Consider the following 144,179-nt stretch of genomic DNA (forward strand, 5'->3'; position numbering starts at 1 on the left):
ATAGTGTTTTAATGAATGAAAATGATATTAGGATCAGATCACCAACTTTAGTTGAAAGTGCCACTTGGCTTCATGAGCTAGTAGTGTATCCCAACATGATGAAGGTGATCTTGATGTAAAGGAAAAAGGGTTTTTGGTGAGAGAAAAATAATAAGTTTTTCATGGGTTGAGTCATCAAACAAGCAAGCATACACTCAAACAAGGGTTGACATTGCACTCACAACATTATTTGGAAAAAATTTAACAAGCTCTGATTTTTGCAATACAGAAAACTTGGGGTGGAAAACAGGGTGTGACAGTAGTCATGTGAATTTGGTATTCGTTCGATATTTTGATGTGTTGTATATTGTCTCTCCTCTAGTGGTGTTATGTGAACGTCGACTACATAACGCTTCACTATTATTTGGGCTTAGAGTAAGGCATTGGGAAGTAGTAAGTAGATGATTAGTTGCTAGAGTGACACAAGCTTAAACCCTAGTTTATGCGTTGCTTCGTAAGGGGCTGATTTGGATCCACTAGTTTAATGCTATGGTTAGACTTTGTCTTAATTCTTCTTTCATAGTTGCGGATGTTTGCGAGAGGGGTTAATCATAAGTGGGATGTTTGTCCAAGTAAGGGCAGCACCCAAGCACCGGTCCACCCACATATCAAACTATCAAAGTAGCAAACGCGAATCATATGAACATGATGAAAACTAGCTTGACAGAAATTCCCATGTGTCCCCGGGAGCGCTTTACCTCCTATAAGAGTTTGTCCAGGCTTGTCCCTTGCTACAAAAGGGATTGGGCCACTTTGCTACACCTTTGTTACCGTTGTTACTTGCTACTTGCTACGAATCATCTTATCACACAACTATCTGTTACCGATAATTTCAGTGTTTACAGAGAATACCTTACTGAAAACCACTTGTCAGATCCTTCTGCTCCTCGTTGGGTTCGACACTCTTACTTATCGAAAGGACTACGATAGGTCCCCTACACTTGTGGGTCATCAGTGTACAATATGTTTGGACTAATTTTCTATTAGTTAGGAGTTAACTTGCTAGTTTAGTTAGTGTGTCAATGACATGTGGACCCCAATGCCTAAAATAAACTTTCACCTAAAATATGTCACTCACATTCACGTCCCACAAGCACTATTCCCCCTTTTTGACCAGTCAGATTGACTTTGTCAATTCAGATTAAATAAATGCATCAAATTTCAAAAATTTGATAAAAATTTGAAAAAATCATATAAAACAAACCGTAACTCGCATGAAAATAAATTATATATGAAAAATTATCAGAAAAATATGACGAAACCGATTATGTCATCCACATGTCTATGAGCCCCCACTAACATTGTGAACATGAACATTTTGTATTAGGATCATCTGTCTAAAAAATACCTCGAGTCGGGAAAATATTGCCAGATATTTCCCCTTCTTTTAAAATGCTTAGGGATGCATTAGAGCATGTTACCCACCCATCTTACCGTGCCATTGCATTTGTGTTGCATTTGATTGCTCCATCAATTACTTGTTTCCCCCTCTGTTACTTTTTCTTGGTATACCTTGATACTGCAATAGACCCCAAGACCGATGTTGATCCGGTGATTGACTACTTCACCATCGAGGGTCCATATCTGTGTGCAGAGCAACCAGGCAAGCAAACCGCCTTGATCATTCCTATATCGCCTATTCTTTCTTCCTCGTGCTTGCATTAGAATTTTTCTACTATTGTAGTTAGCTCCTATATCTGATGCATAGAGTGTTTTTGATAAATTGCTACATTATTCTTCTCCACCTTAAACTGTTTAGTATAGGTGGAGCACTCATACCGTTTGCCCCCTTAGTCCAGTTGCCCCCACTTTATCGTCAAGTCTCGATCAACTAATCGATGAGCCAAGACCCGGCACATCACTCATACCCCTCATAGTTGTATGACGCTGTAGAGCAACTATCGAGTACCGAGGGTGACACCTCGTAACATACTCTGATGTTAGCGTTGTAGTGTAGTTGACCGACGGTGGTTCTCGGAGGGTGATTCCTCGTTCATCACTTCCGATAATGACTCTGTCATACAACCCATCAAGCGTGGCCCATCGAGGGTGATTCTCCCTGCCCACCTTGACGGTTACATCGTTCGGAATCCAACGAGGGTGATACCTCGGACCCCCCTGATGTTACAACCACACTGTTACTTGACCATGTTCCTTAGAACATTGATAAATAAATATTAGGCGGGTGGATTCCCGTGTGGATGTGTCGATCAGTTAATTAAAATGTAAATGGATTTGGGTATTTGAATTGGGTTGGTCGAAGACCTTATTCGCACTAACCGTCTACGTGGGAGAAGTTATGGGTACTCAACGTCATGGTATCAGCCGAATCTCTTCTGACGTCAGCAATGGAGCGGCACGCGCCCGAGTGGTCTGGATTATCACCGTTCTTGTATAAGAGGTGCCAGGACTGACATCGGCCGCCCATGCAACATGTAGGAGCGCAATGGGTGATGGGCCCATGACCCCTGCATGGTTAGGATTTAGACCGGCGGGCTGGCCTCTCTGTTGAGTCTAGGTGGGGTTGTGACGTGTCGATGTTCCGAGGCCGGGCATGACCTAGGAGAGTGTGTCCAGCCAGAGTTTATCGAGCGTGACGGGGAATATGTGCTGCATCCCTGCAGGGAAGAACTTATCTATTTGAATAGTTGTGTCCACAGTTACAGGACGACTTGGAGGTGTGCCCCGATCATATACAACTACAACTGTAACTTAACTGGAATGTTGCTCCAGGATTTCTTCCTCGTAGGGAGTCGAGGAAGGATCTCTGGGCGTGACTTTAATTAATATTGCAGCAACAATATGACTATTAATTGTGTTACCTGTTCTACTCTCCTCTATTCCTGCAAGACCCCCTAAAGATGCTAGTCTTCGATAGGACTAGGCCTTCCCTCTCTATTCTCGCATTGCTGCAGTCATTCCACATATAACCCCTTGCTTTATACTGATTCATACTTAGCATAGTTTTGATGTCGGTCTTGCGAGTACTTTGGAAGAGTACTCACCATTGCTTTGCTTCCCCTTTTGCCCCCCGATCCGTTGCTGCGACCAGATGATGGAGCCTAGGAGATGACGTATCCCGCCGCCGACGACTGCTACCACCCCCCCCCCCCCCCCCCCGCCCGACGGAGCCTGCTGCTACGTGGAGGCCGTTGACGACCAGGAGTAGTTTGGAGGTTCCCTGGCAGGAGGCCTCGCCTCGTTTGATCGTTGTATCTTTTGTGCTAGCCTTCTCTAAGGCACCTCATGTTTCATGTCAGTACTTAGATATTTATTGCTTCCGCTGACTCGTGTGTTTATCGAGCTTCTGTATTCTAGCCCTCGAGGCCCTTGGCTTGTAATATGAAGCTTGTATGTTTTATTTGTGTCTAGAGTTGTGTTGTGATATCTTCCCGTGAGTCCTGGAGCTTGGTCGTACGCATTTGCGTGTACGATCAAATCGAGGGCGTCACAAGTTGGTATCAGAGCCGACTGCGTGTAGGTAGCCCCCTTTCCAACTCCCTGGCTGCAGCTGAGTCTAGTACTTGAAAAACTTACTAACTTTGATAATGTGGCTTTCGGGACCACATCTCAATCGGGTGGTATTAATATATTTTACTCCTTTTCCATAGTCTGGGTTCTGATCTCTCTTCTCTTTCGGGTTAAATATTTTGTTAACTCTAACATTAGGTTCTCGTAAATACTTCCTCCCCGAGAACCCCGCAATTCTAGACGGTGGCTTGATTCCCCAGAAGGCTCCGATGATATTCTCCGATGTTCCCTCGAGAACTTGTGCTCATCGCTCTTGTGATTTCCCTTCTTCCGTCAACCCCTATGGATGAATACATATAAATGGCATTCATATTTTCTTTCCAGTTACTCTTGCTATACAAGGTACGACGAATTAACTTATCGGGGATTCGTTTGTCCTCAGTTTTTCATGTCTTTCATAAAGCCCTTCGAATTACTATTTGATCTTCCAAAATCCTCTGTAGCCTATTTTTCATGACCTTTCCCACCTACTTGCTTTATGGTTAAATCCATATGTCTAGCAACATTCATTAAAGTCCTATGTGATTTCCCTTTGATCTTATTGATTCAACATGTGTGTGAATGCATGCAATCATCTGCTGAATCTCATAAATTATCTTTCTAGTTCAGACGTCCTTCCATACATGAGCTGGTTCTCGACAAGTCAACCTTGGTTGATTGTCCATCTAAGTCCTTCAACTTGCTTGTATTTAATCGGAATACCTCATTCTGATACACCAACCTGGAAATCATAATTCCTTTGGTATTTAAGTATCGATTTCTTTCACATGTTCTATAAGCCGATGCCTTGCATTCTAACTTCCTCTGGTTGCGTACCGATACTCACATCAAGTCCCTTGTGCACCACCAGAACAATTGCTGAGTTATCATCCGACGACATCCTTTGCATTCAACAATTCTTGTGATATTATTCCCCTGATACATAATGCCATTAGTAAATTGTGTCTTCCCCCTCTGATAGGTTGTATCCTATGTTTCTGTGAGCCATGCTCTCCAAGCATGTGCTAATTACCCTTAAAGTTGCGGTATATGTTCCTAAGATTCCCCGATGGGTTGAACCTATGCCTTCCTAAATCCATGTGATCCCAAGAGTTTTCACGAGACTTACTCTTCTGGTGTTTTGCCGAATATTCTTTCAAAGCAACAACCTGATCAAAGGCGAGGAGTAAATGGCATGTGATGCATTGATGAAGTGGGATTCGACCTTGAACTTTGTGTTCATGCCCATGGAAATGATGTTAATCCTATCATAGCAGCTTCTCGTATCAATAACCATTAATTCTGTGATTTAATCTTGTATCTATGATTTGGTACTTTGGAACCGTGGTTCCGAACATGATTGCTCTTCTTTGATCCCAGATGTAGATAAGTTAAAGTGCTTGTCTTCCACAGATCAATACATTAGTCTAACCTCTACTCTGATCTACCTCTGAGTACTGTCCCTGGTATCTCAAAAATATCATGGAGCTATATAACTTCTTATGAGCTCCTCATCAACTATGACATTTCACTGATTCTAGTTTTCCTCATGTTTTGAGTCATTGGACACGCAAGTACAACGATAACTGAATCGAGTATGCATTGCGATTCAACAACTTTTAGTAATCTTCCTTGTTTACGAGTTTGTACTTGATCATGTCATTCCAAGTTGTTAAGCTACGTCATCATCATCATGCTAAAGCTTGACCATGCTATGTATGTCCTTCATACCTGGAACACATTTTCAACAGTACGCTAAGCTTACATTGAGTTTTCAACATCATGTTGGTTATCTTGAAAGGCAATTTTAATTCTGAGCTAGCAATCTTATCTGTGGCTCCGACAACCTTTGGCTTCACCATTCCTTTGCTTGATGTCATTGTTGATCGATTACATCTTCATGAAACCTCTCGACAATTGTGTTGTGATCATCTTCAGCGTTTTGAGCTCTTCTAGGATATCGATTGAGTTTATGATGATAAATACCATCCTTTCCCCTTGATGATTTATATTATCATCGACATCCTTGTTGCCTTCCCTCCAACACAAACGTGTTCGTGTTTTGTGTTGTCCTTTGAGTTCCTTCTAATTCAGCTTATGTTATCTTCCACCTAGGAGTATTAACATCTTTCATGTCAAAAATGTTGTGAGAATTGTTGCACCTCTTAATAATTCTTGATATAGTGATACTTGTCGCCATCACCCTTCATTTCTTGACCCCCCGTGTTGTTCCTAACCGGAACACCGACAAGTGAACTCGAATGTGTGATTCCAATACTGTTGGCAACCCTGTTGCCTTGAAGATTAATGACTAACTGTTTCATTCTTAGTGTGTTGATTGTTTACTCATCATTTAACACTGGTCGTGCTACTCAGTCCATATTTCCGAGTGCACCCTTCAACCAATGTCTAATTGTTCGTGTTCCCTCGAGCATACGTCATCATATCATTTGATCTAACAAATGCTATCTCCTTGGTCTTGTAATTTTGGAAATTCATCCCCATCGAAATATTGAGGGATTGTTGATGTGCCCATTGGCCACACCCTCAACTTCTCCATGGTTCGTGATGAAGCTTTTGAAAGCACTATCTTTGTGCCTAGCTCATGAAGAATATAATTGATAAGAAGAAGTGTCTTCCGAGGTTCAAGTTCATTCTTGCCACTGTGAATTGTGGAAGTTTTGTTTTGCTTCCTCTAGGATCATCCCAAGTCATTCACACATGTCCGAAGTGTTATATGTTTTGAAGATTTGTTATTTTCACTTCACATAACTTTTCTTAGAATCCCAAGCCACTCACTGATTTGATCAAGGAAATTAAGTTCCGTCATAAGAGCTAATCAAGGCTTACACAAGGGACTTGATATCCTCGATGATGGTTCTCAAATCAGAACTCGGTTGCATTGTGTTGTAAGAATTCCACGTGGGCACGAATGTCTTGACATTGTGTTCATGTCTTACAATCCAACTCATGATCCAATACTTGCTTCCGTAGTTCATATCCCGAGAATCTTGCATCATCATCTTGTCTGTTTTGGTGGTCCCCTTTTCTTCTTAGGCACCCTGAGACTGAGGTATCCTGACACCAATCAGATCTGAATCTCTCGCAGATATGATGGTTGGAACATTTCCCAATAATTATAACCTTGGTCCTTATGTAACCTGGTACGGTGATGTGTTGTCCAGCACACCTGGACGAGGGACCTATTGTTATATTATCCTCCTTAGTAAGGTTAACCGTTCTTCCATGGGGAAATCGTATGATTTATTTTTTAATTTTTTCCTGATGGATCCTTTGTGTAACCAAATCCGACCTTTATCTGATGACCATGTCGATGCTACCTCAAATCACGAATGTGGTACCTCAAATGTCAACATGAACATTAATTGGGGGTGGAGTGCTAAATTGTTATTGATCAATTATCCAAACCATATGGTATGGGTAAACATCATGATTCTCCTTGCCCTTTTATCAAGATGGCTAGGTACTTGATGACCTACCACGTATATCATACTCTATTTTCCTCGAAAATGGTATACTCTAATACTTGTGTTTGTGAACACATTTTTCCTTCCCATTGGTCTGTTTAATCTTTTCTCGTAATCTAACTTATGAGAGAAGTGATAATCCCCTACTTTGGTAAAAACCTCGGTGTCACAACTATCATTAAGACCATGTTACTATTGTGGATAACATTTCGGTAGCCGCCGGTGGACGAGAACCTTGCCTATTGGTCCGCCTCGTTTCAACGAGGAGGAAAATGGTTCTATTCGTCCCCCGCCCTTGGTACTGATGTTGTTGCCAACATATCTGGCACGCTATCCTGTGACATGTCTTCCTATCAAGATCGTGCAAGGTTTCACCGCTTTGCCTACTCTTAACACACATGATGGACCCATAACCCAAAGTTCTACAGATTCGAAACCCAACTCTCTAGTACACCTTCGTCTCCCACGTATCCTTTGCACTTGGCTTCATGTGAAATTTCTGAGCTGCCGTCCAATGGGACGATCTATTCTGTACCAGACACAATACTTATTTCTGTTGCTCTAAAATCCCATTTCACATATGGTTGGGCATCAAACAATTGCCTAATCGTTGAAACCTTTGTACCATCACATAATATTCCCAATGAGTTCCGTGAGTTACCACTTGAGGAGTAATTCATGTCCTCTTCTATGAGTTCGTCGTCAGATGCCCAATTTTATGTAGGTATGTTCTTGCAACATTTTTCCCTATTGTCGCATTCATAGGACGATGAAGATCCTGAAGGAAGGATGGCGAATTCATCTGGACCACCTAAGTCAGAGATGGAAGGCCAATGAAAAGGATGATTTTCTTCGGGAAGAGCAAACAAGACCGAGAAGACTCATTAGAATTTCGTAACCAAACGTTTCCCCTTACCTCTACCTCTTAATTCTTGGGACGAGAATTTCTTTTAGTGATGGAGAGTTGTGACGCCCCGGTAGTTAAGCTATAGTAATCACACGATAATGGTGTCATGTCATCAAGATTAACTAAACCAAATTGTCACTTGATAAAACCCGAAGCTATTTTCAAATTTTAAATTAAAGTTAAATTATTGTTTCTTCACACATAAAGACTAAAATGTTTCTAATGTTGCAAATAATCCATAGTTAATTATGATGCAGAAACCAACATTTTATAAAGTGTGTAAGTGTCCAAAATAATTGAAACATGGGCCAAAACATTGTTTAAAATGCCTTTTCTAAAATATGAAATACAAAATGTTTTAAATAAATCTCCAAAACTTTTTGTAATTATGTGCCTCGGTCTCATATTTTAGAGAAGTCGTTGATGACTTAATAAAATAAAATAAAACTGTTGTTGCACAAGAAAACAGTAAATAAAAAGTAAGAAAGAGAAAGACCTAAACTACATGTGCAACTCGGCCTTACGTGCTGAATGCACATTTGGGCCGACCCCAACCGGGATCATCCCCAACCTCTGCTACAGGGAGGCAAGGGGGAGGCGTGGCGTGCATCCGGCCGCCTGGCCACGGATGGCCACACGACCTCCATCATGTGGCTCCCCAGGTTGGATAAGAGCACCGTCCACCGGCCTCTCTCTCTCTTTTGAACCCTAGTCCCCCCAACCTCTGCTACAGGTTTATCTCGTTCCCCCTCGAACACGATCTGGTGAAGGAGCGATGATACAGTTGCCACTCCATCATCGCTGTCGCGGCCATCATCGTCTTCTCCGCATGGGAGGACGTCCAGGAGGCCCGTCGTGGCCGGTTTTGTCCACCCCGAGCACCGAATCGAGCAGAATCGTTTCGTGCACTCACCATTGAGCTGATCTTCTTCGCATACATCGTCAACGTCCGCCGTTGTTTGCCACTGGTCTGGTCCTTCCCAGGCCACCCCGACCACGACCATGAGTTCGCGGTGAGCTCCTCTGCCCGCCCCCCTTCTTTCCCCCCTCGAACCCGTGCGTGTAACCGTCGCGACCGAAGCTCGCCTGGTTGCCTCGCTCGCCGTTTCTCCTGCTCCTGCCCATCCCCGTGCCCCTGCACCTCGCGTCGCTCGTGTTGCTTCCTGGCCGCACCCAGGAGCGCGACCGCTTACTGCCTTGCGCTGCCCGCGCTTCGGCCAGTCGCCGCGCACAATGCCCGTGCACTGCAGCTGCTCGAACCCGCTTGCCGCCCGCTACCGTGTTGCTCTGTTGCCCCTGTCGGTTTCTTGCTACTGATGCTGCCTCCTACGCTGTTGCTGCTGGCTTCCTATTGCCATTGGCTGCTGCTATTTTGATTGCTATGAACGCCGCTGCCTCCAGCTGCTGCTATCGCTACTCTCTGCTGTTCTTCTATTGATGCTGCTTACTGCTCGGCCGTTCGCTGCTCGCTGTTGTTGTATGCTATTGTCGTTGGCTGCTCCTGCTAGCTGCTATGCTTTGCAGGGGCCATGGCTGTGTGCGTGAGCGTGAGTGTGTGTGCGCTATGTGTGAGCGTGAGAGTGTGTGTACAATTAGTTTGGACTAATTTTATATTAGTTAGGAGTTAACTTGCTAGTTTAGTTAGTGTGTCAATGACATGTGGACCCCAATGCCTAAAATAACCTTTCACCTAAAATATGTCACTCGCGTTCAGGTCCCACAAGCACTATTTCCCTTTTTGACGAGTCAACTTGACTTGTCAATTCGGATTATGTAAATGCTGAAAATTTCAGAAATTCGATAAAATTTGAAAAAATCATATAAAATAAACGTAACTCGGATGAAAATAAATTATATATCACAAATTATCAGAAAAATAGGATGAATCCGACTATGTCATCCATATGTGTGTGAGCCCCCTCTAACATTGTGAACATGAACATTTTGTATTAGGATCATCTGTCCGAAAAATACCTGGAGCCGGGAAAATATTGCCACATATTTTCCCCTTCTTTTAAAATGCTTAGTGATGCATTAGAGCATGTTACCCACACATATTACCGTGCCATTGCATTTGTGTATCATTAGATTGCTTGGTCATTTACTTGTTTCCCCCTTAATCATTCATATATTGCCTATTATTTCCGATCTTGATCTAGATACTGCGATAGACCCCAAGACCGATGTCGATCCGGTGATCGACTACTTCACCATCGAGGGTCCATATGTATTCGTGGAGCAACCAGGCAAGCAAACCCCCTTAATCAGTCCTATATCGCCTATTATTTCTTCCTTATGCTTGCATTAGAATTTTGCTACTATTGTAGTTAGCTCCTATATTTGATGCATAGCATGTTTTTGATAAACTGCTACATTATTTTTCTGCACCTTAAACTATTTAGTATAGGTGGGGCAGTCATCCCCTTTGCCCCCTTAGTCCAGTTGCCCCCGCTTTATCGTCAAGTCTCAATCAACTGATCAAAGAGCCAAGACCCGACACATCACTCACACCCCCCTTAGTTGTACGACGTTGCAGAGCTACTATCGCGTACCGAGGGTGACACATCGTTACGTACTCCGATGTTAGCGTTGTAGTGTAGTTGACCGGCGGTGGTTCTCGGAGGGTGATTCCTCATTCACCACTTCCGATAACGACTATGTCATACAACCCATGAAGCGTGGCCCATCGAGGGTGATTCCTCCCTGACCACCTTGACGGTTCCATCTTTTAGAATCCAACGAGTGTGATACCTCGGATCCCCCCTGATGTTACAACCACACATTTACTTGACCATGTTACTGGGAACATTGATGAATAAATGTTAGCCGGGTGGATTCCCGCGTGGATTTGTCGATGAGTTAATTAAAATGTTAATGGATTTGGGTATTTGATCTGGGTTGGTCGGAGACCTTATTCGCACTAACCGTCTACGTGGGAGAAGTTATGGGTACTCGACGGCGTGGTATGAGCCGAATCTCTTCAGACTTCAGCAATGGAGCGGCGCGCGCCCGAGTGGTCTGGATTATCATCGTTCTTGTATAAGAGGTGCCACGACTGACATCGGCGACCCATGCAACGTGCAGGAGTGCAATGGGTGATGGGCCCATGACCCCTGCGTGCTTAGGATTTAGACCGACAGGCTGGCCTCTGTGTTGAGTCTAGGCGGGGCTGCGACGTGTCGATGTTCCGAGGCCGGGAATGACCCAACAAAGTGTGTCTGACCAGAGTTTATCGAGCATGACGAGGAATATGTGGTGCACCCATGCAGGGAAGAACTTGTATATTCGAATAGCCCTGTCCACGATTACAGGACGACTTGGAGTTGTGCCCCGTTCTTATACAACTACAACGGTTACTTAACTGGAATGTTGCTCCAGGATTGCTTCCTCGCACGGAGTCGAGGAAGGATCTCTGGACGTGACTTTAATTAATATTGCTGCAACAATATGACTATTAATTGTGTTACCGGTTCTACTCTCGTCTATTGTTGCACGACCCCTTGAAGATGCTAGTCTTCGATAGGACTAGGCCTTCCCTCTCTATTCTTGCATTGCTGCAGTCAGTCCACATATAACCCCTTCCTTAGAAGCCGGTGCATACTTAGCATAGTTCTGATGTTAGTCTTGCGAGTACTTTGGATGGGTACTCACTGTTGCTTTGCTTTCCCTTTTTCTTCTCGATCCGTTGTTGCGACCAGATGATGGAGCCCAGGAGATGGCGTATCCCGCCGATGATGACTGCTACCCCCCCTCCCGACGGAGCCTGCTACTGTGTGGAGGTTGCTGATGACCAGGAGTAGTTAGGAGGTTCCCAGGCAGGAGGCCTCGCCTCACTCGATCGTTGAATCTTTTGTGCTAGCCTTCTCTAAGGCATCTCATGTTTCATGCCGGTACTAAGATATTTGTTGCTTCCCTGACTTGTGTGTTTATCGAGCTTCTGTATTCTAGCCCTCGAGGCCCTTGGCTTGTAATATGAAGCTTGTATGTTTTATTTGTGTCTAGATTTGTGTTGTGATATCTTCCTGTGAGTCCTTGAGCTTGGTTGTACGCATTTGTGTGTATGATTAGCGTACGATCAAATCGAGGGCGTCACATAAGATTTGTGCTAGAACACCTATACCTCCTGAACAAATTAAAGTTGAACCTAATATTGCTATGGTTAAAGATCTCTTGGGTGATAAGATTGATGGGCATGTCATTCATTTCTGTGATGAAGCTGCTAGAATTGCTAGACCCGATACTAAAAGTAAACACAGACCTATTATTGGTGTGCGTGGGTGCTAGTGATCATTGTTATCATGGCTTATGTGATGTGGGTGCTAGTGTGAGTGCAATTCCCTTTACCTTATACCAAGAAATTATGAATGATATTGCACCAGTCAAATTAGAGGAAATTTATGTTACCATCAAGCTTGCTAATAGAGATACTATTGCATCAATTGGGATTGTTAGAGATGTTGAAGTCTTGTGTGGGAAAATAAAGTATCCTACTGATTTTCTTATTCTTGGTTCCCCACAAGATGATTTTTTCCCATTATATTCGGTAGACCCTTCTTGAATATTGTTAATGCTAACATTGATTGTGAAAAAGAAACAATTACTATAAGTTTTAGGGATGCATCTCATCAGTTCAATTTCTCTAAATTTCGTAGACAACCCCATGACAAAGAACTGCCTAGTAAAGATGAAATTATTGGTATCGCTTCTGTCGTTGTGCCTCCTATCGATCCCTTAGAACAATATTTTCTAGACTATGAAAATGATATGCATATGAATGAAAGGAATGAAATAGATAAGATTTTCTTTGATCAGCAGCCTATTCTAAAACACAACCTGCCTGTTGAAATACTCGGGGATCCTCCTCCACCCAAGGGTGATCCCGTGTTTGAGCTTAAACAATTACCTTATACTCTAAAATATGCTTATCTTGATGAAAAGGAGATATATCATGTTATTATTAGTGCTAACCTTTCAGAGCATGAAGAAAAGAGATTATTGAAAACTCTAAGGAAGCACCGTACCGCTATTGGATATACTCTTTATGATCTTAAGGGCATTATTCCCACTCTATGTCATCACAAAATCAATATGGAGCCTCATGCTAAACCAGTTGTTGATCACCAACAACGATTAAATCCTAAAATGAAGGAAGTGGTAAGGAATGAAATACTAAAGCTTCTGGAGGCACGTATAATTTATCCTATTTCTGATAGTAGATGGGTTAGTCCCGTTCATTGTGTCCCAAAAAAGGGAGGTATTACCGTTGTTCCTAATGATAAAAATGAATTGATCCCACAAAGAATTGTTCCAAGATATAGAATGATAATTGATTTCAGGAAATTAAATAAGGCTACTAGGAAAGATCATTACCTGCTACCTTTTATTGATCAAATGCTAGAAAGACTATCCAAACATACACATTGTTTGCTTTCTAGATGGTTACTCTGTCTTCTCTCAAATACTTTATCAAAAGAGGATCAGGAGAAAACCACTTTTACTTGCCCTTTCGGTACATTTGCTTATAGAAGTATGCCTTTCGGTTTATGCAATGCACCTGCTACCTTTCAAAGATGCATGATGGCTATATTCTTTGACTTTTGTGAAAAGATTGTTGAGGTTTTCTTAGATGATTTTTCCGTATACGAAACTTATTTTGATGATTGCTTGAGCAACCTTGATCGAGTTTTGCAGAGATGTGAACAAACTAATCTTGTCTTGAATTGGGAGAAGTGCCACTTTATTGTTAATGATAGCATTGTCTTGGGACACAAAATCTCCGAAAGAGGTATTGAAGTTGATAAAGCTAAAGTGATGTCATTGAAAAAATGTCGTGTCCAACAGATAACAAAGCTATAAGAATCTTCTTTGGTCATGCTGGTTTCTATAGGAGATTTATTAAAGACTTCTCTAAGATTTCTAAGCCTCTTACTAATCTTTTGCAAAAGGATGCTCCATTTGTTTTTGATGATGATTGTGTAGAAGCATTTGAAATTTTTAAGAAAGCCTTGATCAGTACACCTGTTGTTCAACCACCTGATTGGAATCTACCTTTTGAAATTATGTGTGATGCTAGTGATTATGTTGTTGGTGCTCTTCTAGGACAAAGAGTTGATAACAAATTAAATATCATCCATTATGCTAGTAAAACTCCAGATAGTGCTCAAAGAAACTACACTACCACAGAAAAGGAATTTTAAGCAGTTGTGTTTGCTTGTGATAAGTTTAGACCTTATATTGTTGATTCCAAAGTACCTGTTCACATTGATCACGATGCTATTAAGTACCTTATGGAAAAGAAAGATGCTAAACCTAGACATATTAGATGGGTTCTTCTACTACAAGAATTCGATCTGTATATTATTGATAGAAAGGGCTATGATAACCCTGTAGCAGATAATTTGTCTAGATTAGAGAATGTTCTTGATGACCCACTACCTATTGATGATAGCTTCCCTGATGAATAATTAGCTGTCATAAATGATCACGCAATGCTCCTTGGTATGATGATTGTGCTAACTACATCGTTGCTAAATTTATACCGCCTAGCTTCACATACCAACAAAAGAAAAAGTTCTTCTATGATTTAAGACATTACTTTTGGGATGACCCACATCTTTATAAAGAAGGGGTAGATGGTATTATTAGACGTTGTGTACCTGAGCATGAACAGGGACAGATCCTACACAAGTATCACTCCGAGGCCTACGGAGGACATCACACTGGAGATAGAACTGCATACAAGGTATTACAGTCTGGTTTTTTATTGGCCTACACTCTTCAAGGGTGCTCGTAAGTTTGTCTTGTCTTGTGATGAATGTCAAATAATTGGTAATATTAGTAGACGCCAAGAAATGCCTATGAATTACTCTCTAGTTATTGAACCATTTTACGTCTGGGGTTTTGATTATATGGGACCTTTTCCAAAGTCCAATGGGTATACTCATATTCTAGTTGATGTTGATTATGTTATTAAATGGGTAGAAGCTATTCCAACTAGTAGGGTTGATCATAACACTTCTATTAAAATGCTGAAAGAAGTTATTTTCCCTAGATTTGGAGTCCCTAGATATTTATTCACTGATGGTGGTTCACACTTTATTCATTGTTTTTTTTCGTAAACTGCTTGCTAGGTATGATGTTAATCATAGAATATCATCTCCTTTTCATCCTCAGTCTAGTGGGAAAGTAGAATTGAGCAATAGAGGAATTAAATTGATCTTGCAAAAGACCATTAATAGATTTAGAAAGAAATGGTCTAAGAAACTTGACGATGCCTTATGGGCTTATAGAACCGCTTACAAAAACCCTATGGGTATGTATCCTTATAAAATGGTTTATGGTAAAGCATGTCACTTACCTCTAGAGCTAGAACATAAAGCTTATTGGGCAATTATAGAGCTTAACTATGACTTCAAACTTGCTTGTGAAAAGAGGTTATTTGACATTAGCTCACTTGATGAATGAAGAACCCATGCCTATGATAATGCTAAGCCGTTTAAAGAAAAGGTTCAGAGATGGCATGATAGAAGGATACAAAAGCGTGAATTCAATGTAGGCGATCATGTCTTGCTATACAACTATCATTTAAGATTTTTTGCAGGAAAACTTCTCTCTAAATGGGAAGGGCCTTACATTATTGAGGAAGTATATTGTTCCGGTGCCATCAAGATCAACAACACCGAAGGCACAAATCGGAAGGTGGTAAATGGGCAAAGAATCAAACATTATATCTCAGGTACTCCCATAAATGTTGAAACTAATATTATCAATACCATAGCTCCGGAAGAGTACATTATGGAGACTTATCATAACGTTTCGGACTCCGAAAAGGAATAGGTATGTGTTACGGTAAGCAAACCGACACCAAAACTTTTTCAATGGCAATTTTTACCAGTTTTGGAATATTTGAAAAAATAGGAAAATTTAAAGCAGTCCGAAGCGTGCATGAGGAGGCGACAAGCGTGGAGGGTGCGACCTACCCCCTGGACGCGCCCTGCAGGCTTGTGGCCACCCCGTGCACCCCCCCCCAAACTCCATTTTCTTGGCGAATACTCCTTCGGTTCGGCAAAATTCATTATATAATCTCCCGAAGGTTTTGACCTTCGTATCACGACAATATCTCCTGTTTTTGTTTTGAGATGTTTCTGCAGCAGATTTAGAGTAAGATGTCATCCCAAGATTCCGATTGGGAGAGCTATGTGTCGCATTACCTTGCCAATCCCAAGATCTACGGGGACTTAAATCCTTATGGATTGTTCTCGGATGAGGAACTGGAGATATGCAAGTATGTGGAAGAAAGCTCGGACGAAGAGGAGATTCCCCTGAATCGACCCGAATATATGCATGTGGAGTTCAAGAAGTCGAGCCTCCCAAATACAAGGAGAAAACCCAAGGAAGTAGACGATCTGAGGGAACAAAATTTCATGCTTAAGAGGAAACTTGATAAGCTTTCAACGTCACCAACAACTCCAACATCACCACCTCCAAAGAAAGACAACTAAATACATGGGTATGTGCACTCCCCTTGGCTTGTGCCAAGCTAGGGGGAGGCGCCCCGGTATCGTATCACCGTCACACCTTCTTACTTTCTTTGTTCGATCCTTTTGGTTATATCTTGATCTAGTAGAATAAAGTTTTAGTGTGATCAAGTTTTGAGTTTTGCTTTATGTTCCCCCTATGTAATAAAGTCGGAGATTTATATAGTAAAGAGTAGTTTTCAGTTGAGGGCTTTGCTTGATTGCTATGATCTTGAGAAAAAGAAATAGAAAGAAGTATAGAATAAAAGCAAAAGAGCATACATAATGATCTTATGGGGAGTGATGACTTCACATATAAAAAATATGTCGATTGAAATTTGTTGTGAGTTGACAAACAAAGCTATTGGTCATTGCTGCAATTAAAAGGAAGTGATAAATAAAGAGAGGTTCACATATAAATATATTATCTTGGACATATGTTAAGAAGTTGGTGTTAGACAAGGAAGATAACATAATGAGTTATGTTTGCTTATTTTCGAATAGAAGTTATATGGTTGTAGATCCTTAAACATGTGTCGCTTGCTTCCACCTCATATTAGCCAAAAACTTCTACACCAAGTAGAAAAACTACTTGTGCATCCAAAAATCTTTAACCCAGTTTTTCCCTGAGAGTCCACCATACCTACCTATGGATTGAGTAAGATCCTTCAAGTAAGTTATCATCAGTGCAAGCAATAAAAATTTCTTTTTAAATATATGTGGTTTATTAATGCGAGGAAAATAAACTTTATACGAACTTGTGGTGTAGAAGAAATAAAAGCAACAGATTGCATAATAAAGTTCTTTATCACAAGGGGCAATATAAAGTGACGTTCTTTTGCATTAAGGGATTGTGCATCCAACTATAAAAGTGCATGACAACCTTTGCTTCCCTCTACGAAGGGCCTATCTGTCACCTTTATTTTATAGTTTTTACCTTCATGAATGAATCGTGGTGATCTTCACCATTTCCTTTATTTCGCCTTTATCTTTTGGAAAGCGTCATGTGTTGGGGAATGATCTATATAAATATATCCACTCGGATGTGGGTGATCATGAGTTATTATTGTTGACATTACACTTGAGGTAAATCGTTGGGAGGCAAAACTATCAGCCTCTATATTTTTCTGTGTCCGATTGAAGCTTGACCTCATAGGTACCGCCTGAGTGTTAGCAATTATGAAAGACTATAATATGATTGAGTATGTGGTTTTGCTTTACAAGCTCTTATATTGACTCTTTCCTATGTTGCGATAAATTGGAATTGCTTAAATGACTGAGATCATAGTTTTTTAGTTCTGAATAGAGTTCTTGATTCATATTTTGCCTTGTGAATGAATTGTTACTCTAGCATAAAAAAGTATATGTCTATTTGTGTTGCTGTTCTGAAGATAACCATGATGCCTTCATGTCCGTATTTTATTTTATCGACACCTCTATCTCTAAACATGTGGGCATATTTATCGATCTCATCTTTCGCTTGAGGACAAGCGAGGTCTAAGCTTGGGGGAGTTGATACGTCCATTTTGCATCATTCTTTTATATCAATATTTATTGCATTATGGTGTGTTAATAATCATTATGGTACAATACTTATGCCCTTTCTCTCTTATTTTACAAGGTTTACATGAAGAGGGAGAATGCCCACAGCTAGAATTCTGGATCGAAAAAGGAGCAAATCTGAGAGACCTATTCTGCATAGCTCCAAAAGTCCTGAAAAGTTACGGAGAATTGTTTTGGAATATATAAAAATATTGGGAGAAAGAAATACCAGAGGGGGCCCACGAGGAGGTCACAAGCCAGGGGCGCGGCCTACCCCCCTGGTCGTGCCCTGCAAGCTTGTGGGCCCCCTGGCAGGCATCCGGTGCCCATGTACTGCTATATGAAGGGTTTTGACCTGGAAAAAATCATATCAAAACTTTCGGGGTGAAGCGCCGGCGTCTTGAGGTGGAACTTCGGTAGAACCAATCTAGAGCTTTGGCGGAGCTATTCCGCCGGGGAAACTTCCCTCCCGGAGGGGGAAATCGAAGCCATCGTCATCACCAACGATCCTCTCATTGAGAGGGGGTCAATCTCCATCAACATCTTCATCACCGCCATCTCCTCTCCAAACCCTAGTTCATCTCTTGTATCCGATCTTTGTCTCAAAACCTCAGATTGGTAACTATGGGTTGCTAGTAGTGTTGATTACTCTTTGTAGTTGATGCTAGTTGGTTTATTTGGTGGAAGATTATATGTTCAGATCCTTAGTGATTATTAATAATCCTATGATTGTGAACATGAATAGGCTTTGTGAGTAGTTACGTTTGTTCCTGAGGACATGGGATAAGCCTTGTTATAAGTAATCATGTGAATTTGGTATTCGTTCGATATTTTGATAAGATGTATGTTGTCTCTCCTCTAGTGGTGTCATGTGAACGTTGACTATGTAAAACTTCACCATTATTTGGGCCTAGGGGAATATATTGGGAAGTAATAAGTAGATGATGGGTTGCTAGAGTGACAGAATCTTAAACCGTAGTTTATGCATTGCTTCGTAAGGGGCTGATTTGGATCCATATGTTTCATGCTATGGTTAGATTTATCTTAATTCTTCTTTCGTAGTTGTGGATTCTTGCGAGAGAGGTTCATCATAAGTGGGATGTTTGTCCAAGTATGGGCAGCAACCAAACACCGGTCCACCCACATACCAAATTATCAAAGTAACGAACGTGAATCATATGAGCATGATGAAAACTAGCTTGACATAAATCCCCATGTGTCCTCGGGAGCGTTTTTTTTATATAAGAGTTTGTCCAGGCTTGTCCTTTGCTACAAAAAGGATTGGGCCACCTTGCTGCACCATTGTTACATTTGTTACTTGCTACCCGTTATGAACTACCTTATAACAAAACTATGTGTTACCGATAATTTTAGTGTTTGCACACAATACCTTACTGAAAACTACTTGTCATTTCCTTCTGCTCCTCGTTGGGCTCGACACTCTTACTTATCGAAAGGACTACGATAGATCCCCTAGACTTGTGGGTGATCACAGATCTTCATGACTAATGTGAAACCATGGACATACGCAATCTCACCTCCTCATATTTTGCTAGCCTCTTTGGTACCGTGCATTTCCCATTCTCACCTCGAGGATCGGTGCAAACTTCGCTGATTAATCCAAACCTCATGGCATGATATGCTCTTCCACACATAATACTTCCTATATCCTCCTCAAACCAACCGCCATACCTACCTATCATGGCATTTCCATAGCCATTCCAAGATATATTGCCATGCAAATTCCACCGTTACATCATATGACTAGTTCGTTCATCATCATATTGCTTTGCATGATCATATAGAGCTAACATAGCATTTGTGTCAAAGTCGGTGTTCATTATATTGCTGATACATGTCAGGCTAGATCATTGCACATCCTGGTACACTACCAGATGCATTCATATTGAGTTATATTTGTTCATAGTTCTTCATTTTGAGTTTTCATTGAGTTGTAAGTAAATAAAAGTGTGATTATCATCATCATTGGAGCATTGCCCCAGTGAGAAAATAAAAATGGGGGAGGCCAAATGAGCCCACCATAATGAGTAAAAAAATGAGAGAAAAAGAGAGGAGATACTTTGCTACTATCCTTCACCAAAGTTGTGCCTCAAAGTGGCACCATATTTTTCATATAGAGAGTCTCATGTCATGTCATTTTCATATGATAGTGGGAATCACTTTTTCATTATTATAAACTTGGCTTGTATATTCGGATGACGTGCTTCCTCAAATGCCCGAGGTCTTCATGAGCAAGAAAGTTGGATGCCCACCCCACTTAGCTTTAGTTGAGCTTTCATATACTTATAGCTCTAGTGCATGATTTGCATGGTAATGCCTACTCCTTGCACTGACATCTCCATAGACCGTCGGTATGCCAAGTTGATGTGAGACTATCTTCTTCACTTTTTACCCCTTTGATATCTACCACCATATTATATTCCACCTTTATGCTATGTCCATGGTTTATGCTCATATATTGCATGAAGAATAAAAAGTCAACGCACATTGAAAAAGTACGATCCAATTGCGTGACTTGGACACCATGGTGCTTGACATTTGTATTAATGTGGTGAAGATGGAGCCATCCTTGATAACATGATGATATGAATGGGGGTAAACATTTTAGGATCGTATACTTTGAAAGATTAATGATTTTTTTGCTTGTTCTTATAAATATTACTATGTTGATGTTTGTTAATTCATCGTTTCTCAGTGAGCATACATGCAAAATATTACATATTGGGTAGCATGTCACATCAAAAATTCTGTTTTTATCATTTATCTACTCGAGGACAAGCAGGAATTAAGCTTGGGGATGCTTGATATGTCTCCAATGTATCTATAATTTTTTATTGTTCCATCCTATTATATTATCATTCTAGGATACTTTTTGACTAATAGCTTATCAATTTTTATTATTTTTGAGAACTAATCTATTGACCCGGTGCCTAGTGCCAGTTGTTGTTTTCTGCGTGTTTTTTTACTTTTCAGGTTCATAGTACGAAACAAAATCCATTTGCCCCGAAACGTTTTTATGATTATTAGAGGCCAAACGAGCGAGGCACAAGCCAACAAGTCGCGACCAGGGGGCAGCGTGCCCTGATGGCTTGTCCCTCCCTGGTGGCCCTCCTACCTCCGTTATGTGGCCTATAAATTCACATATATTCCAAAAACCCTAAAGGGCATCGCAAAACACTTTTTCCGGTACCTCAAGTCTATGTTCCACGGCTATCCCATCTGGAGCTCCATTCCGACACCCTGTCGGAGGGGGAGTCGATCACGGAGGGCCTCTTCATCAACCTTGCTACCCTCATGATGATGTGTGAGCAGTTCATCATAGACCTACGGGTCCGTAGTTAGTACCTAGATGACTATATATCTCTCTCTTGATATTCAATACAATGGTCATCACATCTTTGCTTTGATCCATCCGATGTAATACTTTTGTATGGTGCTTTTGTTGGGGTCCGATGAATTTTGGGTTTATGTTCAGATTATTCATGAAAAGTATTTTAGTCTTCTTTGAAATTATTATGATTCTTAATTACATGATCATCATATGTAGCCTCGTAAATCTCTTTGATCTATTGAATTGCTTTGGCCAAGTAGATTGATAGTTCTTTAGTGAGAGGGGTACGTTGTAGTGGGTTCAACCTGACAGGTTTCTATATCCCAGTGATAGAAGGGGGAAAGATACATCTTTTTGTTGTTTCTAGTAAGGATAAAATGATGGGGTTTATTCATATTGATTCAGTTTACTTTGTCGACATCATGTCATCACCCTTCAAGCATTACTCTGTTTGTCATGAACTTTATATGTAGAGAGGTAAGCATAGAAGCGCTCTTGAAGTGGAGTAATAGTAGTAGGTGTAGGCAGGAGTCGTCCTATTTTCTTATGTATGTGATGCCTATATAAAAATGATCATTGCCATGATAATCATATAACTATCCACTTTTCTGTCAATTACCCAAAGTAATTTGTTTACCCACCGTATGTTTCTTTCATAAGAAATGCCATTAGGGAACACTATGGCCCCTAGGGCTACTCACTTATATATTCACAAAACTTATCTTTACCTTGCTTCCTTAATTTGTATTTTATTTTATTTTTCAATTTACAATTCTCAACAATTATCTACACACCTCATTTTCTTGCAAATAACGAGATCAAGGGGATTGACAACCCTCTTTCCTGCATTGGGTGCAAGTTGTTTGCTCTTTTGTGTGGAGCCACTGAAGACGGTTGAGGATTGATATTCCTATTGGTTCAATAAACCTTGGAATCTGAACTAAGGAGAAAACTTACTCGTATGGTCCTGCAATTACCCGTTCCTCTTCACGTAAAGCCCAACGCAGATCTCAAGTATCTGGCATGCATCTCAAAGTAGAAGGAACTATCCAGGGATAGAAGAAACATGATAAGGGAATTGGACACTGTCGTGGACCACAATGTGGTCTCTAAATGCATGTTGGCTAAGGATCTGCACCCAAGTGCATGAGATCTGCGTCCCCACAGTGATGGACGAGGATATGAGACCATAAAACATGCCGAGAATACGACGGGATGGTGGAAGCCTTATGTCAAAGAATCTGAAAACATGGACAACTCATCCTCCCGGCGAATGAGAAGTCAAGCTCTATCGCAAGGAGCAATGCGGGATCTTGCCCGAGGACGATATTTCTCGGAGGATCTACCCAACAAAACAAGATGTACCACGACGCCAAGAGACGTCGGCCAAGGAGGCGACTCAGCTGCATGAGCAGGCAAGGGAACGGTACATGTCGGCCTTTTCCAAGTATGTCGAGGATGCCGACATCAATGATGCTTGTGGTACCATTGATGATCTCCAAGATCTAGGGGTCCAGCTACAATATGCCTGCCATTCTCTCATTAGGTTGTCACCCACTCCTGCAGGCAAAGCTTTAATACCATGAATTGTGACATATATGACGGGACCATGAACCGTGTGATTGGGATAGGTGATTACATCGTCGTGGTCCAACTGGAAAAATGTGATGACCTCCACACCATGAAGCACCTACTCTTGATGCTAAAAGAATCAACTCGACATTGGTTGCATCCTCCTAGTTCAGCCAATTCCTGGGTCGATATCTTGTTCAAGTTCATGAGGAACTTCTGAGGTGTGTACGTCTGATCAATTTCAACCATCTAGATGTTGTAGGTTAGGCCGCCTTTGCTACTGCAACAAAAGACCTTCCAACGGCGCCAGAAACAAGCTTGCTGACGGGAGACTATTCTTGTCTTGATTCTTCTCAGCAACGGCACCAGGAATCCTTCTGCTACAGCTACGCCTTTAGGGACTTCCTAGGCAAATATGCAAAGGATTTCCCCGTGGCCTTGGAGCCTTGCGTTGGTGTTCCCTCGAAGCGGAAAGGGTGATGTAGCACAGCGGCGGTAAGTATTTCCCTCAGTTTTGAGAACCAAGGTATAGATCGAGTGAAGGAGTATCACAAGTGCCTGCACAAACACAAAGAGCTTGGTCCCAACGCTATGAAGGGGTTCTCGATCCCTTATAGATTGTTTGCCAAGTGAGAACTGAAAGCAACAAAGTAACAAAGCAAAGTAAAAGCAAAAGTGGAAACGATAGGTGTGAATAGACCCGGGGGCCGTAGTGTTCACTAGTGGCTTCTCTCATGAAAGCAAGTAGACGGTGGGTGAACGAATTACTATCGAGCAATTGATAGAACCGCGCAAAGTCATGACGATATCTATGGCAATGATTATATCTATAGGCATCATGTCCAAAACAAGTAGACCGATACTTTCTGCATCTACTACTATTACTCCACACACCGACCGCTATCCAGCAAGCATCTAGTGTATTAAGTCCAAAAGAACAGAGTAACGTCTTAAGCAAGATGACATGATGTAGATGGACAATCTCATATCTACGACAAAGCCCATCTTGTTACCCTTGATGGAAACTACACAATGTGTGCCTTGCTGCCCCTACTGTCACTGGGAAAGGTCACCACACGGTAAGAACCCAAAACCGAGCACTTCTCCCATTGCAAGAATCATAGATCTAGTTGGCCAAACAAAACCCAAGACTCGGAGAGACTTACAAGGATATCAAATCATGCATATAAGAAATCAGCAAAGACTCAAATATATATCATAGATAATCTGATCACAAATCCACAATTCATCGGATCTCGACAAACACACCGCCAAAGAGAATTACATCGGATAGATCTCCATGAAGATCATGGAGAACTTTGTATTGAAAATCCAAGAGAGAGAAGAAGACATCTAGATACTAACTACGGACCCGTAGGTCTGAAGTGAACTACTCACGAGTCATTGGAGGGGCGATGATGTTGATGAAGAAGCCCTCCAACTCCAAAGTCCCCTCCGGCAGGGCAACGGGAAGGGTCTCCAGATGAGATCTCGCGGAAACGGAAGCTTGCGGCGGCGGAAAAGTGTTTTCGTGGACGCCCTCATTTTTTCGGGATTTTTAGGGAATTTATAGGCCAAAGACCTAAGTCAGGGGGCGCCAGGGAGGCCACAAGCTTGGTTTCCGCGGCCTCCCCCCTGGCCGCGGCAACAGTGCTTGTGGGCTCCCTGTGGACCCACTTGCTTGGTCCTCAAGCCTCCCGATCTTCCTCTGTTCTGGAAAAAATCATTTTGGGGATTTTATTCCGTTTGGACTCCGTTCCAAAATCAGATGTGAAAAGAGTCAAAAACACAGAAAAAACAGGAACTAGCACTTGGCACTGAGTTAATAAGTTAGTCCCAAAAAAATATAAAAGGTAAACAAAACATCCAAAGTTGACAAGATAACAGCGTGAAACCATAAAAAATTATAGATATGTTTGAGACGTATCAGCCTTCCACTTGCTCGAGGGCATTGTGGCTGGTGGTCGGCTGTCCACGGACTTGCCAAGACCTCTTCCATGTCTTGTAGCCGCATTGGTGGTTCGTTCGAGGATATCCATAAGATTTTCGATGCTGGCAATGAGATGGGTGGTCAGTGGGTCAAAAAGTTTGACTTCCTATGGAAACTCCATGATCTGATTTGACATCGACATCGGGAGATCCACCAATCGTTTCTCCTTGATTTGGAGGGATGATAGACCTGAGAAGGTCAACACTTTATGGCAATCGATGGTATACTCTAAGCTTCCAAATCTTACGATCCGGCCTAGAGAGAAGACCTTGACGTGGCTGAGGTACCCAATCGAGTTGGGGACGAGGGTGGCACCTCCAAAGACGAACATTTGGCCCGACGCAAAAATCATGTCGGAACCAATCTGAGCATCGATGTGCACTCACATCGCACTATGACGTTCACCTACTAGGACCTATATCGGACATCATTGTCGGTGCTAAATACGACCGAACCCTTGGTACGATATCTTTAGCTAGGCTACTCACAACCATGGTAAAAGAGACGAGAATACCTAGGCTCAAGCTCTCTGAAGGAGATAATACCTTATATCCCACTTGTGATTTATTGCGTTGGGGTGTATAAAAAGTAGAATGCACCTTTTGGATTGCAAATGGTGGTGTAATTTATTGGTGTATCAATGCATGTCCGATAAGAAATTTGTATCAATAATGCAAATAAATGTAGGTGTATTTTAAATATTTGTTTGAACCATGGGGGTAAAATGGTCAAGCATAACCCTAGATTCTTCTTTGAAGTTAGAGATTCAAAGAAGAGGTTTATGCGAAAACTATAAAAATCTAATGGAATCGCTTAAGGGATCCCAAGTTGGCTCTGGGCCCCATTGATGCATGCCCAACTCAACTGCATGGGCTTTACCACTTCCTTCGGCGCTTCATACGTCCATTTTGCATCATGCATTCTTGTTGATATTTATATTGTCCTTGGTCAATATTCCACTTTATCCTACAATTCTAATGCCTTTTCTCTCTTAATTTTCAAGATCTACACAAAGAGGGAAATTTCCGAAAACTAGAATTTTCGACCTCAAGCCATGGAAAAAGCAAGAAATTTGATGGACTCCAAATGAACTGAAACTTCTTGAGGATTTTTATGGAATATATAAGAATTTTTGGAGCAAAGAATTGCCACAGGGGGCACCTGTTGGTGTCAAGCCAATAGGGTGTGCCCACCCCCCTAGGCACGCCCTGATGGCTTGGCAGGCCCATAAGCAACCTCCGCCCCCCTCTTCTTCTATATGATGGGTTTTGACCTAGAAAAAATTAAGAAGATACTTTTGGGATGAAGTGCCGCCATCTCGAGGTGGAAACATGGGCAGAGGCCCTTTTGTTCTACGACAAAGTGATTATGTCGGGGAAACTTCCCTCCAGGAGGGGGAAATCATATCCATCCTCATCACGAACACTTCCTTCTTCATGGGAGCCCCAATCTTCATCAACATCTTCATCATCACCATCTCATCTCAAACCCTAGTTCATATCTTGTATGTTGTCTTTGTCTCAAAACCTCAGATTGGTACCTCGGGGCTACTAGTAGTGTTGATTACATCTTGTAGTTGATGCTTGTTGGCTTACTTGGTGGAAGATAATATGTTCAGATCCTTTATCATATTCATTATACCTCTAATATTGACCATGGCGATGCTTTGTGAGTAGTTTGTTTCATTATCGAGGACATGAAAGAAGTCTTATTATAAGTAATCATGTGAAGTTGGTATTCGTTTGATATTTTGATGATATGTATGGTGTTCCTTTCCTTAGTGGTGTCATGTGAACGTCGACTACATGACACGTCACATCTTTGCACCTAGGTGTAGTCATTGTGGAGTAATAAGTAGATGATGGGTTGCTAGAGTGACAGAAGTTGAAACCCTAGTTTATGCAGTATTCGGTAACGGGCTGGTTTGGATCCACTTGTTTCATGCTATAGTTAGAGTTATCTTAATTCTTCTTTCATAGTTGTGGATGCTTGCGAGAGGGGGTAATCATAATTAGGTTGGTTGTTCAAGTAAGAACATCACTACAACACCGGTCCACCCACATACCAAATTATTAAAGTAACGAACGTGAACCAACTCAACATGATAAACATGACTAGACGATAATTCCCATGTGTCCTCGAGAGCGCTTTACTTTATATAAGAGAAGTTTCAATCTTTTCCTTTGATAGAAAAATTATTGGGCTACCTTGCTGCACACTTTCTACTATTATTACTTGTCACTTGTTACAAATTATCTTGCTACAAAACTATCTAGCGTTTTTACTCACAACACTTGCATAGAATACCTTGCTGAAAACCGCTTGTCATTTCCTTCTGCACCTCATTGGGTTCGACACTCTTGCTTATAGAAAGGACTACGATTGATCCTCTATACTTGTGGGTAATCAAGACTCTTTGCTGGCACCGTTGCTGGGGAGTGATGCGCCTTTGGTAAGTCGAATTTGGTAAGGAAACATTTTTGCTACACGCTAAAATTTACTGTTGCATGTTACTATGGAAGATAATCCTTTGATGGGCCTGTTTGGGGTATCTTCACCCTGACGAGAAATGGAAATAGTTCCTCCTCAACCTACTGAAAATTTTACCTATGAAATTCCTTTGGGTATGTTAGAGAAACGCTAGCTAATCCATATGCAAGAGATGGTACAACTCATCCTGATTTGCACTTGATATATACATATGAGATTTGTGGATTATTTAAGCTTGGAGGTATATCCGAGGATGGAGTTAAGAAGATGGTATTTCCTTTATCATTGGAGGGAAAACCATTGATTTGGTACAGTCTATTGGATGATGCTAGAACATGGGACCGGAAACGACTAAAATTGGAGTTCCATCAGAAGTTTTATCCTATGCATATGGCTCATCGTGATTGGAATTATATCTATAAATGTTTTCCTTGTGAAGGAGAAAGTATTGCTCAAGATTGGGGAAGGCTTAAGTCCATCATGCACACATTCCCCAATCATGAGCTCTCAAGAAAAATAATACTTCGAAACTTTTATGCTCGGCTTTCGCATGATGATCAATCGATACTTGATTCTTGTTCTACTTGTTCCTTCATGAATAAGACTATTGACTTCAAATGGGATCTTCTGGGTATAATTGAACACAACTATGAGGATTGGGAACTCGAGAAAGGTAAAGAGTCTGGTATAAAGCTTGAGTTTGATTGTGTTAAATATTTTATGGAAATTGATACTTTTCATAAGTTTAGCAATACATATGGGCTTGACTCTGAGATAGTAGATTATTTTTGTGAATCATTTGCTTCTCATGTTGATCTCCTAAGGAGAAGTGGTCTAAATTTAATCCACCTATTGAAGAATTGTTACAGGATCCTATTGCATTTAAAGGTGAAAGAATTGTTTACCATGTTGATCCAGTTATGCCTACTGCCTACATTGAGAAACCACTTTTCCCTGTTAGGATTAAGGAACATTCTAAAGCTTCAACCATGGTTAATAAAAAGCAATATTAGGATACTCAAACCTTCCAAACAACCAAATGTAGAAACTAATATTGCTACAGTTAAATATCTCTTGGTTGATAATATTGATGGGTAGGTTATTTACTTTTCTGGTGAAGTTGATGGGATTGCAAAACTCACTAGAAACAAACAGGATGAGTTAGATAAAAATAAACTAGTTGTTGGCATGTCTATTGTTTCTGTGAAGATTGGAGATCATTGTTATCATGGTTTGTGTTATATGGGTGCTAGTGTTAGTGCTATACTTTTTACTTTATATCAAGAAATTATGAATGATATAGCACCCTCTGATATTGAAGACATTGGTGTCACTATTAAGCTAGCAAATGGAGACACTATTTCACCACCTGGGATTTTTAGAGATGTTGAATTTTTGTGTGGAAAAATCAAGTACTCCACTGATTTCTTAGTACTTGGTTGATTACAAGATAACTTTTGTCCTATTATATTTGGTAGACCTTTCTTGAATACCATTAATGCTGAAATTAATTGTGTTACAAGAAATGTTGAAGTAAGTTTTGGTGATGTGTGTCATGAATTTAATTTCTCTAAGTTTGGTAGACAACCACATGAGAAAGAATTACCTAGGAAAGATGAAATTATTGGTCTTGCTTATATTGTCGTGCCTCCTACTGATCCTTTGCAACAATATTTGTTAGACAATAAAAATGATATGCATATGAATGAGAGAAATGAAATAGATGAGATGTTATTTAAGAAAACACCTATCCTTAAACATAATTTACCTGTTTATATTTTAGGAGACCCCCCCACCTAAGAGAGATCTAGTGTTTGAATTAAATAAATTACCTAATACTTTGAAATATGCTTATCTTGATGAAAACAAGATATATCCTGTTATTATTAGTGCTAACCTTTCAAAGCATGGGGAAAATAGATTACTTAAAACTCTGAAGAAGCACCGAGATGCTATTGGATATACTTTTGATGATCTTAATGTTATTAGTCCCACTCTATGTCAGCATAAGATTAATATGGAAGCAGACGCTAAACCTGTTGTTGATCAGCAAGGCCGTTTGAATCCTAAAATGAAGGAAGTGGAAAGAACAGAAACACTAAATATTTTGGAGGCAGGTATAATTTACCCTATTACTGATAGTAGATGTTTAAGTCAGGTCCGTTGTGTTACTAAGAAAGGTGGTATGACCATTGTTCCTAATGAAAAAATGAACTTATTCCACATGGAATTGTAACTGGTTATAGGATGGTAGTTGATTTTAGAAAATTAAACAAAGCTACTAGAAAAGATCATTGCCCCTTGACTTCTATTGATTAAATGTTAGAAATACTTTCTAATCATACACACTTTTGCTTTCTTGATGGATATTCTGGTTTCCCTCAAATACGTGTGAGAAAGGAAGACCAAGACAAAACTACTTCTACTTGTCCGTTTGGAACTTATGTTTATAGACGTATGCTTTTTTGTTTATGTAATGCACCTACTACCTTTTAAAGGTTTGTGAGTGCTATATTCTCTCATTTTTGTGAAAATATTCTTGAGGTGTTCATGGATGATTCTTCCATTTACGGGACTTGTTTTGCTGATTGATTGAGCAACCTTGATCGAGTTTTGCAGAGATGTGAAGAAACTAATCTTGTCTTGAATTAGGAGAAGTACCACTTTATGGTGAATGAATGCATAGTACTTTGACATAAGATCTCTGAATGAGGTATTGAGGTAGACAAAGCTAGAATTGATGCGATTGAGAAAATGACATATCCTAGAGATGTGAAAGGTATAAGAAGGTTCCTGGGCCATGCTAGTTTATATAGATGCTTTATTAATGATTTCTCAAAGATTTCTAGGCCACTAACTAATCTTCTTCAAAAATAAGTTCCATTTGTTTCTGATGGTGGTTGTGTAGAAGCCTTTGAAATAGTTAAGAAAGCCTTAATTACTACACCTATTGTTCAACCACATGATTGTAACTTACCTTTTGAAAATATGTGTGATGCTAGTGATTATGTTGTTTGTGCTGTTCTAGGACATATAATAGAAAAGAAATTTAATGGTATCCATTATGCTAGTAAGAATCTGGACAACGCTCAAAGAAATTATGCTACTACCGAGAAAAAAATAGCAGTTGTGGTTGCATGTGATAAGTTTAGACCTTGTTTTCTTTATTATAAAGTTACTATTCACACTCATCATGCTGCTATTATATACCTAATGGAAAATAAAGATGCTAAGCATATACTAATTAGGTGGGTTCTTTTACTTCAAGAGTTTGATATGCATATTGTTGATAGAGAGGGGGATGGAAATCCATTAGCAAATAATTTGTCTATGATGGAAACAAATTGATGACCCTCTACCTATTGATGACAAGTTTTCCTCATGAGAAATTAGCTGTCATAAATGCTTCCCATAATACTCCTTCGTATGCACATTATGCTAATTACATTGTTGCTAAAGATATACCACCTAGTCTCAATAAGTGTCATTTCGAGTATGAACTTTTCTCATCACAAACAGTTTCTTCTTTGATTGAGGACATTACTTTTGGGATGACCCACATCTTTATAAAGAAGGAGTAGACAATGTTTTTAGACATTGTGTACCCAAGCATGAACATGAAAACAATCCTACATAAGTGTCATTTCGAGTCATACGTAGGACACCAAGCGGGAGATAGAACTGCACATAAGGTACTACAATCTGGTTTTTACTGGCCTACTCTCTTCAAAGATGCACGTAAGTTTGTCATTTCTTGTGATGAATGTCAAAGGATTGGTATTATTGGTAGACATTAGGAAATGCCTATTAATTATTCAATTGTTATTGAACCTTTTGATGTTTGGGGCTTTGATTATATGGGACCTTTTCCTTCCTCTAATGGGTACACTCATATTTTAGTTGTTGTTGATTACATTGCTAAGTGGGTAGAATCTACTCCAAGTAGTAATGATGATCATAACAATTCTATTAAAATGCTTAAGTATGTTATTTTCCCAAGGTTCAAAGTCCATATATATTTAATGACCGATGGTGGTTCACATTTTATTCATGGTGCTTTCGAGATACTACTAGCTAAATATGATGTCAACCATAGAATTGCATCACCTTATCATCCTCGGTCTAGTGGTCAAGTTGAATTGAGCAATCGTGAAATAAAATTGACCTTCCAAAAGACTGTTAATAGATCTAGAAAGAATTGGTCTAAGAAACTTGATGATGCATTATGGGCTTGTAGAACCGCTTATAAAAACCCTATGGGAATGTCCCCGTATAAAATGGACAATGGAAAAGCAAGGCGTTTATCTCTTGAGTGAGAACATACAGCTTATTGGGCAATTAAAGAACTCAACTATGATTTCAAACTTGCCGATGAAAAGTGGCTATTTGATATTAGCTCCTTAGATGAATGGAGGACCCAAGCCTAAGAAAAGGCCAAATTGTTTAAACAAAAAGTTAGAAGATGGAATGACAAGAGAAACCAAAAATGGGAATTTTATTCTTTTTTTAGATTCTTCGCAAGTAAGCTCCTCTCTAAATGGGAAGGACCCTATATTGTTGAAGAAGTTTATCACCCCGGAGCTATCAAGATTAATAATGTCGAAGGACCAAATATGAGATTGGTTAATGGGAAAATAATTAAACATTATATCCCAGGTACACCCATTAATGTTGAAATTAATATTATTCAAGTAATGGCACCGGAAGAACACATAGGAGAGACCTTCTGAAACACTCCAGAACCCTGGAAAGGAGTAGGTATCTGATACGGTAAGTAAACTGACTCCAAAAATTCCATGAAAATAGTTCCTACCAGTTTTGGAATATTAGAAAAAATATAAAAATAAAAACCCAGCCGAGGGGATCCATGAGGGAGTCCCAAGACAACGTGGTGCGGCCACCCCCCTGGGCGCGTTCTGATGGCTTGGGAGCTCCTTGTGTGCCTCCCACACTCCGTTTTCTTCCTAGAATCATATTTTGGTCTAGAAAAATCATTATATATACACCCATATGTTTTGACCACCGCAATAGAAGTTTCTTCTCTGTCATTGTTTTGGGCTGTTTTTCTAATAGAGTTTTCAAGGTGCGGAGGCTATGTCATCATACTCCTCCAATAACATCCATCATGAGGCTTGGCTTCTGCACATGGAGCTTGAACAAGATGGAACTGAGGAATTCATCAAGGGAGAGGAACCTATTGACCCTAGGGAAGTGCACCCCTGCCCCCGAAACATGGCACGCTAGCAGGCATCTCAATATCTCCAAACACCTGTCCATCAATGGGGAGGAGAGCTCAGCTGGCTCAAGAAGCACAAGGTGAATCCACTTTGAAGAGACCTCTCGGAAAAATGCATGCAAATAACTTCCACAATTTGATTCACAACTATGGTGTTGAGAATATTTCTTTCTCGCATATACCGTCCAATTGGGACATCTCTCGTCCAAGTGTAAGTAATGCATGGAAAAGCTCTTGGTGGCCAGAAAACAAACATATTAGGGTGGAGGTGCAAAAGAACACTAAATGATTAGATACTTGCTCCATGAAATGAGAGAGCTAGGATCTACACTACTATATATTGTGGACCACAAGCCTACTACTTCATCACCACCATCTCCCAAGAAGGAGACTTGAGTACATGGGTATGGGCACCACCTCTAGATGATTCCAAACATGGGGGAGGTGCACCGATATTGTATCAACATCACTTTCACTACTACAGGGAGGTCAAAATACGACACATCAATCAAAGACCCTTAGACCAAACTATGTGTGCTCCATCAATCACAAACAATATGGTTCAAGCTCCATCGCCAATGACACAGACTATGTGTGATGGAGGATCCATCAAATATGATTTAGAAAATAGTTGCATCTGCGATCTGTGGAAAATAGTTGACCCAGATAGACCGCTTGGAATGGGGCAAAATAACGCAAACAATTAATGAAATACAAGTGTGTGTGATGTACGACATATACTTAACTCAGATAAACTATTTGCGATCATTCAAAATAGCAAAAACGATTACCCAGATCATTAGGTGTGCGATATATGACATACAGATCGCTCGGTTGAATTGTTTGAGGTGGGATAAAATAACACAAACGGTTACCCAGATAAAGATGTGTGCGATAGCTGCACACAGGTCACTCTAATGAACTGTTTGTGATGAGAAAAATTAACATAAATGATTGCTCAGATCAAGATGTGTGTGATGGACTGCATACAGGTCACTCTAATGAAGTATTTGCAATAAGTCAAAATAACACAAACAATTGCAAAGATCAAGATGTTGCAACAGATGACATACCATGTGCTCGGATGAATTGCACGCAATGAGCCAAAATAACACAAAGAATTCAACATAACAAGATGCGCATGTTACCCAAAAAACAGGCCAGTAATCTAAATTGTGCAGAAAGACTAAAAATAACACAAACAAATAATAACATATATGATTCCTGGTAATAAGCACCCGATATATAAAATGATTGCACAAATTATCATTTGTACTCCTACATAATCAACTAAACAACATAATAACGACATTACATATCAGCAAGGTTCGAAAAACAACAAAATAGAAACAACTACTTGTCGGCGTTGTAGTCGGGCTGACCTGTTGGTTCGATGATGTTGAAATATTGTCTGCACTCATACAACATCCTCTCTCGGGTGGAAGGATCCACATTTGGGTCGCTGAGGACCATGTTCTTGAACACTTCATAGGCCCGACCCTTTCTCTACCCCTGCTCCATCACAATAGATCTAGTCTCTTGGAAAATCCCATACAAGCCCAAAGGCGGGCTTGCGACGCTCCCATGATAGATATTTCCCAAGAGGCCGTAAACATCATAGCCATAATATGCGCACTCTGGTAGAGAGGTACCAAACTCTAATGTGGTTGTTGCCCTTACCCCGACCAAATCGTCGCGAGCCGCCAAGGCAATGGCGATCTCACCGGCGCATGCTGTCCTTGTGAAGGCCAAAACTACGCATTCTACATACAGAACCGCGCTTGCCTAGAACAGATATGATGCAACCTCCATCTTTTCCGCGCTTACCGCCAAGGACTCCGCACCCTCATCAGCGCATAATGCAACCGCCGCCGCCGTGCGCTCGTGCATGCAAATGAGTTGAGTCAACCCCGCGGCTTCCATGATGGAGAGGGGTTTCCAGATTCTGATGACATGTGTAATTTTGAGGATTTTGTGTAGGCGAGCACAGTGGGGAGTAGAAGGCCAAATTTGGGGGCTACGAGAGGGGAAAGAGACGATGGAGAGTGATGAGTGGTGATATTTATTTATGTACATATACACGATTGTAGACAGTTGCTACATTTATTGTGTGCAATTATGTGTGCAACGAAAACAATTCAAAAACTATGAAAATATTGGGTATTGTGAGATCGAACGGGCACACGGTGTAAGTAAAAGAAGTGTGGGCGATAGTAATAAAAGAGCGCACACGATTGATGGAACAAGACATGTGCTACCGTTGAAAAAACGGCGTCAACACCCAGTGTATAAACTAATGACCTTATACACATGTCCCCCAAACCGTGTGCCACCTAAAATAGATATATCACACCTGAGTGTAAAATACGAAGCACCTCCGATGAGTCACACAATGACACACGGGTGTATAGTAACAACTGTGTGCCATGACTTGTCATCCGTCATCGCCTATACCCTCATCAATGGTCGTTGGTCGTTGCTCATGGGCTCGGTGTAGTCTTCCCCGCCCTCCAGCCAATGCTTCCCGTGCAAACGCAAGTTCCAGGCACTTCGGTAAATTGTAAAATCCCCAATCCCCTTGACAACAACTAGCCATAAATAACCACAGGGATGGCCGGCAGCGATGAGTCACTGATCCCCTGGGTAGTTGCCACACATACCGTCAAACCCCCAATGGCCAACGAGATGATGGAGTTGGGCAACAGCATAATCAAGGTTGTCGGTGTGATGGTCGGCTTGAGGGCCTATGGCCATGTCGTCACCTCTCCGGATGACAGCCAAAGAAGGCAGGCATCATGACACGAGCAACGCAGCTTGTTAGCCAGGGTCATCTTGAAAGAATCTAGGGATCACCAGCACGCGATATTGCAGGCTGCACGCATAGTACACCGAATGGTGCGGGCGGGGAAGCAGGAACTGCGATCTCGCAAGGACAACTACGCTAGTGGCCACCGTATGAGGCACATGCTTATGTCCCAGATAGAGGAGGACGCAACTCTTGACATCGGGGGAGGGTCTCATTGGCCGCCGGGACGATGTACGAAGACCCAACTGTCGCGATGGTCCTGATGAGAGGTGCAACCGAGGTAGAACTGACAATGACCAATGTCGAGGCTGACCTGACATCAGTTGATGAATGTATAGGTCATCGACATGGTGACCTCCTATCTTCCTAAGTCAGGGAACGACGCGATGGACGATGGCAACTATGCGTGCTAGGTCGGCATTAGGGACAGTAGCACTTTTGAGCATCCACAATTCATATATATTATATTGATGTAAATTAGCGAGCTAACATTTTTTCAGTTACTCCACCAACTAGGTACTTGACCAATTTGGGCATGTAAATGCTCGATTGAATTGTTCATGCCAAATGTGTCAATTGTATGTGCTCACCTATCCATATATTATATCATTTTGGAATGAGAGCAATTAATATGAAAAATGCCTTCTGGAAATCATCGCTGATCACCACTATGAAACACATGGATATCATATACTCTAACCTGCACACACTTAAACCGAACGAACTGTGTGCTATAATAATATTTTCCATGAAAAAATAAGAACTTAACAAATATCATTTTAGTGTACGTAGGTTAACACGATACTTAATGATATGTCTCCAACGCATCCGTATTTTTTGATTGTTTCAAGCTATTATATTATCATTATAGGATACTTTTTGGTACTTATTTACCAATTTATATTATTTTTTGAGCACTAACCTATTGACACAGTGCCTAATGTTAGTTGATGTTTTCTCTGTGTTTTTAAATTTTCAGGTTTACACTACCAAACGAAGTCCAATTGCTATGAAACTTGTTGGTGATTTTTCTGGACCAAAACAAGACGTGGAAGCTTTGGGAGGAGGAGAGATGCCTCACGAGGGGAGCACAACAAAATAGGGCGAGCCTGGGGGGTGGCCGCACCCTATTGCCTCGTGTCCTCCTCGGCTTCCCCTTGGTGTACCTCTTCGTCCAATAAATTCTCTTTAATCCCAAAAGCCCAAGGGAGCACCCTGAAACACTTTTTCAGCTGCCACAAGTATTTGTTTAGCCGTGAGGCCATCTTGAGCCCTTTTCTGGTGCCCTACCGGAGGAGGAATTTATCATGGAGGACCTCCACATCAACCTTGCTACTCCCCATGGTGATGTGTGAGTAGTTCACCACAGACCTACGGGTCTGCAGTTAGTACCTAGATGGCTATCTCTCTCTTGATCTTCAATACAATGATCATCACATCTTCTCTTTGATGTATCCGATGTAACTCTTTTGTGCGGTCGTTTGTTGGGATCCGATGAATTGTTGGTTTATCTTCAGATTATTCATGATAAGTATTTGAGCTTTATCTGAATTCTAAATATGATTCTTATGTGCATGATCATCATAGCTTCATAAATCTCTCTGATCTATTGATTTGCTTCGGCCAAGTAGATTGATCTTTTTTAAGTGAGAGAGGTACGTTGTAGTGGGTTCAATCTGAGGGATTTTTATATCTTTGTGTTGTTGCCACTACTGTAAGACGATGGGTTAATTCATATTAAATGAGTTATGTGTTTCTACATCATGTCATCGTTATCCAAGCATTACTCTGTTTTACTTAATACTCTAGATGCATGTTGGATACGGTCGATGGGTGGAGTAATAGTAATAGGTGCACGCAGGAGTTAGCCTATTTTATTATGGATGTGATGGCTATATACACATGATCATTGCCATGAATATCACATAACTATCCTCTTTTCTATCAATTCCCAACAGTAATTTGTCTACCCACCGTATGCTTGCTTTCATGAGAGATGCCATTAGGGAACACTATGCCCCCTGGGTCTATTCAATTATAAATTTTAAAATGTTACAGCTTCCTCGCTTCCTTTATTTATTTGTTATTTACTTTTCTATTTACAACTTTCAACTGCACTACTTACTTGCTTGCAAATAACGAGACAAGGGGATTGACAACCCTCTTGCCTGCATTGGGTGCAAGTGTTTGTTTCTTTTATGTTAATTTGCTGAAGACGGGGGTTGGTTGTTATTCCTACTGGTTCGATGAACCTTTGTTCTCTAATGAGGGAAATACTTACCTATATTGTGATGCATCACCCGTTCCTCTTCACGGAAAACCCAACACAGATCACAAGCACGAGGAATGATTTATGGCGCCGTTGCCAGGGAGTATCATCAACCTACTATCAAGCCACTTCACACAAAATATCGTACATTTGTTCTTATTTTTATTTGCTTGCTTCATAAAAATCAAAAATACAAAATATTTATCTTATCTCGGTGCTCGCTTGACTTGCTAGTTTGCTTGTCTTTGTTGCTACTTTGCTTGCTCGGTCACCATGTCTCAAGATACTTCTAATTTGTGTGTATCTCAAATAAAATAATTATTATTTTATTAGTACTCTTGTACCACCCGCCACTAGTGTACAGGCTTATGATATAAATGCTGCATTGTTGAATCTTGTCATGAAAGAACAATTTTCGGGAAGTCCTATTGAGGATCCCGCTGCTCATCTTAATACCTTTGTTGAACTCTGTGATATGCAAAATAAAAAGGTTATGCATAGTGATATTGTTAAATTAAATTTATTCCCTTTTGCACTAAGAGATAAATCTAAATCTTGGTTCTCATCTTTAACACATAATAGTATTGGAACATGGAATAAGTGTTAAGATGCTTTTATTACCAAGTATTTTCTTCGTGCTAAGATTATCTACCTTAGAAAGAAAATAATGAATTTTAAACAGCATGATCATGGACATGTTGCACAAGGTTGGTATAGGATTAAACTAATGATAGTAAATTTCCCTACTCATTGTTTAAACTTGTGGATGATTATCCAATACTCCTATGTTGGACTAAACTTTGTATCTAGAAATCCTCTAGATTCTACCGCAGGTGGTAGCTTCATGGAGGTGACCTTAGGAGAGGCCGCCAAACTTCCAGACAACGTCATTAACAACTACTCTCAATGGCATACCGAAAGAGCTCCAACTGGTAAGAAGGTAAACTCTGTTGAGGAAATCGCTACCTTGAGTGAAAAAGTTGATGCTCTTATGAATTTGGTTGCTAATAAAAATGCTCATGTTGATCCTAATGACATGCCCTTGTTTACTTTGATTTAGCAAAATGATAATGCCATTGATGTGAATTTTATTTCATGGAATAGATTAATAACAATACATATAAGGGTAATTTCAATGCTAGGCCATATCACGGTAACTCCTCCAATGATTACGTCAGCTCTTATGGTAATTCTTATGGAAATCCTTCTACCAATAATAATAAGTTCTCCTCTGATATTTAAAACAACATTAAAATAATTTGTTAATTCTCAAAAAAAATCAACACTATGGTTGAGGAAAGGCTGCATAAGATCGATGATTTTGCTAGGTACATGGATAAAATTGCTCTCAATGTAGAAACTCTTAAAGGTATAACTTTGCCACCAAAGCATGGATTTATTAAGATTATTAAATCTACTCATATATCCAAATATCTATGAATGTAAGTAGGGAGAGGACTGCTATGTTGAAGGCTAAGCGTCAATTCCTAGAAAAAGCTCTTCCACCCGGTTTTTACCGAAATCAGGATGAAGATTTTAAAATGCTTGGTACTTATCCTATTTAATCTTTCTTTACTTCACTGAATATGAATGATAATGAGACTGGAGATGAGTCAACTCTAGTTAGAGAGCGTCCCCATTGCTTGGAGGGTGATGATCTATTGCTAAACTAAAAGAAGTGGATTTGGAGAGGACAAAACTTTAACTAGTGATGTGCCCACTATCCTGGATCATAAGGACTTTAATGATGATAATTTCTCTTTGACTTAATGTATTTCCTTTGCGCAATCCATTATTAGTTCACCCAATGCTTATGAACAAAATAAATCTTTTACTCAACATATAGTGGAAGCTATGGTAAAAGCCTATGATGAAAAACTTTAGCTAGAAGTCTCTATTCCTAGAAAGTAGTATGATGAATGGGGACCAACTATTAAAATTAACATCTAAGAATATCAATGCAATGCCTTGTGTGACTTATGTTCTAGTGTTCTAACTATACCTAAATCTTTATGTGATGTTCTTGGTCTTACTAATATTCATGAGTGTTCCCTTAATCTACATCTTGTGGGTTCTACTATCAAGAAACCTTTCGAAAGAATAAATTATGTTCCATAATTGCTAATATAAATTATGCTCCAGTAGATTTTATAGTTATTGATATTTATTGCAACCCATATTGTCCAATAATACTTGGGAGACCTTTTCTACGAACTATAGGTGCATTAATTGATCTGAAAGAGGGAAATATACGGTTCCAGTTACCATTGAGGAAAGGTATGGAACACTTCCTTAGAAACAAAATAAACCCACTGTACGAATCTATCATGAGGGCTACTTATGGGTGGAGTGTCAAAGATGACAACACTTGATCGTTTGCATTATGCCTAGCTAGGGGCGTAAAACAATAGTTCGGAGGCAACCCAACAATTATATTTATATTTTTGTTTTTAGTTTATATTTTTGTGTCATAAAATGATGGTTTCCTCTATAATAATAATTATGTTTTTGTGTTTAAATTAGTGTTTTTCCAAGTAAAGCCTTTGGGATGATTTGGATAATGGTAGAATTGATGCAGTGCAAAAACAAAAACTTTAGTGTCTAGTGCATAATTTATTTTATTTTACTGGAACGTCTTTTTCATGTGAATTTTTTACACAGTATTGATATAAAAATTACCTAGGATTTCCTAAGCTATTAGAATTTTTGGAGTTAAATAAGTATGGTAATTAACTATATCGTTACAGACTGCTATGTTCAAAATAGATTCTGTTTTTTGTATGCATGGTTTGCTTGTTTTGATGATGCTATAGATTATATCAGGGGGTATAAGTCATGAGATTTTAAAATACAGTAAATTATTCAATAATAAAAAATGAATCTATTTATAACAGTACCTAAGGTATTTGAGATGTTTATTATACTAACGTATCTCATGAAGTTTCTATTGAGTTTTGTGTGCTGAAGTTTTCACGTTTTGGGTGTTATAGCGATGAGAAGGAATAAGGAGAAGCAAGAGACTAAGCTTGGGGATGCCCAAGGAACTCCAAGGTAATATTCTAAGGAAAATTCAAGCATCTAAGCTTGGGTATGCTTCGGAAGGAATCCCTCTTTCGTGTCAATCCATCGTTATGTCACTTGGAGCTACATTTTTATTCACCACATGATACGAGTTTTGCTTGCAGCGTCGTTCGCTTTAGTTTGCTTTTTTGTTTTTTGTTGCCCACAATCATTGTTATATAAATACCCCTACTTGAGAGAGACACACGATCACCATGATTTATTAGAATATTCTTTGTGCTTCACCTATATCTTTTAAGCTTACCAGTTGCTCTAGCACTTCACTTATATCTTTTAGAGCATGGTGGCGAATATATATTATAGAAATAATTGAACTCTTGTTCTTCACTTATATTTGTTTGATAGTTAATAAACAGCGATGATAATTTGCACGTGATATAATATTATTTCAAAAATAATAGATATTCAATAAGTGCGTAATCAAAACCACATGTAGCACATAAAAGATAAATCATGGTTAATGATATTAATTTGGTAATGTGAAAAAGCATGAGTCATGATCATTGGTTGATAAGAGTATCGCGAATTAGATGTCTTAACTTGTTTTTCATCCAAATATATTTATGGCATGGTGATGATGTGTGATCGTACTTATTCCTCGTTGAAATCCTTGTGATGTTTTAGTCGGGGGCGCATGATGGTTAATTCCTATCAACCTCCTCCCTAGGGGCATGCGAGTAGTGCTTTGCTTCGACAAAACTAATGAAATATTTTAATAAGTTTGTGGCTTATTTATGACTAATGTGAATCCATGGATATACGTACTCTCACCTCCACATATTTGTTAGCTTCTTCGGTATCGTGCATTGCCCATTCTCACCTCGAGGATCGGTGCAACTTTTGTTTGTGCATCCAAACCCCGTGACATGATATGTTCTCTTGCACAGAAGCCACTTTATGTCTTCCTCAAAACAGCCACCATACCTACCTATCATGACATTTGCATAGCCATTCCAAGATATATTGCGATTAAACTTCCACCATCACTCTATATGACTTATACTTCCATTGTCATATTGCTCTGCATGATCGTAAGATGCTAGCATGATATTTACATGGCTTGTCCATTATTTGATATATTTTTTTATGCTAGATCATTGCACATCCTGGTACACTGCCAGAGGCATTCGTATAGAGTCATGTCATAGCAATCTTCAAATTGAGTTGTAGGTAAATAAAAGTGTGATGATCATCATTATTAGGGCACTATCTTGATGAGGAAAGGATAATGGGGACAATGAATCCCCCACAAGTCGGGATGAGACTCTAGACAGTACATAAAAAGAAAAAAATGAGAAAAAAGACAAAAAAGAAACAAAAGAAAACAAAAATAAAAATGAGAGAAAAGAGAGAAGGGGCAGTGTTACCACCTCTTATTCCAGACTTGTGCATCAAAGTGGCACCATGTTCTTCATATAGAGAGTCTCTTGATTTGTCACTTCCATATGTTAGTGGGAATTTTTTATTATAGAACTTCGCTTATATATTCCGATGACGGGCTTCCTCAAATGCCCGAGGTCTTCATAAGCAAGCAAGTTGGATGCATACCCACTTAGCCTCAGTTGAGCTTTCATACACTTATAGCTCTAGAGCATACATTGCATAGCAATCCCTACTCCTCGCATTGATATCTATTGATGGGCCTCTCCATAGCGCGTTGATACGCCTAGTTGATGCGAGACTTTCTTCTCCACTTTCACCCCTTTGAAACCTAAAACCATATTCTATTCCACCCCTATGCTATATACATGGTTCATGCTCATATATTGTGCAAGTAATTAAAAACTAAAGAACATTAGAAAGTATGATCCAATTTCCTGACTTGACACCATGGTTCTTAGCATTCGTATTTATGTGGATAGGATGGAGCCATTGTTGGGACCCCGATCCTAAGCCATAGGAATCCAGCATGTAACACATCGCATCCCTTTGCGGTGTCACGCACGGTTAACTCCACGGCTGCAGCCTTACCTTAGCCGGGACCGTTTGCGCCTTTTGACTCACGTATGCAATTGTGTCGCTAGCATTTCAATGTCAAAGAACCCGGATCGACAAGTCTAGTCATAAACCAAAGTGGCAGTACCGCACAAGGACAGGCATACATGACCCAACAAAGCAGGTGTCTGTCACCAGCGAGTGTAGACGAGTCGTAGCAAGCTACAAGGACTCCATTACATCGCGTGACATTTCCCCAAAGGGGACAGGCATAGCAGCAAAGAAGGACACATGCCGGTCAACCAATGTGTCCAGAGCAGTAGCGAGCTACCATGGCTCGTTGGATCACAAAGGGGCATTTCCCTGTAAGGAGTGCTACTAAAGTTCACGGCTAGGTAATCGAACCCCATACATATCAATGATGACACACGTACGCATGGAATACCGATATGTATAGATACATCGATGGCATCACTACATAACCATAAACATACAAGCTTTATTTAAGAGGCTCGGAAGAGCCACACATATAATATTACACAGTAAGGGTCTCACGACCCATCATAGCAGTCATTCAGTTACAACCCAGCGGAAGTGTTTAAAACTGTCTGAGTACAGACAGGTGCAACTAGAAGGCACCTGACCTGACTATACTACAGACCCAACCTAGGGCCAGATCGTAGCTCGGACACCAGCTACTCGTCGTCATCGATGTCTATGAAGAACCCACCATTAGGGTCATTAGCAACCTCTGCAACATTTATTAAGCAAACATGAGTATGGAGGTACTTAGCAAGACTTTAGGATAACTAACTACTCATGCAATGTATCAATAAGGTATGGTGGGGTTCCATGCGGAAAGCCAGCATTTGACTCGTGGCTAGACAACTTGCATTTTTAAATAATTTTGACAACTTGATTTCTTGCACACGAGTCCACTAACACCACAACAATAATCCATCGTGGAATCATCCCGTATCCATACAGAAATGCCGTCCACGACGCTCACGCTTTTCTTGACAATTTTATGAGTAGCCAATTAAGTTATCTATGAACAACATATGTCTCCAAGTAGTCCATATCCACGGACGCGGCTATTCGAATAGATCATAACCCTGCAGGGGTGTACTTCGTCACACACGCTCTCGCCACTTATCGCCATGTGCATGTCATGCACCTGGCAACCTTCAAGCGGAAGCCCAGCGAGGGAGTCGGCCACGACTGTTAACCACACTAGTACCTAGTCCAGGTTTATCGCCTATGTGAGAGTAACCCGTACGGAAGTCCGGCCGAGGTTTCCGTCATGACCCCAAACGATGTGCGCAGGGTTCCCAAGCCCACCATCCGGGTGCCACTTGGTACACCGTGCCACTGCCTACCGCATCACAGCCCACCTCTCAGGCAGCACCATGCACGGATTCCAGCATGACTATAAACACCAGAAACTACTTGCAACTCCTCGACCGAGTACTAAGCGATTAATAAGTCGAGCGGGGTCATATTTCAGGGCCCAGCATGTGGTAGTATCTCGTCTTGGATTACATACACGGAACTCAGTTCCTAAGGACGGTTCCAATGAAACAACCCGCCATGTACTCCTACACAGCCTTTCACTGGTACCTTTACCAAATCAGGTTCAACACACAACCTTTGCTTACCGAACACATTCTCACAATTCTGTTCATCTCCCATATGACAGACCATACACAACTCTAAGCATAGCATGCATAGCAGGATAAGGCACATCATGGCTCAAGCAACTACCAGGTATGCTAGGTTGCAAGGTTCAGCTATTTACTGTGACAAGGATAGGACATGCAAAGGAAGTGGGTTCAACTAACGTGGCAAAAGCATTTGAAGCATCTGATCCTAATGCAATAAGTAAGTGCAGGAGCAAGAACATGGGATTTATCAGGATGATCAAAAATGGTTGCTTGCCTTGTTGCTCAGAGGAGTGACAATATCCGTCAGACGGATATTCGGTGGAATCCGAGGGAGCGGAGCCTACCGAAAGGAATGACAACAACCAATATCAAACATATGCAATCAAGATGATGCATGAGCATGGCATGAGAATGCAAGATGGTAAACTATTATAGATAACATGTATTAGGTTTGAAGTTGATTTGAATCAAATTCAAATACCACTTCAAACAAGGTATTCTCGGATACCATTTTAATTGATTCGACCTGATGCTCAGATCAACTTGCTTTTAACATGCATGGGATGACATGTTAGGTTGCTGGTTTGTAATTAGGACAGTGTTTGATCATGTCATTTATAGTGAAATTTAAATATTTTCCAAATTCCATCTACAAAGTATTTATAAGAATTAACTTATTCATTAATCTACATGTTTGGGTTCTGTAACATTTTCAAACATGTTTGAAAATGACATATTCAGATTCCTTGAATTTTTCTGATACTTTTTCATATATAAATTATTTTCATTGGAGTTACATATTAATTCCTATGAATTTTAGAAGTTTTGGCATTTTTCTGGAATTCTTTTAAAACCAGAAATGCATTTACTGCATCAGCCATACATCAGCATGACCTCAGCAGGTCAAAAGCGCCAGCCCAGGTCAAACATGGCGGCTGGGCCCACATGTAAGTGGCTCTGGGTTACTGACTTTGTTTCTGATTTAAATTTTACTAATTAAACGCGTCGGGCCTCATGTCAGTGCCTCATTAGGTTAGCTAGACAGGGAGGTTAGCGCTAATGACGGCCACGTCATCCTGCCGGAGAGCTGCCGGCGACGACCACATCCGATGGCAGCACCTCGCCGAAATCGGCAAACAGCGACGGTTGGACGCGCGGAGACCACCACGAGGTAGCTCGCATTGGGCCACATCCATTCCCGTAGGTTTGAGGGCGAGGGGGTCGCCGGAGACGACAGGAGCAGCGACGCAGCGGCGGCCCGTGCTCGGCAAGATGGGGTCGAGGCCAGGGATGCGAGGGGGAAGAATTGGGGGTGGCTACGGTTTCCTGGGAGCTCCCTGAGCACGCTCATGTGCTCAGCAGCGACGCTCGGGGGGGGGCACTAGCCACGGGGCGCCATGGCCGGCGACAGGAGCTCGGGCTCCATGGCAGGAGGGGGCTAGAGGAAGGGGGGCTCGACGGAAAGAGGGGGGAAAGGAAGAAGAGCTCACGGGAGATCCAGGGAGGTAGGCGGATGGCTCGAGGACGACCTGTGGCCGGCGTATCGACATCGGCTTCCGGTGGCCTTCGGTGGTGTTGGCGTGGGGAGACAGACGAGAGAGACAGATCCGGGGAAAGGAATGAGGAGAAGGGGATTGGAACGGCTCTCCCGAGCTTATCCTAGCCACCAGGTCGGCGGGGAGGCCAGGCAGGCAGGAGGCGTGGCTCCCCTGGCCATGCGCCGTGGCGAGCTTCTCCTCTGCCTTCTGGCAGGAGGAAGAAGACGCCTAAGCCCGTGGTGGGCTGGGCCAGGCGACAGGTAGTTCTTTTCTCTTTTTTCTGTTTTGTTTCTGTTTTGCTATTTCATTGATTTACTATTTATTTCAGCTCCCAAATAGTTTGTAAAAACTATTTTGAACACCCCAGAATATTTGTTGGAATATTTCCAACCATTCCTAAAGTTTTCAACATTTTTGAAAGCTTAAAGTTTCTGATTTCAAATTTAAAACTTGAAACCAGTAGCTTTTGCATTTATTTAAAATGCCAAGAGTATAAAATAAATGGTTTCCTTTATTGCTTATTTGTTTCCAAGAATTAACAGAAAGATTGAACTTTTCTTGAGGCCATTTTGGGTTCATTGATTTTAACTAGTTTGGAATTTCCTTTAATTTGAGAAGTGGCTAGGGTTTGTTGAATTTTTCTTCACCACTTACTTTGTTCTTGTTGAAAATTTCCCAGATGCAATGCAAGAAAACATGAGCACAAAGCTAACTTGATTAAGGTGTCAGGGATGTGACAACTCACCCCCACTCAAAAGAATCTCGTCCCGAGATTTAGAAGTCGTCGGAAATAACGCAGGATACTCAAGTCGGAGACGGTCCTCTCTTTCCCAATTTGCCTCCTTTTTAGAATGATTTGACCATTGAACTTTAAGAAACTTAAGGTTTCGACGTCGAGTGGTACGCTCAGCTTGATCAAGAATACGCACGGGGTATTCTCGGTATGAAAGGTTATCTTGGAGATCAAGCGTTTCGTGGTCCATTTCACGGATAGGATCCGAAAAGCAACGCCTGAGTTGCGAGACGTGGAAGACATCATGAACCTTGGAAAGATGTGGAGGAAGTTCCAACTGGTAGGCAACTTCTCCTTGTTTGGCAAGAATGCGAAAAGGACCAATGTAACGAGGAGCCAATTTACCCTTGATACCGAATCGATGGGTACCCTTCAAAGGTGTAACCCGAAGGTAAGCCTTCTCGTCAACTTCAAAGGTCACAGCCTTATGATGACGATCATATTGGCTCTTTTGACGAGACTGGGCTGTTTTCAACTTTTCACGAATAATGCGAACCTGCTCTTCTGCATCCTGGATCATATCCGGGCCAAAGAGTTGCCTCTCTCCGGTTTCTGACCAATTAAGAGGTGTTCGACATCTTCGTCCATAGAGAACTTCAAAAGGAGCTTTGCCCAAGCTTGATTGATAACTATTGTTATAAGCGAATTCGGCGAATGGAAGGCACTTCTCCCAATTCATACCGAATAATATAACACAAGCTCGGAGCATATCTTCTAGGATTTGATTCACTCTTTCTACTTGACCACTTGATTGAGGATGGAAAGCAGTGCTAAAAGATAAGTGAGTCCCCATGGCCTTCTGAAAACTTTCCCAGAAGCGAGAAGTAAAGATACTCCCATGGTCCGAGTTAATCTCCAAGGGTACACCATGAAGAGACACTATTCGAGAGATATATAACTCTGCTAGCTGGCTAGCTGTTATACTCTCACGAACGGGAAGAAAATGAGCCACTTTGGAGAGACGGTCAATGACCACAAAGATAGCATTATTTCCTTTCTTGGTCTTGGGAAATCCGGTAATGAAATCCATACTAACTTTATCCCATTTCCATTCAGGAATAGCTAGAGGTTGAAGGGTGCTAGCAGGCCTTTGATGTTCTCCCTTAACTCGACGACAAACGTCGCAGTTAGCAACGAACTCAGCAATTTCTCTCTTCATCCTAGTCCACTAGAACCTCTGGCGTAGGTCCTGATACATCTTAGTACTACAGGGATGAATGGTGAGAGGAGAATCATGGGCCTCCTTAAGGATTAACTGCCTTAGATGTGGGTTCTTAGGAACCACTAGACGATTCTGGAAGAACACAACACCTTGATCGTTCATGGAAAATTCTTTAGCGTTTCCGCTAAAAATATTCTCCTTGATCCGTGATATACCCTTGTCATGCTTTTGGCCAGCTATAATTTGATCCTTAAGGGTAGGCTTCGCCACCAGGGTAGAATGGAATCCTTGAGGAACAATATGAAGATTCAACTTCCGAAAATCCTCATAGAGATGTGGTTGACCTTGTTGTAGCATCAAATTGTTACAATAGGATTTACGACATAGGATTTACGACTTAGTGCATCAGCCATAACATTGGCCTTCCCCAGGGTGTAAGTTATCCCTAAGTCGTAATCCGAGATCAACTCAACCCACCGTCTTTGCCTGAGATTCAAATCCGGCTGGGTGAAGATATATTTCAGACTTTGGTGATCAGTGAATATTTCGCAACGATTACCCAGAAGGTAATGTCGCCAGGTTTTTAGTGCATGGACCACAGCTGCAAGCTTAAGGTCATGTGTGGGATAATTATCCTCATGTGGATGCAACTGTCGAGATGCGTATGCGATCAGATGTCGATCTTGCATGAGAATGCAACCTAATCCTTGTCGTGAGGCGTCGCAATAGATAACAAAGTCCTTAGAAAAATCTGGTGGTAGCAACACAGGTGCGGAAGTCAGGCGTCTTTTCAGTTCCTGAAAACTATGCTCACACTGTGGTGTCCACTCGAACTTTTTATCCTTCTTGAGGAGTTCAGTTAGAGGCTTTGCAACCTTGGAGAAATTCTCGACAAAGCGGCGACAATAGCTCGCTAGACCAAGAAAACTCCTAACTTGCTTAACCGATTCAGGTTGAGTCCAATCAAGGACAGCTTGAACTCTCTCGGGATTGATAGCAATACCCTTACCAGAGATTACGTGACCTAGATAGGTCACTTCTGGTAACCAAAATTCACATTTTGAAAACTTGGCATAAAGGCGATGCTCTCAAAGTTTCATCAATACCAGCCTTAGATGCTCGGCATGTTCTTGTTCGTTCTTCGAGTAGATGAGAATATCATCGAGGTATACCACGACGAATTTATCCAAATACTCAATGAATATTGAATTCATCAAACGAGAGAAGGTGGCTGGGGCATTGGTTAAACCGAAGGACATGACGGTGTACTCGTATTGGCCATAACGACTAACAAAAGCCGTTTTTGGAATGTCCCCGTTCTTGATCTTGATTGATGGTATCCCAACCTCAAATCCATTTTGGAGAAGACTGAGGACCCAGCGAGCTGATCATACAGGTCGTTGATCCTGGGGAGCGGATACTTGTTCTTTATGGTGACCAGATTAACTGGTCGGTAATCTACAACCATCCGATCCGTTCCGTCTTTCTTCTTGACGAAGAGGACAGGGAAAGCCCAAGGAGAAGATCTAGGACGAATGAAACCTTTATTCAAGGCCTCATCTAGTTGCTTCTTAAGTTCGGCTAGCTCCAGGGGTGCCATCTTATATGGTCTTCTGGCTATTGGGACAGTTCCCGGAACAAGATCTATCACAAACTCTACATCTCTGTCAGGTGGAATTCCTGGCAGTTCCTCTGGAAAAACATCCGGGAAGTCACGGACTACCGGAATGTCTTCAAGTTCCGGAAGAGGGTTGGCATTTAGGGAATAAAGTTGGCATTTGGCAACTCGAGTAGAGACATTTACTATCTCACCCGAGGGATGGGTAAGCTGGACATTTCTAGAATGAGTATCAATCTTGGCATAGTGAGCTGACATCCAATCCATACCCAAGATGATATTAGTATCCGAAGATTTCAAGGCTATCAATGAGGCTAGAAAAACTAGCATGTCTACTAGAATTTCATTGTCATAGGTTATCCTAGAGGTTTGCCATTTACTACCAGGAGTTTGGACAACCAATGGAATTGGCATATCACAAAAAGACATGTTATGCAACTGTGCATAACTTTCTGAAATGAAGCAATGAGAAGACCCAGTGTCAAAGAGAACAGACGCTGGGTGATGATTGACAAGAAGCGTACCCAGTATGACATCGGGATCCTCTGCAGCTTCTTCTGCTGAGACATAGTTCACACGGCCACGTGCAGGAGTTGGCTTCACATAGTAAGCTTTTCCCGACGTGCCTTGCCCGACGGACTTTCCGGGTTGCTTGGCACCCACATTTTGAGGAAACTCACGGGAATAGTGCCCTGGTTCTCCACACTTGTAGCATATCACTTGGTTGGCACGTGGTGCAGCATTGCTAGCTGGACCACCATAGGTTTCTGCTAGAGGGTTGGGCTGATTCGTTTGAGGCGCCACATAGGATGGCCTCGGAGTGTATCTTGGCGGCAGGGAACTGTACCGAACCCACAGCCTGCGTTTTGGGAACGCGGAACCAGAAGACGAGCCAAAGTCATGGGAGTGCTTCCTTGTGGCTTCAAAATTAGAATGACCAGTCTCGGCACTGATCGCCTTGTTGACCAGGCTTGAAAGCTTGCACACTCGTGGAGGCGCAGATCACGACGAAGCTCAGGGCTCAGACCCTTACGGAATCTTGCTTGCTTCTTGGCGTCAGTAGACACCTCCTCTGTTGCATAGCGGGCGAGGTTACCGAACTCGCGGCTATAGGCATCCACGGTCAACTTGCCCAGAGTGAAGGCACAAAACTCCTCTCTCTTTCTGTCTATCAGGCCCTCTGGAATATGGTGCAGACGAAAAGCTGCACTGAAGTCTTCCCATGTGGCTGCTGGTTCAGCGGGACGCATAGCTTCAAAGTTCTCCCACCACAGATTGGCGGGTCCTTCCAGGAAATACGCCGCAAAGGTCACCTTGTCGGCCTCAGAAACATTCGCAGAGCGAATCTTGCGTGCGATGTTGCACAGCCAGTCATCAGCGTCGAGGGGATCGACAGAATGATGAAACTTTGGAGGATTCAGCTTCACAAAGTCGTTGACGGACACTGCAGCATTCCTAGGCTGACGAGCCGTATTCTGCTCAATACGCTCTAACAGTCGGTTGGTCTCCCTTTTGTTTCTCTCTGCCTCAAGCATAACTTCCGCCAGAGAGGGCGGGTGAGGTAGGTCTTCCTGCGACGCTTGACTACCCTCGCCTTGCTCATGAGCAGGGGCACGGTTTAACCTGGTGAACACCATCCTGACAAACAAACTCACAGCTTAGACCAATATCATATCAATACTATCTATGGATTAAGCATGTACTGAACACACGGAATGCGGAAATGAATATCCGAACAGCATGGTAACAAGCAACTGCTATATATACACCATGGTTCATACACACCGTTACATAGTTCAGTACAACCTTAACCGAAGAGCAAACTACTGAAATTATGAAACTACTCATCAGAGGCTTACAAGCTTCCTATACATTATTTATCTAGGCCTCCGGAATTCATTTCACATCACAGGCATACTTCACAAGTCACGCAGGACTGTGAACGTACGGCTACTACCATACTATCCTTCCGCTCACAGCTCAGGCATCCGCATAGAACATCTCATATAGATTACCTCCATTACCTGGAAGCTCAACCTGCGGATCAGGAAACACTCTAGACTGAGATCCCTGGGATCCATAAGGACACGGATGTGGCCTTGGTCCCCTGACTGGTGGTAAGAGGGGTCCCCGAAGAGGGGTGACTCCTCCTATAGCTGGCCAGTCATAGTGGGCCGGAAGATGGGTCCTAACAGGGTTCAGCATCTCCATATCTCCGTACCCTGTCTGGACTACCGGTGCCAGCTGCGTCAAAGCCGTCCACAGACGGGCACGGGTAGCATAAAGCTCCATGCGGAGAGCACGAGCATCCCTGTCTCTGTTCTCTAGCATCTCAACAGTGGACTGCAGAAGTGGATCCTCCATAGAAGAATCAAAATAGACTCCGCTGAGGTATCCCTCTTCACCAGGCTGAGAGGCCGGAACATAGCAGAATTCTGAATTCTGCAGCAGTGCATGACTCGCCCTCATAATGATCATCATTGAATAGGCAGCATCTTGTACTGCCATGTCAACAGTGACTCCCAACCCATAGGACCAATGGATTGGCTCCTCAGCTCCAGGGTAGTCTGGAAATACCCTGACAGTGCACATATACTGGCTCTGGTTGAAGTCTCGATACTGTTCCTCCACTGTGTACTCGGGGTACCAGCGGTAACCGCACACCGACATCACCCTGACCAGCATGGCCATATGACCCGGCACATCAATGCACCTAGTCAGACGTACCACCTGACGAGAAGGACGGCCAGGCATCTGTAAATAGAGAGTAATGCAAAAGCATTAGAGCTCTGAATGCAAAATTGGGCAGCATAACGGCTGTAAATGCTCAAAAACAAATTTTGAGACAACCCAAAATGGAATAGCGTAACCACTCAACTATCAAGTTCAACTCTCTGATCATCAAACTTACTTCCTTTTTCCTAGGAATGAAAGAAACCCAAATATCTCTTGACCCGTAGTCCTATAATCTACCGATCAGAAACACGAGCCTAGAAGAAGATGAGTAACCTAGTCCTTAATTCCCGCAGAAAAAACGAGGATGACCAGAATAGAATAACTTGAGAAGAGAACAAGCGTCTTACGTTCCCTTCCACAAACAATTCCCTTATATATAACTAAAGAAATTCTAGACTCAACTTCGACCAGTTTGGCTTAGTAGTCCTACAGTCAGTCAGGCTCTGATACCAACGCTGTCGGGACCCCGATCCTAAGCCATAGGAATCCAGCATGTAACACATCGCATCCCTTTCCGGTCTCACGCACGGTTAACTCCACGGTTGCAGCCTTACCTTAGCCGGGATCGTTTGCGCCTTTTGACTCACGTATGCAATTGTGTCGCTAGCATTTCAATGTCAAAGAACCCGGATCGACAAGTCTAGTCATAAACCAAAGTGGCAGTACCGCACAAGGACACGCATACATGACCCAACAAAGCACGTGTCGGTCACCAGCGAGTGTAGACGAGTCGTAGCAAGCTACAAGGACTCCATTACATCACGTGACATTTCCCCAAAGGGGACAGACACATCAGCTAAGAAGGACACATGCCGGTCAACCAATGTGTCCAGAGCAGTAGCGAGCTACCATGGCTCGTTGGATCACAAAGGGGCATTTCCCTGTAAGGAGTGCTACTAAAGTTCACGGCTAGGTAATCGAACCCCATACATATCAATGATGACACACGTACGCATGGAATACCGATATGTATAGATACATCGATGGCATCACTACATAACCATAAACATACAAGCTTTATTTAAGAGGCTCGGAAGAGCCACACATATAATATTACACAGTAAGGGTCTCACGACCCATCATAGCAGTCATTCAGTTACAAGCCAGCGGAAGTGTTTAAAACTGTCTGAGTACAGACAGGTGCAACTAGAAGGCACCTGACCTGACTATACTACAGACCCAACCTAGGGCCAGATCGTAGCTCGGACACCAGCTACTCGTCGTCATCGATGTCTATGAAGAACCCACCATTAGGGTCATTAGCAACCTCTGCAACATTTATTAAGCAAACATGAGTATGGAGGTACTTAGCAAGACTTTAGGATAACTAACTACTCATGCAATGTATCAATAAGGTATGGTGGGGTTCCATGCGGAAAGCCAGCATTTGACTCGTGGCTAGACAACTTGCATTTTTAAATAATTTTGACAACTTGATTTCTTGCACACGAGTCCACTAACACCACAACAATACTCCATCGTGGAATCATCCCGTATCCATACAGAAATGCCGTCCATGACGCTCACGCTTTTCTTGACAATTTTATGAGTAGCCAATTAAGTTATCTATGAACAACATATGTCTCCAAGTAGTCCATATCCGTGGACGCGGCTATTCGAATAGATCATAACCCTGCAGGGGTGTACTTCGTCACACACGCTCTCGCCACTTATCGCCATGTGCACGTCATGCACCTCGGCAACCTTCAAGTGGAAGCCCAGCGAGGGAGTCGGCCACGACCGTTAACCACACTAGTACCTAGTCCAGGTTTATCGCCTATGTGAGAGTAACCCATACGGAAGTCCGGCCGAGGTTTCCGTCACGGCCCCAAACGATGTGCGCAGGGTTCCCAAGCCCACCATCTGGGTGCCACTTGGTACACCGTGCCACTGCTACCGCATCACAGCCCACCTCTCAGGTCAGCACCATGCACGGCCTCCAGCATGACTATAAACACCAGAAACTACTTGCAACTCCTGGACCGAGTACTAAGCGATTAATAAGTCGAGCGGGGTCATATTTCAGGGCCCAGCATGTGGTAGTATCTCGTCTTGGATTACATACACGGAACTCAGTTCCTAAGGATGGTTCCAATGAAACAACCCGCCATGTACTCCTACACAGCCTTTCACCGGTACCTTTACCAAATCAGGTTCAACACACAACCTTTGCTTACCGAACACATTCTCACAATTCTGTTCATCTTCCAGATGACAGACCATACACAACTCTATGCATAGCATGCATAGCAGGATAAGGCACATCATGGCTCAAGCAACTACCAGGTATGCTAGGTTGCAAGGTTCAGCTATTTACTGTGACAAGGATAGGTCATGCAAAGGAAGTGGGTTCAACTAACGTGGCAAAATCATTTGAAGCATTTGATACTAATGCAATAAGTAAGTGCAGGAGCAAGTGTTGGAATTATGCCCTAGAGTCAATAATAAATATAGTTATTATTATAATTCCTATATCAAGATAATCGTTTATTATCCATGCTATAATTGTATTGAATGAAGACTTATATACATGTGTGGATACATAGACAAAACACTGTCCCTAGCAAGCCTCTAGTTGGCTAGCCAGTTGATCAAAGATAGTCAGTGTCTTCTGATTACGAACAAGGTGTTGTTGCTTGATAACTGGATCACGTCATTAGGAGAATCACGTGATGGACTAGACCCAAACTAATAGACGTAGCATGTTGATTGTGTCATTTTGTTGCTACTGTTTTCTGCGTGTCAAGTATTTGTTCCTATGACAATGAGATCATATAACTCACTGACACCGGAGGAATACTTTGTGTGTATCAAACGTCGCAACTTAACTGGGTGACTATAAAGATGCTCTATAGGTATCTCCGAAGGTGTTCGTTGAGTTAGTATGGATCGAGACTGGGATTTGTCACTCCGTGTGACGGAGAGGTATCTCGGGGCCCACTCGGTAATACACCATCACACACAAGCCTTGCAAGCCCATAGACTTGCCGGTAAAGAGTAAAGAGACTTGCCGGTAAACGAGATTGAAATAGGTATACGGATACTCACGATCGAATCTCGGGCAAGTAACATACCGAAGGACAAAGGGAATGACATACGGGATTATATGAATCCTTGGCACTGAGGTTCAAACGATAAGATCTTCGTAGAATATGTAGGATCCAATATGTGCATCCAGGTCCCGCTATTGGATATTGACCGAGGAGTCTCTCGGGTCATGTCTACATAGTTCTCGAACCCGCAGGGTCTGCACACTTAAGGTTCGACGTTGTTTTATGCGTATTTGAGTTATATGGTAGGTTACCGAATGTTGTTCGGAGTCCTAGATGAGATCACGGACATCACGAGGGTTTCCAGAATGGTCCGGAAACGAAGATTGATATATAGGATGACCTCATTTGATTACCGGAAGGTTTTCGGAGTTACCGGGAATGTACCAGGAATGATGAATGGGTTCCGGGAGTTCACCGTGGGGGCAACCCACCCCGGGGAAGCCCATAGGCCTTGGGGTTGGCGCACCAGCCCTTAGTGGGCTGGTGGGACAGCCCAAGAAGGCCCTATGCGCCATAAGAAGAAAATCAAAGAGAAAAAGAAAAAGAAAAAAAAAGAGGAGGTGGGAAAAGGGGGAAGGACTCCTCCTTCCAAACCTAGTTGGACTCGGTTTGGAAGGGGAGGGTTTCTCCCTTAGGCTCGGCCGACCCCCTTGGGAGTCCTTGGACCCCAAGGCAAGGCTCCCCCTCCTCCCCCTATATATACGGAGGTTTTAGGGCTGATTTGACACAACTTTGCCACGGCAGCCCGACCACAAATCTCCACGGTTTTACCTCTAGATCGCGTTTCTGCGGAGCTCGGGCGGAGCCCTGCCGAGACAAGATCATCACCAACCTCTGGAGCACCGTCATGCTACCGGAGAACTCTTCTACCTCTCCGTCTCTCTTGCTGGATCAAGAAGGCCGAGATCATCGTCGAGTTGTACGTGTGCTGAACGCGGAGGTGCCGTCCGTTCGGCACTAGATCGTGGGACTGATCGCGGGACGGTTCGCGGGGCGGATCTAGGGACGTGAGGACGTTCCACTACATCAACCACGTTCACTAATGCTTCTGCTGTACGGTCTACAAGGGTACGTAGATCACACATCCCCTCTCGTAGATGGACATCACCATGATAGGTCTTCGTGCGCGTTGGAAATTTTTTGTTTCCCATGCGACGTTCCCCAACAGCAAGAACATGGGATTTATCGAGATGATCAAAAATGGTTGCTTGCCTTGTTGCTCAGAGGAGTGACAATATCCGTCAGACGGATATTCGGTGGAATCCGGGGGAGCGGAGCCTACCGAAAGGGATGACAACAACCAATATCAAACATATGCAATCAAGATGATGCATGAGCATGGCATGAGAATGCAAGATGGTAAACTATTAGTATTAGGTTTGAAGTTGATTTGAATCAAATTCAAATACCACTTCAAACGAGGTATTCTCGGATACCATTTTAATTGATTCGACCTGATGCTCAGATCAACTTGCTTTTAACATGCATGGGATGACATGTTAGGTTGCTGGTTTGTAATTAGGACAGTGTTTGATCATGTCATTTATAGTGAAATTTAAATATTTTCCAAATTCCATCTACAAAGTATTTATAAGAATTAACTTATTCATTAATCTACATGTTTGGGTTCTGTAACATTTTCAAACATGTTTGAAAATGACATATTCAGATTCCTTGAATTTTTCTGATACTTTTTCATATATAAATTATTTTCATTGGAGTTACATATTAATTCCTATGAATTTTAGAAGTTTTGGCATTTTTCTGGAATTCTTTTAAAACCAGAAATGCATTTACTGCATCAGCCATACGTCAGCATGACCTCAGCAGGTCAAAAGCGCCAGCCCAGGTCAAACCTGGCGGCTGGGCCCCACATGTAAGTGGCTCTGGGTTACTGACTTTGTTTCTGATTTAAATATTACTAATTAAACGCATGGGGCCTCATGTCAGTGCCTCATTAGGTTAGCTAGACAGGGAGGTTAGCGCTATGACGGCCACGTCATCCTGCCGAAGAGCTGCCGGAGACGACCACATCCGACGGCAGCACCTCTCCCGAATAGGCAAACGGCGACGATTGGACGCGCGGAGACCACCAGGAGGTAGCTCGCGTTGGGCCGCATCCATTCCCGTAGGTTTGAGGGCGAGGGGGCCGCCGGAGACGACAGGAGCAGCGACGGAGCGGCGGCCCGTGCTCGGCAAGATGGGGTCGAGGCCAGGGATGCGAGGGGGAAGAATTGGGGGTGGCTACAGTTTCCTGGGAGCTCCCTGAGCACGTTGATGTGCTCAGCAGCGACGCTCGGGGGGCGCTAGCCACGGGGCGCCATGGTCGGTGGTAGGAGCTCGGGCTCCATGGTGGGAGGGGCCTAGAGGAAGGGGGGCTCGACGGAAAGAGGGGGAAAGGAAGAAGAGCTCACGGCGGATCCAGGGAGGTAGGCGGCTGGCTCGAGGACGACCTGTGGCCGGCGGATCAACGTCGGCTTCCGGCGGCCTTTGGTGGTGTTGGCATGGGGAGACAGACGAGAGAGACAGATCCGGGGAAAGGAATGAGGAGGAGGGGATTGGAACGGCTCTCCCGAGCTTATCCTAGCCACCAGGTCGGCGGGGAGGCCAGGCAGGCAGGAGGCGTGGTGCCCCTGGCCATGCGCTGTGGCGAGCTTCTCCTCTGCCTTCTGGCACGAGGAAGAAGACGCCTAAGCCCCTGGTGGGCTGGGCTAGGCGACAGGTAGTTCTTTTCTCTTTTTTTCTGTTTTGTTTCTGTTTTGCTATTTCATTGATTTACTATTTATTTCAGCTCCCAAATAGTTTGTAAAAACTATTTTGAACACCCCAGAATATTTGTTGGAATATTTCCAACCATTCCTAAAGTTTTCAACATTTTTGAAAGCTCAAAGTTTCATTTCAAATTTAAAACTTGAAACCAGTAGCTTTTGCATTTATTTAAAATGCCAAGAGTATAAAATAAATGGTTTCCTTTATTGCTTATTTGTTTCCAAGAATTAACAGAAAGTTTGAACTTTTCTTGAGGCCATTTTGGGTTCATTGATTTTAACTAGTTTGGAATTTCCTTTAATTTGAGAAGTGGCTAGGGTTTGTTGAATTTTTCTTCACCACTTACTTTGTTCTTGTTGAAAATTTCCTAGATGCAATGCAAGAAAACATGAGCACAAAGCTAACTTGATTAAGGTGTGAGGGATGTGACAGCCATGCTATATTTCAATGATAAAATTAATAGGGGGTGGACATCCTTTCAGTATCGTATGCTTTGAGACTTGATGACTATATTGCTTGTGTTTAAAAGCATTGTTATGTTAATATTTGTTAATTCATAATTTCTCAATGGTGAAACCTGCAATAAATTACATGTTGGGTAGCATGTCACATCATAAATTCTGTTTTATCATTTACCTACTCGAGGACGAGCAGGAATTAAGCTTGGGGATGCTGATACATCTCAAACATATCTATAATTTTTTATTGTTCCATGCTATTATATTATCATTCTAGGATACTTTTTGGGTATTTACTTACAAATTTATATTATTTTTTGAGCACTAACCTATTGACCCAATGTCTAGTGCTAGTTGCTATTTTCTGCATGTTTTCAGCTTTTCAGCTTTACATTGCCGAACGAAGTCCAATTGCCCCAAAACAATTTGGTGATTTTTTCTAGACCAAAAGATCACCTAGAAGCTTCGGGAGGAGGCCAGAGGCAACACGAGGGGAGCACCACACAACAGGGCATGTCCAGGGAGTTGGTCGTGCCCTGTTACCTCGTGCCCCATTGGTTGTCTCCTCGCGTGCCTCTTCGTCCTATAAATTCTCTTTAATCCCAAAAACCCTAGGGAGCACCCCAAAACACTTTTTCCGCCACCGCAAGTCTCTTTTCCACCGTGAGGCCATCTGGAGCCCTTTTTCGGTGCCCTATCGGAGGGGGAATCATTCACAAAGGACCTCTATATAAACCTTCCTACTCCCAGGGTGATGTGTGAGTAGTTCACCACAGACCTACGGGTTTGTAGTTAATACCTAGATGGCTATATCTCTCTCTTGATCTTCAATACAATGATCATCACATCTTCAATTTGATCTGTTTGATGTAACTATTTGTGTGGTGTGTTTGTTGGGATCCGATGAATTGTGGGTTTATGTTTAGATTATTCATGATAAATATTTGAGTCTTCTCTTAATTCTAAAAATGATTCTTATGCGCATGATCATCATAGCTTCATAAATCTCTTTGATCTATTGATTTGCTTTGGCCAAGTACATTGTTCCCTCTTGAGTGAGAGAGGTGCGTTGTAGTGGGTTCAATCTGACATATTTCTATATCCAAGTGACATAATAGGGGACAAGATAATTCTTTGTATTGTTGCCACTGAGGGTAAAACGACAGGGTTAATTTATATTAACTAGGTTCTCTTTGTCTACATCATGTCATCATTCTCCGAGCATTACTCTGTTTTACTTAATACTCTAGATGCATGCTGGATAGCGGTCGATGGGTGGACTAGTAGTTATAGGTGCACGCAGGAGTCAGCCTATTTGCTTATGGACATGATGTCTATATACACATGATCATTGATGCGAATGTCGCATAACTATCCGCTTTTTTATCAATTGCCCAAAAGTAATTTGTCTACCCACCGTATGCTTGGTTTCCTGAGAGATACCATTAGGGAACACTACGGCCCCCGGGTATATTCACTTGTAAATTTACAAACATTACAATTTCCTTGCTGCCTTTATTTATTTGTTATTTTCTTTTCACTTTGAAACTTTCAACCACACTACTTACTTGATTTCAAATAACGAGACAAGGGGATTGACAACCCTCTTGTCCGCGTTGGGTGCAAGTGTTTGTTACTTTTGTGTGCAGTTGCTGAAGACGGGGGTTGGTTGTTACTCCTATTGGTTCGAAAAACCTTGCTTCTCTACTAAGGTAAATACTTACCTATATTGTGTTGCATCACCCGTTCCTCTTCGGAAAACCCAACGTAGATCACACGCATCTTTTAACAAATCCGAACTTAATAGTCTTGACCACCATATGATCCATATTAACATACTTAAGATAGTAACAACCAACACATTTTATGAAGCATGGGGCCAACAACCACAACTATACACTGGAAGCAGCTTGCTCATGGCATTTCCGCATCTCGTGAATGAAAACGAAGATCCCTTAATTGCCTTTTTAGAGCATGCGTATAATAGTGTCTCCAATTTTCAAATGTAGGCGCATTTTGAAGACAATGCATTTCCACGACAGCGGAGAACCTATTAATTTCAATGGTTCCATTTGTGTGGTAAATGCAGTACCTTGTAATCACTTTGTGTTCCTAGCAAGCACAAGTATGATAGGACCACGCCAGGGAATACGTTCAGGAATAGCAGCATCAGGCAATTTCTATTGCAATGAAGAACCAAAGCAATTGTATCCTACCATTGAAGTTATCTATAGTTTATGAACAACAACATAAAAAAGTATTTGCGCCGCATTTAATTGACACAATTGGTCTCGTTCAATGTGTGCACCAATGAAAAATTTGTTCCCATCCCAAATCGAGTGTTCAAACTTTGTACTAGTAGTTTATGAATAAATTTTATGACTTGCTTGAAGTCTTTCGAGTAAATTTTGGTATGGTGAGTAACATACAATTTTTTAGATATGAATTGAACATTAACTGCATAAAGATTTAAGAGTTCTTATTTATTCAGGACGGTGCAGAAGGATAGTGGGCATACATTGGTAATTAGAAGTTGTTGCTCGCTAGGAAACAGAGTCAGAAAAGGAAATCCCAATTGGTTGTTGGCTAAGAAACATAATTGAAAGAACGCTAACCTGGATCCGAATCTGGTTGGATGATCTCGTTGGGGAAGTAAGCATCCATGTTAAAACCAGGCTTTCGCGTACGCACTAGAATTTTACTGTTGGCTTTAAGTTCATAAAACTGAGATAATTTTCTCCAAAGGCATGCATCAAAATAGGGGCGACCAACGTTATTATTTTGACCCGTACTTTCATTGTACGTCCATTGTTCATGGTCAATATGACATCAATGGAGTAATCAACTAAGTAAAGGCTAAGAGTTCCATGTACACGCGTTCTTGCAAAGCAGGGGATGTATTGTGGGAAATGATAAGATCTTTACGTATAATAGAGCAACAGATCAAATATGGGAAAAATTGAGAGAACACAACAATAACTGAAATCAAACTATAAAAATATTTAATAAAACACATAATATAATCAAGATGACATGCCAATATGAGGGTAATTGAAGGATAGTACAACATACATTTACCTAATTTAGAAGAAACAATCATCTTTGACGTCTATGCTGCATGTGACACCTTTTATCCAAATTTATCAATGTATAGTACATGCTCATAATATTAGGCCATGCTAACCATGGTAGGGCCAGATCAAACATACCATGTGCCCCCTGAAGTTGTCTGGTATGGTGAGATAGAAATTCTTGTCCGTTTGGACGATACCACGACACTTGCCTAATTTGTGCGTGCATTGTGGACACGAGGAATGAAAACGCTCGAATCAGCTACAAGAAAAAAAGTCATCGACGATTATTCCCCCGGGTGATTGACATGGACATACAATCTGGGATTAGGTATGCTCAAATATTTCAAAAAATTAATTACTTGATTCTCCATTAGACAAAAAAGACCCAATCCCGCAGAAATCCCCAATCGAGCAGCATCGAGAAATTCGGCGCTTATAAGTTTCGGTGAGGGGATGAGACAAAAATGTGCTGGCGTTCATTGGTGGAAGCCGGTTGCGATATGCATTATTAAGCTTAAAGATTTGGGCTGGCCGGGGTTGATAACGAGCAACTATATAATAGTGTGAATGAGGAAGAAGGGGAGACGGCCGGGGTGAGGGTCTGCGTAGGAAACGGTTCATAAACAAGAACCATGTGTAATTAATGTCATTATGATATAGCTCGATCAACGTGTACCAAATCAAAAATTCCTTTGTCGTTAATTTAGTGCATCTACGAACTAAAATCACGACTACAATATATGGGTGTGATGGGAGAGGTGTGGATTGTCATTCGATCGTGGTGCATCCTACAGTATGCATGCGCGATCTGTGTGGATGGGGTTCTAGCCAATCAGAATGCAATGCACAATAGAGTAAATGCACACGGTTCTAGAAGAAACACAGCCTTAAAAAATAACCATATGCCCAAACAAATCACAAAGTTTGAAGGGAAACTCATATTTCCATGGTCGTTTCTCCGTGATTTTTTTTCTACGATCAATGTACCCACTAGAATGCACTGCGTTCAAATTTGACATTTTTTCGGGATTGTTTACTATATTTAAGCTTTTATGTGCATTTTCTAGGCATTTACGGATTATAATTCAAGTTCGGTCGTTCTGTACACGAAAAGGTGTTCAAAATCGTTTGAAAAATCATAATTATGTTATTGAATAATTTTTCATATATTTTACTGGAAATTAATACAATGTTAAAGGATATGTGTGGAAAGAGGCAACCACGAGTGAGTTGTTTATTGATTATTTAACTCCAAAAAATAGAAAACATGCCTCGAAAACAAGACACCTCATGTGGTGCCTTGGCATGACCTCTGTATGATGTGGCAAATATTTGAGTAGGTTCGGCTAATGTCGTCATACACACTCTTCATATATCGAACCATCACCTATGAAGTTTCATGGTTTGGGAGATGAACTCGCCTTGTTTTGAAGGGGACCCCGTATTTCCTTGCTCCTTTCTCCTTGATATATTTTCTACGATCATCACACCCATTACAATGCACCATGTTCAAATTTGACATTTTTCGGGCTCATTTACTATATTTAGGCTCTTATGCACCCTTTTCTAGGCATTTACGGCTTATAATTCAATTTCGCACAATCTATACAAGAAAAATGTAAAAAAGGTTAAAATCATAATTGTGGTATTAAATAACATATCATCTATTTTGGAGGAACATAATAGAAATTAAAATGATATGTGTGGGTAGAGGCAACCACAGATGTATTGTTTATTGGTTGTTTAACTCTAGAACATGGAAAACATGCCTGAAAAACATGATACCTTCTGTGGTTCCCTATCACGATCTCAATATGGTGTGTCAAATATTTGAGAAGGTTTGGCTAAAGTCGTCATATACACTCTTCATATATCTAACCATCACCTATGAAGTTTCAAGGTTTTTGGAGGGAGATCCCATGTTTTGAAGGGGAACCTATATTTCCATTGTCCTTTCTCCTTGATTCATTTTGTATGATCAACATACCCACTACAATGGAATGTGTTTAAATTTGACATTTTTCCGCCTTGTTTACTATATTTAGGCTTTTATGTGCACTCTCTAGGCATTTATTGCTCATAATTAAAGTTTGAACATTATGTATATGAAAATGTGCAAAAATGTTCAAAAAATCAGAATCGTCACATTGAATAACTTTTCATGTATTACAGAGGAAAATAAATTAAACTTTAAAGGATATGTGTGGGAAGAGGAGTCACATATGATCGTTTATTATGTTTTTAACTCTATAAAAAATGGAAAACTTGCATGAAAAACTTGATACCTTGTGTGGTGCCTTGGCATGACCTCAATATGATGTGTCAAATATTTGAGATGGTTTGCCTAATTTCATCATATACACTCTTTATATACTGAACCATCACCTAGGTAGTTTCATGGTTTTGCGAGGGAAATCTCCATGTTTTGAACGGGGGGCTGTCGTGGTTTTGTCACGGCAGATGTTCTCATGAAAGGACTTAGGTGTGAGGCCATCAAAACTAGGTGGTGGCTTGAGAGGGGTTGGTCGGAATCGAGAGACGCAAGTTTAACCAGGTTCGGCCCCTCCAATGGAGGTAAAAGCCTAAGTCATGCTTTGTGTGTTACTGATGATGATCTCGATTACAAGGGTGTGGAATTACTACCTCAATCTCGAGGGTTTCTAATCTGTCTATCACTAATGACTTGTCTTGTCCAGACTTAACTTGTCCCTCTTGGGGTGTGTCAGATTTTCGGCTCCGCAAAACCCTAAAGATTCGGACTCAGGGGCATGTACAAAGATCTCTCACTGGCTCGCCTCACCCAGCTCACTACTCGATGGGAAAGACAGAGAACTCACTCGATGGTGAGGAAGACACAGAGCACGATAGTTTACCCAGGTTTGGACCGCTGAGAAGCATAATACCTTACTTCTGCTTTGGTGGATTGCCTCTCGTGGAGGATGGTGTATGAACAAGTACAGTGCTCGAGATCCTCCGGAGGCTGGATGGCGGTGTGTGGTGCTAGTGGGTGAATGAATAAACCAGGTCCCCTTCTATGGAGTAACCTACTCTCTCTATATAGTAGCGGCCCCGATCCTCTTCCCTTATCGTTTCGCGCGGGAAGGGATCCCACAACGGCCGATTTTGAAGGGGAACAAGAGAACATGCTCTCATGCCCAAAGGTGGGCTTCCTGTGCAAAGTGGCTGCCAACGCTGCAAGGGCGGGTCCAGGGATGACGTTTGCCCTGCTAGCGGGCGGCGACGGCCTTGTTGCACTAGAATGAAAACCTTTAGAGGATGCCTTGGGAACCCCGGTACGTCCTTGCCCCCTTTGCACTATGGGGGAAACTGCACCGCCCTGCTATCTGCTGCTCGCTCGTCCTTCCTCTGCGTCATCCTTGACTCGTGAGGCCAAGCCTCGCCTCGGAATATCTACCGCTCCGGAGGGGTCCTGAGGAGGCCCCCTACGTCCTTGATGTTGCTCCTCCTCATGAGGCTTGGCCCCCTCGCGAGGGCCTTGCCTTGTGCGGTTCCGGGACTGTCGGTTTTCAGTCGATGAAGTGGGCCAACCCTAGCCCGCGGGCAAGCAGGTCTGGGTACCCCCATTACCAGAACGGTGAAAGTAGCCCCTAGGCCCACGGCGTGCTCGGGGTGGCTTCTGGGCGAAGCCTTGGGGGCAGCCCTCGCGAGGGTCCAAGCCCTATAAATGACGAAATGAGAACTTGTCTTCCCGTCTTATCCGCGCCAAACCAGCCTGAGTAGGGCTCGCCGAACCACTCGACCCGCATCTACGAGCCGCCTTTGTCTCCCGTCGATTTCACTGTCAGTTCTTCCTCCTGTGCGATTTCGACTCCCTCCTTCAAGACCCCGCGCCGCGTCATTTTTTTTTACCTCACTCTCCCCATCATGCCTCCGAAAGAGGGAAAAGCGGAGGCTCACGGGGTCCCACTGTTTCGACGGTGCCTCGGCCCGCGTTGGCCGGTCGATGGCGGTGAACTTCGAGGGGGTTGGAGAAGATCCGACCGGTAGTCGCGACCGACTACAATGAGTGGGGACCACCCAGATTTGGCTAGGTTCGTGGCCTCGGGGCGAGATGGCGACCCCCGTGGTTCCCCTTCATATACACGCTCTTCTTTCTGGTGTGTTGCCGCCGTTCTCGAGCTTCCTCATCGCAGTTCTTTCGCATTACCAGATCCACGCGCTCCATCTTGACCCCAGTTCTTTGGTTCTTCTGTCGACCTTCGCATTCTTGTGCGAGGCCTTCGTTGGCCTTACCCCTTCTGTGACGTTGCTTCGCCACTTCTTCTCCCTCAAGTTGGTCTCCGAGGAGCAATGCTACGGGTGCGCGTCCATGCAAACGGGCAACGCATCGGTCCCGAGGGCCCTCGACGCCGAGCTCCTCCCCGAAGCAGAGGGGTTCCGGCGATAGTGGGTGCAGGTCGAAACTGCCGAGGCTAGAGTCCTGTTCCAACCCCCGTTGACCCCTGCAACGTCGAATCGGGAGTGCAGGCGTGAGGAGCTTAATGACCCCTGGCTCACGCCGGTCCTGACCCGGTTGGGCAGGCTGAAGCGGGCGGGGGTGACGATGGCGATGGTTGTGCGGGAGTTTATCTGTCGACGGATCGCTCCTCTCCGGCACCACTCTTGTCTGATGTGAGCCTATGGTGGACCTCATGACCCAATGAGGATCTAGGCCCTGCCTCTTCCCCCGGACATCTTGCGTGAGATGCTCCGTAGGCTCACTTGTGACGATCCTGACGAGCTTCCCGAGAATGGCCGGACGGCATCAAAGGGGCCACGTGGCATTATGACCGGTAAGGCTCCCAAGGCGCGCCTCAGGAGTCCCCTTTGGCGCTCGAGCAATTCTCCACGCCGCCCCGCTTGTGGTTGCCTCCAGAGGCGCGGTGGTCTCCCAAGGTTTCCGTGAAACACCAATCAAAACAAAGGGAGAAAGAGAACTCTAGTTCGGTAAAACGAGAGAATCATAGACAAGAAATCCCCGCCCTTCTTTTCTTTTCAAAACATTTAGGAAAGAGATCTCCGAGCCTTTGATAGCTCAAAATACAAAAGGGGAGAACCTTGAGGGTCGCATCTTGAAACGCAAGAAAGGAACAAGAAAACTGTCGCGTCCGTCACCTAAGCTATTCTCCGCCTCTGTCTCCCCCCACCGCGGAGCATAGGGCTTCGACTAGGCGTGGGATGGACCTCTCCGCGTCCTCGGGGGGCCCTGGGCATATACAGCCTCGGCTCGTTATTACGTGAGAGTGTCACGGTGGGGGTGTATCTGGGAGGTCATGAGGATGCTTTGGCCTCGTGAGCGTCCCAACCCCCGAGGCATAGGCGCCTGATTTCGGAAGTCATTGGTGGACTGTGTTGATTACCTTCGTCTTCTCCCCAGCGCGGAGCGTAGGACTTCCACTAGGCATGGGATGGACCCCTTCCGCGTCCTCGGGGGGGCCTGGGTATATACAGCCTTGGCTCGTTATTACGTGAGAGTGTCACGGGATGAAGTAGGTTCCGGAAGGATTGAAGGATGATGCAGAGGTGCTACGGGTTGATGCAAGTCCCGTGGACGCTTCGGGAGCCCCATGCCTCACAGGCGCATGCCCTGCCCGTGGTCCCTAGGCTCGTAGCGGTGTGGCATGGCCCGTCCTGAGCAGGCCCTCGAGCGTGGGAGGAGCCCCCAACGCCCGGTGACCGGAGAGCTCGCCCAGATGGTACGTCCTAAGTTCCGGGGGCGTTGTCCCAACGCACCTTGCTGGGCCCCCCATGTTCCTTCGTTGGTACCCTAGGCCATGCCCCCAGGCCGTACATGCCCATCCCGAGAACAATGACAGGTATCTGAACACGAGCTGGTGATCGAACGAAGCCCGCACTGGCGACATGGGCATGTGTTCCACCCTCAGTCCCTAGACGGGCGTCGCGCGCCTCGGAGGCAGGGGCAGATATACCACCCCCGGCCTCCAGGTTAGGATCGTCTGGCCCGGGAACATGGGCGTATGCTCCACCCCTCGGTTCCCAGGCTGGGGCCCCTCGTCCTGGATACCAGGGTACGTCCACCCTGCCCCAGGCGAGAGGCTCCCGGTCTCCAGACCCACACGTCTTCCTGAAGCAGCTCCCGGCCAGCAGGTGTGCCCCGCGAGGACACCCGCAGTGGGCGTCCCCGCGAAGCCACCCCCACGGGCCACCCCCACGGTGTTGTTCATACCTGTTTGCGCGGGGGCCACCCTCGGGTCGCGCACGTGCCTCCTGATGCAGCGATGGTCTGTGTTGCTCCCTTTATAGCCTGGACGTGCGCCGACGCGGTCGTCGTCGAACTGTGCGCGCCTCCAGGGGTTGATGTAGTCATGCCTCCGGTAGTCCCTCCTCGTCCCGTGAAGCACGTCGGGGTACGCTGGATGACGCCCTCCCAGCGTGGCCAAGTCTCGTGTCTCCAGCAGCTCCCGCTGGATCCCCAGCGGGGGCGGGCCTGAGTGGACGCTTGTGACTCCCACAGGGGTCCCAGTGTAGTTCTCCTGTTGTAGCCACTAGCGATACTGGCCTACAAACGCGGCTCCCACAGGGGCGTGCTTGGGTCTCGCCGGGGACGTCGCACCCAGGGGCGCGCCTGTGCCCACTAATGCGACGGCGGCGGGCGGCGTGTCTGTGCCTGAGCTCATGTGCCACCAGGAGCGCGACGTGTCGGTGCGTCGGGTGCTGACAGACTCGGAGGGGGGAAGAACAGCCTGGGCGCGTGGAAGGGTCGGAGCGACGGGGGGGATGTGATATGGTTGGTGAAGGTGGCAGCCCCCGGAGCTCGTTGGAAACCTGTTCGACATGAGCGTCGGCCGACGGGGTAGCAGAGCGTCTTGGCCCACGTGCGGCCTGCCTCTCCGCGCGGATTCGCCGTCTCCCTACCATGAGTGTGACGAGCTTTAGCAAGCCGAGACCTGGGAGAGACCTTGACACACACCCTACCTGGCGCGCCAAATGTCGGATTTCGGGCTCCGCAAAACCCTAAAGATTCGAACTCAGGGGTGTGTACGAAGATATCTCACTGGCTCGCCTCACCCAGCTCACTGCTCGATGGGCAAGACAGAGAACTCACTCGATGGTGAGGAAGACACAGAGCACGACAGTTTACCCAGGTTTGGGCCACTAAGAAGCGTAATACCTTACTCCTGTTTTGGTGGATTGCCTCTCGTGGAGGATGATGGATGAACAAGTACAATGCTCGAGATCCTCCGGAAGCTGGATGTTTGTTTGTGGTGCTAGTGGGTGAATGAATAAATCGGGTCCCCTTCTATGAAGTAACCTACTATATATATATAGTAGCGGCCCCGGTCCTCTTCCCTTATCGTTTCGGCGGGAAGGGATCCCACAACGGCCAATTTTGAAGGGTAATAGGAGAACATGCTCTCCTGCCCTAAGGTGGTCTTCGCGTGCAAAGTGGTTGCCAACGCTGCAGGGGCGGGTCCAGGGATGACGTGTGCCATGCTGGCAGGCGGTGACGGCCTTGTTGCACTAGAATGGAAACCTTTAGAGGATGCCTTCGGAACCCCGGTACGTCCTTGCCCCCTTTGCACTAAAGGGGAAACTGCACCGCCCTGCTATCTGTTGCTCGCCCGTCCTTCATGTGCGTTATCCTTGAATCTCGAGCCCCCCTACGGGCCTTGATGCTGCTCCTCCTCGCGAGGCTTGGCCCCTCGCGAGGGCCTTCCCTTGTGCGGTGTCGGACCTGTCGATTTTCATTCGATGAAGTGGGCCAACCCTGGCCCACGGGCAGGCAGGTCTGGGTACCCCCATTCCCAACACACCGACAGGGTGCCCATCCCCCCCTTATATAAGTTGAAGGGGTAGGCTTACATAGAGTCCTACTAGGACTTGGACTAGTTTCTCTTGAATCCTAATCCGGGTATCGCTCCCCTTGGGGGGATCTTCTCTTCTTGGGGCTTCTGTGTGAGCCGCCCTTTAGGCCTCTCCATGAGTCGCCTTCCGCCAGTTTGCACATTGGGCAATGGGCCTTGTCGTCTAGTTTCAACCGGCAATTGGGGTGAACCATGAGCTAGCACGTGATGGGTCGGGTCATACCTCCTGGATGGGTCAAACTCTGGGGTATATCCCCAAGATTTGCCTCCAGGTTATCTTGAATTTATTCATGGTAAGCTCTTGAAATATGAATAATAAATATGTTAAGCGACTGGCTTGCTCCATTGGTCGGCTTATTTCAATTAAGTGGCTTCTCAAAAAATTTGGTGTTTTCTTCATATCAACGAGCCGTCTTCACAATCATCTTGCAAGTCTCTATCCTTTGCAATAAAATACTGGTAATAATAACCCATGTGTCATTGAGTCGACCTCCAATGTTTTGGCTTGATGAATATTTTGGGAATAAGAAAACCATATGATGTTGATCCGGCTTCCATTGCTTCAACTTTGAAATTTTGTTGGGAATAAAGAAATCCATGTCATGTTGAATCGACTTTCAATGCTTCAGTTCCACTTAAAATTGATCGATTGAGGATGTTCTTCCTCTCTCTTTTTTATCTCCATATTACCTGTAGCCCCCAAACTCCGAGTTTACTAGTTCATGATGACCTGGCGCTTCGGGTAGAAAAATAGATTGGTTGTGTAGCCCCCAAATGCCGGGTTGTCTTGTCTGCAGCAGCCTGGGGCTTGTAATTGTCTTATACTTATAAAGCTTCAGCTATTACAGCCCTCAGGGTCGGGTTGTTTTGTGTGCAACAACCTGGGACTTGGACTTAATTTTGAATGTTGTAGATAGCTTTGAGAATCCGAGTTGTCCATTTGAGTCACTAGTTATAACCTGAATTTATTGCTTTTTCACATGTGCAGCCCCCAAGGGCAGACTCATTAGTATGTGATGGTTCAGATCTTCAATTTGGACCTCATAATCTGTTAAACAACTCAATATTGTAGGCCTACAGAGCACAAGTTGAAGAAATCTCAAGAGCCGGTAAATTAGATGACCCGGCATTATATGTGATAGGCCAGCTCAGCAATATGTAATATACCAGCTCGGCGATATGTGATAGACTAGATCTTTGGGAGTAGTTATTCCTCCTGATCTAGTTTTGAAAAACCCCAATCATTTAGTACTAGTTATGATAAACCATGATGAAAATCCAGCCATTTTGGTTATCAAAGATTTGTTTGCCACTGCAGAAGTTTATGTTGTAAACCAGTTTGAAGATAGACATGATATGTATGTATGATGCATAATAAAATGATGCAATGCAGGATGATGCATGTATATGATGAAAAAGTGCGGGTTTTTTAGACTCGATTCTTACTTGAGTGAAACTAGCATGATAGCTACTGGTTTATCCTCGTTGTCTGTAAGCCGACCCTCACATGACCCAATCTATGTTTTAACTTGATAAGTTCGAACGCGACTTAACGAGAGTACACGAGGTAAGAGTAGCATGTTGCGAATAGGCAGGCTTAACCAAGTTTCAAAGATGACGACTTAATAACCCATGGAGTATCCTCGTTTTCTGTAAGCCGGCTCTCACATGACCCAAACAATGTTTTAACCTAGATAAGTTCAGGGTCCATTTGGATTGACTTATCGAGAGTACACAGGGTTGGGAGTAGCATCATGCAAATAGGCAGGTTTAACCATGATTTTTTTGACAATAAGGCACGACGCCTATGTTTGAATTGCACATTGTGGCTGCTAGTCCTCTTTGGTGACCTTTAATTTTTTGCCGATAAGGAAGGACACCCATATTTGAACTGTGCATCATGGCAGCTAGTCCTCTTTGGTGACCTTTAATTTTTCGCCAATAAGGCAGGGCACCCATATTTGAACCGTGCATCTTGGTGGCTAGTCCACTTGGGTGATTTTTCATTTTTTTCCAATAAGGCAGCATCCCCCGAGACCGAGTTATCTTCTCTGTAATAACCTGGGGTTTTTGAATTTGTTGAAAATGCCCAAATCTGTCGAGCCATGTATGTCTAGCCCCCGAGTCTTAAGTCGCTCGAGCAGGCGGCTTGAGAGTCTTCATACTTGGATGTAGCACAAGGCGGTGTAAACTTAATAGCTAAATGATGGAATTTATTGAAACTGAAGACGATATAGCGAGTTGATTACCTTCGTGATGATCATCATATATCTTTGGCAAATGTCGTGGCCAGATTGAGTCCATATGCCTCTTGAACTATGCTTTGGTATACTCACTTGGTCCGGCTCTCCTGGCTCCTCCACGGCCATTTTTTTCTTTGTTGCTGGATTTTCAATTACCGGCTCAATGTTGGTCGGCTCAAACTGTAGCTTCCTGAGGGTTATTTCCTTCATGGCAAGCTCTCGTTTTCTTTTTGATATGTTGAAGTAGATTGTATCGCTGGGATAACATGCCAATGCGTCTATCCATTGTGCAACCCAGTGCGAGTAGAGGTTGGCGCATGTTTTGGCGATGTTTGCATAAGACATGATTCCGAATGTCACTTTTTTCTTTGATCCAATATTGTTGGAGGAGACGGGCCGTGGGGGTGGCTTGCGTGCGTCCATAGGACTGCTCGAGCGAGTAGGCGTGGCACCAGCGTGTTGATGTAGACCAGAACGCGGGGGTGGCAACTTTAGCGCGTCCACTGGCCGACTCGTATGGATGTATGTTGCCCTGATGTTTTGATGTACATGTAGTAGTCAGGTGCGACATTGGAAACCAGCGCGGACAATGAGTTGGCTGTGGCATCTTGTCTGCCGGCGCGAATGGCGATTCAGCCGCGTCATTTGTAAGCCGGCACGGACGGCGAGTCGATCGCAGCATTTGTAAACCGTCTGCATCATTTGTAATCCGATGCGTACGGCGAGTCGGCCGCGACATTTGTAAGCCGGCGTGAACGACGAGTCGGCCACATCATTTGCCGGTGCGTGAGTCTGTTGAGAAATGCGACATGGCCGAACACTAGTGCAAAGTGATGCTAGCGCACCCTCTAGATCCCAAATATAATGCCACTTTTGAAATGAAGAATTGTCGAGCGATAAAAACATTCCAGACCCAAGTAATTATTTTTGAAGGAATTTAATATATATAAAAATAGATGGTAAAGATGACACCTAATGTTTTGATTGGACGCTGGTGTAACAAGCGTCCATTGCTCCTGTGTCGATTTTTTAGGCTGCTACCCCTTTCTTTCTGAACCCCGCCGGTCCTTACTTTTTTCTGCATCGCTCAAACAACACAGGGGAGGTGGAGGGGGGGCAAAGGCAAAAGCCGGTAGGGCGTGCGTTGGCCGGGGGGTGATGGAGGTAGAGCCACGACGGCAGCAGGTGTGCAGTGGCAAGTGAGGCGCGGTAGGTAGCTGCCTGTGTTTGTGGGGACCTCCTATTCGGCGCCTTCAACGTCGGTTAGGGAAAACGGCGCGTGCAACGCTCTTCCTTATGGGCCGGCCTATGTAAAAAGTACATTGGTCGTTAAAATTTTGAAAAAAGTTCACAGAATTTCAAAACATTCAGATTTACAAAAAAAATCAATTATTATGAAATTATTTCACCTATTTTTGAAAAATATGTTCATGAATTTTCAAAAAATTCACTGAATTCGAAAAAAAGTCATTGATTTTAGAAAAGTCATCATTTTTTAAAAATAATTCATTGATTTTTTTTAAAAGTTCATCAAGTTTTTAAAAACAGTTCACTGATTTTGAAAAAGTTCATGAATTTTAAATTATGTTGATCGAATTTTAGAAATGTTCACGAATTTGCAAAAAAATATCAATTTTTTAAAAAGTTCAATGATTTTAAAAATATGTTCATGAAGAATCTCTACATGGGTCGGCCCATTGCGAAGCGCTGTAGGCGCCGGTTAGCAAATTTTGCCTTTAACCGGTACGTGTGACGCTAAATAGGTTTTCCCGTGTTTGTGTTGCTGTACATGGCCGTCTCCACGAATTCGAGGCCCCGGTGCAAAAAGCAAAATGTGGCCCAAAAATAACAAAAAACTAAATAACTAATATAACTAGACATATTTTCACTTAATTATATGGGAGCTACTAGGCGTCCGCCGGTGGATCCAGTTTTAGAAACAAGATCCTTGTTACAAACTCATTCCTGCAACAAGATCCTTGTTGCGAGTCTTCTTTTTTTCATGCAACAAGACCCTTGTTGCAAACCCTTTTCGTGCAAGAAAATCCAGCATGAAAAAATTTATTATAACATCTCCAACTTCTTATCTGTATTTCTGCAACAAGACCCTCGTTGCAAAATTTACAACAACATCTGCGACCTCTTATCCATAGTTCTGCAACAAGATCATTGTTGCCTTTTTTTGCAACAAAGACCAAGTTACAGAAAATGTCATCGTGTAGCAACCGCCATTGCAGCATCATCGTTGTTGCAAGAACTGTTGATGCGCATTACTTGCGCCCGAACTCGAGGAGGCATCAACCATGGCTGTCCATGTTGGTGCTCCTCTAGGACAGCGATGCGTGCCTCGCAGAGGAAAGAGAGAAGGGAGGAGGGAGGAGAAAAAGAGGGGCGTGAGTAAGCGACATTCAGATTGATGCATATCCATGGAAATGTCTGGAGGTAAGAGATGAGATTGGGGGGAGAAGATGTGGATGAACTGTTCGTTGGAGACAAGAAAAAAACGGAGAGCGGTGGTGCAGGCCCACGTGGGCACGTGTCACAGAAAGAAGCCGGTGGACGGCTGCTGGAAATCCGTCGGTCGAGTGAAATCATTTCCCTAATTATATAGCTTTGAATATGTGTTATTTCGTACAATATTTGAAAGTATACCATACAATAGTGTTAGAGTAAATATAGTATCGAAATAATAAAGTTTTCTTTGCAAATCTTAGTGAAACTATAAACTGGACACCTATTTTACTAAAAAGCATTTCCCATCTAGTATTTTTTGAAACGGAGTTTTTAGATCCATTGAATTTACTAGCAAAAGGAAAAATCCATTGAGTCATTCTTAAAATGAAATATGCTAGTAGTTGAGTAGGCAAAGAATTTTGGAACTAGAAATTGGATTAAGGCTAGTGTGTTAATAACATTAATTCTGATTAAAATTAAGTACTTGCCTAATTTAGGAGTTGTTTACATGTTGTACATAGTAAGGCCGGTAATTAACTAGCTTGCCTTGCTTTTCATTTGGATCTTTCACAAATAAAGCCGAAAGGGAAGTGAGGAAATATGGGCCTGTTGGCTCGGTACTGGGGCCTCACCGTGGCTCCGCTTCATGCACATCCGGTTGCCTTTTAGGATCGAGCAAGCCATCCAAAAAGCCAGGGAGCGAGCGAATAAACAGGATCCTTTCGTGTTTTTCCTTCAATCAGGGCCCTTCCAATTTTGGGGCCTGTGCAATCGCACAGCTTGCACAGCCCCCCTGACCGGGCCTGTTGCTGTATCAACCATCGTCGTGGGTTGCACAGGACGGGCCATGACCCATTCGGCCTTGCAAAAGCCCCGCCAGTGAGTAGGGAGATTGTTGTGTCCACACAGGAGATCGGCAGCTCCTATTGTGCGCCTTCAACGCCGAGGAACACAACCGGCGCCCACAGCCGCGTCTAGATGGGCCGTCCCAAGAACAAGCGCAGCCACAGATGAAAATCACGTGTGTGTAATTTATAAAAGAGTTCATCAAACTACAAAAAAGTTCAGTCAATTCTAAAAATTGTTCGCTGATTTTAAAAAAAGTTCATAATTTCTGAAAATAAGCTCATCGTTTTTGGAAAAAACAACATTCATTTTTAAAAATAGTTCACAATAAAAACAGTTCGGCGATTTAAAAAAAATTCATCGATGTTGGAAAAAAGTTTATCGAATCCGAAAAAAGTTCATCGATGTTGGAAAGAAGATCATCGATCCGAAAAAAGTTCATCGAATTTTAAAAAAATTTAAAAAAGTTCATCTATGTTGGGAAAAAGATTATCGATCCGAAAAAAGTTCATCAAATTTTAAAAAGTTTATAAATTTTGAAAAAAGGTTATCGGATTTGAAAAAAAGTTCAATGATTTTGAAAAACGTTCATCGAATTTGCAAAAAAGTTAATGTATTTTTAAAAAAGTTCATCAAATTTGAAAAAATTGTTCAGTGATTTTGAAAAACGTTCATAGAATTTTAAAAATATGAATGGATTTTGAAAATAGTTCATCAAACTTTAAAAACAATTCACTGATTTTTAAAAATGTTCATCAAATTTAAAAAGACTTAACGGATTTTTAATAAAATCATGGAATTTAGAAAAAAAATCATAATTTTTTAAAAAGGTTCATTCAATTTTTTAAAAGTTCACCGGATTTTTAAAAAGTTCATCTAGTTTGAAAAAGAAAATTGCCGATTTTAAATAAAAATTCATTGTTTTCTTAGAAACCATCTATTCTGAAAACAATTCATCAGTTTTATTAAAAAACAAGTTCATTCCATTTAGAAAAAAACGAAAAGAAACATCTGAGAAAGAAAATAAAAATGAAAAAATAGGGGAAAAGATATAACAAGAAAACGTTGGAAAGATGAAACTAAAAACGTGAGGTGTATGGTGTCGGTCGGTTTGTTTAGCGAGCACACCGTGCCTTCGGCGAAGAGGTCGTGGGTTCGAATCGTAGAGCTCGCACATTTTTTGAATTTTAGAAAACAGAAGAAAGAAGAAACCCTGCTGAATGGGCCGAGTCCAACTAACCCTGCAGCAGGCGCCGGTTAATAAAAACAGAAGAAACTAGCGCCTGCAGCGCTGAATAGGAAATGCCCAGAAGATCGGCGGATCAGGTGGACGATCAAACGTCATGCATGGTGGCCGCTGGCGAAAAGTCCTTATGCCATAGTTCCTACTTTAATCTCCCGTAGATTTCACTGATTTACTGAGTTCGAGCCTGCATCCGAGAGCAGCCGGTCAACAAAATATTCCCTTTTCTTGACGCGCGAACTAAAATCTCCTTTTCTTTCTCAAATGCGCGACGTGGAAATTCCAAAACGAAAATGACTCCATCGGAATCAACCTTGCGACCTAGCAGAACTTAACACATCCTGTTAGCCACTACAACAAACGTATGTGATTGACGTAATTAGAGGTCGAAGATATTTAAGCACGAACCGAAGCGGCCAACTTTAAAAACAATTATGGAAGTATCCGAACATTTTATAAATTGTGAGCACCAAAAATTCCGAATACTTTGAAAACCAACTTTTCTTGTAAGAAACAATCAATCTTGAAAATGCAACTACTTTTTGAAACATTTTTTAACCTGGGCAAAAATTTAAGGTGCGAACACTTTTTGAAAATTTTAAAAATGAGAACAAATTTTAAAACCCGAACAAATGTGTAAAAACAATGTTTGTGGTGTCTAAAAAATGTCACAAGTTTCGAAAAATGTACATGTCATTTCACAAATATGTTTGCACAAAGTAAACTAACATCCGTGTGATTTAACAAATGTTTCATCCATTAAAAAATTGCAACAATTCAAAAATGGTCATGAAATTACAAAAACGCTTGTGAAATTTTCAGAAAGAATTATACAATGTAAAAAATATCTTTGTGTGATGTAAAAAAATGTGTCATACATGTAAAAGAATATATGTGATGTGTGTTGATAAAAAAGTGTATACTATTTTTAAAATGTGTAATGATGTAAAAACAATGTCCATCTAGTCTTATGAAATATTTGTTGTGTTAAGAAAATGTAAAACACGTATTTGTAAAAATATTACACGTAAAGAAATAAAACAAAAGCGAAAAAACAGACAATATGAAGAAAACCAAGAAAGAACAAAAGAAAAAGAAAAGTATAATGAAAAAAACCCGGATAAACCTAATGAAAAGCAAATTATAATGAAGGAAGAAAACAAAGATAAAAGTATAGAAAAAACACAGCTACACAAGCATCTGCGCTAATGGGCAGGCTCATACTCAGCGAATACCGGCGAAATCCTTTCAAGATTCAAAATAGACCGGATAAGAAAGTTTCGTGTGCTTATTTCAGGAATTGAGAGTTTAGGGTTTAATTTAGCTTTCGTCTACAAATTCAAAGTTTATTTTGGACTTTTTTCTTGAAAAAAAGTAGTAAAAGTGCCCGTGCGTTGCAACGGATGAACAACAAAAGCTCACAAAAATTATAAAGTCCAACATAAAACAATTAAAGTTCATCAAATTGCATTAATATCATGTAAATACTACAAATCAAATCAACAATTAAGGAGTAACTTGTGCAAGAAAGAGGAACCCGAGGTTTATAAAGATGAACTTCGCGCACCATCATGCTTGAATGCACACTCGATCTGGCGCTGCTAGTGGCCATCACTGTGTCTCCTTGTGTCCTCATGAAAACATGGGAGGCGTGGCGAAGGAGCAGATCGTGAGATCAAGGAGACCATGGTAGAGACCAGACACTCAATAAAAAGAACTATTCAAAAACATATAATATTGGTACACAAGATGCTACAATTTCCAGAATGCAGGTCATCCCGACATTTTATTGATAGATAAGTCAAACTACTAATAACAACACTTAGGTGCCCGTGCCCCCGCGAAATTCAGATCATTTGTAGAAGCTAGCACTTTGTAGAAAGATACAACCTTTGAGTTTCACTCTTAAGTAAAATTCAGAGCAATAATCCTACACCTATGGATAATTAACGGAAGGTTACGGACCTCCCTTCTCTTCTAACCAAACCTCCGCCCCCTGAATTTCAGTGGTGGGCCCGTGCCCCCAAAACTGACCAATGAAAAAATGTCTCATCACCGTGAAAGCCTTTCTTCCCCGTAATACCCTCTAGATGTAGCATTGCTCAATTCATAGTGTGTAAACAGACCTGGCAATACAACTCAATAGCATCTGTTTTGTATGGTTCTCATCCCATGGCAAAGGTGGAATGGGAACATGTTTGTTAGTTAAGTCCAACATGAAAAAAAATCAAGTAAAATATATATTGTTCCTTTTTTTCCTGATGAAAAGTAGCTATTCATTTCTTTACATACTATCATCCGGGTAGAGCAGAAGAACAGAGCACACCGTGCAAATCCAGCTCGGCTCCAGTTAGTTCATGATATGCAATGCACGTATAACCTTAAACTAAAATTTTATTGCTCATCAAGTTAGGACAGGCATATATTTAAATGAATCAACTAATTCTTCCCTTGAGTTTGACCATCGCTCACGTATTGACCAAAATTTAGAAAATTCAATACAACATATAATTCATAATTGAGCATATACATAGCTGGTCTATTTACATATTTTTTGAAAGTAATATATATATTTACCAAAATCTTCTAACTTATAGTGCAACATCGTATGCATATGTTTTTAATCTAATGTTGGAAGCAATCAGTATTCTTGCATGCCAACCATCGGTTTGTAAATCGCTCACCATCCGTGCCATTGTCGTTGATGGCAGCTTTTCCTTCGGCACACCCTACGAACAATGGCAATGATGAAGGCGATAAGAAGTTTCACGGCACAGAAGCGCATGTCTACAATAAGACCAGCATAACTGCATAACTTAAAAGCATGTGGTACTCATCAGGACTTCGGTATTTTCAGAGAGAGCACTAGGAGTACATATACTCTAGTTGGTCAATATTCTGGTGCACCTGCTAAAGAAAAATGATGAAGCTGTTAGATAACATATAAACCAAGTAATGGATTAATAATTTTGTAGAGCGGAAAATATTTTAAAGTGGAAAAAAATTAGACAAAATCATAGCACTAACTAACACTATGCTTTTGAATCCAACAACTTGTGTATTTTGTATAGGGGATGCAATGTGAGTTCAGAATAATTATATTAGTCTAATGTCAAAGCAGTAAATCACTTGTTATCACTGCAACAAGAAAATATTATAGCAGGTTCAAGAACCTTGCATTTCATTCATAGTTAATATCAGAAATAAGACGTAACTATAGATTAACAATCTCATAACACACGATACTTTCACTGAAAAAATAGGCTCATCCATAGCATGATGCCTGAATGGTTCCATAATTACAATGTGATGTTCCAAATTTTCTCATGACATCAACAAACGAAAATACAATCTACTTACATATCTTAGCTCTGGTTAATACCAAAGAACTTCTGTTACATTTTCAATAACCCCAAACATGCATACACCCTTCCCTTATAAAAAAATAGCACCAGTTCGTGTATACGGTCCCCTTTTTAGAAGTCAATATAAATCAAATGTTTAACCAGCAATACTTTCATTTTTTAAAGTTAAGCCAAATGAATTGATCATCCAACAATAGTCATGAATATCATCTTATACCTTACGACAAGCTAGTTCAACATAAAGGGAAGAATTCATTCAAAGGTTAGAGAAGTTTATAGGATTCATAATTGATTTGTATTATGAGCAATGGAGTGTTCGTTCAAAGATCATATAAGCTTACATGATATCCAAAGTACGAACAATAAGTAGGTTCATAGGATTATAAGAATAATTGTGGAGACATATCAAACTAAAAAACAATTGCATTGAATGTTCTACTAACAATACATGTCTTCATGCCTTGGATTATATCTCACCTGCACCATTATTAAAAACTTAAGGACATGTGCTACTTAGAACGATTATATTGTTGATCTGGCAAAGAACTGAATCAAGCAATTCATTTTCCCGTGAGTCTAGATTTTTGATAATTTACTGACAAGGGAAAAAAGTGGAACTTCTATAGAACATGCCAATACATAGAAGTGAATATGAACAGAAGTGGGTAGGAGGGAACACGAATGATGGTAATTACGTTCAGGTTCTAGAGCTGAATTTCTCCCTCTGACAGTCCGTTATGAGATGACCAATCTTTACACATTGAAAGAGGGTCCTATTTTTTAATTCATCATGAGCACTCTGTGAACACCCAGATGTAATCAACGTGACAACCTGTGAGATGGAAATAATGAGCCATATTTGTGAACTAAGTTGTTAATTTTGAACCATCTCTTAAGCTTGCATGCCTCCTTTTTTACACCCTAAATTACATGCGCAAGGTCAAATCTAGATTCATAGGGAAAAAAACAAAAAAAATGATCCATGTAGTGAGTTTGAGTGGTATTGGCAACTATCTGAAACATCAAATTCACTACGCTGATACAACCACAAAGTACAGAACTTGCATATATACTAATTTATTAAGCTCTACAGTGTGGTCACAAAAGTGTTTAAGCAATCTATAGACAAAGTTCCTTACCTATGCAAAAGCAAGTCTGGTCGTGGTGGTGGTCTGACTTGAGGTCAGAGGAGAGGAGACCGGCGCAACGCTTCCTCGCTTGGTGGTAGTCGTCATTGAGCACGGCCAGACCATTATCCTCATGTGAACGGCCACGAGCACATCTAACCATGGATGAAGGAGGTCGTCGACCCAGAGGAACAGATCGACAACGACCTATCCCCCACGAGCCATGGCCTCAATGGTGACACATCAGTAGTGCGAGGTATGGTGGCCACCGAGATCCCATCAGGCTCAGAAAAGCCGGTCAGGGTCGAGGACGTATCTGTAGAGCTGTAGGGTGTGGCGTCGTCTGTGACTGAAGGGCAGAAGGAGGCGCACGCAGGCTTGGGAGAGCCTGGGTAGCCCCTGCTCCCCGTGGATGGGGCCGGCCTGCTGGACAAGCCACGGGTGTGGGAGCCGGCAACGGCCCCTGTAGAATGCCACGGGCATGTGCGCACTTGGGGAAGGGGTAGGAGCGTCGGCGAGGAAGGTGGTGGCGGCACACGGCGGCTAGGCGGAGGCGGCAACATGCTGGAGGTTGGAGATGCGATTAGGGTTGTGGGAGCGTGGGTGTTTTTTCTCTTCGGTCGTTGTAACTGTTCAGGTTGACTTCATCAGGACTACGGATTGAATAACTAAAACCTTAGGGGCTTTTTGAAAAAACGGCGGTGGGTTTTCCGACAAAGGTGATAGCCTCTTTATTATTAGATAAAGATGATACAATTTTTGGTGTCCGCAGTTCAAAAAAGTTGATGAACCCACATTCATGTCCTTTGACATTTCCTCAATCAGCATCACACTATCACCGGATGGGAGAGTAATGGTGTATTAAAGTGGATTTGTGTATATACAGTTATGTGTTAATATTTATAAGCACAAAAGTGTGGGGACCCCGACATATGAGTTGAGATCGCCGTGCTTAGTGATCCCAGAGATCAATGCTCACCGAATACAGATACCGAATAAAAGAGTCTTACATCCATACATACCGTTTGATACAGTAAATGACCACCTCGGTCGAGTCTTACATATATAGGTCCTTAAAGGCCAACACTCCAAACCGGACCAATGGCGGAATGACTGGTTGAAAGCGTGAACCCATGCCATCAGCCTTAACCTACAGGCATTCTGACTGGGAAGCGTCCTAGCTCACAAGAACGTCACCGAGTTACTCTCCATCATATCCTGTTCTTTCACACCTGGTCATTGAAATAACCAGTGGCAAGCCAATGAGTACTTTGAATGTACTCGCAAACAGCCCATGACATGAACAATGAAAGTGAAGGATAACAATATCTTGCATCTTTGGTGTAACTCATCTTGGTGGAATGATCATGAATATGCATCAAGTTAAAGAATTACTTTTGAAGAACAGGTTACAGATATCAATATATCTGTCGAGGGCTGAACCATCCGGGTTCATCCTATATGCCAATTCACCGAACTTGGTCATACCATTAATGTCACAGCAACACCTTTTCAACACCACACACACTCACACTTGGTTTATGCGGAAATAACTGGACGTAGTTTAAGCAGGATTACCCAACTGTCCTTGACCGTGGACACGGCTATTCGAATAGTTTACACTCTGCAGAGGTAGTACGCTGGACCCACGAGATCCGGGAAACTTCCGTGTCATCCATGACTCGCGATATATCACATACCCGAGGTAAGTACCCGATCAATGCCTTTCCTCTGACGATACTAGACAAAGAGGTCCACTCGATTGGTACCCAGCCCACATGTTGTACGTCTTACGAGCACCAACTCTGGACAGTACCAACCATGCGGGGACCAACAGTGTGACTGGAACTCATAAAAATGGCATAGTCGTCCTACCCGGCACGACCCCATCACGAGAGTGACCACACATCACTCCCGCCACTAGTAATGTGGCTCTTTGCTAGCACCGACCAGAGTAATTAACATAGCCCCGTCCCACGAGGGGTAACGTGGTGGTACTTGTAAGGTTGGGACGGTCGACACATCATAAATCTAATCCCATTTTCGAAACCATACTCACACAAATACCGGGTGCATCACTTCACCAAAAGTGACCACCTAACTCATCATCACCCTCGGGCATTAGTGGCACCCGACGGGGTTTTCATAAACTCTCGCTTTATGTCAACAACATGCTCATGATAATACTACTTCTATGTTTACTTGTCAACATGGTATTAGCACGACCCTCAAGGGGTAGGGTCAAGCTAAATGCATGTGCTCCAGGGGAGCCTTCGGTAAAATCATATCAAATGATTACCGGCACTTACGATCATATGCAACAGGAATACTTGCTATTTAACATGCAAAGTAACATATGCTCAGTCATGGTCAAAGGGTTGCTTGCCTTGCTCACGTAAGTCCTCGGGGTCTTCGAGGTCTTCCGCTCCAACTTCGAATACTCCGTCTACCCGTCAACTATCGTCGGAAACAACCACGGTAAGCCACACAACAAGCAGAAATAAAAGTGGCACAAAAAAGAAGTTTTCTTTTTCTTGGACCTCTCTGGTCATAAGAAAAATACCTGAAGCTTTCCATAGGAGATTTGAATCATCAAGGATTTTTGAATGGATGGAAATAGGAATAGGTGATTATTGAAGAAGCCTACAAAAATCATTCTCTTAAAATGAGTGGAGGCACTCAATAAACATAGCATGATTTTAGAAATATTTAGGAAGTTGTTTCACTGGATTTGGAGTTGGAATGAATATACTAGGAATTTTCTAACATGGAGTAAATAGCAATAGGATATTATTTATTTTATGCAACAGAATAAAGCCTGAATAAAATATTGACCAAGATTCTAAAAATAGGGAATGATTTTAGAAGGCCCTAGGAATTGGAATCACTCCATTTGGAGTTGATTTGAATCTGCTAGGAATTTTGAAAGGTGGGACATTTATATCCAGATTTGGATTTTGAGTAATAACACTATAGGAAAAATTCCTGGAAAAATGTGTAAAGCACATAGGTGGATAGAGCTTGAATTTAGGAACCTGTGGGAATTTGAATCAAGCAATTTGGAGTTTGTATGAATTTTGGATGGATTTATGAAGTTTTAAAAAATGAAAAAGTATAAAAATGCTCATCCTTCGAGCTAACTGGCGCCCAGGGCGCTAGATAGGCGAATGGGCCGGCCCAACTGCCCTGGCCACCAGCAGGCTGGCCACGAAGGATGCGTATCGGCCTAGGACGCCTTCGGCGAGGTGGAGACGCAAACACCCAGGGCGCCTCCACTTAATAGGAGAGGACCCGGCCGGTGGCTGGCTGACGCGGGGCCCCGCCTGTCAGGCCTTTCTTCCTCCTTCGCCCGATCTGAGGGCACGCACGGGGGCAGGGCCAGCCGGTACAGAGGTTGGCTCCGGCGGCTCCGGCCGCTGCTCGGCGCGCTCCAGCCAGCATGGGCTCGGGGCGGGTAGCCTTCCGTGCCAGAGCAAGAGCCTGCTCCCGCTCGGAGCTTATGGGGCGAGGCCTTCGGCCATGGCGGAAGCCGATGGCGACTGCCGCGGGGGGCAGCGGCTCAGCCAGCTAGAGGGAGAAATGGGGCGAGGGGGAGAATGCGGAGGGCTGCAGGGCCTCCAGGGCACCCCTACGCAGCCAGAAGAGGAGAGGAGAGGGGCTGGAGGGCCCGGGCGCGGGCATGGCCGAAGCTGGCCATGGCGGCCATGGGACGAGGGGATGGAGCTTGGGAGAGAGAAGGGGGCTCTAGTGTGGTTCCAGGGAGAGAGGGAGAGGTCCTGGAGGCTTAGGGCGCTCGGGGGGAAGCCATATGGAGAGGGTGGCCGAAGGTGAGCTCGAGAGCTCCCGGAGCTCTCTGACATGCAAGAGACACGCGTCCCTGGGGTGTCTTGGAGGTTAGCCAGCGTCGGGAGGAGCTTGGACCAGTCAAATGGGATACGCCGGTGCTCTCAGACGTGCTGCAACGGTCGAAAGAGGTCTGGAAGAAGGAGACAAGGCGCAGAGCACCCATACTGCAGTCCAGGGTGGTGGTCACCACGGTCACCTATGCCTACAGGGTCCAAATGACCAGTCAAACATGTCAGGGAGGTGGGGCATTCTACCTGGAAGGTGAGTGAGGAGTTTGGCTTCAAGTGGAGTTGATTCGAATGGCTGTTGACTGAGGTAAACATTTCAGCAGGAAACTAGAGGCTGATACAAGTGGTTTTCCCAGGCAGAGATGGGAGGTGAAACCATGTCCTGGAGCATCTGGTATGGAAGGACTACACATCTGGAAAATTTCAGCTCAAGAAAAGAAGTGTAGCTAGCACTTGTTGTACAAAGCTACTTTTCATCCATAAATCAACTTGAGGATGTGTTGCTCATTTTCTCCACATGAGCATGCCATCTCTTGGTTTTAAATGAAGCATTGGCATACTAGAAATGCTCTGAAAAGAGTTGGGAGCCTTGGGTTAAGCAGAAGTATGGAAGAGAGGTAAAATAGTGCTGCCAAGGGTGAAAATGAGAAGTAGTTACAAAGGGTCCTGCTCCAATAATTGACCAGTGGCCATGGGGATGTTACTGGAGTTAAAATGTAACTATAGATAGCTGTGGTAGAAAGTTGAGCTCAAGGGTAAAGGTGGAGTGGGTCAAATAAGCCAATTTAGTGAGTGCACACAAGGTGTTTGATCTGTGGTTAGGCTACCACATGGATTTCCAATGGCTATGCAACTTAACAGGATCAAATAATAGATGAAAATAAGCTTGCACACCAAATTTGGGATTTCTTGGAGAAGTTTTCCATTGTAGACTTGGAAAACCCATGAAATGGGCAGAAATGGCTTTCTGCTTACAACCATATTCAAATCAATTCCCACAAATCCAATATTTGATGTAGGGGCATTATTTGAGCATTAAGGCATGCACAAAACGTTTGAGGTCAATTGGAGAAACTTTATAATGTAAACTTTACCAAAGTCAGAAATCAACAAAGAGGGTTTTGAGGGTCTTAGGACAAGGTCTTGTATTCTCCTTGATGTACCACTTGGTGTGGATGCATTATTGGAATATTAGAACATGTCCACCAAATTTGAGCACCATTGGAGAGTCATCACAATGTAGAGTTGCTCAAATTTGAATCTGGACACATATGCTTTTAGAATAACTAGGGGAGTCAAATCAACTTGGATTGAGTTAAAACTTGGCAAAATCATCAAGCATATAATAGGTGACATGCTGGAATATTACTGAAATTTATTGAGAATATTTCTTATAGAAATATTTCAAAAGCTTGAAATAGGCAGGAATGGTTTTGGAGGGGTTTGCCCAATATTTTGAACATGACCATGTGTTGAAACTCACATATATGTAACAAATATATCCACTGAGTTTCCCTAAATTTTCTTAAATATTTTGAAAGCAATAAAAATAACTTCCCTAATTTGAGAACTTGTAGTACAAGCCTCATCTGAGGGGTTTGCTAGTTTAACTCAAAGAAATGTTTTTGGGTGAAAATAATATTTGGTGGAAATAGATATTTGTTCTAAACACATGTCATGATCATTAGGCAGGAGAACATGGGATGAGGAGGTGAGTTGGAGGATGGAAAGAATTAATGGGGAGCAATTACATGCATTCAAGCAAACAGGCAAACAATAGTCAGTTCAAGCATCACAAGCATTCACAAAAAATAATAATTGGTCCTAATATTTGAAATAAGTTAATTAGTCAGGAAGGCCAAAAACAGGGTGTGACAAAAAGGCTTTTTCTATGTTGTTTTTTAGAAAGTGTTGGTTGTTTGGTTTGCAAGATTATATCATGTTCCTTTTTTGCACTTCTTGGACTTGGCGAGACACAAGCTTCTCATGTAGATTGCAAGCTCTCTCTCTCTCTAAAATACATACACACGGCTTGAAGAGACGAGAACAACACCCGCACATCTTTTGTTGTCCCACATCACAATGAACAAAGAAAAGTTTCATATCAAAATATCTTAATGTGCATGCATCCCACGACTTGGAAATACCACTAAGACCTCCGTTAAATCTCAATTGAATGAGATTTAGTTAACCCGTTTAAAATTAGTAGCTAAACTCATTAAAAAGGTAGTTATTTGTTTGCAAAAGGGTAGGTAGTACAAAGTAGATAGCACAATGGCTCGTGCGTTGCTACACGCGGAAGTCGATGATTGACTTTAAATACATATTTTCTAATAAGTGCATCTAATTCATTTTTTTATAAATATAAATTTAGTCAAACATAGGTCTCTAAGACACTTCACGTTCAACAACTTTAAAAAAAAATCTTAGTCGGATCTTTTGTAGCATTACAATATTTGGATAAACTAATTGTGTCAATATTCACAAATACGAATCATATGCATAGCAAGCACAACTTCATACATAGATCCATTCACCGCACACAATTGATCCAATCCATTATTACCGATTTACTTAATCCATTCAATTACGAAAGCAAGGCAACATGCTTCTTTAAAGGAAGGTTAATATTTATTACTTGACTCAGATAATAAAAATACACAAAATCATATAATTACATATTTTCTTCAGTTTAAAAATTATACTACTAAACAACAAATTAAATTATTGTGACCATATTTATACACACACACACACACAAGACATAAAATTGAAAGTGTTTCTTACCTTTCATATCACCCTTGAGCTAAAATGAGTGGACCCAACATAAAATTTCAAATGAGCATATGGAACAACAAATACCTATAAAAAGTTCATTATGTACGTTAGACATGTATAGTACGGTACATCTGGAAAATGTGGACTTTAGTTAGAGAAATATGTAAGTGGTTAAGTATAATTTTAAACAATTATCCAAGCTTTTAGAAAATAACGACGAAACTACACAAAAGATAGACTTGCTAAACGACCCGGAGAAACGAAAAGAATATTCGTTTTTGTTGGTAATAAAAATAATGTTTGCTCATTTATGTACATCAGATGCAATACCTCAAAAGACACGGTTACAACATTTGATTTTGCTGAGATAATTGCAAGCAAAGAACTCGGTCCATACATGGCCTCAATGTTACTATCCAAGTCTGAACATCCGTCCAAAGGCTGCGCTGCGGCCACCTTTGCCATGCCAAGACTTAGCAACTGAAAGGCTTTCCCAATATATCCTCACCCTCTGCCTTATTTCTGAACCTCTCGGGCACCCGCCTGTCCATGCCCTTCTCCTTCCCTTGTTCTTCCATCTGAGACGGCCTGCACGGGGATGAACAGGTAGCCCTGCAGATTTTATTTCTTTGCTCCCTCTTCTCATTTTTGGTGTCAATTCCTTCATTCTGTTTCCTTCTCACTTTTGGGGTCAATTCCTTCGTTCGTTTTCCGTTATCTGCTTGTTGGCTACTGATACGACAAGACCATGGATATATAAAAATTGATGGCATCATGTTTAAAAGAGCACGGTCGGACTATTATTCCTCTAGAAGTCATATTTTGCATCTGAAGCAGACCAACTCAGTTGGCCGCGTCCGTCCGGCCTGGTCGTGAGTTCGAAACTCATGAGGACAACTTTTCTTTTGCATCGTTCTTGAAGAAAAATTGTGGACCAGGTCGAGTTCAGCCTATACAGGTGACGGAGCGGATAAAATAGCCCATACTGGATTGCGGGTTAAGTAGTAAAAATATGAAGAACTTTTTTGTAAAAGCATACGATGGACTAGGAATACCTATTTCCTTTATTAGTAGCAATCCTAGTTTGAACATGGTAGTGCTTTTTAATTAACGCGACCTTGATTCCTGTGTTTATCAAGCAGTAGTATTCGAGTAAAATGCATCATTGCCCCTTGAACTTGCTGGCTAGGTTTAAAATGATCCTCAAACTCACGAAGTGTACCAATATGGCTATCGGTCTTTATTAGTAGCAATCCTAGTTTGAACATGGTAGTGCTTTTTAATTAACGCGACCTTGATTCCTGTGTTTATCAAGCAGTAGTACTCGAGTAAAATGCATCATTGCCCCTTGAACTTGCTGGCTAGGTTTAAAATGATCCTCAAACTCACGAAGTGTACCAATATGGCTATCGGTCCTCACATACACCGGTGCATCCAGCAGCGTACCGTGTGGAGTATGGTGGGAATTGAACCTGCGACCTCCTCGTAGGGGACAAGTGTGTGCGGAATATCTTACCAACAAATATTGCGCCTGTTCTTGTTCAAATAGAGGTGCAATCTTTATTATCTAAGATTTGAATCTAAGCATGCCTAGGACAACCTTCATCACTGGCTGGCGACCACGGATCACCGTCGTCCCGAGCCTTCTCTGCCACCTACGAGACAGTGAAAAAACACATGCAGCCGCCGATCGCGTCGTCCGCTGTATCTCCGGTTTGTAGCACATCTCCAAGCATGCATGAAATACTCCCTCCGTTTCAAAATATAAGACCTTTTAGAGATTTTATTAGAAGACTACATACGAAGCAAAATGAGTGAATCTATATTCTAAAATATGTCTATGTACATTCGTATGTAGTACATAGTGCAATCTCTAAAAGGTCTTATATTTAAGAACGGAGGGAGTAGATTAGTGGCACGTTCCAGTAATGTTCTACCGCTTTTCATGAGTCATCGAGCAGACGAGGTGCACAAGGTTTAGACAGACGCGACGATGACACGACGTACATGATGTGACTACTAACTACATCCATCGCCTTAGGTTGTTCATGTCGTCTATTGAGAAACATTTGCCCCTCTGTCGTCCCCAATAGCGCGACTTGAACGGCTTCCAAAACCTAGCGGCCTGGGACGCGCACTCTTTCCGCCCTCCCTCTGCCGTCGTTGGGCTAATTAAGCCTGGGGCGACGACAGTAGCGGAGGATTTTTTTTCTCTCGCGCGTCTCAGGGGTGGTGCGGGGCCTCTAGGCCTGTGGTGACGCAGTTGACTTGGTTTTGGTGGCGCAGTGGAGATGGTTACGAGAGGCGGCGATGTGGGTGCCGGCCCTGCCTCGGAAGGCACAGCGGGCGGCCCGATCACGGACGACGGCGATGGCCGTCTATACTATTGTGTCGCACCATCTGCCTTCAGATCGGTGGCGGCGGTGTGGAGGGTCTGGTGGTCTCATCGGCGGCACCTCTGGGCATATCTGTTCCGGTCAGTGCAGCTGACGGTCATGATCATCTCTTTCATCGAAGATGGTTGGCCTGAGGCTGTATGATCAAATCTGGGAAAGTGCTTGATCGAAATCACATGCTATACACATGAAAATGTAGCACTGTGTAGTCCATAGCGTATTTTCGGTGTATACACCATACTACTACCTTTTGTAGATATACTCCATACTCCTCGCAAAGAAATACTCAATGATTTGTAACATATATTTTCTTGAATATATTTTATATTACATTTATAGTTTTATTCAAGCTAGCAAGGCCAGCCGCAGCCTCGCCGTGCCGCCCCACAGAGCACCGTGCCTCCGCCCGATGCCGCCGTCCCGCGCCAGCGAGCACCGCGAGGAAGGGAGACGAGCCCCGCCGCCAGCCTTTGTCCGGCGGCGCGCTGCGATAGCGACAAGGGAGGGGGCGGCGGTGGTAGAGTGACGGAGGCGGCGGCACGTGGGTTCCCCCCTCCCCCGCGCGCACTCACGGGAGCGGGCTGGGCGAGCACACATTCAGGTTTTGAATAATACGTAAACACTACAGTTACGTTACTACATATACTCTCGTTTGCATGGATATACTCCATACCTTTATACATGTCGGCCTCTAGTTTGACACCAACATCCATTGATAAAGGTTATATAAATGTCGGCTTTTATTTGTCACGGACCAGAAGTCGCTTACGTTCCAGCCTACCGGGCTCTCCGTTCTATGATGTCTCTTACCGATTTACCACTATCATTTTGAGGATATGCATTGGAAACTGCCGCATTCACGATGATGCATTTTACTCGTAGTACTCTGGCGAACCGAACCGTCTATTATACTCCGGATTTTATAATTTCTCCCGTGATGGCTCTTTCCATGATTGGGCAATATATTCCTTCCATTTGCTGCCTGCTTCCCGTGTAACTTTCGTTTTCTTTTCCAAACCGGACGCAGTTAGGCTGGTTGTAGTGGATAGTATCATAAGTTAGTATCATGTGTATGATATTAGTGTATGATAATACCTTCCTAGTCCCTCCATCTCAATTTACAAGTCCGGCACATGTATCTAGGTCGTTAATTTGACCAACTTAATAAGAGGCATATGTTACAAAAAATATATCATTAAAAACTTTAGATGTTCTATTTTTTAATGATATAATTTTTAAGTTAAACAATATATTTTATATAAGTCAAATTCACGACCTAGGTACACGTGCATGCCTTATAAACTTTGACGGAGGGAGTAACTACCTTCCTAAGGCTGGTTGTAATGGATAGTATCATATACTAGTATCATGTATATGACATTAGTCTATGATACCACATCTCTAATGCATAGTATCATACGTTAGTATCATAGAGTAGTTTATTAATTGTCATGCAAGACACATAGTAGCACATCATTTAATATGATACGATATCGGTAGGGGATCGTAGTAATTTCAAAATTTTCCTACGCCGTACAAGGATCTATCTATGGAGAAACCAGCAACGAGCAAAGGGGTAGAACATCTTCATACCTTTGAAGATCGCTAAGCGGAATCGTTACTATGAACGTGGTTGATGGAGTCGTACTCACAACGATTCAGATCGTGGTGGATTCCGATCTATGTGCCGAATCACGACACCTCCGCGTTCAATACACGTACAGCCCGGTGATGTCTCCTCCTTCTTGATCCAGCAAGGAGAGAGGAGAAGTGGAGGGAGAGCTCCCGCAACATGACGGCGTGGTAGCGGTGGGGCTATATGGTTCTCCGGCAGGGCTTCGCCAAGCGTTGCGGAGGACCAGAAGGAGGAGGAGTAGGGCTGCGCCGTGGAGAGATGAATTGTATCTCTCCAAAAGGCCAAAACCCTCCATTATATATAGGAGGAGGGAGAGGGAGGCTGCCTTGGCCCCTCCTCCAAGGAGGCGGAGCTTCGGCCGAAGCTAGGGAGGAGTCCACCTCCCACAAGGGAGGTGGACTACCTTGGTAGGACTCTTCCTCCTTTTCCTTTTAAGCCTTTTGCCTTATCTCCTCTCTGCCTATGCGCATAGGCCTTTAGGGAAGGCCTTGGCCAGCCCAATGAAGGCTAGTCCACCTCCTGTAATAGCTCATGCACCTCTTCGGTCGTCACACCCCTCCCGGGGGTCCTCCGACACACTCCCGGCACTCCCGGTACACTACCACTGAGCGCGAACTTTTCCGGCGACCAAAACAGGACTTCCTATATATCAATCTTTACCTCCGGACCATTCTGGAGCTCCTCGTGATGTCCGGGACCTCATCCGGGACTCTGAACAACCTTAGGTAATCACATACCATTCTCTTTACAACTCTAGCATCATCGAACCATAAGTGTGTAGAACCTACGGGTTTGGGAGATATGCTGACATGACCGAGACATATCTCCGGCCAATAATCAATAGCGGGGTCTGGATATCCATGTTGGTTCCCACATGTTCCACGATGATCTTGATGACCCACAAGTATAGGGGATCAATCGTAGTCCTTTCGATAAGTAAGAGTGTCGAACCCAACGAGGAGTAGAAGGATCTGACAAGTGGTTTTCAGCAAGGAAAAATCTGCAGGCACTGAAATTGTTGGTAACAAGTGATTGTGTGGTGAGATGATTCCTAGCGAGCAACAAGTAACAAAAGCAGAAACGGTGCAGCAAAGTGGCCCAATCCCTTTTGTAGCAAGGGACAATCCTGGACAAAGTCTTATAGGAGGAAAAACGCTCCCGAGAACACACGGGAATTTCTGTCATGCTAGTTTCATCATGTTCATATGATTCACGTTCGTTACTTTGATAGTTTGATATGTGGGTGGACCGGCGCTTGGGTACTGCCCTTACTTGGACAAGCATCCCACTTATGATTAACCCCTCTCGCAAGCATCGGCAACTAGGAAAGAAGAATTAAGACAAAGTCTAACCATAGCATTAAACTAGTGGATCCAAATCAGCCCCTTACGAAGTAACACATAAACTAGGGTTTAAGCTTCTGTCACTCTAGCAACCTATCATCTACTTACTACTTCCCAATGCCTTCCTCTAGGCCCAAATAATGGTGAAGTGTTATGTAGTCGACGTTCGCATAACACCACTAGAGGAAAAACAACATACAACATATCAAAATACCGAACGAATACCAAATTCACATGACTATTATTAGCATGACTTATCCCATGCCCTCGGGAACAAAAGTAACTACTCACAAAGCATAATCATAATCATGATCAGAGGTGTGATGAGTAGCATCAAGGATCTGAACATAAACTCTTCCACCAAATAATCCAACTAGCATCAACTACAAAGAGTAATCAACACTACTAGCAACCTTACAAGTACCAATCGGAGTCGCGAGACGGAGATTGGTTACAAGTGATGAACTAGGGTTTGGAGATGAGATGGTGCTGATGAAGATGTCGATGGTTACGACTCCCCTCCGATGAGAGGAGTGTTGGTGATGACGATGGCGACGATTTCCCCCTCCGAGAGGGAAGTTTCCCCAGCAGGATCGTCCTGTCGGAGCTCTAGATTGGTTCTCTCAAGTTCCGCCTTGTGGCGACGGCGAAACCATGAAAAAGCTCATGTCTGCCTTTTTTCTGGACGAAACCCTCCATATAGAAAAAGTGGGGGGCAAGTGGGCCAGCAGGGTGCCTACAAGCCCCCATGGCGCGGCCTGGGGGGGTGGCCGCGTCGTGCAGGCTTGTGGCCACCCCCTGGCGCCCCTCTGGCGCTTCTTCGGCCCAGTATTTTTTATATATTGGGAAAAAATCTCCGTTGATTTTCATGGCGTTTGGAGTTGCGCAGAATAGGTATCTCAACTTTGTTCCAGTTTCAGGCCAGAATTCCAGTTGCCGGTATTCTCCCTCTTCATGTAAACCTTGCAAATAAGAGAGAAAAGGCACAAGAATAGTACCGTGAAGTGAAATGAAGTGAAATAACAGCCAAAGAAGCGATAAATATCAACATGAAAACATGATGCAAAATAGACGTATCAACTCCCCCAAGCTTAGACCTCGCCTGTCCTCAAGTGAAAGCCTAGCTCAATAAATATATCCACATGTTTAGGGAGAGAGGTGTCGACAAAACAAGATACGAACATGCATGCATCATGATCAAGATCGGAACAGCAATACCAACATATAATCTCTCATGCTAAAGTGATAATTCCTTCACAAAGTAAAGCATGGATCAAGAACCTTACCGAGAAGTAACAACCGACAGCCTTTAGTCATTGAAGCAATTGCAATTTATCACAACATCAGAAAGAGTCAAGTAAGAGCTTGTAAAGCAAATCCACATACTCAATCATTCTTTCGTTCTCTACAATTGCTACAACTCACGTGGTACTCATGAGATCAGAGTTTCAGCTGAACACAGAGAAAGATAGGGGCTTATATTTGCCTCCCAACTGCTTACCTCAAGGGTAATGTCAACAATAATAATTCATGAATGCCTACCTCCAAGTTGACATATGAATATAGGTCTTTCCCAAGCATATGACGGTAGCCAAGACAAAGGAAAAATAAGGAATTGGTGAAGATCACCATGACTCTTTCAAGGGCAAAAAGTAAAGGTACAAGATAGGCCCTTCACAGAGGGAAGCAGAGGTTGTCATGCGCTATTGAGGTTTGTATGCGTGTCCTCTTAGTGCGGAGGAACGTCACTTTATATTGCCTCCTGTGATAAAGTACTTTATTATGCAGTCTGTCGCTTTTATGTCTTCCTCATCACAGGTCCGTATAAAGCTTATTTTCCACACACTAATAGATCATACATATTAGAGAGCAATTTTTATTGCTTGCACCGATGACAACTTACTTGAGGGATCTTATTCAATCCATAGGTAGGTATGGTGGACACTCATGGCAAAACTGGTTTGAAGGTTTATGGATGCACAAGTAGTATCTCTACTTTGTGCGGGAGGTTTTGGCTAATATGAGGTGGAAGCAATTGTCACATACTAAGGGATCTCTAATCATATAACATTGTTCAGAGCCAAGCAAACACAATTCATTATGTTGTCTTCCTTGTCCAACATCTACTTCTAGGCATGCAATAGTTTGGTGAGTGTTCAAAATCATAGATGGTGTCAGAGATGATATATTTATATGTGAACCTCTCCTTCCTTACCGCTTCCTATTAATTGAAAAAATGACCAAGGTCTACGTTTGCCTACCCTCAACAAGTTTCAATCCTCATTCTTTTTTATATGTGAAGCCATCACTTCCCATAAGACCATTACATGATCTTTGATGCTTTTGTTCTATTCTCACTCTTTTGATCATGGCAAGAGGCAAAGCCCTTCAACTAAGACACTCTTTATTATATGGCTCACGAGCAAGAATACATCGGGGGTGACACAAAGAAAAACTCAAGACTAAAACACTAAGACTTTTAAACTACTAGAGAAAAAAGAAAACTGAAAAGGAAAACTAAAACAAAGGTAAAGGCAAAAGATGTGATGGTGATACGATACCGGGGTAACTCCCCCAAGCTTGGCAAAAGCCAAGGGGATTGCCCATACCAATGCTCAGTTGTCTTCCTTTGGTGGTGATGGTGGTGGAGTTGTTGAAACATGAGTTTGATCCTCCGTCTTCCAAGCATAGGTGCTCCACCATGGAAAGATGAACGAGTCTCCGGAATCCTCAAATCTGCAGCCAACCTTATTGATTTAAATCTATACTCATACTCACAGTTTTAGTTCTGCAAGTCATAGATCTGGCCCTGGAGTTGATCAACCTTGTCATAGAGCCTGGAGAGGTGCTTCCCAATGTAATTGGCATCAATCCTGTGCTTGTTGGTGAACTCCGTGATCATCATGTGGTTGGCGGTGAGTCCACGCTCCACCATCCCTTGGCACTTGAAGACTTGTTGCTCCATTGCTTCGAGCCTCGTCTCCACGCTTTCGGTCTTCTTAGGCCCCTCAACATCACGGATGTGCAACATCCCATCACGCATCTCGATAGATTGAGGGTGTTGCAGCACTTCCGTGAGGTAGGGATTGATGACCTTCTTGAAGATCTTGTCCTTAGGAGCTTTTGGGGAAGTCATGGCGATCTAGATCTGCAACAGAAACAGGCTTGAAACGAAAAACAGAGGAAATCTGCATGATGCAGGGGTCAGACCAAACGGAAGTATAGATAATGATTTTTTCCAGACCAGAAGGAGTACCCTGCACAAACACGGAGTCCGGGAGGCGCACGAGGTGGCCACAAGCCCTCACGGCGCGACCAGGGGGTGGGCCCGCGCCGTGCAGGCTTGTCGTCTCCTCGCGCACTTTCCGGTCTACTTCCAATTTTTGTATTTTTTCAAATATTCCAAAACGGAGGAAATTTCCTATGGGGAACGTTGTGGACTCTATTTTCTTACCGAATTGCATACCTCTTCGTTTTCGGAGTCTGAAACAGGCTGATAAATGTCCCTTAGGTATTCTTCCGGAGTTATGGTATTGATGATATTGCTTTCAACATTTATGGGAGTACCTAAGATATAATGCTTGATTCTCTACCCATTTACCACTCTCGGACAATTACCTTCCGTGTTGTTGATCTTGATAGCACCGGAATGATATACTTCCTCAACAACATAGGGACCTTCCCATTTAGAGAGAAGCTTGCCTGCAAAGAATCTTAAACGAGAGTTATATAGCAAGACATAATCACCTACATTGAACTCACGCTTTTGTATCCTCTTATCATGCTACATCTTAACCTTCTGTTTGAAAAGCTTGGCATTCTCATATGCCTGAGTTCTCCACTCATCAAGCGAGCTAATATCAAATAACCTCTTCTCACCGGCAAGTTTGAAATCAAAGTTGAGCTCTTTGATTGCCCAATAAGCTTTATGCTGTAGCTCAAGAGGTAAGTGACATGCTTTACCGTACACCATTTTGTACAGACACATGCCCATAGGATTCTTATAGGCAGTTCTATAAGCCCACAGTGCATCATCGAGCTTCTTAGACCAATTCTTTCTAGGCGTGTTGACAGTCTTTTGCAAAATCAATTTAATCTCTCTGTTGCTTAGCTCTACTTGACCACTGGACTGAGGGTGGTAGGGAGACGCAATTCTATGGTTGACATCGTACTTAGCAAGCGTTTTTCGGAAAGCACCATGAATGAAGTGTGAACCACCGTCCGTCATTAGATATCTAGGGACTCCAAATCTAGGGAAGATAACTTCTTTCAGCATCTTGATAGAAGTGTTGTGATCAGCACTACTAGTGGGGATAGCTTCTACCCACTTGGTGACGTAATCAAGAAGAACTAAGATGTGAGTGTACCCATTGGATTTTGGAAAAGGTCCCATATAATCAAAGCCCCATACATCAAATGGTTCAATGACAAGTGAATTGTTCATAGGCATTTCCTGAGGTTTGCTCATATTCCCTGTTCTTTGACATTCATCACACGACAAGACAAACTTACAGGCATCCTTGAAGAGAGTGGGCCAATAGAAACCTAATTGCAATACCTTGTGTGCAGTTCTATCTCCCGCATGGTGTCCTCCGTAGGCCTCAGAGTTGTAAGATCTGTCCCTGTTCATGTTCAGGTACACAACGTCTAATAACCCCATCTACTCCTTCCTTATAAAGGTGAGGATCATCCCAAAAGTAGTGTCTCAAGTCAAAGAAGAAATTCTTCTTTTGCTGGTACGTGAAACTAGGTGGTATGTATTTGGCAACTATATAGGTTGCATAATCAGCATACCACGGTGCACTACGTGAAGCATTGATGACATTCAATTGCTCATCGGGAAAGCTATCATCAATAGGTTGTGGGTCATCAAGAACGTTCTCCAACCTAGACAAGTTATCTGCTACGGGGTTATCAGCACCCTTTTCTGTCGACAACGTGCAAATCAAATTCTTGTAGCAAGAGAACCCATCTGATAAGTCTAGGTTTAGCGTCCTTCTTCTCCATGAGGTACTTAATAGCAGCATGATCAGTGTGAATAGTGACTTTGGAGTCAACTATGTAAGACCTGAACTTTTCACATGCAAACACGACTGCTAAAAATTCCTTTTCCGTAGTCGCATAGTTTCTTTGGACACTGTCTAGAGTTTTACTAGCGTAGTGGATAACATTCAACTTCTTATCAACTCTTTGGCCTAGAACAGCACCAACAACATAATCGCTAGCGTCACACATGATCTCAAAAGGCAAGTTCCAATCAGGTGGTTGAACAATAGGCGCAGTTATCAAAGCCCTCTTAAGTATTTTGAAGGCTTCCTCACAATCATCGTCGAAGACAAAAGGACTATCCTTTTGCAAGAGATTGGTAAGAGGCCTAGAAATCTTAGAGAAGTCTTTAATGAACCTTCTATAGAAACCAGCATGACCAAGGAAACTTCTTATACCTCTGATATCTGTGGGGTATGGCATTTTCTTGATTGCTTCAACCTTAGCCTTATCGACTTCAATACCTCTTTCGGAAATTTTATGTCCTAAGACGATGCCTTCATTAACCATAAAGTGGCACTTCTCCCAATTCAAGATAAGATTGGTGTCTTTACATCTCTGCAAGACTCGATCAAGGTTGCTGAGGCAATCATCAAAGGAAGACCCGTAAACGGATAAGTCATCCATGAAAGCTCAACAATCTTTTCACAAAAGTCAGAGAATATAGCCATCATACATCTTTGAAAGGTGGCAGGTGCATTACACAAGCCAAAAGGCATACGTCTATAAGAAAAGGTACCGAAAGGGCAGGTGAAAGTGGTTTTCTCCTGATCAGATTGTGCAACTGGTATTTGGGAGAAACCGGAATAACCGTCTAGAAAGCAGAAGTGTGTGTGTTTGGACAGCCTTTCTAGCATTTGGTCGATAAAAGGCAGAGGGTAATGATCTTTCCTAGTGGCCTTATTCAATTTCCTAAAATCAATCACCGTCCTATAGCCAGTAATAATCCTCTCTGGGATCAACTCATCCTTATCATTAGAGACAACAGTGATGCCTCCCTTCTTAGGAACGCAATGCACCGGACTCACCCAGTCGCTATGAGCAACAGGATAGATAATACCCTCTTCCAGGAGCTTCAGTATTTATTTTCTTACTACTTCTTTCATCTTAGGATTCAATCTCCTTTGATGATCAGCAACTGGTTTGAATTCAAGATCAGTTGATCTTGTGGTAGCATAGACTGGGACTAATGCCCGTAAGATCATCAAGAGTATATCCAATAGCAGCACGGTGCTTCCTCAGAGTTTTTAGTAGCTTCTTTTCTTCATGCTCTGAGAGGCTAGCACTAATTATAACACGATATATCTCCTTTTCATCAAGATAGGCATACTTAAGAGTATCAGGCAACTATTTAAGCTCGAACACAGGATCACCCTTTGGTGGGGGTGGATCCCCAAGCAGTTCAACATGCAAGTTATTCTTAAGGATAGGATATTGTTCTAAGACAACTCTATCTATTTCATCCCTTTCATCCATATGCATAACATTTTCATGCTCAAGCAAGTATTGCTCTAAGGGATCAGTAGGAGGCACGACAATAGAAGCTAAGACAATAGTTTCATCCCTACTAGGCAACTCCTTTTCATGAGGTTGTCTACCAAACTTAGAGAAATTGAACTCATGTGACACACCTTCAAAGCCAACAGTGACAGTTTGCTTCTCACAATCAATATGAGCATTGACAGTATTGAGAAAAGGTCTACCAAATATGATGGGACAAAAGCTATCTTGTGCGGTGGCAAGAACGAGGAAATCAGCAGGATACTTCGTTTTACCACACAAGACTTCAACATCCCTAACAATTCCCATAGGGCAGATAGTATCTCTATTGGCAAGCTGAATAGTGACATCTATAGGTTCTATCTCAACAGGTGCAATCGCATCTTTGACTTCATCGTATAAGGATTGAGGTATTGCACTAACACTAGCACCCAAGTCACATAAGCCATGATAACAATGATCTCCTATCTTAACAGAAACTACAGGCATGCCGACGACAGGCCTATGTTTGTCTCTAGCGCGAGGTTTAGCAATTCTAGCAGCATCTTCACAAAAGTGAATATTATGTCCCTCAACTTCTTCAGACAGAAGATCTTTGATAATAGCAATGCTAGGTTCAACTCTAATTTGCTTAGGGGATGTAGGTGTTCTAATATAGCCTCTACGTATCACAGTTGAAGCTTTAGAATGATCTTTTATCCTAACAGGGAAAGGTGGTTTCTCAATGTAAGCACTGGGAACAACAGGATCATTATAGGCAATGACTTTCTCTTCAACTGGAGTGGGTTTAACTACATTGACTTCTAAAGGAGGATGATATTTAAACCACTTCTCTTTAGGGAGATGAATATGAGAAGCAAAGGATTCACACAATGAAGCTACTACCTCAGAGTCAAGTCCATACTTAGCGCTAAAATCACTAAAGGTATTTGTCTCAACAAAGGATTTAACGCAATCAAAAGTGAAATTCATACTTGACTCCTTACCTTCTTCAAGATCCCAATCTTCAGAGTTGCGTTTAATTCTCTCCAATAAATTCCATTTGAAGTCAATATATCTCATCATAAAAGAACCGGTACAAGAAGTGTCAAGCATGGTGCGATCATCATGAGAAAGCCGAGCATAGAAGTTCTGAATGATAATTTCTCTCGAGAGCTCATGATTGGGGCATGAATATAACATTGATTTAAGTCTCCCCCAAGCTTGAGCGATGCTTTCTCTGTCACGAGGCCAAAAATTGTAAATATAATTCCGATCACAATGTACTAAATGCATAGGATAAAACTTTTGATGAAATTCCAATTTCAACCGATTGTAGTCCCATGATCCAGTATATCACATAGCCTATACCATGTCAACGCCTTATCCTTCAAAGATAAAGGAAATACCTTCTTCTTGACCTCATCCTCGGGCACACCTGCAAGCTTAAATAAACCACAAACTTCATCTACATAGATCAAATGCAAGTCTGGATGTGATGTTCCATCTCCTGTAAAAGGATTAGCCAGCAGTTTCTCAAGCATACTCGAAGGAAATTCAAAGAAAATATTTTCAGTAGGTGCAGCAACTTGAGGAGCAACTATTCGTGCTTCCGTTCGAGGTGAAGATACCGCGAACAAGCCCCTCAAAGAATTAGTATCCATAGTGACAAGTGACAATAAATTTCAGCACACTATATGAATGTTTCCTTACCAAGTTCCACTTACCAAAGGCGCTTCACTCCCCGGTAACGGCGCCAGAAAAGAGTCTTGATGACCCACAAGTATAGGGGGTCAATCATAGTCCTTTTTATAAGTAAGAGTGTCGAACCCAACGAGGAGCAGAAGGATCTGACAAGTGGTTTTCAGCAAGGAAAAATCTGCACGCACTGAAATTGTCGGTAACAAGTGATTGTGTGGTGAGGTGATTCGTAGCAAGCAACAAGTAACAAAAGTAGCAATGGTGAAGCAAAGTGGCCCAATCCCTTTTGTAGCAAGGGACAAGCCTGTTCAAAGTCTTATAGGAGGAAAAACGCTCCCGAGGACACACGGGAATTTCTGTCATGCTAGTTTCATCATGTTCATATGATTCGCGTTCGTTACTTTGATAGTTTGATATGTGGGTGGACCTGCGCTGTGACGCCCTCGGCTTAATCGTACGCTAATCATACACGCAAATGCGTACGATCAAACCCAAGGACTCACGGGGAGATATCACAACACAACTCTAGACACAAATAAAATAACATCAGTTTCATATTACAAGCCAGGGGCCTCGAGGGCTAGAATACGAAAGCTCGATAAACACACGAGTCAGCGGAAGCAACAAATATCTGAGTACAGACATAAAACATGGGGTGCCTTAGAGAAGGCTAGCACAAAAGATACAACGATCGAACGAGGCGAGGCCTCCTGCCTGGGAACCTCCTAACTACTCCTGATCATCAGCGGCCTCCACATAGTAGTAGGCACCATCGGGGTAGCAGTCGTCGTCGGCGGGGATCTCCATCTCCTGGGCTCCATCATCTGGTCGCAGCAAACGGATCAAGGGAACAAGGGGGGGAGCAAAGCGGCGGTGAGTACTCATCCAAAGTACTCGCAAGTCTTACATCAGAACTATTCTAATTATGCATCAGTATCAAAGAAGGGGGGGTGTTATATGTGGACTGACTGCAGCAATGCAAGAATAGAGAGAAGAAGGCCTAGTCCTATCGAAGACTAGCATCTTCAGGGTCTTGCAGCAAAAGACGAGAGTGGAGCAGGGGTAAAACATAAATAGTCATATTGTTGCAGCAATATTAAAGTGAGGTCACGCCTAAGGATCCTCCCTCGACTCCCTACGGGGAAGCAATCCCGAGGCAAACTAATTCCAGTTAAGTAACAATTGTAGTTGTAAAAGATCGGGGCACAACTCCAAGTCGTCCTGTAACCGTGGACACGGCTATCCGAATAGTTAATTTTCATCCCTGCAGGGGTGCACCACATGTCCCGTCACGCTCGATAACACTCTGGCCGGACATACTTTTCTGGGTCCTGCCCGACCTCGGAATATCGACACGTCGCAGCCCCACCTAAGACTAATCAGAGAGGCCAGCCCGCCGGTCTAAATCCTAAGCACAAAGGGTTCGTGGGCCCAGTTCCCCTTCACGCTCCTGCACGTGGCGTGGGCGGCCGACGTCAGTCCTAGCATCCCTTAATCACAAGCCCGATGCATCTCGGGACCACTCGGGCGCGCGCCGCTACATTGCTGACATCTGAAAAGCTTCGTCTGATACCGCGACGCCGAGTACCCATAATTCTTCCCGCGTAGCCAGTTAGTGAGAAAAGGTCTCCGACCAACCCAGATCAAACACCCAAATCCATTAACATTTTACATAGGCCAGCAACACAGTCTCACGGGAATCCACCCGTCTTACAACTAATCACCAATGATCCCAGTAACATGGTCGAGTAACTGTGTGGTTGCAACATCGGGGGGAATCCGAGGTATCACCCTCGTTGGATTCCGAACGATGTACCCGTCAAGGTGGGCTTAGAGGAATCACCCTCGGGGGTCCCACACTTGCGGGGTTGCACGACAGATGCGTCATCGGGAATGGTGAAAGAGGAATCACCCTCGATAACCACGACCGACTAGCTATACTATAGAGATATCATCAGGAGTACTTGGCGAGGCGTCACCCTCGGTACCCGATAGTATCCCCATAGCGTCGTACAACGAAGGGGGTGTATGTGCTGTGTCGGGCCTGGCTCGTCGATCAGAAATCGAGGTTTGAAAACAAGCGGGGCAACTGATCTACGGGGTCAGAGGGGATGACTGCTCCACCTATACTAAGCAGATTAAAGGTACATGACTGAAAGTAGCAGTTCATCGAATACAGGCTATGCATCAGATATAGGAGCTAACTACAACAGTAGCAAAATACTAATGCAAGCAGTAGAAAGAAAGACATATGCGATATAGGAATGATCAAGGGGGGTTTGCTTGCCTTGCTGCTCTACGGCAAAGGACTGATCGGCAGGGTCGTAGATGTACCCGGCAGCAGCGTCAGTCTCGGGGTCTACCGGTAAGAAGAGGGGGAAGAAACAATAAATAATAGCACCGATGCAACACAAAACATGACATGGAAATATGCAGGCTAGACATGAGCTAACGCAGCAACATCCGTCATAGACGGGTCGGAAGAATATCTGACGATATTTTCCGGGTCTCGGGCTACTACCGGTTATACTGGAAACAGTGGAAAAGTTCCATGTTTGCTATGCTAGGGACGCGTGACAGACGAACGGGGCGTGTATCCAGGTTCGTCTCGCTTTGCTGATCAACTTTCATGTTGAAAATATTTGATCTGACTTACGGATTATTTAATATTAATTTTCAAAGTTTTATTAATTATTTAGGAATTAAAAACAGATTTAGCTATTTTAATAAAATCATATTATGACATCATCGCGATGTCAGGCTGACATCAGTAGTTGACTGGTCAACTGACCAGCGGGTTCCCAACGTCATAGGCATAAGTTTTATTTAAGATTAAATATTAATTAATCAGATTAATTTAGTGGGGGACCCACGTGTCATACTCTAATTATTCTAATTAATTAATTTAACTAATATATCTATTTATTCATTTATTTAATAAAAAACATTATTTTTATTTATTATTTTTAATCATCGCGTGGGGCCTCCCTGTCATAGACAGCGGGTGCATTGGCCCCACCGGTAAGTGACCTAAGGCTATTTACTCATCTTTTTATTTATTAGATACCTAACCGTGCAAATACCGTATTCCTCTAAATATCCATATACGCAAATACATACATCACATCTCATACATACATACGCATCTAATACATCATTTGTTTTTATTTACTTTTAACTCTCAACACTCTCATCTCCCTCTCTGTTAACACAGAGACACAGAACAACTCTCTGCTAACTAACATAGAAGACCCAAAAGTTCAAACCCTCCTACCGGAGTCTACCGTCGACGGATCGAGGCCTCGTTTGCCAGAACGGAACCGGGACGGCGAGGAGATCGACATGGTGGGAGGAGCCCGAGGAGGGGCTCACCGACGGTGACGAGACGGCCCGATGAAGCCGGAGTTCGCACGAAGGTGAAGGTGACGACGGTGACGCGGCTCCAGTGATGAAGGGGACGGTGATGATGGTGACGCGCCGGCGAGGGGGAACCGGCCGGATACGGCGAGGAAGAGGCGTAGGGGAGGCCCGGTGGGGGAGGGGCTCGCCGGCGTGGTGAAGGGGCCGAGGGAGGCCGGTCTCCCTGCCCGGTCCCTCCTGGACCGAGCGGGAGGATGGGGGGGGGGGTCCTCGGTGAGGAGGCAGGGGGGCCGCCGGCGGGAAGGAGGAGGCCGTGGGGCAGGGGCTCGCCGGCGGGCAGGAGGAGGCCGGAGGTGGTGGCCGTGAGGATGGAGGGAGGGGCCAGCGAGGGGTGGTGGCCGGTGGAGTGGATGGAGGGAGGGGCCCCGGGGTGGCTCGCCGGTGGGAGGGCTGCTCGCTGGCGGGGGGGGGGGGGAGGAAGGTCGCCGGCCGAGGTGGGGCGGATCTGAGAGGGGGAGGCGAGAGGGGCTCGGTGGGGGGGGGGGGCGAGATGGGGTGGGAGAGGGAGTTACAGGATCTGGCGTGGGGGAGTCTCGGTGGGGGGAGGAAGGGAGACCGAGAGGGGGTGTGGGAGGCGCTGTCGTGGGGGAGGGTGGGGCCCCCCACGAGGGGGAGGCTGGCGGCGGCGTGGGAGGCGAGTGGTGGGGTGGCGGCGCTCAGGAGGGGAGGGAGTAGCGAGGGGGCTCTAGGGTTTGGCAGGTTGGGCCTGTGGGTGGCCCAGCTGGGCCGGGGGGGGGTTGCTTTTTCTTTTTTTCTTTTTGTTTCATTTTGTTTTATTTTGCCTTTTCCCTTTTTTATTATTTCTTTCTTTCTAATTTCTTTTCACTAACTGATTTTTCTTTTAAAATACTTTCTTTTATTATACTTTCTTTTTCAATTTATTATACATACTTCTAAATCTCTCTTTCATATACATATTCTTTTAATATTTGTAATGAACTTATAAAGTACTTTTTCTTTTGCTTTCAAAATTTTAAACCGGACAGACTTGAATCAACACGGGTGTGAGATGGGAATTCGATGACGTGGCATCATTAGCGGTTGATCACTGTAGCTTAATTACAATAATTACTGTTGCAAAAGTCAAGGATGTCACAATTCTCCCCTACTAACAAGAATTCTCGTCCCGAGAATTAAGAGGTAGAGGGAAAAAGCCCGGGGTATTCATCACGAAGATGATCCTCGCGTTCCCAAGTGGCTTCATCTTCAGAGTGATTTGACCACTGCACCTTAAGGAACTTGGTGACCTTGCGACGAGTCTTACGTTCAGCTTGGTCGAGAATGCGGACCGGATGCTCTTTATAAGAGAGGTCTTGTTGTAGTTCAAGCATATCGTGATCCACTGCTCGAATAGGGTCCTTGAAGCAGCGACGGAGCTGAGAAACATGGAAGACATCGTGAACCTGAGAAAGGTTCGCCGGCAGTTCCAATTGATAAGCCACTCTTCCACGCCTTTCGAGAACAGTGAAAGGACCAATATAACGAGGAGCTAACTTGCCCTTGATTCCGAAACGGTGTGCACCTCTCATTGGTGTGACACGAAGATAAGCCTTTTCGCCAGGTTGATAGACCATATCCTGATGATGACGGTCATACTGACTCTTCTGACGAGACTGAGCGGCCTTCAGATTCTCATGAATAATGCGGACTTGATCTTCGGCATGTTGAATAATATCCGGACCGAAGAGTGATCGTTCCCCAGTTTCTGACCAATTCAGAGGAGTTCGACACCTTCGCCCATACAATACTTCGAAAGGGGCCATCTTCAGACTAGCTTGATAGCTATTGTTGTAAGAGAACTCGGCATATGGGAGAGATTCCTCCCATTTCTTACCGAAAGAAATGACACAAGCTCGAAGCATGTCCTCGAGAATTTGGTTGACTCGTTCAACTTGTCCCTGGGATTGAGGATGAAATGCAGTGCTGAAGGACAGATGAGTCACCATAGCCTTCTGAAAACTTTCCCAGAATTTTGAAGTGAACAAGCTGCCACGGTCCGAACTGATTACCAACGGAATACCATGAAGTGAAACAACTCTTGACATATAAAGATCTGCCAGTTGACTAGCATTAATCGTTTCTTTGACGGCCAGGAAATGTGCAACTTTGGACAGTCGATCAATGACGACAAGAATAGCATCATTACCTTTCTGAGACCTGGGAAAACCAGTGACAAAGTCCATTTCAACATGGTCCCATTTCCACTCGGGAATAGAGATAGGTTGCAGAGTTCCAGCAGGCTTTTGGTGTTCTGCTTTGATATGCCGGCATATATCACATTCTGCCACATAGCATGCAATGTCTTGTTTCATATTGGGCCACCAGAATCTTTGCCGGATGTCTTGGTACATCTTGGTACTACCCGGATGAATAGACAATGGTGTGTCATGAGCTTCTTCCATCACCTTCCCAGTCATCCTGAGATTTTCCTTCTTATTTGGGACGAATAGGCGACCCTTGAAATACAAGGCGCCACCTTCATCAACAGTGAAAAAGGAGGGTTTACCCTTCGCAATATAGCTCTTAATCCTGTCGACATCATCATCGAAGTCTTGCAGATTCTTTATGGAGCTCACAAGATCTGGTTCAACCACTAGGTTACTGAGGGATCCCTGATTAACAACACGAAGGTTCATCTTTTGATACTCTTCAGGAGGGGGAACAAGGTAAACCTGAGGAACAATGTGGAGGTTCAGCTTACGGAATTCCTCTTGCAGACGATCGTGAACCTGATGAACCTGGAGGTGGTTGCAGTATGACTTGCGACTTAAGGCATCAGCCATTACATTAGCCTTGCCAGGGGTATATGATATACTACAGTCAAAATCTGCTATACGCTCCATCCATCTTTGTTGACGCAGGTTCAGCTCCGGTTGAGTGAACAAGTACTTCAGACTTTGATGGTCGGTGTAGATTTCACAGCGATTACCGACAAGGTATTGTCGCCATTCCTTCAATGCATGAATGATTGCGGCAAGCTCGAGATCATGAACTGGGTAGTTCTCTTCATGAGCACGCAGTTGACGTGAAGCATAAGCGATCACCTTGCGATCCTGCATTAGGACACAACCTATTCCTTGACGAGAAGCATCACAGTATATGACGAAATCCCTTTTCGTATCTGGAGGAGCAAGTACTGGAGCAGACGTTAGTTTGTCCTTGAGTGCCTGGAAACTTTCCTGGCATTTATCAGTCCATTCATACTTAACACCTTTGTGAAGCAGGTTGGTTAAGGGCTTCGCAATCTTGGAGAAGTTCTCGAAGAATCGACGGCAATAGCTGGCGAGTCCGAGAAAACTTCTGACTTGCTTGACATTCTTCGGGGGAGTCCAGTCAAGAATAGCTTGAATTCGTTCGGGGTTGACCGCAATACCATCCTTGGAAATCACATGACCAAGGTAAGTCACTTCGTCTAGCCAGAACTCACATTTGGAATACTTCGCATAGAGTTTATGTTCCCGAAGCTTATCCAGTACAAGACGAAGATGTTCAGCATGCTCTTCTTTGTTCTTCGAAAACACCAGAATATCATCCAGATATACCACGAAAAATTTGTCGAGGTAGTCCATGAATATATAATTCATCAATCGAGAGAAGGTTGCCGGTGCATTGGTTAAGCCGAAGGACATGACGGTGTACTCGTATGATCCATATCGAGCAACAAAGGAGGTCTTTGGAATATCCTCCTTGCGAACACGGATCTGGTGGTATCCCAATCTCAAGTCGAGCTTAGAGAAAACGGTGGAACCAGCAAGTTGATCATACAAATCATTTATCCGAGGGAGAGGATATTTGTTTTGAATAGTGGCCTGGTTGATAGGACGATAGTCTTGAACCAATCAATTTGTCCCATCCTTCTTCTTAACAAAGAGAGAAGGTGCTCCCCAAGCAGAGGAACTCGGACGGATGAAACCCAGACGGAGCGAGTTGTCAATTTCTTGCTTAAGTTCAAGGAGTTCATGTGGTGGCATTTTATAAGGACGCTTGGCAATAGGAGTGGTACCGGGTACCAAGTCAATGACAAACTCGACAGCTCGAGCAGGGGGAATCCCCGGAAGTTCTTCTGGAAAGACATCTTGGAATTCTCGGACCACTGGAATGTTTTCAATCCCTTCCAGAGGCGACGCATTTAATGCATTCAAAGCATACAGTCGTGCCTCAGCATTACGGACGAGATGCGCATGGTAGCTTATTACTTCATCTGAAGGGTGTAAGAGGTGGACGGTCTTGGTGGCACAAACGATCGATGTCGTATGAGCTTTCAACCAGTCCATCCCCAATATGAGATCAATGTTGGATGACTTTAGTAGGATGGGGTTGGCAAGGAATTCTAATCCTTCAATTTCAACTGGAACATGGGGGCAAACCACAGAGGTTCGGCATTCGCCCCCAGGGGTGTTTACCACTATCGGGATGTTCATCTCTTCGCTCCTAATGTCATGCATGTATGCAAAATTTTCTGACATAAAGGAATGCGATGCTCCTGTATCAAACAATACAGAAGCAGGTACTGAGTTAACGAGAAGTGTACCCATCACGGTAGCAGGCTGGTCTTGAGCTTGACCCATATCAATGTTGTTGGCCCGACCACGAACATAAGCAGGCTTAGTGTTGAAGTTGCGGTTCCGGTTGTTGCCACTGCCAGTTGCGGGAAGTGCCAGCTGATTCGGATCCTGCCTGCAGTCTCTAGCACGGTGACCTGGACGGCCACACTTGAAGCACAGCCCGTCCTCAGGACGGGAAGGAGGAACTCGAGGTGGTGGAGCTGGAAGCCTCGGCTGCCTAGGTGGTGGAGGAGGCAGGCGAGGTGCAGCATAGGACGGCCTCGAAGTAGGAGCAGGTGCATGGTACATGTTGTTGGGAATCCAGATCTTCCGCTTATGTGCAGATAAGCCCGAAGATGAGCCCATGTCACGGTTGCGCTTGCTGCTATCTTTGTATTCCTGCAGACCAGTCTCAACCTGAATAGCCTTGTTCACCAGGGTGGCGAAGTGAGCATAGTCCTGAACGAGGAGTGTCAGCTTGATATCAGGGTGGAGGCCTTCACGGAACTTCTCCTGCCTGCGTGCATCAGTCGCAATGTCTTCTTCAGCATAGCGAGATAATTCCAGAAATTCCCGCTGATAAGCATCCACAGTCTTGTTGCCCTGGACCAAGTTGCGGAACTCACGCTTCTTCCGGTCCATGATTCCCTGGGGAATGTATCGAGCACGGAAAGCAGCCTTGAACTCTGCCCAAGTGATGATAGTTCCATCGGGCTGAGAGCGCCTGTGGCTGTCCCACCATTGAGCAGCGGGACCCTTCAGAAAGTAGGCGGCAAAGTTGACATAGCTCGCCAGGGGCACATTGGCAGACTCTAGCTCATAAGAAATGTCACGGAGCCAGTCATCAGCATCAAGAGGCTGAGTTGAGCTGCGGTAGATCGCAGGGTTGAGGCGGCAGAAGTCTTGCAGTGTCACGCCTTGCGGTTGGTTCATGTTCGGCCTTTGGAACTGATCCATGAGCCCTTGCATAAACTGGCGGTTCAGCTCAAACTGTTGGATCATCCCCGCCATATACTCAGGAGGCGGGGGTGGTGCATCGTTGGTAGGGCCACGCGGGCGGCCAACTGGTCTAACCATCCTGTTAAATATTTAGCAGGGGTAGTTTAGCTTAAAGTAATTGAAAGGCATCGCACGCATTCATGAAGTAATCAAGCATAATGAAAGGGAAATGCGATAGATACTCCATAGTAGTTGAGTTCGACATACAGACCCATACATAAGTTCAATTACAGACTAACGATTAAAAACTCGAAATTTGGCGATAGCCCGGACGCATTTGACGATACCCTGGACTCACTAGGCGGCGCGCAGGCACGCGGTGAAAGAGTACCACAACGAGATGTAGCGATAAGGCTACATCAACGTCGGAGAGGACGATCGAATCCTGGTAGCTGGCGGTGATAGAAGGTAGGGACAGGACCCTGTGTCCCGTTGTGACTCTGGTGAGGGTACCGCATCCAGTCGAGCAGCTGAGGTCCAAGTGCAGGGGTTCTACCCCCAACATCAGTCCACTCGAGAGCTGATGGTAGCTTTGTCCTGCTCGGCTCGCGGATGCGCATAGGTGGAACCCTCGGACAGTGTGATGGCTGCAGCTCTGTCAACGCGTCGTAAAGACGAGCGCGCGTAGCATACAGCTCCACAGTCAGAGCTCGGAAAGCACGATCCATTGCCTCAGTGTACTGCACCAGAATCCGCGCGTCGTAGCGACGCGTCACGTAGGGGGCGCAGACAGCGACGTAGGAACGGTCGCTGCACTCCCGAACGTCAGAAGCGTAGGCAGTGAGATCAGACCCAGTCTCATCCCCAGCAGGAGCATGCGGGATGTATCTAAAAGGGCTCTCCTCCAGGTGAGGGTACGCTCCACGGAGATGGGTGATGGCGATGTAGGCCGCATCATGGACAACCATCTCGACCGACAGTCCAATACCACAGAACATGTGGCGCTCGAGGGTCTCACCGCCCCTCTGGTCGAAGATGCGAACCTCATCCTAGTACTGGTACTGGTTATACTTGCGGAAATCCTCGAACACAGTGTACTCGGGGTACCAGCGATATCCCAGCCTGGTCAGGAGATAGACCAAAATGGCCGGGAACCCAGTCGTCTCAGTGGCCTGTGTTAGGCGCACGTGCTGTCTTGCGGGACGCATCTGAAAATAAGATTGACGGATGTCAATGACAGTGTGTGTAATACATATTCAGGAGAAATAGAGTAGATAGTCCAGCACTCCGGATTGATGTGATTCGAGAACCTAATGTTAGAGTTAGTAAAATCTTTGACCCGAAAGAGAAGAGAAAGTAGAGCCCAGAGTATAGGAAAGGAGTAAAAGATACTAATACCACCCAATTGAGATGTGGGCCCGTAAGCCACAACATCAGTGTTAGTAAAGTTTTTCAAACACTAGACTCAACTTCGGTCAAGGAGTTGGAAAGGGGGCAACCTACAGGCAGTTGGCTCTGATACCAACTTGTGACGCCCTCGGCTTAATCGTACGCTAATCATACACGCAAATGCGTACGATCAAACCCAAGGACTCACGGGGAGATATCACAACACAACTCTAGACACAAATAAAATAACATCAGTTTCATATTACAAGCCAGGGGCCTCGAGGGCTAGAATACGAAAGCTCGATAAACACACGAGTCAGCGGAAGCGACAAATATCTGAGTACAGACATAAAACATGGGGTGCCTTAGAGAAGGCTAGCACAAAAGATACAACGATCGAACGAGGCGAGGCCTCCTGCCTGGGAACCTCCTAACTACTCCTGATCATCAGCGGCCTCCACGTAGTAGCAGGCACCGTCGGGGTAGCAGTCGTCGGCGGCGGGGATCTCCATCTCCTGGGCTCCATCATCTGGTCGCAGCAAACGGATCAAGGGAACAAGGGGGGAGCAAAGCAGCGGTGAGTACTCATCCAAAGTACTCGCAAGTCTTACATCAGAACTATTCTAATTATGCATCAGTATCAAAGAAGGGGGGGGGGGTTATATGTGGACTGACTGCAGCAATGCAAGAATAGAGAGAAGAAGGCCTAGTCCTATCGAAGACTAGCATCTTCAGGGTCTTGCAGCAAAAGACGAGAGTAGAACAGGGGTAAAACATAAATAGTCATATTGTTGCAGCAATATTAAAGTGAGGTCACGCCTAAGGATCCTCCCTCGACTCCCTACGAGGAAGCAATCCCGAGGCAAACTAATTCCAGTTAAGTAACAATTGTAGTTGTAAAAGATCGGGGCACAACTCCAAGTCGTCCTGTAACCGTGGACACGGCTATCCGAATAGTTAATTTTCATCCCTGCAGGGGTGCACCACATGTCCCGTCACGCTCGATAACACTCTGGCCGGACATACTTTTCTGGGTCCTGCCCGGACTCGGAATATCGACACGTCGCAGCCCCACCTAAGACTAATCAGAGAGGCCAGCCCACCGGTCTAAATCCTAAGCACAAAGGGTTCGTGGGCCCAGTTCCCCTTCACGCTCCTGCACGTGGCGTGGGCGGCCGACGTCAGTCCTAGCATCCCTTAATCACAAGCGCGATGCATCTCGGGACCACTCGGGCGCGCGCCGCTACATTGCTGGCATCTGAAAAGCTTCGGCTGATACCGCGACGCCGAGTACCCATAATTCTTCCCGCGTAGCCGGTTAGTGCGAAAAGGTCTCACGGGAATCCACCCGTATCACCAATGATCCCAGTAACATGGTCGAGTAACTGTGTGGTTGCAACATCGGGGGGAATCCGAGGTATCACCCTTGTTGGATTCCGAACGATGTATCCATCAAGGTGGGCTTAGAGGAATCACCCTCGGGGGTCCCACACTTGCGGGGTTGCACGACAGATGTGTCATCGGGAATGGTGAAAGAGGAATCACCCTCGATAACCACGACCGACTAGCTATACTACAGAGATATCATCAGGAGTACTTGGCGAGGCGTCACCCTCGGTACCCGATAGTATCCCCATAGCGTCGTACAACGAAGGGGGTGTATGTGCTGTGTCGGGCCTGGCTCGTCGATCAGAGATCGAGGTTTGAAAACAAGCGGGGCAACTGATCTACGGGGTCAGAGGGGATGACTGCTCCACCTATACTAAGCAGATTAAAGGTACAGGACTGAAAGTAGCAGTTCATCAAAAACAGGCTATGCATCAGATATAGGAGCTAACTACAACAGTTGCAAAATACTAATGCAAGCAGTAGAAAGAAAGACATAGGCGATATAGGAATGATCAAGGGGGGTTTGCTTGCCTTGCTGCTCTGCGGCAAAGGACTGATCGGCAGGGTCGTAGATGTACCCGGCAGCAGCGTCAGTCTCGGGGTCTACCGGTAAGAAGAGGGGGAAGAAACAATAAATAATAGCACCGATGCAACACAAAACATGACATGGAAATATGCAGGCTAGACATGAGCTAACGCAGCAACATCCGTCATAGACGGGTCGGAAGAATATCTGACGATATTTTCCGGGTCTCGGGCTACTACCGGTTATACTGGAAACGGTGGAAAAGTTCCATGTTTGCTATGCTAGGGACGCGTGACAAACGAACGGGGCGTGTATCCGGGTTCGTCTCGCTTTGCTGATCAACTTTCATGTTGAAAATATTTTGATCTGACTTACGGATTATTTAATATTAATTTTCAAAGTTTTATTAATTATTTAGGAATTAAAAACAGATTTAGCTATTTTAATAAAATCATATTATGACATCATCGCGATGTCAGGCTGACATCAGCAGTTGACTGGTCAACTGACCAGCGGGTCCCGAACGTCATAGGCATAAGTTTCATTTAAGATTAAATATTAATTAATCAGATTAATTTAGTGGGGGACCCACGTGTCATACTCTAATTATTCTAATTAATTAATTTAACTAATATATCTATTTATTCATTTATTTAATAAAAAACATTATTTTTATTTATTATTTTTAATCATCGCGTGGGGCCTCCCTGTCATAGACAGCGGGTGCATTGGCACCACCGGTAAGTGACCTAAGGCTATTTACTCATCTTTTTATTTATTAGATACCTAACCGTGCAAATACCGTATTCCTCTAAATATCCATATACGCGAATACATACATCACATCTCATACATACATACATACATACATACGCATCTAATACATCATTTGTTTTTATTTACTTTTAACTCTCAACACTCTCATCTCCCTCTCTGTTAACACACAGACACAGAACAACTCTCTGCTAACTAACATAGAAGACCCAAAAGTTCAAATCCTCCTACCGGAGTCTACCGTCGACGGATCGAGGCCTCGTTTGCCAGAACGGAACCGGGACGGCGAGGAGATCGACATGGTGGGAGGAGCCCGAGGAGGGGCTCACCGACGGTGACGAGACGGCCCGATGAAGCCGGAGTTCGCACGAAGGTGAAGGTGACGACGGTGACGCGGCTCCGGTGATGAAGGGGACGGTGATGATGGTGACGCGTCGGCGAGGGGGAACCGGTCGGATCCGGCGAGGAAGAGGCGTAGGGGAGGCCCGGTGGGGGAGGGGCTCGCCGGCGTGGTGAAGGGGCCGAGGGAGGCCGGTTTCCCTGCCCGGTCCCTCCTGGACCGAGCGGGAGAAAGGGGGGGGGGGGTCCTCGGTGAGGAGGCAGGGGGGCCGCCGGCGGGAAGGAGGAGGCCGTGGGGCAGGGGCTCGCCGGCGGGCAGGACGAGGCCGGAGGTGGTGGCCGTGAGGATGGAGGGAGGGGCCAGCGAGGGGTGGTGGCCGGTGGAGAGGATGGAGGGAGGGGCCCCGGGGTGGCTCGCCGGTGGGAGGGCTCCTCGCCGGTGGGGGGGGGGAGGAAGGCCGCCGGCCGAGGTGGGGCGGATCTGAGAGGGGGAGGCGAGAGGGGCTCGGTGGGGGGGCGAGATGGGGTGGGAGAGGGAGTTACAGGATCTGGCGTGGGGGAGTCTCGGTGGGGGGAGGAAGGGAGACCGAGAGGGGGTGTGGGAGGCGCTGTCGTGGGGGAGGGTGGGGCCCCCCACGAGGGGGAGGCTGGCGGCAGCGTGGGAGGCGAGTGGGGGGGGTGGCGACGCTCAGGAGGGGAGGGAGTAGCGAGGGGGCTCTAGGGTTTGGCCGGTTGGGCCTGTGGGTGGCCCAGCTGGGCCGGGGGGGTTGCTTTTTCTTTTTTTTCTTTTTGTTTCATTTTGTTTTATTTTGCCTTTTCCCTTTTTTATTATTTCTTTCTTTCTAATTTCTTTTCACTAACTGATTTTTCTTTTTAAATACTTTCTTTTATTATACTTTCTTTTTCAATTTATTATACATACTTCTAAATCTCTCTTTCATATACATATTCTTTTAATATTTGTAATGAACTTATAAAGTACTTTTTCTTCTGCTTTCAAAATTTTAAACCGGACAGACTTGAATCAACGCGGGTCTGAGATGGGAATTCGATGACGTGGCATCATTAGCGGTTGATCACTGTAGCTTAATTACAATAATTACTGTTGCAAAAGTCGAGGATGTCATAGGCGCTTAGGTACTTCCCTTACTTGGACAAGCATCCCACTTATGATAAACCCCTCTCGCAAGCATCTGCAACTACGAAAGAAGAATTAAGACAAAGTCTAACCATAGCATTAAACTAGTGGATCCAAATCAGCCCCTTACGAAGTAACGCATAAACTAGGGTTTAAGCTTCTGTCACTCTACCAACCCATCATCTACTTACTACTTCCCAATGCCTTCCTATAGGCCCAAATAATGGTGAAGTGTTATGTAGTCGACGTTCACATAACACCACTAGAGGAAAAACAACATACAACATATCAAAATACCGAACGAATACCAAATTCACATGACTATTATTAGCATGACTTATCCCATGTCCTCAGGAACAAAAGTAACTACTCACAAATCATAATCATAATCATGATCAGAGGTGTAATGAGTAGCATCAAGGATTTGAACATAAACTCTTCCACCAAATAATCCAACTAGCATCAACTACAAAGAGTAATCAACACTACTAGCAACCTTACAAGTACCAATCGGAGTCGCGAGACGGAGATTGGCTACAAGTGATGAACTAGGGTTTGGAGATGAGATGGTGCTGATGAAGATGTTGATGGTGACGAGTCCTTTCTAATGAGAGGAGTGTTGGTGATGACGATGGCGACGATTTCCCCCTCCGGGAGGGAAGTTTCCCCAGCAGGATCGTCCTGCCGGAGCTCTAGATTGGTTATGCTCAAGTTCTGCCTCGTGGCGGCGGCGAAACCACGAAAAAGCTCCCGTCTGATTTTTTTCTGGACGAAGCCCTCCATATAGCAAAAGAGGGGGCAAGTGGGCCAGCAGGGTGCCCACAAGCCCCCATGGCGCGGCCTGGGGGGGTGGCTGCGCCGTGTAGGCTTGTGGCCACCCCCTAGTGCCCCTCTGGCGCTTCTTCGGCCCGGTATTTTTTATATATTGGGAAAAAATCTCCATTGATTTTCACGGTGTTTGGAGTTGCACAGAATAGGTATCTCAACTTTGCTCCAGTTTCAGGACAGAATTCCAGTTGCCGGTATTCTCCCTCTACATGTAAACCTTGCAAAATAAGAGAGAAAAGGCATAAGAATAGTACCGTGAAGTGCAGCCAAAGAAGCGATAAATATCAACATGAAAACCTGATGCAAAATGGACGTATCGAATCTTATCGGATGAACAACGACGTCAAGGATTCAAACAATTATGTATGCAATTCCCTTTGTCCACCGGTATGATACTTGCCCAAGATTCAATCGTCGCTATCCCTATACCTTATTCAATCTCGTTACCGGCAAGTCTCTTTACTCGTTCTGTAACACATCATCATGTGGCTAACTCCTTAGTCACACTGAGCTCAATATGATGATGGATTACCGAGTGGGCCCAGAGATACCTCTCAGTCACACAGAGTGACAAATCCCGGTCTCGATTCGTACAACCCAACACACACTTTTGGAGATGCCCGCAGTGCACCTTTATAATCACCCAGTTACGTTGTGACGTTTGGTACACCCAAAGCACTCCTATGGTATCTGGGAGTTGCACAATCTCACGGTCTAAGGAAATGGTACTTGACATTAGAAAAGCTTTAGCAGACGAACAACATGATCTAGTGCTACGCTTAGGATTGAGTCTTGTCCATCACATCATTCCCCAATGATGTGATCCCGTTATAAACGACATGCAATGTCCATGATCAGGAAACCATGATCATCTATTGATCAACGAGGTAGCCAACTAGAGGCTCACTAGGGACACATTGTGATCTATATATTCAACATGTATTACGGTTTCCGGTTAATACAATTATAGCATGAATAATATGCAATTATCATGAACTGGAAATATAATAATAACAACTTTATTATTGCCTCTAGGGCATATTTCCAACAGTCTCCCTCTTGCACTAGAGTCAATAATCTAGTTACATTGTGATGAATCGAACACCCATAGAGTTCTGGTGATGATCATGTTTTGCCCATGGAAGAGGTTTAGTCAACGGGTCTGCGACATTCAGATACGTGTGTACTTTACAAATATCTATATCTCCATCCTGGATGTATTCATGAATGGAGTTGAAGCGGCGCATGATGTGCTTGGTCTTCTTGTGAAACCTGGGCTCCTTTGCAATGGCAATAGCTCCAGTGTTGTCACAGAACACAGTCATCGGGCCTGACGCACTTGGAATCACTCCTAGGTCTGTGATGAACCCCTTCATCTAGACTCCTTCATGTGTTGCTTCCGAGATAGCGATGTACTCCGCTTCACATGTTGATGCCGCCACGACGCTTTGCTTGCAACTGCAACAGCTAACTTTCCCATTATTCAAAATATACACGTATCCGGTTTCTGACTTAGAGTCATCCGGATCTGCGTCGAAGCTAGCATCGACGTAACCCTTTATGACGAGCTCTTCAGCACCTCCATATATCAGAAACGTATCTTTAGTCCTTTTCGGGTACTTAAGGATGTTCTTGACCGCTGTCCATTGACCCACTCCTAGATCACTCTGGTACCTCCCAACCAAACTTATGGAAATGTTCACATCAGGTCTGGTACACAACGTGGCATACATTATAGAGCCTGTGGCTGAAGCATAGGGGATGGTACCCATCTTCTCTATTTCTTCTATCGTGGTCGATCGTTGAGTCGCGCTCAACCTCACACCTTGTAATACAGGTAAGAACCCCTTCTTAGCCTTATCCATATTGATCTTCTTCAATATCTTGTCAAGGTATGTGCTTTGTGAAAGACCTATGAGGCGTCTCGATCTATCTCTATAGATCTTGATGCCTAATATGTAAGCAGCTTCTCCAAGGTCCTTCATTGAAAAACTCTTATTCAAATAGGCCTTTATGCTTTCCAATAGTTTTATATCATTTCCCATCAACAATATGTCATCTACATATAATATGAGAAATGCTACAGAGCTCCCACCCACTTTCTCGTAAATACAGGCTTCTTAATAAGTCTGTATAAACCCAAACGCTTTGATCACCTCATCAAAGCGAATGTTGCAACTCCGAGATGCTTGCACCAGCCCATAGATGGAGCACTGGGGCTTGCATACCTTGTTACCATTGCTAGGATCGACAAAACCTTCCGGTTGTATCATATACAATTCTTCTTTCAGAAAGCCGTTTAGGAATGTTGTTTTGACGTCCATTTGCCAGATTTCATAATCATAGAATGCGGCAATTGCTAACATGATTTGAACCGACTTTAGCATTGCTACGGGTGAGAACGTTTCATCATAGTCAATCCCTTGAACTTGTCGATAACCCTTAGCGACAAGTCAAGCCTTATAGATGGTCACATTACCATCCACACCAGTCTTCTTCTTGAAGATCCATTTATTCCCTATGGCTCACCGATCATCGGGCAAGTCCACTAAAGTCCATACTTTGTTCTCATAGATGGATCCTATCTCAGATTTCATGGCCTCAAGCCATTTGTTGGAATCCAGGCCTGATACGTCTCCAACGTATCTATAATTTTCGATGGTTCCATGCTATTATCTTGTCAAACTTTGGATGTTTTGTATGCCTTTTATATCTTTTTTGGGACTAACTTATTAACTCAGTGCCAAGTGCCAGTTCCTGTTTTTTTCCATGTTTTTGACCCTTTCCACACGAGGATTTTAAACGGTGTCCAAACGGAATAAAACTTCCGAAAAGATTTTTTCCGGAACAGAAGATACGCACGAGACTTGAGAACCAAGGCAGGGGCCACGAAGGGACCCCACAAGCCCCCCTGGCCGCGCGCCTAGCAAGCTTGTGGGCCCCCTGTGGCTCGTCTGCCTTACCTCTTCCGCCTATAAATTCAGAAAAATTCCAAAACTGCGAGAGAGATCCACGAAAATACTTTTCCGCAGCGGCAAGCTTCTGTCTCCGTAAGATCCTATCTGGGCACGTTCTAGTGCCCTGCCGGAGGGGGATTCGAATACGGAGGGCTTCTTCATCAACACCATGACCTCTGCGATGATGCGTGAGTAGTTCACCATAGACCTTCGGGTCCATAGCTAGTAGCTAGATGGCTTCTTCTCTCTCTTGGATCTTCAATACAAAGTTCTCCATGATCTTCATGGAGATCTATCCGATGTAATTTTTTTGTGGTGTGTTTGTCGAGATCTGATGAATTGTGGATTTATGATCAGATTATCTATGAATCTTATTTGATTTTCTTCTGATCTCTTATATGCATGATTTCATATCCTTGTAATTCTCTTCGAGTTGTGGGTTTTGTTTGGCCAACTTGATCTATGATTCTTGCAATGGGAGAAGTGCTTGGTTTTGGGTTCATACCGTACGGTGACCTCTCCTAGTGACAGAAGGGGCAGCGAGGCATGCATCGTGTCATTGCCATCAAGGGTAAAAAGATGGGGTTTTCATCATTGGTTTGAGTTTATCCCTCTACATCATGTCATCTTGCTTAAGGCATTACTCCGTTCGTCATGAACTCAATACACTAGATGCATGATGGATAGCGGTCGATGTGTGGAGTAATAGTAGTAGATGCAGAAAGTATGGGTCTACTTGTCTCGGACGTGATGCCTATATGTATGATCATTGCCTTAGATATCGTTATGACTTTGCGCGGTTCTATCAATTGCTCGACAGTAATTTGTTCACCCACCGTATTATTTTCTATTTTGAGAGAAGCCTCTAGTGAACACTATGGCCCCCGGGTCTACTTCACACCATATTTCCAGCCTTACACTTTTACTTCGTTGCACTTTCCACCTTCAGATCTCACTTTGCAATCAATCTTGAAGGGATTGACAACCCCTTTAAAACGTTGGGTGCAAGCTCTTTTGTGTGTGCGCAGGTACTCTGGACTTGGCGCGATTCTCCTACTGGATTGATACCTTGGTTCTCAAACTGAGGGAAATACTTACTGCTCCTGTGCTGCATCACCCTTTCCTCTTCAAGGGAAAAACCAATGCAAGCTCAAGAGGCAGCAGGGCCCGCCATCGCTTCTTCATAGTTTGAAGGTTCACTGTTGTCCAACAACATGATTTCCATGACAGGGTTGCCATACCACTCTGGTGCGGAACGCACCCTTGTCGACCTTCGAGGTTCAATAGCAACTTGATCCGAAGTTTCGTGATCATCATCATTAACTTCATCTCCAGCCGGTGCAGTTGTCTGAGAAACATTTTCTTGCGCTGCGTTACTCTTCGGTTCGAGAGGAGGTACAATTAGCTCATCAAGTTCTATTTTCCTCCCACTTACTTCTTTCAAGAGAAACTCTTTCTCTAGAAAGGATCTGTTCCTAGCAACAAAGATCTTGCCTTTGGATCTAAGATAGAAGGTATACCCAATAGTTTCCTTAGGGTATCCTATGAAGACACATTTTTCCGCTTTGGGTTCGAGCTTCTCTGGTTGAAGTTTCTTCACATAAGCATCGCTGCCCCAAACTTTAAGAAACGACAACTTAGGTTTCTTGCCAAACCATAATTCATACAGTGTCGTCAACGGATTTAGACGGTGCCCAATTTAAAGTGAATGCGGCAGTTTCCAATGCATATCCCCAAAATGATAGTGGTTTCATGCGCTTTACGCCGATATGACTGATACGTCTCCAACGTATCTATAATTTTTTTATGGTTCCATGCTATTATCTTGTCAAACTTTGGATGTTTTGTATACCTTTTATATATTTTTTGGGACTAAATTATTAACTCAGTGCCAAGTGCCAGTTCGTGTTTTTTCCGTGTTTTTGACCCTTTTTAGAGGAGAATATTAAACGGAGTCCAAACGGAATAAAACCTCCGATTTTTTTTTCCAGAATAGAAGATACGCAGGGAGCTTGAGAACCAAGGCAGGGCCCACCAGGGGAGGCCACAAGCCCCCTAGGCGCGGCCAGGGGGGCGCGCCTAGTAGGCTTGTGGGCCCCCTGTGGCTCGTCTGCCCTACTTCTTCCGCCTATAAATCTTCGAAAAATCCAAAACCACGAGAGAGATCCATGAAAATACTTTTCCGTCGCCGCAAGCTTCTGTCTCCGCAAGATCCCATCTGGGGTACGTTCTCGTGCCCTGCCGGAGGGGGGATTCAGATACGGAGGGATTCTTCATCAATACCATTGCCTCTCCGATGATGCGTGAGTAGTTCATCATAGACCTTCGGGTCCATAGCTAGTAGCTAGATGGCTTTCTCTCTCTCTCTCTTGGATCTTCAATACAAAGTTCTCCATGATCTTCATGGAGATCTATCCAATGTAATCTTCTTTTGCGGTGTGTTTGTCGAGATCCGATGAATTGTGGATTTATGATCAGATTATCTATGAATCTTATTTGCGTTTCTTCTGATCTCTTATATGCATGATTTCATATACTTGTAATTCTCTTCGAGTTGTGGGTTTTGTTTGGCCAACTTGATCTATGATTCTTGCAATGGGAGAAGTGCTTGGTTTTGGGTTCATACCGTGCGGTGACCTCACCAAGGGACAGAAGGGCTAGCGAGGCACGCATCGTGTTGTTGCCATCAAGGGTAAAAAGATGGGGTTTACATCTATTGCATGAATTTATCCCTCTACATCATGTCATCTTGCTTAAGGTGTTACTCTATTTGTCATGAACTCAATACACTAGATGCATGCTGGATAGCAGTCGATGTGTGGAGTAATAGTAGTAGATGCAGAAAGTATCGGTCTACTTGTCTCGGACGTGATGCCTATATGTATGATCATTGCCTTAGATATCGTCATGACTTTGCGCAGTTCTATCAATTGCTCGACAGTAATTCGTTCACCCATCGTAATATTTGCTATTTTGTGAGAAGCCTCTAGTGAACACTATGGCCCCCGGGTCTACTTCACATCATATTTTCAGCCATACACTTTTACTTTGTTGCACTTTCCGCCTTCAGATCTCACCTTGCAATCAATCGTGAAGGGATTGACAACCCCTTTGTAGCGTTGGGTGCAAGTTTGCTGTTTTTGTGCAGGTACTTTGGAGACTTGGCTTGATACTCCTACTGGATTGATACCTTAGTTCTCAAACTGAGGGAAATACTTACTGCTACTGTGCTTCATCACCCTTTCCTCTTCAAGGGAAAAACCAACGCAAGCTCAAGAGGTAGCAAGAAGATTTTCTGGCGCCGTTGCCGGGGAGGATCAAGTCAAGATAGCCTCCCGTCAACGTGCCAATTTCTGGCGCCGTTGCCGGGGAGGATCCAGCCAAGAATAGTCTCCCGTCAATGTGCCAATTTCTAGCGCTGTTGCCAGGGAGCATCAAGTGAAGCTTATCCAAGTAAGTGTCGCAAACTCATCTCTTGCATTTACTTTTTTGCATCTTGTTTTCCTCTCCCGCACTTCTGATAAACAAAAAATTACAAAAATATTTGCCTTTTTCATTTGCCTTTCCCTTGCCTGTGTGCTATGTGCCTTCAATATGCTTGCATGTTTGCTTGCTGAAAATCTATTGATATGGATCCTCATCCACTTGCTAATCTCTTTAAGAGATCCAATTATGTTGAACCAATTGCTAGTGAGTTGAGTGCACTTGACTATCTTTATGAAGTTTTGCTTGAGATGCGTGAATCTGAAGTGATTCACGAGGGCTCCTTGAATGAAAAGCATGATCGCAATGGTTTCACTATGAATTCCATTAATGTCAATCATGCTGAAAATATGCAAAACCCTAAGCTTGGGGATGCTAGTTTTGCTATGTCCACTACTTGTTACAATGATCATGATAGGGGTAATGATTTTTCTTATGATCTTGAAATTTTTTTAAGCCTCATGATGAATATGATATTTGCAATAATATTGAAAGTGGGTTTGGAGAAGTCATGACTTTAGTTGATGATAATCCCACTATTTTTGAAGAGCGTCAACTTTGTATGCATGTGGATCATGAAAAGAATATCCTTTGTGATAGCTATATTCTTGAATTTGATTATGATCCCACATGTAATTTTTATGAGAGAGGAAAGTATTGTGGTAGAAACTTTCATATCACTAAATCACCTCTCGTTATGTGGAGATTGCTATTGTCTCTTTCTTCTTCCTTGCATATGGTAACTATTGGTTGTCTTGACAATCTGCTTTCCTACAAAATGCCTATGCATAGGAAGTATGTTAGACTTAGATGTGATTTTCACATGTTTTATGATGCTCTCTCCGTGTCCGATTGCTATCTTTTGTGTGAGCATCATTGAAATCCTTATGCCTAGCTAAGGGCGTTAAACAATAGCGCTTGTTGGGATGCAACCCAATGAATTTATCTTTGCTTTTTGCGTTCTCTTTTTTTGTGTCCACACCATCATAATTCTGTTATGATTGTGTTTTTTGTGTTTCTTTTTGTGTTTGTGCCAAGCAATACCATTATGACTAGTTTGGTGATGGTTGTTTGATCATGCTGGAAAAAGACAGAAACTTTTTGCTCACGAAATTATTTTTCAGTTTTATCCAGAAAGAGATTTTGAGTTGATTCTTTTTTCCGCTGGTTGATATCCCAATTGCTCAAACCGTCGTAAGTTTTCAGAATTTTTGAGATACCGGAAGTATACGAAGTATACAGATTGCTACACACTAGTCTGTTTTTGACAGATTCTGTTTTTGTTGTGTTGATTCCTTATTTTGATGAAACTATGGATAGTATCGGGGGGTACTAGTCATGGAAAAATGAGAATACAGTAATCTAACACCAATATAAATAGAAATCAAGTTTGATATAGTACCTCAAGAGGTGGTAGTTTGTTTTCTTGTGCTAATGATATCACGAGTTTCTAATTAAGTTTTGTGTTGTGAAGTTTTCAAGTTTTGGGTGATGTTCTCATGGACAAAGGGATAACGAGTGGAAAGAGCTCAAGCTTGGGGATGAACAAGGCATACCAAGCCAAATTCAAGGACACCAAAAAGCCTAAGCTTGGGGATGCCCCGGGAAGGCATCCTCTCTTTCGTCTTCAATCCATCGGTAACGCTACTTGGAGCTATATTTTTATTCACCACATGATATGTGTTTTGCTTGGAGCGTCTTGTATCATAGGAGTCTTTTCTTTTTGTTGTGTCACAATCATCCTCACTGCACACCTTTTGAGAGACACATGCACTCATCGTGAATTTGCTAGAATACTCTTTGAGCTTCGCTTATATCTTTTGAGTTAGGCAATTTAGCTCACATGTGCTTCACTTATATCTTTTGAGCTAGATAACTTTGCTCTAGTGCTTCACTTAGATCTTTTAGAGCACGACGGTGTCATATTTTGGAGAAATAAGAACTCTTGATCTTCACTTATCTCTTTCTGAGAGTGCTCTCTCTGAGTAAATTGGTAGTTGGCTTGTGCTATGAAAGTAGTCCCAAAAATGATAGGCGTCCAAAGAGGATACAATAAAACTTCCATATTCATGTGCATTGATTAGAAAGAGAAGTTTGATTCCTCTCAATTAGTTTTGAGACATGGATTTGGTAATATTAAGAGTTATGTTAGTAGGGTGTTGTGAATCTAGAAATACTTGTGTTAAAGTTAGTGATTCCCGTAACATGCACGTATAGTGAACCGCTATGTTTGGAAGTCGGAGCATAATTGATTTATTGATTGGCATCCTTTGTGTTGTGGTCGGGATCGTGCGATGGTTAACACCTACCAACCCTTCCCCTAGGAGTATGCGTTTAGCACTTTGTTTTGATTACTAATAAAAACTTTCACAATAAGTATGTGAGTTCTTCATGACTAATGTGAGTCCATGGTCTAGATGCACTTTCACCTTCCACCATTGCTAGCCTCTTTAGTGTCGTGCAACTTTCGCCGGTGCACAAACCCACCATATACCTTCCTCAAAACAGCCACCATATCTACCTATTTTGGCATTTGCATAGCCATTCCGAGATATATTGCCATGCAACTCCCACCGTTCCGTCTCATGACATGTGTCGTCACTTTCATATTGCCATTGCATGATCGTAAGATAGCTAGTGAGATGTTTCAACGTCATACGCCAAGCTAGATCGTCGCACATCCCGGTACACTGCCAGAGGCATTTCCTATAGAGTCCTCATCGTTCTAAGCATTGAGCTGTGAGTAAATTAAAGTGTGATGATCATCATTATTAGAGCATTGTCCCATGTGAGGAAATAAAAAAAGAGGCCAAAGTTGCCCACACAAAAAAAAGATATGGAAAGAGGCTAAAGAGCCCAAACAAACAAAAAAGAGAGAAAAAGAGAGAAGGTACAATGCTACTATCTTTTCCACACTTGTGCTTCATAATAGCACCATGTTCTTCATGATTGAGAGTCTCTTGTTTTGTCACCACCATATACTAGTGGGAATCTTCATTATATAACTTGGCTTGTATATTCCAATGAGGGGCTTCCTCAAAATTGCCCGAGGTCTTCGTGAGCAAGCAAGTTGGATGCACACCCACTAGTTCTCCTTTTGAGCTTTCACATACTTATAGCTCTAAGTGCATCCATTTCATGGTAATCCCTACTCTTTCACATTGATATCTATTGATGGACATCTCCATAGCCCTTTGATATGCCGAGTCGATGTGACCATCTCCTCCTTTTTGTCTCACAACCTCCACCACACTCTATTCCAACGGTCATATTATTTAAGGGCATTAGTGTCAAATCATGTCGGGATGCTCCCAGGCTATAAATAGCCGCCCCCCACAACCACTAGCTGGTTGGCTGCTCCTTTAGAAACTGACACTTGTCATAAGAGCAACCCAATTCCTCAGAGCCTTCGAGAGTAAATCATCAGTGAGGAAATACACCACCCACCGAAACCACAAACCAAACCTAGTGATTGAGCATCACTGAAGAAGTTGTTCCTGTGTGGGACTGAAGCCTTTTACCTTTGAGGACTGTGCATCCTCCAGACGGTTAGGCGTCATGGTCTAGAGCAATCCAGCAGTCAATTGTGGATCGCCGGGTGACCGAGTTTGTGAGGGTTTGGAAGTCTGTCCTGAAGACTTACCACGAGTGTTGGGCGAGGACTATGTGTCCTTAGCTCAAGGAGAATACGGTAGGGACTATGTGTCCCGGGACTAGGTGTCCTTTGGTTTCAATACCAAGCCGCTCCAAACCAGATGTACAACTGTCACAGCAGTTGGAACTGGGTCATCAACAACAGTCTTCACCAAGAATCGGGTTCTAATTCCTCAACTCTTTACTTTCTCTGTATTATGTGTTGATGACTTTCACTGTGACTGTTTGAAGAATTTGCTGAAGACTTTCTCTGAATTTCCTCAACCCCAAATTCTTTATTAAGTTAATCATCATCTGTATTCTACGTGCCTGCTTACTGTGCAATCTGTTTTCACAACCTTCACTCTGTAATACTGCTGTTGTGAACGTTTGCACGTCTGATCCTTAACTGTTTCTGCTGTAAGTTAGTCATCAGTGAGGAATTTCCTCAAAAGGAATTTCCTCAATGATGAAATTCTAAAATCTCCTATTCACCCCCCTCTAGTCGATATAACGCACTTTCAATTGGTATCAGAGCAAGGTACTCCCTTGTTCTGTGTGATTTTGGTTTAACCACCTGGAGTTTTAGTTATGTCGACTGCAGGCATGTTTAAGGTGACTGCAGCATGTCCTACCTACGAAGGAAAGAACTTTCCCTTCTGGAAGAACAAAATGCAAATGCATTTACAAGCTATTGATAATGATCTCTGGTATATTGTGGAAAATGGAGTCCCCATCATCTCTGCCAGTGTCACTGCAGCTGATGTGAAGAAATTCAAGCAGCTCGATTCTCAAGCAAAGAACATCATCTGTGGTCATCTGAGCCTTGGCCAGTTTGGAAGAGTAAGTGCCTTGGGCTCTGCAACACTGATCTGGGAGAGACTGTGCAAGGTAAATGAAGGAGTATCAACCCAACGTGACTCTCGTGTTGATATTCTTCGCAATCTCTTCAATCGCTTCAAGAGACATGACAATGAAAGCTGCCAAGACACCTTTGATCGCCTCACTGACATATCAAATGAACTGCAAGCACTAGGAGCTCGAGACATCACTGATCACGAAGTTGTGAAGAAACTGCTGAGATCCTTAGATTCTTCATTTGACACTCTAGTTCTGATGATTCAAGAAAGGCCAGACTACAAGATGCTAGATCCAGCTGATATCCTCGAAAGGCTAAATACTCATGAATTCCAGCTAGAATAAAAGAGAGATCTTATGGATAAAGCTATTCCAGACCACGTGCACTGAAGGCAAGAGCAATTTCCTCATCTGAAGAAGAAGACACAGATGACAACAGTTGTGACCCTGAAGAATTTGGTCAGGAGCTTGCAATGCTTGTGAGGAAATTCCAGAGATTTACACGACGAGGCCAGTTCGGTAAATCATCAAGAAGATACATGAGGAAATCAGAATCTGCATCTGAGGACTACAAGAAACGGACCTGTCACAAGTGCAAGAAATCAGGTCATTACATTGCTGATTGTCCCCGCTGGGGAAAGGAATCAAAGAAGAAGAAATACAAGGATGACAGTTCTGATGACTCAAAGAAGAAGAAGAAATCTTCAAAATCCTCATCTTCAAAGTCCTCTTCACACAAGAAGACTAGCTTCAGAAAGGCTCGGGCACTTATTGGCAAGGAAATGGATTCCGAGGCAGAATCAGAGGAATGTGATGAAGAAGAAGGCTCTGGAGAAGACTCAGAATCCGGACAGGCTAGTCTTGCACTAGCAACCAATTTCGTCAGCAAGTCAATCTTCAATCTTGAAGAAAATAAGTGCACTATCCATACTGATGACTATGCTGATGACTTCGCTCCAACCTATTGCTTCATGGCAAAAGGTTCAAAGGTATCAAATAATGCCTCCTCCTCTGGTTCAAGTGACTGTGAACATGATGATTACAAAAAACCCAGTTACAGTAAACTTGCCATCATTGCCACTAAACAACAAACTGCTCTGGAAAAGCTTCAAAAACTGCTAGACAAAAGTGATGATCTGTTGAATGATGAAATGAATCTTAATCAAATCCTCGCTGATGACATGAAAAATCTTCGGTCTAGATTTGATAATCTTCAGGATCGTCATGATACACTCCTCACTGATCATGAGAAGCTTTCCTACGAATTCCTTCAAAGAAAGCTTGATCTTGAGAAGCCGAGGATGTCTCATGATGATCTTCGTATGGAAAATGATTCATTACTAGCTCAACAGATTAGCGCTAGTCAAGTTGAATTTATTCCTCCATGTCTTAAATGCATTGAACGTGAAACTGCTAATTCCTCACCAGAATCATCAAATGCTACAAATTCTTCAACTGCACCTACTGTGTCTATTTCCTCACTTGAGGAAAACACAAATGTTACTGATGAAAATGCAGGGTTGAAGGAATTGTACGTGACAGGCATGTACAAAAGCCTCAAAGGACACCAAACCCTTTGTGATGTGCTCAAAAAGCAGATCTTGAACAGGAACCTGAGGAAAGAATGAATTGCCTTTGAGAGGAAATTAAATGTTGATGGATCTTATTGGAAACCTGAGCAGTATCCCAAAACTTCATGGGTTGCTGCTACTGGGCGTCCTTTTGATCCATCTAATCTAACTGGCTTCTCATGTGAATTATCCTATTCCTCGGATGAGTCATTTGATTCCAACTATAAACTGTTCAAAAATCAATCTGGTGAAGTATTTGCTCGATATGTTGGAACTAACTGCAGGAATGGCCCTCCTCTGAGGAAAATCTGGGTTTCCAAAAGTTGTCTTGAAAATCTTCAAGTGAATGTCCTCATGACATCACCTCTGAAGAATCTGAACCCCAGATCAAATTCCTCAGGAGGACCAAAGTCTTCAAGAGGATCAAAATCCTCAACTGGTCAAAACTATGCTCGTACATGTGCTTATGCGTCTAACATGCAGGGAAACTACAAGGAATATGAATATGAGCTCTACTCCTCAAATAATTATGTTCATAAATCCTCAAACCAGTTCTCTGCATACTCATATGAGTACTTTAACCCCCCTACTGTTAAGAGAAGTGCATTAGCTTCAATGCCACCTTTCTCATATGGTGCTTGCAGGATGATGAACGCTTTGCCACCCCTTCAGATGTGGGTGGTAAAGAAATCAAACTAATCACTTCTGCAGGTCAGGTCTCCAGATGAAAATCATCATTTGAAGAATTTGCTGGAGACCTGAGGAAATGCTTGATAGGACGCAAGCTAATGATTGATGAAATAGAGATATTTCACACGTCCTTATATTTCTGTTATGATGAAATTCTGATCTGATGAAATTAATATCATATTCTTCAAATCTGAAGCATATGAGATGGTAAGCTGTACTAATTCATCTGCAGGATGACAAACCCAAGAATACTGAGTGGGTTCTTGATAGTGGCTGCACACATCACATGACTGGTGATAAAAGCTTACTAATGAATATGCCATTAACTTCATCACTTCTGAAGCAAATCACATATGCTGACAAAGGTAAAAGCAAGGTATTGGGACTTGGCAAAGTGGCTATTTCCAAGGATAGGCATATGGACAAAGTGATGCTTGTTGAATCCCTTGGTTTTAACCTTATGTCAGTCTCAATGCTTTGTGATCTTGATATGATTGTTATCTTTGGTAGATATAGATGTGTAGGCATCATGGAATCTGATAGATCCAAAGTCTTCGAAGGTGTAAGAAGAGGGGATTTGTACATTGTTGATTTCTCTACAAGTCCTCAACCAGCCACTTGCTTACTAGCAAAAACCTCAGAAGGATGGCTGTGGCACCAAAGACTGGGTCATGCAGGCATGAGGAATTTGCACACGCTCGCTAAGAAGAAGCATGTCACCGGCATCGAATGAGTCAAATTCCTCAAGGACCATCTCTGCGGTGCTTGTGAATCTGGGAAAATGACCAGATCCAAGCATCCCTCTAAAACCATCATGACTACTACACGTCCATTCGAATTGCTTCATATGGATTTATTTGGACCTACTCACTATGCCACACTAACCAATGCAGCATCTCTATATGGCTTTGTAATAGTTGATGATTATTCCAGATACACTTGGGTGCATATTATAGTGTATAAAACTGAAGTGCAGGAAATCTTCAAACGATTTTCTTCAAGGGCCTCGACGAACTTCGGCATCAAGATCAAACATATCAGGAGTGATAATGGAACCGCGTTCAAAAACACTGGTCTTGATGATTATCTTGATGAACTTGGTATTACTCACGAATTGTCTGCTCCTTATACTCCTCATCTAAATGGTGTCGTCGAAAGAAAGAACAGGACTCCGGTTGAAATGGCAAGAACTATGCTTGAAGAATATCAGACTCCTCGTCGCTTCTGGCCTGAAGCAATCAACACTGCATGTCATATCATCAACAGGGTATATCTTCACAAATTCCTCAAGAAAACCTCATATGAACTCCTCACTGACAAGAAACCCAATGTAAGTTATTTCAAATTCTTCGGTGCAAAATGCTGGATTAGAGATCCTCATCATAGCTCAAAATTTGCACCTAAGGCACATGAAGGTTTTATGCTCGGTTATGGAAAGGACTCGCACACCTACAGAGTCTTCAACAACTATCACAACAAAGTTGTTGAAACTATAGATGTGCGGTTCGATGAAACTAATGGCTCGCAAAGAGAGCAATTGCCTTCTGATCCAGATAAGCTGTCTCCTGAGGAAGCAATAAAGCTTAAGCCTACTGAAGACACTGTCCCCACTGAGGAAATTGGTGAAGAAATGACCCCCATCGCTGATAAAAACCAAGAAGATGCTCCTGAGGAAATTGCAACAGCACCACTTCCTCAGCCCAGACAAAATCCTCAACCAGCTCATCCGAGGATTGCAAATGAACTAGAACTTGACAAAATCCTCAACGACATCAACGCGCCAGGTCCTCTCACTCGCTCAAAAGATTCACACTTAGTTAACTTTTGTGGGCATTTTTCCTTTGTATCCATCACAGAACCCTCAAAAGTAGATGAGGCTTTTCTGGAACCGGAGTGGATCCAAGCCATGCAAGACGAACTTCTTCAATTCAAGCTGAATGACGTATGGGAGCTCGTCAAACGACCAGATCCTCGCAAGCATAACATCATCGGCACCAAGTGGATTTTCCGAAACAAGCAAGATGAGGACGGTCAAGTGGTGAGGAACAAGGCACGACTTGTAGCCCAAGGCTACACCCAGGTTGAAGGAATAGATTTCGATGAAACTTTTGCACCTGTTGCTAGACTTGAAGCTATTCGAATTCTACTTGCTTATGCTAATCATCATAACATCACCTTATATCAAATGGATGTGAAAAGTGCATTCCTCAATGGTAAGCTTGAGGAAGAAGTATATGTTGCTCAACCCCCAGGTTTTGAGGATCCAAAGAATCCAGACAAAGTCTTCAGACTCAAAAAGGCTCTGTATGGCCTCAAGCAAGCCCCTCGGGCATGGTATGATACATTGAAGGAATTCCTCATGAAGAAAGGCTTCAAACCTGGTTCACTCGATCCAACTTTTTTCACAAAATCCTATGATAATGAGCTGTTTGTATGTCAAATATATGTTGATGATATCATATTTGGCTGTACTGACAAAAGATACAATGATGAATTTGCCTACATGATGAGTGAAGAATATCAGATGTCCATGATGGGGGAGCTGAAATTCTTCTTAGGTCTTCAAATTCGTCAACAAAGCAATGGAATCTTCATATCACAGGAGAAATACCTCAAGGATGTTCTGAGGAAATTCGACATGCACGAATGCAAAGGTGCCAAGACTCCGATGCCTACCAACGGCCACCTCGGCACTGATGAAAATGGTAAAGATTTCGATCAGCAGGTATACCGTTCTATGATTGGCTCTTTATTGTATCTATGTGCATCTAGGCCAGATATAATGCTTAGTGTTTGCATGTGTGCACGTTTTCAAGCAAAACCGAAGGAATCACACCATAAGGATGTGAAACATATTCTTTGATACTTAGCTCACACACCAACACTAGGATTATGGTATCCCAAGGGCTCCAATCTTCATCTGGTAGGGTATTCTGATTCAGACTATGCTGGTGACCGTGTGGATCGCAAGTCAACTTCTGGCACATGCCATTTCCTCGGAAGATCACTAGTTTGCTGGTCCTCAAAGAAGCAGAACTGCGTATCACTCTCCACTGCCGAAGCTGAGTACATTGCTGCTGGTTCTTGCTGTGCTCAATTACTATGGATGAAGCAAACCCTCAAGGACTACGGCATCAACATGAAGAATGTGCCTCTCTACTGTGACAATGAGAGTGCAATCAAGATTGCCTACAACCGACTGCAGCACTCGAAGACCAAGCACATCCAGATTCGTCATCATTTTCTTCGGGATCATGTCCTCAAGGGCAATATCCTCATCAACCATGTGAAGACTGATGATCAACTGGCTGATATCTTCACTAAGCCCTTGGATGAGAAAAGGTTTTGCAAGTTGCGGTGTGAGCTAAATATCTTAGAGTCTTCAAATGTTTTGTAAAAACATGCACACATCCTAACACTTATGCAAAGTTGATGACTTAGATGTGCAACACATGATGAAACGATTTTCTTCAACTAATGAAGAAAGTCACTCTGAATGTGAAGAAATTAATGAAGAAATTGATTCTCAGGGCCCTACGACAATTGTACGCGGCGTCTGTAATCAACATTCTTATATGGTGGGTAACGCCACCGCCCAATGTGAAATTCCTCAAGTTGATTTTCTTCATATAATCAATTTCCTCACAATGCATTTTTCCTCAAAATAGTTATTCTTCATTGTGATGATCTATTACAAAATCTTCAAAAACACTTGATGACTTTCATTTGCCTAGGTAGACTGTGATTTCTAGTCCTCAACAGCATTCACTTATTGCTATTTCTTCAACTTGATGTTTCTGCTAAGTGAATGTGATCGAACCCTACTTTCCCTCTATGCTATACTTATCCAGTCTATTAAATTCTTCATATGCGCTCTACTTGAAACTTTGTTCAAAATCCTCACTGCATCCTTGTCAGCTGATGATTTTGTAACAAAAATCCTCAAATCTTCAAAAATTGTTTTCTTCAAAGGAACAGTAACTGAACCCCCACTTCCCACGATCGGATAACCACGATCTCCACTATCTCCATCGCATCGTACGGGAGCTACACGTGTCCTGCAGAGACATAGAGGCAAGGGCTATTTGGTCCGAAACTTTCGCGCCAAACAGTAACTTTCGGGCTATAAATATGTCCTTATCCCCCTCGGTATCATCTTCTTCGCCTCATCGCTCTCCTGCCACAGCACACTCCACCGAACCCTAGCGCCACCACTGGTAGTCTTGTCGCCGTTGAGGAAGAGCTTCACTGCCTCGACCTTTTCGTCGCCAGGATCACGCCGGAGTCGGACCATCTATGTCCGCCGCCGCCGTAGACGTCCTCTGCTGCCAAGTTAGGGTGCATTGGACACTCGACCGAAGAGCCTCTCCAACACCACTTTCTGTGTTCTTCGCTCGCACCTTCTAGGGTAAATATACCCCATTTTTACAGCAGATTAGATCTGAAATTTTACCTCTCCCATGAGAAATCTGTTTTTCCTCAAGATACGATGTGCACGTGATTCCTCAAACACTATCTATCACCACAATCATTGATGAACTAGCTAAGCATCTAAGATTTTCACGAGATTCCTCAATTGTGCAAATTTTCGGATCTGTACAACTGTGGAACCCAAGAACAGTATACTTAGGCAAATTCCTCAACCACTGGTTATATTCCTCAAACTGTCAAACTTTTCATTTTCTTCAAATCTGAGAACGCATATGAGCTCTCCAAATTCCTCGCAACTATACTCTGTTCACAGGTACACACATGTCAGCTGATGAATCTCTCGGTTCTCATCACATTAACTCATTTGCAACGTTTCTGGAAGAAACTCTTCAAGGCTCATCAGAATCCTCAAGAGTTCAAAATCATCAGCAAATTCCTCGTCTGAAGAAAATGGAGGAAGAAAGGAAACAGAAGGGAGGAAAGAAACTGGAGCAGAACACAGCTGCTGATATTCCTGATGACATATACTTGGACTATTGTACGCCTGATGAAGAACGTGAGACAATGGCCAAGAGAAAGATTAGGCTGCAGAAAATTGAACGCAGATGGGCAAAGGAATGGAAGGAGTACAGGTTTGTGACTCCAAAATATGCGAAGAAATTCGCTTTGAAGCCTCCTGGCAGAAGGGCCCCACTTGAGGATAATCAAGTAGCACATCCCTCAAGTCTTATGACACTTGATGACTACCCAGATGAAAAAGAAAGGCATCTGGCCAAGCTCAAGAAGCAAGCTGAAACAGCAGTGAAGAAATTCAATGAATCCTCAGCTGCTGCCTCCGGTGCTGCTCATTCCTCAGCAGCAGAAACTTCAGGCTCAGAGATTCCTCAAAAGCAGTCTGCGCCATCAAAGCCAAAGCCTCAAGAGAAGTCTGCACAGGCTTCTATCACAAAACCCTCAGCTCCAAAACCCTTAGCTCCAAAACCCTCAGCTCCAAAACCCTCGGTTCCAAAACCGTCAACACCAAAACCATCAGCGCCAAAACCCTCAGCACCCGTCTCATCTACACCAAAATCCTTAGCTCCACCTCCAAAGCCAGTACAGAAGAATGTCGTGAAGCCTACGACAACTAGCTCCAGCTCCTCACTCCCAGCTGCAACAAGCTCGGAGACAAATTCTTCAACACCACTTGTGAAGACTTTGGCAACTACTGAACGTGCACCTCTGCCAAGCCCCAGCAAAATCATCACAGTCCCGTCTGCATCAGAGGGAAGTGATGAGTATGATGATGAAACCCTCCATGGAACCAGTCCTCAGTGTACTCCAGATGCAGGTTTGCTCCCTATGTGCTCAGATATAACAGACTGGAATAGTGAACTTATTCTTCAGTTCTATGCAACTTTGCACATCTCTGGCAACGCTGATGACATCAACACTTGGGTGTTCGACTGGATGACCCAAAACACTCACTACAAGGCTCCAGCGTCTGAACTCCTCAGAGAACTGCCCGTACCAATTCCTTCAGACGGGGCAGTGAAGCTTTATGGTGAGCGTGAGATGCCAAATGGGATGATGGAAGTCCTCATGAAGCCTTTGGCTGCAGGCAAACCCTCAAGAACCACATTCCTCGTCCATGAGCTCAAGTACACACCCCGGTCTGTCTACCACATTCTCTGTAGTGTGCTCGCGCCAATCAAAGGCCATGACGATGAAGAAGATGTCGTCGGCCTCATGAAGAATATCCTCTTCAACATCATTCACGGTATTCCTATGAATATCCATGATTTCTTCTTGAGGACTTTGGCTGACAATGCAATGTGCCCCTATGATCACAAAATTTATGCACCATGGATCATGAGATTCCTCAGGACAAGGACATGCATCAACTTCCACGCAGATTTCCAGAACCATGTTGGTTATATGCCTCCTATCCGTGTCAACAAGAAGACTTTCGAGCCCATTGAGGGAAAAGGAAAGTCTGTGATTGACGAAGGCAGCAGGCCCCTTGATGGCCAGTTTAAAGAACTAGATGCTTATTCTTCATGGGACGATACTGAGACTCGTCCACCCAGCCCTGTTCCTCCTCGCGTGCTAAACACCAGAGAGCTTCTCCTCAGTCTTCATCAGAAGGTGGATCACAACCACAAATGGGTCAAACGCCAGTTTGGTGCCATTCTGAAAACCCTCACTGAAACCCAGAACTCTGTGAAGATTAATCATCACTATCTGCATGAGGTTTTCGATCGCACCTAGGCTACACTTGCACATCTGAAGACCCAGACTGAGCTTGAAGAAATGAACTTTGAGCAGGACTTTGACTGGTCGTGGCCTCCCAAGAAGAAGTTCAGGCCCATTCCAGTGCCAGATCTTGAAGACAGCTCCTTCTCGTCATTCCGCACCGCCGAATCTGATGAGGAACAACTCGACACCGCAACAGGCCCAAGGAAGAAGACTACACCCAAGAAGCGTCAAGGATCTTCATCAACCGCCAAGAAATGAAGTCTTCACGGGCGTTAGTCTTCAAACGGGATTTATTTTTGGGGCCTATGAACTATATTTAAGTTACAAACTCTTGGCTCTTCTGAAGTTTTTATGTAATGAGTTGTAACTTAAGCCCGATGGTACTCTGACGCTTTTGAACATTTTTCTTCGCATGCTTATTCCTCAAGTTTTAATGCACGCATGCTGGAATTCGTCAGATACCATTTGCCATCATGCATCTTCATTTTCTTCATATGATATGTTATATGTATGCATGATTTACAAGATTCAGGGGGAGATCTCCATGATATAAATCATCAATGTGCATATGCTATAAAAGCAAATTCCTCAAGGTATGCACATCTTCAGGGGGAGTCTTTGTGAATCTTGTCTTCAAATTCCTCAATTGAGTATTTACACTTCACCTTTTTATTCCCTGTTGAAGACTTAACCTAATTGTCATCAACCAGCAAAAAGGGGGAGATTGTAAGTGCATCTAGTGCCCCTTAGTGATTTTGGTGGTTTGAAGACTTATAGGTTAAGTATCTAATGTGTTTATAAGTGTACACATGATCTATAAGTCATTGAGGAGTTTGAGATATTTGAAGAATATCGACCCCTAAAAATATATGTCTTCAGTTGAAGAAATTGGTCTGAAGCTGAAGAAATGAATCGCGAGGAATCTGCGATGAAATTGATATTCCTCATGAAGATATTGATATTAAGAAGATCGGTGGTTCCTGAAGAAAATCGTTCTGAAGAAATTGAAGCATGAAGATTTACGTTTTCTGTTTTACTTTCTTCGCATTTGATGAATAGGAACACCGTACTGTTAAAGGGGGTCAAAGTAACACTATGGAATGAATTTCCTCATGATGCTCAACCCAAGCCAAATCCTACCAAAAGCCTCAAGTGAGGAATATGAGTGACATGAGGACCCTCACAGTTGAGGGTCCCGACCGTTTTGATAACCACGCCAAGTCACTGGTCTTATCCACTCCAACGGTCATATTATTTAAGGGCATTAGTGTCAAATCATGTCGGGATGCTCCCAGGCTATAAATAGCCGCCCCCCACAACCACTAGCTGGTTGGCTGCTCCGTTAGAAATTGACACTTGTCATAAGAGCAACCCAATTCCTCAGAGCCTTCGAGAGTAAATCATGAGTGAGGAAATACACCACCCACCGAAACCACAAACCAAACCTAGTGATTGAGCATCACTGAAGAAGTTGTTCCTGTGTGGGACTGAAGCCTTTTACCTTTGAGGACTGTGCATCCTCCAGACGGTTAGGCGTCATGGTCTAGAGCAATCCAGCAGCCAATTGTGGATCGCCGGGTGACCGAGTTTGTGAGGGTTTGGAAGTCTGCCCTAAAGACTTACCACGAGTGTTGGGCGAGGACTATGTGTCCTTAGCTCAAGGAGAATACGGTAGGGACTGTGTGTCCCGGGACTGGGTGTCCTTTGGTTTCAATACCAGGCCGCTCCAAACCAGATGTACAACTGTCATAGCACTTGGAACTGGGTCATCAACAACAGTCTTCACCAAGAATTGGGTTCTAATTCCTCAACACTTTACTTTCTCTGTATTATGTGTTGATGACTTTCACTGTGATTGTTTGAAGAATTTGCTGAAGACTTTCTCTGAATTTCCTCAACCCCAAATTCTTTACTTAAGTTAATCATCATTTGTATTCTGCGTGCCTGCTTACTGTGCAATCTGTTTTCACAACCTTCACTCTGTAATACTGCTGTTGTGAACGTTTGCACGTCTGATCCTTAACTGTTTCCGCTGTAAGTTAGTCATCAGTGAGGAATTTCCTCAGAAGGAATTTCCTCGGTAATGAAATTCTAAAAATCTCCTATTCACCCCCCCTCTAGTCGATATAACGCACTTTAACTCACGCTCATGTATTGCATGAGAGTTGAAAAAGGTTTGAGAAAGTAAGAGTGTGAAAACAATCACTTGGCCAATACCGTGGTTGTCCATGATTTAAATTAGTTGTGTGGGGATGATGGAGCATAGTCAAACTATATGATTTTGTAGGGATAATTTTCTTTGGCCTTGTTATTTCGAAAGTTCATGATTACCTTGCTAGTTTGCTTGAAGTATTATTGTTTTCATGTCAATAGCAAACTATTGTTTTGAATCTTATGGATATGAACATTCATGTCACATCAAAGAAGTTACAAAGGACAAATATGCTAGGTAGCATTCCACATCAAAAATTCAGTCTTTATCACTTCCCTACTCGAGGACGAGCAGGAGTTAAGCTTGGGGATGCTTGATACGTCTCCAACGTATCTATAATTTTTTATGGTTCCATGCTATTATCTTGTCAAACTTTGGATGTTTTGTATGCCTTTTTTATCTTTTTTGGGAATAACTTATTAACTCAGTGCCAAGTGACAGTTCCTGTTTTTTCGTGTTTTTGACCCTTTTCATAGGAGAATATTAAACGGAGTCAAAACGGAATAAAACCTCCGATTTTTTTTCCGGAATAGAAGATACGCAGGAGCTTGAGAACCAAGGCAGGGGCCACCAGGGGAGGCCACAAGCCCCCTAGGCGCGGCCAGGGGGGCCGTGCCTAGTAGGCTTGTGGGCACCCTGTGGCTCGTCTGCCCTAGTTCTTCCGCCTATAAATCCCCGAAAAATCCAAAACCACGAGAGAGATCCACGAAAATACTTTTCCGCCGCCTCGAGCTTCTGTCTCCGCAAGATCCCATCTGGGGCACGTTCTGGTGCCCTGCCGGAGGGGGGATTCGGATACGGAGGGATTCTCCATCAATACCATCGCCTCTCCGATGATGCGTGAGTAGTTCATCATAGACCTTCGGGTCCATAGCTAGTAGCTAGATGGCTTTCTCTCTCTCTCTCTCTCTCTCTTGGATCTTCAATACAAAGTTCTCCATGATCTTCATGGAGATCTATCAGATGTAATCTTCTTTTGCGGTGTGTTTGTCGAGATCCGATGAATTGTAGGTTTATGATCAGATTATCTATGAATCTTATTTGTGTTTCTTCTGATCTCTTATATGCATGATTTCATATCCTTGTAATTTTCTTCGAGTTGTGGGTTTTGTTTGGGCAACTTGATCTATGAATCTTGCAATGGGAGAAGTGCTTGGTTTTGGGTTCATACCGTGCGGTGTCCTCACCCAGTGACAGAAGGGGTAGCGAGGCATGCATCATGTTGTTGCCATCAATGGTAAAAAGATGGGGTTTATATCTATTGCATGAATTTATCCCTCTACATCATGTCATCTTGCTTAAGGCGTCACTCTGTTTATCATGAACTCAATACACTAGATGCATGCTGGATAGCGGTCGATGTGTGGAGTAATAGTAGTAGATGCAGAAAGTATCGGTCTACTTTTCTCGGACATGATGCCTATATGTATGATCATTGCCTTAGATATCGTCATGACTTTGTGCGGTTCTATCAATTGCTCGACAGTAATTCGTTCACCCACCGTAATATTTGCTATTTTGAGAGAAGCCTCTAGTGAACACTATGGCCCACGGGTCTACTTCACATCATATTTTTAGCCCTACACTTTTACTTCGTTGCACTTTCCGCCTTCAGATCTCACCTTGCAATCAGTCGTGAAGGGATTGATAACCCCTTTGTAGCGTTGGGTGCAAGTTTGCTGTTTTTGCGCAGGTACTTTGGAGACTTGGCTTGATACTCCTACTGGATTGATACCTTGGTTCTCACACTGAGGGAAATACTTACTGCTACTATGCTGCATCACCCTTTCCTCTTCAAGGGAAAAATCAATGCAAGCTCAAGAGGTAGCAATGACCAAGGTGGATTGATACGTCTGCGTCGCATCTACTTTTCCAAACTCTTTTGCCCTTGTTTTGGACTCTAATTTGCATGATTTGAATGAACTAACCCAGACTAACGCTGTTTTCAGCACAATTGCCATGGTGTTGTTTTATCGTAGAAATAAAAGTTCTCGGAATGACTTGGAAATTTACGAGGATTTTTTGTGGAATATATAAAAAATATTGGCGCAAGAATCAACCGGAGAAGTGGAGCATGGAGACCACAAGCCCACCAGGCGGGGCCCCCCTGGCCACGCCTAGCAGGCTTGTGGGGCCCACGTTGCTCCACCGCCTCCAATTCCAGCTCTATTTAGTCCCTTTCGTCCGGAAAAAAATTCAGGGAGAAGAGTTCATCGCGTTTTACGATATGGAGGCGCCGCCACCTCTTGTTCTTCCTCTGGAGGGCAGATCTGGAGTCCGTTCTGGGCTCCGGAGAGGGGAGATCGTCGCCATCGTCCTCACCAACCTTCCTTCATCGCCAATTCCAAGATGCTATTTCGATGACCATGGGATGGATGAATCGAGGAGTCACAAACCTCTGTTCCAAGCTTTCACCTTCAGTTGCTTAGAAGAAAAATGATAGATTTAGCTTTAGTGTCTCATGTTTTCTGCTTTTAGCGTCCCATAGAAAAGTACCCCGAAAATAAAAGTTCTCCGAATGCCGTGAAAATCAAGTATGATTTTTTCTGGAATTTTTGAAAAATTCTGAGACGGAGAGGTAGTGAGGGGGCTGCACCAGTGGGCCACAAGCCTTGGAGACGCGAGCACCCCCCTGGCCGCGCCTACCAGGCTTGTGGGGCCCACGTGTCCCCCCTCCACTTATTATAGCTCCCATTTGCTTCTCCTACCTCCAGAAAAAATCGTTTCGCAGCTCAAACCCGTGTTCTTGCTCTTCTTGCTGCGATTTTCGATCTCCTTGTGCAAAGCCCCATTTACCAAACTGTTTTGGGGAAATTGCTCCTTGGTATGTGACTCCTCCATTGGTCCAACTAGTTTTTGCTCTAGTGTCGTATTCGTTGCGTATTTTTGCTGCCTTGGTGACCCTGTTCTTGAGCTTTGCATGCTAATGTTAGCTGGTCTCAAGTAGTTTTGATGCGTGATATGGCCTCTATGCACTTGTGGGAGTAGTTGCTACGAGTTTCGTTGGGCCTTGTTCACTTTTCCTTAGTCACTAAAAATTTCAGAAATTTTCAGAGATAGAAAAAGGAAAAGATGAGGAGGTTCCTAAGAGGCTCTTCAAGCCGTGACTCCAAGGATGATGAACATGAGAAGAAGAAACCCAAGTATCCGGTCCCCCGAGTTGCAGAAGTTCGAGCGTGCGACTGGCCAAGCGATGTGTTCTTACGCGCCGCCGGACTTTATGAGGACTTTTACTACTTGGTAGAGAACGCAGGCCTTACCACCTTCGTTGAAGATAAGTGACCACAATACCTCCTCCTCACTAATATTTTCGTGCAAAGCTTTAACTTCTATCCAAGGAAGAACCCTCCTATGGTTGAGTTCAAGTTATATGATATCCCCCAGCGCATGTCACTTCAGGATTTTTGCAATGTTTGCAAATTACCTTATGTTGGGGATATTCATGAACCTCGTCCACGGGACTTGGAGGTTTTCATAGATACTATTGTTGTAGGAGAGGAGAGAGTAGTGTCTTGCGCTAGAGCTGCTAGCATACATTTTCCCGTGCTTCGGTACTTCTCATTATTCGTGGGAAAATGTTTGATTGGCTGTGGGAAAGCTGGGTCCCTTAGCTCCCCTGATGTTGCGGTCTTGCGCGAAGCCCTTTATAATGATAAAACTTATAGCTTGGGCGCTATAGTAGCTCAACGGTTGAACATGAACCGTTCTAAAGGCGTTGTTTATGGAGGCATATATGCTACCCGTCTTGCTAGACATTTTGAGATACCTATTAGATTGCACGAGGAAGAAGAGATTCTTCTTCCTGAGAGATATCTAGATTATGATAGCATGGTTCTCCATGACTTTCTTGATAAAGATATAAATAAGAGGATGATTTATAACCTGGTATTTAGTCAGGGTACTCGTGAGACTATTACCTTGCCTGCTCCTTCTTTGTTCAATCTTCATCTAGGCGGGTACATTATTATGCCCTCGGACATCTACGCATATTGGGGCATAGCACCACCACAGGCGCCCGTGCCCCAGCTACCAGTCGAGTACCAGACGCCAGTTTATCAGTGGGAGCCAGAGGAGCTCACCCAGCAGTGGCACCCTCAATCCACTTCGGAGTACCCCGGAGACGGTTATTTCCCTCCTTGGGAGTAGACCAACTTAGGCCAAAAGCCTAAGCTTGGGGGTGTACGTGTTTCTCACCGACTTTATATTCTTGCTTACATTTTCACTTTGTTAGTTGGTGTTCACACTTTGCCACTGTATCATCCATGCTATTTTATTTCTTTTTCTCGTTTTCTTCTCGTGTGTTTCTCTAGTTTGAGAAAACCCAAAAATATTTCCTTTTCTTCTTTTGCTTGTTGGGAGCTTTCCCGAGTAAATAGTTTTCTTTTTCTTTGGGTCAAGGTAGAAGACCATGGTTACAATGTTTAGTGGCTCTCACATGCATATCTGTTTATCTGTCAAAGAGCCATATTACTTTGTCTTCTCGTCTGTGTTTGCTTCCAGATTCTAGCTTAGTCCAATGCACGAGCACTCTTATTATTGTTCACATCCTTCGGTCGTGCAAGTGAAAGGTAATAATGACGATATATGATGAAGTGGCTGACCCTGGAAAAGCTGGTATGAACTTGACCTATTTTGTTTTTGTAAATATGACTAGCTCAGCGTTCCTAGTTCAGCTTTGTTTTGAGAGAAACATGTTTGCAATGACAACTTAGAGATCATAGTTTTTGATGCCATTCTTAATTAGCTAGGAGGTTATAATGGTTTGTCTTGGATGCCAACAAGAATCTTGAGATGATTATGATGTAGTATGATAGGATGGTATCCTCCTTTGAATGATTCAACTGGCTTGACTTGGTGCATGTTTACGCATGTAGTTGAAACAAATCAACATAGCCTCTATGATATTCATGTTCATGGTGATTTATGTCCTACTCATGCTTGCACTCAATGTTGGTTAATATCAATGCATTTTGATGACTGTTGTCGCTCTCTAGTTGGTCGCTTCCCAGTCTTTTGCCAACCTTCACTTGTAATAAGCGGGAATACTGCTTGTGCATCCACTTTGATAAACCCAAAGTTGTTCCATATGAGTCCACCATACCTGTTGGAATTATGCCGTAGAGCCAATAATAAATATAGTTATTATTATAATTCCTGTATCAAGATAATCGTTTATTATCCATGCTATAATTGTATTGAATGAAGACTCATTTACATGTGTGGATACATAGACAAAACACTGTCCCTAGCAAGCCTCTAGTCGGCTAGCGAGTTGATCAAAGATAGTCAGTGTCTTCTGATTATGAACAAGGTGTTGTTGCTTGATAACTGGATCACGTCATTAGGAGAATCACGTGATGGACTAGACCCAAACTAATAGACTAGCATGTTGATCGTGTCATTTTGTTGCTATTGTTTTCTGCGTGTCAAGTATTTGTTCCTATGACCATGAGATCATATAACGCACTAACACCGGAGGAATACTTTGTGTGTATCAAACGTCGCAACGTAACTGGGTGACTATAAAGATGCTCTACAGGTATCTCCGAAGGTGTTAGTTGAGTTAGTATGGATCAAGACTAGGATTTATCACTCCGTGTGACGGAGAGGTATCTCGGGGCCCACTCGGTAATACAACATCACACACAAGCCTTGCAAGCAATGTGACTTAGTGTAAGTTGCGGGATCTTGTATTATGGAACGAGTAAAGAGACTTGCCGGTAAACGAGATTGAAATAGGTATGGGGATACTGACGATCGAATCTCGGGCAAGTAACATACTGAAGGACAAAGGGAATGACATACGGGATTATATGAATCCTTGGCACTGAGTTTCAAACGATAAGTTCTTCGTAGAATATGTAGGATCCAATATGGGCATCCAG

This window comes from Hordeum vulgare, chromosome 2H, assembly GCF_904849725.1.
Source record: "Hordeum vulgare subsp. vulgare chromosome 2H, MorexV3_pseudomolecules_assembly, whole genome shotgun sequence".
Taxonomy (NCBI): domain Eukaryota; kingdom Viridiplantae; phylum Streptophyta; class Magnoliopsida; order Poales; family Poaceae; genus Hordeum; species Hordeum vulgare.